This window comes from Trachurus trachurus (genome assembly GCF_905171665.1).
Source record: "Trachurus trachurus genome assembly, chromosome: 7".
In the NCBI taxonomy this organism is placed as follows: domain Eukaryota; kingdom Metazoa; phylum Chordata; class Actinopteri; order Carangiformes; family Carangidae; genus Trachurus; species Trachurus trachurus.
The window spans coordinates 32,836,442-32,980,620 of record NC_139901.1 but is presented as its reverse complement, the minus strand read 5'-3'; the positions used below and the strand labels follow the sequence as shown (position 1 = coordinate 32,980,620).

Below are 144,179 nucleotides of genomic sequence, written 5' to 3'. Positions count from 1 at the left end.
TGTCCGCGGCAGGGGGCTACACAGATTAGCCCGAGAAATATTCACATTTAAAGCAGAAGTAAGCGATCCGGTGGTTTTGTCTAACTTCCTGTCAGCAGATGGAGTTAGCAGTCCCCGCCCTCGTCCCTACGTCACCACATTCAGGCGCATCCCTTGGCTGCACACACAGAGAGGACTGCCCCTTTATGCCGTTCTCTCTCCTCATTGGATAAAGGTTGTAGGATACAAGGAAAGTTTTCTCCTGGGCTCAGAGCAGAGCAGAGTGACTGACAGACCCGTGTTTCAGACCAAACACTCTATAGAAGTGATTGCTGTCGGAAGATACAACTATTTAAGACTTATATTAACACAAATATATCACTTCTGCTTTAAGAATCTGGAATCAGAGAATTTAGACTTTTTTTCTTAAATTGATTATTAGATTATCAAGATAGTTGACGATTAATTTAATAATCGATTATTATTATGTGATTAAATGATGAATTGTTGCGGCTCTAGAGTCAAGTAACGGTGCATTTTATTGTCGGTAACAGGGGAAAATGTTTTTTTGATTGATTACTCGTTACTGACAAAGTATTGTAGTTAGTAACGTTGTTTATTTATTTATAACGCTGTTATTCCCACCATCACTGATTCTTCTTCTTCTTCAACTCTGTTCATCATGTTTACATCCAACAAAGATAGTTCTGTTGTGAGCTAAATGGGACGCCCCCCCCACCACCCCCTCCCTCCCCGTGTGTCTGGCGGCTGCAGCAGAAACGTTTCCAGGCCGCGAGCAGCGTTAACTCTTCCCTTCACCACCTGATCCTGTTAGATCTTGTCAAAGTGAATTGGGATTAAAGGTGTTGGAGCAGCTGCCGCGTCGCAATCTGGGCCTTTAAACGGAGCAGAGCAGATCACCAGGTCACACAGAGCAAGGTTATTATAGCTTTATTTAGTTCTTATTGTAGAGGAATAGACTCGTTTTTATTGAGTCTCAGTCTTAGCTGTAGTTTTTATTTAGTCTTAGTTATAGTTTTTATTTAGTCTTAGTTGTAGTTTTTATTGAGTCTTAGTTGTAGTTTTTATTGAGTCTTAGTTGTAGTTTTTATTTAGTCTTAGTTGTAGTTGTTCAGGTTTTAGGAGAAAGCCTCTGTCAGACCTCTGAAGATGAACTTGTTCCCTTTTAGTTGCATCCATCCCATAATGTTCCCATCATTCACTCTTATCTAGCTGTGGTGTCGTACTCCAAGTCGTCCCATATTGAGCTGTGGCCTTTTCTTCTTATCGACCTTTTCTTATCGACAAGAAAACTACAACTAAGCTGCTGTTATCTGATGAAACTTTACTTTACTGCAGTTTAGCATCGAGGCATGGAGGTTGGAGCTAGTTGCTTTTTATTTTTATTTCAGTTTACAGATTATGTTTTCACTGCTAGTTTTAGTTTCAGTGAACTATAATAACCCCGTCACACACACACACACACGTGGAAGGAAACCGAGCCTCCTCCTCACTGAGGTGGAGCGAGGTTCTGCTGAGACGCTGCAGACGAACGAGGACGAGGAGGATATAGGAGATTCATGGAACGAGGGCGAAGCTGAAGCTGCAGAGGAAGGAGGAGGAGGAAGGACTGATCCCAGAGAGAGAGAGAGAGAGAGGGAGAGAAACGCAACAAAAGCTTCTTAAATCATGTCAGTCTCACTCCCGGGGATTTGGCAGCGACGAGGTCGACTCAGGACCCGTCAAACAGCAGCAGCAGCTCCATCTGCCAATCTGGACCCCACTTCCTGCTGCGTCGCCTCGGCCCAGAGAGGAGGAGGAGGAGGAGGAGCCACGATGTAAACAATGTGACAGAAAAAAACACAAACAAACAAACCAAACCCCCCCTTGAATCCTCCCTCACGTGACTGCTGGTCTGAGATCAGAAGCTTCGATCACAGAGGGAATGTAGGGCAGAGAGACGACGCCACGTGACGTCTGCACCGGTGATACAGATGCAGATAAATATCAAAGACGCAGAGGAGGAGGGGGGGGGGGGGGGGGGGGCAGATTCAGTCTGGCAGCATCACATACCCCCCCCCTCACCACCATTACCCCCCCCCCCACGGTGCAGCTTCCTGTCTGATGTTTGGCCGCATGAACCGAGACGAATCGTAAGCTACACAACAAGCAATATTTGGGATGAGGAGGCAGCAGAGAGAAAGAGAGAGAGAGAGGGGGGAGATGGGGGAGGTGGGGGAGGGGGAGGAGAGAGGAGGAAGAGGAAGAGGAAGAGGAGGGGGGAGGAAGAAAAGGAGGAGAGGAAGAGGAGGGGTGGGGGCTCCCCTCCTAAAAAAAAAAAAAAAAAAAAAGAGAGAAGAGAAGATACAAGAGGGAAAATCCAGAGAGGCTGGATGAGGATTCACCTCCATCCACAGCCAGGACACACACACACACACACACACACACACACACACACACACACACACACACACACACACATAGGCCGGTCCATGTCTGACACAACACACACACAGACACACACACACACACACACACGGGCTGAGGCTGCAGCACCGTGTTCACGTTTGGCAGATTTACGACACTTTGTTCTCCTCACTGATCCAGCGTTGTGTGTCTGTGTGTGTCTGTGTGTGTCTGTGTGTGTCTGTGCGTTGAAAGAGTGTGTGTGTCTGTGTGTGTGAGTTGTGTCAGACAGAAGAACATAAACCACAGTGTGTCAGAGAGCTGCTAACTGCTACGAGCTAACACACACACACACACAGACACACGTCAGTGCTTTAACCTCAACACACCGAACATCATCAGCTGTGACAACGACATGAATCACCGTCACCAACAACATGAACACATCTACTGATACAACCCCCCCATCATAACCCCCCGACCCCCCCTCCTCTACCACCTCTACCACTGATCCGGGGTCAGCTGCTGCTCACCTCCACATCAGAACCAGAACCGTCCGGTCGACACCAGCAGAAGAGGAACTGTTAACATTTCTGTCTCTCTCTCCTCTGTCACTCCGTTCTCTCAGAGGAAGCCGGTCTCCTCCTCCTCCTATTCCTCTTTTTCCTCTTCCCTTTTCCTCCTCCTATTCCTTGATCAGGCCCGGCACTGTCCTCCTTCTCTTCCTCCTCCTCCTCTTGGTCCTCCTCTACCTGGTCCCGTAGCGTTGTGAGTCTGCAGAGCTGCTGCTGCTGCCGAGTCTCCCATTGTTCCAGACAGAGAGAGAGAGAGAGAGGCAGCGGCTTCCTCCTCCTCCTCCTCCTCCTCCTCCTCCTCCTCCTCCTCCTCCCCCCCGACACTCAGACCCTCCTACTACAACAGCTGTGGACCAGCCCCCACCCACCTCACTGCCGGTCTCTTCCCCTCCCTCACCCCTCCTCTTCCTCCTCCTGCCTCTGCTGCTGCTGCTGCTGAACATTAAGGGGATAGTTCACCCAAAATTCAAATTTCACTCATTATCTGAGAGGGATCTGTGTGCAGGGACCAGGGCGCCGCCATTAGCTCAGCTCATCCACACCGGAAGTCACGACCGGAAGTTGCTTTTCTTCGTGTCTATTATATCTCTGTTATTCTAAGAACCCCCTCTCTCTCTCTGGCCTGTCTAGCCTCTACCTGCTCTTTTTACTAAACTTAACCAACTCCTTTCTTCATTGCCTAAACCCAACCAAAGCACCCACCAACCACATTTCTTTTTTCTCTCACTCTCCTGGTCTGCTGTCAGCAGGAGCGGCGCTAACCGTTAGCCGTTAGCCGCTAGCCGTTAGCAGCGTTTTTTAGTAACTCAATATCAAAACGATCCATGCAAAAAAACATTTAGTTAGCTCAATCATGTTGTAACTAAGATATCCGCTGGAAAACAATATTTTATTATGGACCATTTGAGTTACTGAGTTATTTTTTTTGATCTACATAGAAATGATACACACGAAGAAGAGCAACTTCCGGTCGTGACTTCCGGTATGGATCAGCTGAGCTAATGGCGGCGCTCTTGTCCCTGCATACGGGTAGGCTACTCTTGCATTATCTACTCACCCTCATGTGGACTAACACCCCGTCCTGACATACAGCGATGCGACAGCGACGCGAGGAAAAGTGATTAGAATGCGTTACTTTTCAATCAGCCTGTCCTGACGCCGCGAGCAACATCGCTCCGTCCAGCGATGTCACTCAACCCTGAAAAAAATCGCTCACTCTCTCTATCTGGACGACATTTCGCGGCGGTGGTGTCCCGCCCCTAAACACTTCTTATTGGTTGATAAGTCCACGCTGCTTCCTGTTGACGAGCTAGTTATCAGAGAGAGGAGAATATGAGAGGAAACAACACCCAAAGATGTGAGAAACGGCAACCAGGAAATGCCAGGAATCTCAGAATAGCGCCGCAAGTTTGTGTACGTCCCTCGATACTTTGATTGGTTTGGATTCTGAACCAATAGAATAAACTTATTTAATTTTTTTCGGAACAATTTCGCATGTCAGGGCTTCAATACAAGAGGGACATTACATACGAGCAGCATGGAGGTATTTGGATGTTTTTTGGTGTGTCTTTTTGTTACCAAGACAGTTGGTATCCATTTGCAACCGTTATATGGACATGCACTGCTACGCCGAGACCCCCTGTAACTCAGAGAAGCCACGGAGGACTCTGAAACTTTGAATCTGAAACTGTGAAAAATTGGAATTTTGGGTGAACTATCCCTTTAACCCTGCAGCTGCCGGTCGGAGCAGGGGGGGGGGGGGGGGGGGGCAGAGCTCAGCATGGAGCGGACAAAGGACGGGAACCACACACACACACACACACACACAGGATATCCGAGCGCTGAGTCGTTCGCTGCCCCACAAACACAGAAACCGTCGTCGGCTCGGAGCTGTAAGAGGATTGAGATCTGACCCAGGAACAGTTACAGCCGATCAGCGTCCTGCTGGGGATCAATGAGCAGACACACACTGCACTTATTCTCTCTCTATAATGATAATAATAAAGATTAGAGTCGCAACAATTACTCGAACAATAATCGATTATTCAATTAATAGTCAACTATTTTGATAATCTAATAATCGTTTTGATTTTGTTAAAATGATGAGAGAATAAATGACAATGGCAAAATAAAAGTTATTCCCTCCCAGATTGTTCCATTCATCCTATGTCACTGAAAGTGACATAGAATTTGAATATTTGACATCTGCACAAACAGTAAGGCCTCCTCATCTAGACAAATCTATACTGCCATCTGATCAATGATCAATTGATGAATAAATAACACTGTAATATTATTAGAACTTACATTTTTGATAATAATCCTTTTACTAGACATGAAATATATTGTATTTGTAACATGTTGCAACCATCCCCGGGCCCGGGGTCAGTTGCAACATCTGACTCCTTACACTCAAATGCAAATTGTGAAGAATGTGGATTCTGTAATTATCTTTAAATTGTGTTGACTATTAACAGACAAATGTAAGTTTATTGTATAAAAATGTGGTTTGTCTAATCCAAACGGTCTCTGAGTAACAGAGCCAAATACAAAAAGTGTTGCAACTGTCCCCCCAACTGTCTCCCCTAGTTTTTAAAGAAAAAAAGGCTAAATTCTCTGATTCCAGTTTCCTAAATGTGAATATTTCTGGTTTCTTTGTTCCTTTATGACAATAAACTGAGTCTCTCTTTGGTTTGTGGACAAAACAAGACATTTGAGGACGATGTCGTCTGGTGGTTTGAGAAACACTGACTGATGTTTTATAACATCTTTTAACATTTTATTGACCAAACAATTAATCGATAGATTAATCGATAACGAATATAATCGTTGATAATAATAACATTAAAGCAGAAGTGAGTGATCCGGTCGTTTTCGCTAATGCTGCGTTCCAGGCAGGCTTTTGAAATCGTAAATTACAGCTTCAAGTCACAACTTACGACTTTGTAGCGTTCCAGGCAACCCACTCGTGTTTTTCCGACCTGTTTTACCGGTGAAAGTCACTATAACGGCCACTCGTAACTTCTGACCCGTGAACTCGTACCAGATCGAACTGGTACGAGTCGAGTTCACAGGTCGGAAAAATACGAGTTTCCTTGAACGCACCATAACAGTCCTCGTCGCTACGTCTCCACATTCACGGCGTCCCTTGGCTGCACACACAGCCCTGCATGCCGTTCTCTCTCCTCATTGGATAAAAACTGTAGGATACGATAAATGTTTTCTCTTCGGCTCAGAGCAGAGCAGAGTGACTGACAGACCCGTGTTTCAGTCCAAACACTCTATGTAAGTGATTGCTGTCGGAAGATACAACTATTTAAGACTTATATTAACACAAATATATCACTCACTTCTGCTTTAATAATAATAACAATAATAATGTGGGTGTTTGTCATGTGTTTGTTTTGGCTGTTATGTCTAATCAATAACAAAGAAAGAGAAAGTAATACATCATCTGATCGATTGATCGATCGGCCGTTATAAAGCTCATTAAAACCTGAATGTGACTTATTCAGATGGACTGACAGTTAGAGGTCAGAGGTCAGTTAGGATTAGTGTCAGTCACACTGTTCGTTTGTTGGTTCGTTCGATTATTGATCAATAAAACGTCCTGATTATTATCTGTCTTTGTCACAATAAAATAAAATATGTAAATAAATATGTAATAAGATAAAATAAAATAAAACTGCAACAAGATGATTTTTTTATTATTCAGTGTTGTAATTAGGCCTACATGAAATATAACGGATGATTATTAGTTTATCAAAACAACATGAGATTATTGATCAGTCAAATAACTGTTTAAGCTTCAGGAGAATTCCCTCTATAGCTATTATTATTAATATCAATATTATTATTATTATTATTAATAATAATAATAATTCACAGTGACAGTTGTGTTTCTGTGTCAGATCTTTGTTTTTGTTCATTTTAAATAAAGTTTTACGATCTGTCTCCAATAACACGACAGTTCAACAGGGTCAGGCTGCGTGTGTGTGTGTGTGTGTGTGTCTGACTCATCTTCTCTCCATGGTAATGAACCCTCATCATCATCATCATCATCATCATCATCATCATCATCATCATCATCATCATCATCATCATCATCATCATCATCATCATCATCATCATCATCATCATCATCATCAGACCAGACCCTCTAACCCGAGTCTGATGACAGTGACCGGGCGCCACGGCAACAACAACGATGACAACTACAACAACAACGACAGCAGCAGAATGTGGCGGAAAACACAATAAAGTGACAACATCCCAACACCATGTGTGTGTGTGTGTGTGAGGGGTCAGTGTGTGTGTGTGTGAAAGTGAGAGACTCTTGTTTTAATTTGACCCTAATTGAGCAGACGAGGGTTCTGACCTGGATCTACACCACGACCCTCTAACCCCCCCTAAACACACACACACCACGGACACACACACACACACACACACACACACACACACACACACACACACACACGGACACACACCCCGGGGTCAGGGTGTGTGTGTGTGTGTGTGTGTCTGCTCCTCCTCTACGACTCCGCCTCTGGAACTCCCTCCCCCAGCCCATCAGAGACTCTCCATCACTTCCCCTCTTCAAATCCCGACTGAAGACTTTCCTTTTCACCCAAGCATTTAACCTCCCCTACCCATAAGTTTTTTATTTTATTCTTTATTTATATTCTTTGTGTTGTATTTTACTGCATCTGTAAAGCGTCTTTGGGTCACTGAAAAAGCGCTATACAAAATTAATGAATTATTATTATTATTATTATTGTCATTCAGATCTGACCACAACACTGGAGCCTGTTGGACCAGTGTGAGTGTGTGTGTGTGTCTGTCCGTGTGTGTGTGTGTGCGTGTGGGGGGGCGGGGGGGGTCAGAGGGTGTTGGCCCAGATTCACAACAACATTTTTTTAAAGTCTGAGACGAAACAAGACTGAGAAGGTTTATAATGGCGCATTTCCACTAGCACAGCTCAGCTCGATACTGAACACAGAGATAAACTGAAGTATTAAACTACAGGAGCTGCTTCTGTCAGACTGAACCCACCGGTTGTGTTGTGTTGTGTATGTGTGTGTTGTGTAGTTGTGTAGTTGTCCTGCTGACCACAACACAACACAACACAACACAACGCAACAGCTTCACCTCAACACACACACATCACAGAGCAGAGTCCAACAGGTTCATGATGAGTCAGAGACACAGATCTGATCTGAGTTCAGCTGCTGGAGAGACGGAGGAGCTGGAGGAGCTACGACTGATACTACTACTACCACTGTTACTGTTATACTGTCATTACTACTGTTACTAATACTGTTACTACTGTTAATACTACCACTGTTCCCACTGTTACTAATACTACTACTACTAAAATACATATACTACTACTAGTAGTAGCACTAGTAGTAATGTAGTGCCCTTCTTGTACCAATAAGATGGGCACTGGGCACGGTGGCTGGTCTTAGGTGTTCGGATGCGTGCGTGTGCGGTAAAACAATGAGTGCCCAAAACGAGGTTACACTAGTAAAAACAACATTTATTACAACAAATACCTCTTCCGTAGTGGCAGTCAGGACACAAAACGACACCTCAAACACGGTCAAAAACTGTGTGCCTTGGACCAGCAACACCTGGCCCTGATTGCCCTGGGTTTAAATCACCCCCGCGACCCGGAAGTGTGTGACGCCACTTCCGGTGTCAACGGAGGTTACCACAATAAACCCGCCACATAAAAATCACAAAATAAAGGCTCAAATGGCTCCTACAAGAAATACTACTACTACTACTACTACTACAACTGTTACTACTACCACTTTTAGCTACTACTCTGACTACTAGTAGTAAGAGTTTATAAAAGCTGTCGGTAGAGGAAAGTGAGATATTTATATTTTGTTATGATAATATTAAATACCCACACGGGAAGAACCTATAGGTGTTAATATAGGTTGTATATAATATATGTGACATACATAAAATTGGCTGTTTTCATATATACGCATATATGCAAATATATGGTGCATATATGCACAGATAAACTGCATATAGGTTTCATTAATGCACATATATATATCCTATATATCCTCATGAGGATATATGTGCATATATGAAACCTATATGCAGTTTATCTGTGCATATATGCTGCATATATGCACCATATAGTAGCCTATCTCCCATAAATAGTAGCATATACGGCGCGTATATATCATAGACTGTTAAAGAACGGCCGTAGCACCGTGACGTCACCCATTGGTTTGGGGGAGTCTGTTTTGTGCCGCTACTACGGGGGTTTGAGCCGCGCCATGTTGGATTCTACTTGCCATATTTGGAGCGGTGCGGCGGTTAGCCGGCCGAGAGCCCGCCCACTGGCCTCGTAGCAGCGGTCGCCGGACCTGTCACTCAACGTTTCCGCGCCCTAATTGGCCAGAACTTTAAACCTAATAATAGTAAAACTGTAGAGTTTAAAAAAAATTCACCCCCCTCAGAGTGTGTGCGGGGGTAGAAACTATCGGTTGAGACCAAAAAAATAAAATGTACCAGGCTGTAAATATGTTTTTTTAAGCTGTAAAGTCGGCTATTTTAACATGGGAGTCTATGGGGAATGCTGCTTTCTGACACCAGCCCCCAGAGGAAGAAGAGGGGATTGCAGTTTGTTGAACGAGAAAGTGACTTCACTTCTCAGACTGACAACTGCCCCCTTGGTCTATATGAAAACAGTCAATTTCATGTATGTCACCTATATTCAAACCTATATCAAAACCTATAGGTTCTTTCCGTGTGGGTATTTACACAGCTAACAGTAAGATTCAACAACATTACTCGAGCCCCACAGTACCACTGGTCTCCTAAAGGGGGCGGAGTCATGGAGAAACCCACGTGACACAGATACAGGAAGCTGAGTCGTCATGGGTCGTCGTGGTTTCTGTCATGAGGAACAAGTTCAGCTTCGGTTTGGTCAAAAAACCACTTTGACCTTTGACCTGAGACCAGATCATCACAGACCTGAGACCAGACCCACAGAGCTCTGTAGATGAATGAGACTCTGAGCAGCAGCTCCTCCACTCGACCTGAGTGCCGGTCACATGGCGGCCTGCAGCCTGCAGCCAGCAGCCTGCAGCCTGCAGCCTGCAGCCGGCGTGGAGCAGCAGTGTGTATAAAAGGCCTATTGTCAGCAGCAGCAACGTCCCCTCTGCCCCGCGGTCTGAATCCCACCGGCTCAAAGACTCAGTGTGACGACGAAACACATGAAGGAGATGAAAGCTGCTGCTGCTGCTGCTGCTGCTGCTGTTAATGCTGCTGCTGCTGCTGCTGCTGCTGCTGCTGCTGCTGCTGCTGCGTCACATGGGACTTTAACTGATGCAAACACCATGGAAATCAGCTGCATCACACTCAATGACTCCTCTTCTCGTCAAACCAGACATTTACATACACACACACACACACACACACTGACACACACTGACACACACAGACACACACACACACACACACACACACACACACACACACACACACACACTGACACACACACACGCTGACACACACACACACACACACACACGCTGACACACTGACACAGGAAGTCTCTCAACAAAGGACAATGAGACGCAGCAGCACGACGACGATTAGTCAAATAACAGAACGGAGTTGGTTCCAGATTCTCAGGTGATCTCAGCAGGTGATGATGCTGCTCTACATCTGCTGCTATACACTTTTAAAAATCATAAAATAGAGCAAATAAAATTAAAAAACAGCAGTAAAACGGTATAAAAAACGGGCAAACATGGTCATTAAAAGCTAATTTAAAGAATAAGACACACAGAGGTGAAGCTCTTCTCCTATATTTATGCAGATACCATTATCTGCCCTTTTATTTCTTATTAGTTATAACTGCTGCTGCTAACACGATGTGCACTTTATTTTCACGGGTGGCAACGCTGTTCATTAATTGTTCATTAATTAATGTGCATGATTGTCCTCGGCAAATAAACAATAAAATGAAAAATGAAAATGAGAGACGCGTCCTCCAACTATATAAAAGTAAAAAACAGCAAACAGACTTTACGTGGATATTAAAGGGATAGTTCACCCAAGATTGAAATTTCACTCATTATCTCCTCCCCCTCATGTGGACTAAGGGCTGGGAGAAGTTTCAGAGTCCTCCGTGGCTTCTCTGAGTTACAGGGGGTCTCGGCGTAGCAGTGCATGTCCATATGACGGTTGCAAATGGATACCAACTGTCTTCATAACAAAAAGACACACCAAAAAACATCCAAATACCTCCATGCTGCTCGTATGTAATGTCCGTCTTGTATTGAAGCCCGAAATGCGAAATTGTTCAGAAAAAAAATATTTCAAGCTTGTTTTGTAGCGGAAGCTTCTCGAAGCTCCTCTTCCTCTTTCGTCATATTTGGACGAACCAGGAAGAGGAGCTTCGAGAAGCTTCCGCTACAAACAAGCTTGAAATATAGACTTATTAAATTTTTTGGGGGACAATTTCGCATTTCGGGCTTCAATACAAGAGGGACATTACATACCAGCAGCATGGAGGTATTTGGATGTTTTTTGGTGTGTCTTTTTGTTACCAAGACAGTTGGTATCCATTTGCAACCGTTATATGGACATGCACTGCTACGCCGAGACCCCCTGTAACTCAGAGAAGCCACGGAGGACTCTGAAACTTCTCCCAGCCCTTAGTCCACATGAGGGGGAGTAGATAAAGAGCGCAATTTCAATTTTGGGTGAACTATACCTTTAAAGGTCAATCTTATCTCTTTATTATGTATATATATATTTATATTTATATTATTATAATAGCATGCTGGTCTCCTCTGAGCTGAACAAGATCAAACTATTTAACATAATTCAGAATAAAACGATGTGATGTTCTGTTTCCAGATGCGGTTGAAGGTGACGATTATTTTCATGATGTGAGAATTTAACTGAGACGTTTTATAGACGACTGATCAACAAAACATTTAGTAGACGAGTAATAAAACTATAAACTATAATCTGTAGTAAAGGCTCGGTTAGCAGATGGAGCAGTGAGCTGCTGTTGCTGGTCAGATGGCGGCTGAAGGGAGAGAAGTCGCGGACGGTAAAGAGTGAATGAGGAGCAGTAAATCAGAGGTGGAGGAAACAATCGTCCATTGAGGGACGACAGTTTAATGTGCACGGCTCAGTGTGACGATGCAGCTAGAAATCTCCACTTCAGCAGCACTTACACACACCAAACCTTCCACTTTGATCCCTTTCTATATTCTGAAGGTTTTTACAGAGGGGATTGTTGATATATCATTCACAGCCTCATTTATACAACATTTTATTCCTAAAAACATGGTGAAATTTGATTTTTTTTTTTAGGGCTGGTGACAGTATTTTCTCATTTACAGAGTGATAAAAAGAGATATCCAGAATCCTCCTCTGTAAAAACTTCTGACTCTAATATGTCAACTAAATAAAACAAAGCAGCTTTATCCATTGTTCAGATTTCTGTTCTGGAAATGTATGCAGATTAGCACATATTTAATTAGATATTACCTCATTTACATATTTAAAGATAAACTTTAATGTCAGTGATGAACGTGGGAAGTTTCATGGTGACATCTGTTAGTTTAAATGTTTTTACCCTATTCACCTGTAGTGTCTCAGTTTAACTGTAACAGATGATCTTCTGATAATAATCGCACCAAGAAAATCTATAACAGTGACATCATCACTAAGCTAACAGTGTGACGTCATAAACCTGCAGAGAAGCGTCACCTGAGGGTCTGATGACGAGTCAGGTGACGCTGGTCTGACCCAGGATCAGGAGTCTAACGCCTGACGGGGTCATCGTCCTCTGGGTCGACTCCTGGAGATCCTGGAGATCCAGACTAAAACACCAACCACCAGACTGAGGGATGAAGCTGTTACTCACTGACTGACATGAAAACACAACTACTATATCTATATCTGTCTATACTTCAGATCTGGTCACCACCTGACCGCCCCCCTGCCCTCAGGCAGACGGTAGCCTACAGACAAATTAAAACACGCACAAACAGACTTCTGATAGTTTCTTTCCTAAGGCCATAACACTCCCTGAACCAGAAGCGCTGATGCACTTTTGCCATTTGCACTGTTATTTTTAGCCTATTTATATATTTTTATACATTTTAGTTACATAGTTATTTTTTTCCTGCTGGCCAGAATGGTTGTGTATGTGTTTTTTGTGTATATACCGGTATATTTGTTTGCATTTGTCGACACAGAGGCCACTGGCAATTTCGTTGTATTTTCTTTTACAATGACAATAAAGCTTCTATTCTATTCTATCTCCTGAAACCTCCTCTCTGTCCTGATGAACCAGGACCGCTGGACCTCAGACCAGAACTCTCAGACTGAACCAAGACCACATCAACAGGATCTGGATCAGGACCAACAAACCAGAACCAGAACCAGGACCAGGACCAGAACGACCTCAGAGACGCTGACGGTGTTTCTGTTACACTGATGAGACTGATCAGTGATCAGCTGACTCCTCTGGCTTCGTCTCCTCCTTCGATGTTCGGTGATAGAAACCGTTTGTTTCAGTGAGAAGCTCCAGAGGAAACAGCTGCTGCCAACCAGCGATTCCATGTGTCAGCAAACGCCTCCTCCTCCTCCTCCCTTTCTTCTCCTTTTCTTCTTATTCCTCTTTCTACCTTCTTTCCCTCCTCCTCCCCTCTCTTCCTCTCCTCCTCCTCTCCTCCTTCTCTTCCTCTCCTCCTCCTCCTCTTCCTCTCCTCCTTCTCTTCCTCTCCTCTCTTCCTCCTCCTCCTCTTCTCCTCCTCCTCCTCTTCCTCTCCTCTTCCTCTCCTCCTTCTCTTCCTCCTCTTCTTCTCCTCTCTTCCTCCTCCTCCTCTTCTCCTCCTCCTCCTCTTCCTCTCCTCTTCCTCTCCTCTCCTTCTCTTCCTCCTCTTCTTCTCCTCTCTTCCTCCTCCTCCTCTTCTCCTCCTCCTCCTCTTCCTCTCCTCTTCCTCCTCCTCCTCTCCTCTCTTCCTCCTCCTCCTCTTCTCCTCCTCCTCCTCTTCCTCTCCTCCTTCTCTTCCTCCTCTTCTTCTCCTCTCTTCCTCCTCCTCCTCCTCCTCCTTGTGGAGGTTGAACCAGGTCGGAGCTGAGGAGCAGCAGCAGGAGGAGGTCAGTGGGTCGTCATGACGACTTTGGACTCGAACTCAGGTTGTTTCCGAACAATCTAACACAGCGCGTTGCCACGGTAACCTGCAGACATCCCAAAAACACATCGCTGAGGAGACGGAGTCGACTCGGCAACGTTTACAGCTCACAGCTGTTTGCTCCACCGATCAGATTCTGCTTCATATAAAGTTTAAAGTGAACTATTAAAATATTATTATTGTTTAATCTGACGAGACTCAAACACGCTGATGTTCATTTAGCTTCATTAAAGCAGCAAAAATATTCACTATTGTGAAACTGGTGCATGTGTTTCTGTTGAAGTTTGTAGTTTTATTGCTCATCTAAATGTTAGAGTCAGTTATTTATACACAGTTACTTTTATTCCCTGTTCTTGTTCTTCATGTTGTTAAAACGACTTCATTACAGGTTTTGTTGTTGCACCGTTGTTTCTTCATGTCATTGTTTTATTTCCACTGTGTAGACTTTATCATCATCATCTTTATCATATAACCCTTTCTTGTCAAAATGTCTCATTTCTAGTCAAAACTAATCTCTTTCCACTTAAAATAAGACTCATCACCTAAAAATTAACTTGTTTTAAAATAATTTTCAATAATTTTCACTTGAAATAAGTAGAAAAATCTGCCAGTGAAAGCAAGTTTTTTGTGCTTGTAATAAGAAAGAAAAACTTGCTCCACTATCAGATTTTTCTACTTATTTCAAGTGAAAATCTGCTTGAAAGAAGTAAAAACTGTCTAAAAACAAGCTGCTTGTTAATGTGATGAGTCTGATTTGAAGTAGAATGAGATTTGTTTTGACTAGAAATAAGACAAATATTCTTGGTAAGATTTTGAGTTTTTGCAGTGTATTGTTCCCTGGAGACAAATAAAGTTTATTGAATTGAATTTTTCTTCAAATGAGCTAAAGTCTTAAATAAAGGTTGTGACTCAGCGTTCACAGCTGGATCAGTGACCTCAGACCGTCAGAAGAACCAGTCGGAACCGGTTTAGTTCTCTGACACCGGCGAATCCACGGTAACGGGTCGTCCAGCTCAGACTCAGACTCAGAGTCTCTCAACATCTGGACACATCTGGCTGCCAGACTACTACTCATCATCATCATCATCATCGTCATCCACATCCTTTCTCCGAGGTCGGGCCAAGAGGAAGATGAAGACTATTTATGGTTCAGAGCAGCTCAAAGTTTTGAAATTGTGTTTCTCTCAGTCCTTCATCGCATCGCAGACAATAAACGTTTAAAACAATCTACCAATCTAGATATAAATAGGAGCATTATAGTCACAAGCAGCAGTTCAAGTGCAAATTAATAACAGTAGTAGGGATGTCATGATTATAGATTTTCTTGGTACGATTAGCCTACAGCTCCTCAATAACAACTTATTTTAAAAGGGATACACCAACATTTTTTTTTTCCGTGTCTTGCCTCACTCCCGAGTCCATGACCAGCAGATAGACACCATCCTTTCAACTGTGCGTGTAGTAACAAGGGAGATAGAGCCGTATCGCCCGTAATTAGCTTAGCTCAAACGCTGGAAGTGTATAGGTAGTGTTAGCCTGCCTCCTACCTAAAGTCGCTAATTAGCTTAGCTCAAACGCTGGAAGTGTATAGGTAGTGTTAGCCTGCTTCCTACCTAAAGTCGCTAATTAGCTTAGCTCAAACACTGGAAGTGTATGGGTAGTGTTAGCCTGCCTCCACCTAAAGTCGCTAATTAGCTTAGCTCAAACGCTGGAAGTGTATGGGTAGTGTTAGCCTGCCTCCACCTAAAGTCGCTAATTAGCTTAGCTCAAACGCTGGAAGTGTATGGGTAGTGTTAGCCTGCCTCCACCTAAAGTCGCTAATTAGCTTAGCTCAAACGCTGGAAGTGTATAGGTAGTGTTAGCCTGCTTCCTACCTAAAGTCGCTAATTAGCTTAGCTCAAACACTGGAAGTGTATGGGTAGTGTTAGCCTGCCTCCACCTAAAGTCGCTCATTAGCTTAGCTCAAACGCTGGAAGTGTATGGGTAGTGTTAGCCTGCCTCCACCTAAAGTCGCTAATTAGCTTAGCTCAAACGCTGGAAGTGTATGGGTAGTGTTAGCCTGCCTCCTACCCGAGCTGAAACCAGCAGTCAGAAGCTGATTTCATTTTAGCTCTAAACTCTGTAAATATATCACTTTATCAACATTTCAAACATGTTTAGGTGAGAAAGTAGCCGTTTAGATCAGCAGTGTGTCGTTAATTTGTCTAAATACCAGCTGTTTACAATTTTGTTTGAATTCGGTGCTACTCAAGCTAGCCGTTGTGACCAACGCACTTCCGGTTACTTTCACAAAATAAAACACCCGTTGCCCTTTACATACGAAAACCATGACGATAGAATTTGTGCTTTTACTTTGAAATAGGAAGCTAACCTAGCCTCGATGTAGCTAGCTTGAACCAAAATAAAGCGTCTTTGCTTGAACCCTCCGTTTTGACCGATCTCGTCCCGTTAGCGGCATTTGACCGCTCAAGATGCCTTACCGGAGAGTTTTGTCAGCTCTGAGACGAAGATCGGCCCGCCGGTTTCCGTTTAGAGTTGCTGAAGAGTTTCTCTGATGACTTTAGGTGGAGGCAGGCTAACACTACCCATACACTTCCAGTGTTTGAGCTAAGCTAATTAGCGACTTTAGGTAGGAGGCAGGCTAACACTACCTATACACTTCCAGTGTTTGAGCTAAGCTAATTACGGGCGATACGGCTCTATCTCCCTTGTTACTGCACACACAGTCGAAAGGATGGTGTCTATCTGCTGGTCATGGACTCGGGAGTGAGGCAAGACACGAAAAATATATATATATTAGCGTATCCCTTTAAGACAAATGAAAATAAACTGCAGGGAAACACAAAGAGACTCTGTTCAACACAACAACACACACTCACACTGACTGGACTAATCCCTCTGTGTGGGACCGGGACCGGCGGCGGTTTGCGTGGACTTGGTTCTACCTGAGCTGATTAAAGCCACATTCCTGGACTGGTTTCCTGTGGATGAATCAGAGGTTTGTTGCAGCTGCTCAGATTCCTGAGTCCTGCATTCACCTCTCTCTCTCTACACACACACACACACACACACACACACACACACACACACACACACACACACACACACACACACACACACACACACACACACACACACACACACACACACACACACACACACACACACACACACACACACTCTCAGATTCCTCAGGCACCTTTTCAGCGGTGATGAGGTTTCAGAGCTCGTCGTCGTGTGTGAGGACGAGGACGAGGATGAGGATGAGGATGAGGATGAGGAGCAGAGAGACGAAGAGACGAAGCTTCAACTAATCTGACGTGTAAATAATCCCAATGAGGAGGAAACAACACAACAACACAACAACAACAGGCCACCGGGGAAACGATGCAACACACACACACTCCCTTTGATCACATATATGCAGTGTGTGTGTGTGTGTGTGTGTGTGAGGATGATGATGATGAAGGTGGCGTCTCTCCTCCCTCCTGCTGTGAGCTTTGTCTCATCCAACCGACTCTCTGCTGCTGCAGCCGATGAATATTTCTGCACCAACATTAACATTAAAAGGATAGTTCACCCAAAATTCAAATTTCACTCATTATCTCCTCCCAGTGTCAGTAATCGCGCAAGATTTGGACGGACCAGTAAGAGAAGCTTCCGCTACAAACAAGCTTGAAATATAGACTTATTAAATTTTTTTCAGAACAATTTCGCATTTCGGGGCTTCAATACAAGACGGACATTACATACGAGCAGCATGGAGGGATCTGGATGTTTTTTGGTGTGTCTTTTTGTTACGAAGACAGTTGGTATCAATTTGCAACCGTTATATGGACATGCACTGCTACGCCGAGACCCCCTGTAACTCAGAGAAGCCACGGAGGACTCTGAAACTTTGAAATTTGAATTTTGGGTGAACTATCCCTTTAATACTGATGCAGAGACTCCAACCAGAGTGTCTGCTGAACTACAGCACCTGAATGCAATACACACACACACACACACACACAGAGGCGATAAAAGCGGCTGCACTGATCACTGATAAGCCGAGGTCTCAGCCCGGCCGCGCCGATCTTCAAAGCCGAGACGTTTACACATGTGGAGGTCGGGGGGGGGGGGGGGTCTAATGGGGGGGGGGGGGGGGGGGGGGGGTTGTAGAGATATGAGACCACAGGAGGGTCAGACACCTGGACTCGTGCTGCGTTCAAGGCGACTCAGAACTCTGATCTTTCCGACCTCCTACTTTAAATAGATAGATAGATAGTTCAACATTTTAGCAAATCGGCCAATTGCCGTAATCCCTATAGTCATAGCAGTAGGTTCGTTGCCTTTAATTGTCGGTGCAAGCTGTTTTTAGAACGGCGGAGCAGAGCCGTGAGCTGCTCAGAGCTACGCTACGGAGGCTCATTATGGGATTTCTTGGTTTCCCTCATCAAACTCATCAAATACACAATCCAACAACTCCACAACGCTCTGGTGGACAAGTTGTGAGCTGCACATTCACCACGCTATGAGATAATAACACAACGTTACCACACAGAGTTGTTTTAGAGGGAAATACAGAGACTGTTGATGAAAAACTGTCCCTGAAGGCAACGTGCATCAGTGGTTTTGCATGAATTTACCTTTAAAACGGCTCTGTGTGGTAACGTTGTGATATCTCATAGCGTGGTGAATGTGCAGCTCACAACTTCTCCACAAGACAATTCATGCAAAAAAACTGATGCGCGTTGCCTTCAGGGACAGTTTTTCATCAAGCAGTCTCTGTATTTCCCGCTAAAACAACTCTGTCTGGTAACGTTCAGTAGCTGTTTTTGTGTCCTTTGTAATGTTTTTATGTCTTCGCTACGTGAAGAACTTTGAATGTAAACTTTGTCCCGGTCCGACATGTTGTTGGTTTTTCTGGTGTCTCCAACACGCAGAGATTCAGAGTTCCGATTTGTCTCGAACGCAGCATCGGATCGACCACAGGAGATAAGATCAGCTGAGGAGCTGAGGACCAATCAGAAGCAGCAGCTGCTTTAATGATGCGCTCTCACTACAGAGACACTGAGACGTGTCAAACTGAGACAAAACAAACATCTGAAGACGTCTCGGTTTAATCTGAACTTCTGTCAGTAACTAACAGTCAATAGATCAGCTGATCAGCAGCTGCAGCTTTAACTCTAAACCACCATCGTTACAGATCACAGATCAGCCTGGGGACGTTCATTCACTAAAGAGACAAAAAAAACAGTGAAAATGCTCATGACAGTTTCCTGGAGACAAATACGGCGTCTGACGATCAGTTAGTGAAGCTGATCTTCTGTTGATCAGATTCAACTTCTGGTTTGTTCGTTATCAGTTTGTTCCGATATGAATTTATCTTTTTGGTTTCCTGAACTCACACACTTTGAGTTTGAGTTTATTTCGATCGGCAACTCAGAAAAACACAACCATGATCCATCCAAAAGAAAGGGTTCATAAGGCTGAAGCTGTAGATAAACCTTTAAAGGGATAGTTCACCCAAAATTCTAATTTAATTTGCTCCGTGCAGCACTGCATGTCCATATGACGATTGAGAACGGAGCTCACTTTTCTTCGTCCAAAAAGACACAACAAAAAACATCCAAATACCTCCATGCTGCTCGTATGTAATGTCCGTCTTGTATTGAAGCCCCGACATGAGAAATTGTTCAAAAAAAAATTAAAGAAGTCTATGTTTTAAGCTTGTTTGTAACGGAAGCTCCCAGTGTCTCAGTTCACTGCTTTGCCTGTGTCTGTGCAAATCTTGCGTGATTTGCATCGACACCCAGTTCACGGCTCCGCAAATCGCGTGAGATTCCAGCAGAGCAACACTGGGAGCTTCTGCTACAAAACAAGCTTAAAATATAGACTTATTTAATTTTTTTCGGAACAATTTCTCATGTTGGGGCTTCAATACAAGAGGGACATTACAGACGAGCAGTATGGAGGTATTTGGATGTTTTTTGGTGTGTCTTTTTGTTACAAAGAAAAGTTAGCTCCGTTCACAACCGTCATATGGACATGCAGTGCTGCACGGAGCCCCCCTGTAACTCAGAGAAGCCACGGAGGACTCTGAAACTTCTCCCAGCCCTTAGTCTACATGAGGGGGAGGAGATAATGAGGGAAATTTCAATTTTGGGTGAACTATCCCTTTATACCTTTAATTCATACATATAGGCTAAATACATACACACCACCTACAGCAAATACCAAAAACTAAATAGGCTACTAGAGATTCCAGCATTTCTCACTTTCCTGTTGAGGGGTTAGTGTTGGGATTAGTTTCCTACCGATCAGCCGATTATTCGATTATTGATCATCAGACTGTATCAGCTGGTGTGTGAGCAGCAGCAGCAGCCAGCAGCCAATCAGACGGCAGCTCTGTGCCACGTTTCCCTTCAGGTCATAACGAAGCCTGAACAGCGCCGGTCTGTTACTGTGAACAACATGTGGGACGAAGGCGTGTTCCACATCTGTGAACAATTAGAGGCTGTTGAGCCGAGCAGAGCAGAGCAGAGCAGAGCAGAGCGAGCAGCACTTATCCTGCCCATTACACTCCAATAAGTCACCGCCGCCGCTCATGATGTCATCAGCGCCGCTCAGATATGTAATCTCAAAGTTGCACTGGGACACGAAACTTCAATCGAGCTCCAACAGCGACTCGACTCAGGGCCATAAATGTGATGTAGTGACTGAGCGCAGAGTGGAACCACATTTCAGTCCTCAGGATGAGACGTTCACTGGTTCCTCATGTTCTGCTCCAAACTGTGACACATCCACACACTTTTATTCTGAAAATCCTCTCAGCCTCCATCACTCCTGCTCACATGAACAAACTCACAATCTTTCCAAGGAATATTTGTCTTATTTCTAGTCTAAACTAATCTCTTCCCACTTAAAATAAGACTCATTACCTAAAAATTAACTTGTTTTTAGATCATTTTCACTTGTTTCTAACAAATTTTCACTTGAAATAAGTAGAAAAATCTGCCAGTGGAAGCAAGTTGTTTTGTGCTTGTAATAAGAAAGAAAAACTTGCTCCACTATCAGATTTTTCTACTTATTTCAAGTGAAAATCTGCTTGAAAGAAGTAAAAAGTGTCTAAAAACAAGCTACTTTTTAATGTGATGAGTCTTATTTTAAGTATAATGAGATTTGTTTTGACTAGAAATAAGACAAATATTCTTGCTAAGATTTTGAGTTTTTGCAGTGATACATGAACCAACTAAAACAAAAACCAACAACTGACCAACAAAGAGACGACGCTGTAACGACAACGACCAGATATACAGTAAATGTTTGAGCTTCACTGTGATGTGAGAGACAAACTGGTTTTTACACGAGGTCAGCTGGAGCGCTGCTGTCAACTTTTTGACGTTGACAGACCGTGTAAAACCAGAGATGGAGTTAGCTGTTATCCCGAGAGCCGCGTATATCCGTATAATGGAGTCTACAGGGCAGCAGAATGCAGCCTCTAAATAACACATTATCTGCAGAGAAACTCCTTCATTTCACCAATATTTAGTTCTGATAGGCTAGTGCTATTCCCCTCTGAGTCCGGGGTTAGCTGTTATCAACATCCGGGGTCTGTAGGTTGACCTACTGACCTCTGACCTGGATGATGTCATCTCTGAGCGCCGCGCGGCTCATTCTGATAATAATCATTCTGCTTCGGCATTCGGGTCTGTCAGTGCCCGATCCGTACCCGGAACACGATCCGTTCCAGCGCTTCTGCGCATGCGCCGTTTTACGGCATTAGCTTCAAAGCTATGCTAACTGATAGCCTAGCAGTAGAGCAGCTAAAAGTCCGCCGTAGCGTTGTTAAAACGTCACTTTATTAATTTTAAATATTTTTTCATGCGAGAATAATCTGTGGTCAGTTTATCCAACTGACGTCTGTTTGGAAGTTTGCTCCGGTTTTGGGAGAAGTGCAGAGCTACTGGGAGCAGAGCTGGGAGTAGCCACCGGGAGCTAACGTTAGCTCGCTGCTCGGCTCATCTCAGAGGCAGCAGCCGGCCGGCTGAGGTGATCGACCGGTCACCCAGACGTCGTCATGCCGGTGGAGAAAGCGAGCAGATTAATTTATGGTCTTATTGATTAGTTTGTGTAAATGAAAAGTGAAGCTTCAGGAGGAGCTGGTCAGAGGAGCAGTGCTGACTTGCTGCTGTCTGTATGTGCAGAAATCACCACATTTACATCAATAAATAAATGTTTTACAACTAACTGATCGGTCTACATTACATTTAATTTAATCAGAAATAGAACAGAGGGGAATTCGTTGCGACGTGCTTGTGTTTTTCCTCATAGAATGTCTCTGTTTTCATGCATATCCGCGGTGTCTGCCGTAAACTAAAAGAAGGGGGAAGTGCGCATGTGCGTGCGCATGCGCAGAAGCGTCCTGGAACGGATCGTGTTCCGGGTACGGATCGGGCACTGACAGGGTCCATTTTTATCTCAACTAGCCGGAGCTTTAGTGAGTCCAGGTTGAGGAGAGGAAGCCTGTGGAAGCTGAACTTCATCCAGCTGCTCATTTTGTTCTGACAAGTCGGAAACATGCAGAAACGAACCGTAGCATTAGTGGTAGCAACAAGCCGCGCTGCACGGCGCTCAGAGATGACATCATCCAGGTCAGAGGTCAGTAGGTCAACCTACAGACCCCGGATGTTGATAACAGCTAACCCCGGACTCAGAGGGGAATAGCACTAGCCTATCAGAACTAAATATTGGTGAAATGAAGGAGTTTCTCTGCAGATAATGTGTTATTTAGAGGCTGCATTCTGCTGCCCTGTAGACTCCATTATACGGATATACGCGCCTCTCGGCTGGAGCTCATTTCATCACAACCACTTGTAATGACACCAAAGTTATCTGGGGGAGGAAATGATCGGATTTTATGCTAGAAATAAGGTCCAGATTGTAAAAAAAAACGGAAATTCCCCTTTAATGTGAGACAATTATGAAAGAAATGAAATAAAAAGAAAATCCTGCAGCGTGCTCTATAGCAGCCATCTTGAATCCTCATGTCGGGGCCGGTGGAGCTTCAAACTTCAGGGAGCGTTCGAGATTTGGAACATGAACGCACCGTTAGAACCAGTAAAGTCCGGTTCTGCTGCATGGATCTGAAGCTGCTGGTGTTGATGATGTAACTGCAGCTCTGAGTCCAACCTGGATGCGACCAGAGAGATGATCACATCACATCCACTCATCATGAAGTCATGGGGTTTGGTTTGGTTTCGATGGATCTCTGTTCCACTGAGCCGTCACTGATTTCCTTCTTTCACCATAAACTGCAGCGTTTTGTCTGCGAGCGCCAACAGCAACAACATCCACAACGGCAACGAGAAGCTGCAGCAGCGTTAGTTACATCAACACACGGTTCTGAGGACGAGACGTCATCTCTTCTGTTTCAAAGCTGAACCGACCGACCGACTGCTGCTGCTGCTGCTGCTGCTGCTGCTGCTGCTGCTGCTGCTGCTGCTGCTGCTGCTGCTGCTGCACTAAAAGATTCATTGAGCATTTCATAAAAAGATCTTCAGTGAAAGTTAAATATTTTACAGGCTGAACGCCGGCCGTCCCCCCTCGTCCCCCCGGCCCAGAGCTCATAACTCAGAACTCAGGGTTCAAACAGCAAACAGCCGTCCTCGTCTCTGACCTCACGCTTGGTGCTGGTTCAGGAGCCAAGATGAGACAACGAGACCAGAATGAGAGCAGATCTGGACCTGGACCAGCTACGTTGACATCACCGAGATGTTTCAGACCAGAGACCTGCAGCTCTTTACTGAGATCACACACACACACACACACACACACAGCTGAAACAAACATCATTGATCATGATTAAAGGAGAATTCTGGTCATTTTTGACCCCTAAATCGTTGTCCTGATGGTCACCCAGTGTTGGTTGGAGCAAAAAAACGCGACTAAAGTTGATGCAGGCAAACCAGACTTACCATGGCTACCCGGCGCTAGCGCTAGCCACAACGCTAACCTATGGGGGCAATTCTTTCAACCACAACAAACACCCAGAAAACAATCAGATATCTCTGGTACATGACTGTACCTTGACATCCTTAGAGACACCACTGAACTCATATAGTGTAGAGTAGAAACAGTATAAACTTTGTGTTTTTGCATGTAGCCACTCACCTCAGACAGCCCAACTGTGCGTTCACACCAAAAGCTTCCAAAGCGTCAAAATGCTTGAGGATGCGCTACAGACAAGACAGCTCCCAAAACAGCAAATATTTTCAGCGGCTTTGGTCGCTCATTATCCTACAGTTAACCATGGCTCAACTTCTCGTCTGGTGACGCTTTGGAAAAGCGGTGACGCCAGTTGACACTTTGGTCGCTCAGTGTCGCCGGGTTCTCATTGAAAATGAATTGACTTCCGGCGATTTGACGCTTTGGAAGCTTTCGGTGTGAACGCACAGTAACTCTGAAACATCCCAGAAAGACATTACTATCCCATCACAGAAACTAACACTTTGTCCTTGTTGTGATGATTTCTTTACTAAAATAAACAGTGGAGCAGTGCAGTGGTAATGTCCAGAATATCTCTGACTGTTTATTTTAGTAAAGAAATCATCACAACAAGGACAAAGTGTTAGTTTCTGTGGCGGGGAGAGCAGGCGCTCTGTGATGGGATAGTAATGTCTTTCCAGGATAGTTCAGAGTTCGGCTATCTGAGGTGAGTGGCTACATGCAAAAACACAAAGTTTATACTGTTTATACCAAGGGGGCAGTTGTGGGTCTGAGAAGTGAAGTCACTTCCGCGTTCAACAAACTGCAATCCCCTCTTCTTCCTCTGGGGGCTGGTGTCAGAAAGCAGCATTCTCCATAGACCCCCATGTTAAAATCACTGACTTTACATCCTCAATAAACATGTTAAAAGCCTGGTGTCAGAACGGTTTTTGGTCTCAATCGATAGTTTCTACCCCCGCACACACTCTGAGGGGGTTTAACTCTACTGTTTTACTGTTATTAGGTTAAAACTCTGGCCAATTGGGGCGCGGAAACGTTGAGTGACAGGTCCGAGCAGCTCCGTGGACAGCTGCTTTGAGGCCAGTGGGCGGGTTCTCGGCCGGCCAATCCAACATGGCGCTGTTCAGGCCGCCATATTTGAGTCACAAAAACGACTCCACAAAACCAACGGGTGACGTCACGGGTGCTACGTCCATTCTTTTTACAGTCTATGGTTAAAACTGTTTATACTGTAACTATATGAGTTCAGTGGTGTCTCTAAGGATTCCAGTCATGTACCACAGATATCTGATTGTTTTCTGAGTGTTTGTTGTGGTTGAAAGAATTGGCCTCATGGGTTAGCGTTGTGGCTATCCCTAGCGCCAGGTAGCCATGGTAACTCTGGTTTACCTGCATCAATTTTAGTCGCGTTTTTTTGCTCCAACCAACACTGGGTGACCATCAGGACAACGATTTAGGGGTCAAAAATGACCGGAATTCTCCTTTAAAGCTGAAATCACCCGTCAATCAGCTGCTGGACAGAGAAACAACAACAACCTGCAGCGTTTCTCTAAAATCTCCAGAGTTTCTTCGTCTATTTTCTAGGTTTTGTCGCTTCAACCTCGAGCTGCGATGATGATGGTGATGATGATGATGATGATGGTCGACCAAATCTCTGTTTTCGGATATGTAGCCTATGTAAAGTAAAAATAATAAAGGATTGAATTGTCTATGAATCAACAATGATGAATAATGGGTGACTCCGGCTCATGAATACGACTCATTCAGCTCAGAAACCACCAACTATGTGCTTCACTAAACGAACTGTGTGTTTCTGCTCATCACAACACAACACGTCCCCTGACCAGGGTTGTTATAGTAACTAAAACTAAAACTAGCAGTGAAAAAATGATCTAGTAAACTGAAATAAAACTAAAAACTAGAAGAACTAGCTCCAACCTCCAGGTTTGATGCTAAACTGCAGTAAAGTCAAGTTTCATCAGATAACAGCAGCTTAGTTGTAGTTTTCTTGTCGACGTCTAAAGCTGCAGGAAGAAAACGACTTGGAGTAGCTACGACCCACAGCTAGATAAGAGTGATGAGGACTGATGAGAACATTATGGGATGGATCATGCAACTAAAAGGGTTTAAAGAGTTCATCTTCAGAGGTCAGACAGAGGCTTTCTCCTAAAACCTGAACAACTACAACTAAGACCAAGACTAAATAAAAACTACAACTGAGACTAAATTAAAGCAGAAGTAAGCGATCCGGTCGTTTTGGCTAATGCTGCGTTCCAGGCAGGCTTTTGAAACCGTAAATTACAGCTTCAAGTCACAACTTACGACTTTGTAGCGTTCCAGGCAACCCACTCGTGTTTTTCCGACCTGTTTTACCTGTGAAAGTCACTATAACGGCCACTCGTAACTTCTGACCTGTGAACTCGTACCAGATCGAACTGGTACGACTTCACAGGTCGGAAAAACACGAGTTGCGGGTTGCCCTGAACGCACCATAACGTCTTGTCAGCCGACGGAGTTAGCAGCCCCCGCCCTCGTCATGGATCTATTGGTCCTCGTCCCTACGTCACCACATTCAGGCGCATCCCTTGGCTGCACACACAGAGAGGACTGCCCCTTTATGCCGTTCTCTCTCCTCATTGGATAAAGGTTGTAGGATACAAGGAAAGTTTTCTCCTGGGCTCAGAGCAGAGCAGAGGGACTGACAGACCCGTGTTTCAGTCCAAACACTCTATAGAAGTGATTGCTGTCGGAAGATACAACTATTTAAGACTTATATTAACACAAATATATCACTCACTTCTGCTTTAAGACTAAATAAAACTACAACTAAGACTGATTCATCACTTGTTGAACTCGCTAAAACTGAAATAAAAAAGCAAACAGAATCAACGTTGTAAAACTATAATAACCGTGCTACTGACTTCAACAGAAACAGCTCTAGTCAAATCTAAACACCTGGAGTGTCACAACGTAGAAGGTGAAGACGACGGACACTTTGTCTCTTCTGCACCTCATTTTCTGGACATTTCTGTCTCGTCGACACCAAACGGATCAATCCCTCCTGGGTCTTTGACATCTATCGGTCCATGAACCAATCAGCTGTGACTCTGATACCGATCAATCAGCTGATACAGAAACTGATCTACTGTTATGGATCCATCGCCTCATTTTTTTTTTTTTAAACAAACTTTATGCAAATTTCAACCTCATTTCCAACAAAACAGCAAAAGAGAAAAAAGCTGATTAGTACCTAGGCTAATGTGAGTTTAGATGACATCTATAAAACCTCTCGTTTACAGCTTCTGTCTTTATTTTCACACATTTGAGGGATTTTTTTTTTTAATTCTTGCATTTTAACTCTGAATTGAAAATACAAATATAAAACAGGAGGATGGAGGAGATGTCAGGAAAGACTTTAACTACCTTCTCTCTTTCTGAATGACATCCACTCCCTAACCCTCTCTCTATCTTTCTCTCTCCAGAATCAGTGACGATGCAAATATTTCTCATTATAAAAGTTGAACTGTGACACAGCAGCTTCTCCTCTGTGTGTGTGTGTGTGTGTGTGTGTGTGTGTGTGTGTGTGTGTGTGTGTGTGTGTGTGTGTGTGTGTGTGTGTGTGTGTGTGTGTGTGTTTATCTACAGGTTAACGACTCATTCATTCACATTAAACCCTGCTGCATTCAGTTTTCAGCAATGTTTATGCAGGTAAATGTGACACATCATCATCATCATCATCATAGTGAAGGTCAAACATAATAAAACACATGAATGAATGAATGAATGAATGAACAGCTGTGATTAATCCTCCTGTATCATGGCTCTTAACTTCACATTACATCAACCATCATCATCCTGCTGCTGCACACACACACACACACACACACACACACACACACACACACACACACACACACACACACACACACACACACACACACACACACACAATCAGTTGATTCCCTCTGCATCAGTGACATGTAAAATGATCCCTGCTGCTCTCAGCTCTTATTCCTCTTCCATGTTTCCTCTTTTTTTTTCTCCATATGTGTGTATGTGTGTGTGTGTGTGTGTGTGTGCGTGTGTCCTCATGTGCAGCCTGCGACAGGATGTGGATCAGACTCGGCAGTTAAAACAGAAATATTATGGGATCTGCTGCAGGAAACGGCCTTAAAACACACAGAGAGACAGAGAGACATAGAGCAGCAGCAGCAGCGGCTTCTCTTTTGTTCAGGCCTGAGTCCGACACCACAACACAACACAAGCCTCCACTACAACACCGACACCGAACACGGACCATTGCTGCACCGACACCGGCTCTACTGCTGCTGCTGTAACGCCCAAAAGGAGAAAAAAAAAAAAAAAAACCCAAAGCAGTATCTATCTATCCGAGCTCCGGAGCGACCAGCGGCTCGTCGCGCTGCCTCTCCCCGCCCTGAGCCGCCTCTTCCTGGGCCGCGGAGGAGACAATGAGCCGCCGCAGCCCGGAGCTCAGATCCCGGATCTAGATCCAGCAGTTGAGGCTCCACTGCTACACACATTACACATACAGACACACACATTACACACACAGATACACATTACACACAGATACACACTAGACTATACACTACACGGACACACACTCACCTCATCGGGTGGAGCAGCGGTGCAGCAGCAGCAGCGGCTCCATGTTCGAGTCCCGACTCAGTCTGATCCTCTGGTTTTTCTGTAAATCTGTCTCTGTGCGCTCGTGTCGCTCCTCTCTCTCTCTCTCTGCAGCGGCTGCTCTCTCTCTCTCTCTCCCTCCCCCTCTCCTCCTCCTCCCCCTCTTCTCTCTCTCTCTCTGTGTTTGGGTTCAGGAAAAGTGATGTCATTGCATGAAATCTCGTTACCCGCCCCGATTTCTGCTTTTTCTTTTCTTTTTTTCTCTCTTCTCTCTGAGTTGAGTTGTGTCCCGTGCTGCCAAACATAACTTCACCATGTAGTTAGAGAGACGCAGCTGTAAAAGACTGTGGTCGCTGTGAAGAGGAGGAGGAGGAGGAGGAGGAGGAGGAGGAGGAGGAGGAAAAGAGGAAGGAGAAGAAGGAAAGAGAAGCAGAACAAGGAGAAGAATTAGAAACAAGAGGAAGGAGAAGAAGAAAAAGAAGCAGAAGGACTAAGAAGAAGAGGAAACAAAAGAAGGGGAAGGAAAAGAAGGAAGGAGGAGAAGAAGCAGGAGAAAGAATGAGAAAGAAGACAGAGGAGGAAGGAGAGGAAGAGAAGGAAGGAAAGGAAGAGAGTTAGAGAAGGAGAAGGAAGGAGAGGAAGAGGAGGAGGAGGAAGAAGGATAGGAAGAGGAAGAGAAGGAAGAAGGAGGAAGAAGGAGGAAGAGGAGAAGGAAGGAGAGGAAGAGAAGGAAGAGGAGAGGAAGAGGAGAAGGAAGGAGAGGAAGAGAAGGAAGAGGAGAGGAAGAGGAGAAGGAAGGAGAGGAAGAGAAGGGGAAGGAAGAAGGAGAGGAAGAGGAAGGAAGAGAAGGATGGAGAGGAAGAGGAGGACGAGAAGGAAGAAGTAGAGGAAGAGGAGGAGGAGAAGGAAGGAGAGGAAGAGAAGGAAGGAGAGGAGGAATAGAAGGAGGGAGAGGAGAAGGAAGGAGAGGAAGAGGAAAAGGAAGGAGAGGAGAAGGAGGAAGGAGAGGAAGAGGAGGAGAAGGAAGAGAAGGAGGAAGAAGGAGAGGAAGAGGAGAAGGAAGGAGAGGAAGAGAAGGAAGAGGAGAGGAAGAGGAGAAGGAAGGAGAGGAAGAGAAGGAAGAGGAGAGGAAGAGGAGAAGGAAGGAGAGGAAGAGAAGGGGAAGGAAGAAGGAGAGGAAGAGGAAGGAAGAGAAGGATGGAGAGGAAGAGGAGGACGAGAAGGAAGAAGTAGAGGAAGAGGAGGAGGAGAAGGAAGGAGAGGAAGAGAAGGAAGGAGAGGAGGAATAGAAGGAGGGAGAGGAGAAGGAAGGAGAGGAAGAGGAAAAGGAAGGAGAGGAGAAGGAAGAAGGAGGAAGAGGAGGAAGAGAAGAAGCAGCTCGGCCACTGGATCAGTAAAATAGTTTTATTGTTATTTATGGAACATGAACATGAAACAGAATAAAAACACAAACATGTGACTGAAGCGGATCAATCTGTTGTTGGAGAAAACGACCTGGAAACGTCACTCTGACCTCTGACCCCGACCTTTGACCTCTGTGACCTCTGACCCCTGTGAAGGTCAAACATGGAGGTTCACTCTGCTGCTTCAAACTCAGACTCTGTTGTTACAGTTGAGTTAATTTAAAGTCTCTGATGATGTTGTATAAAGTTTAAATTGAGTTTGAGTAAAATGAACATTTTTGTTTCATTCTATAACCTACTGACAACATTTCTCCCAAATTGGAAATAAAAATATTGTCATTTAGAGCTTTTATTTATTTGCAGAAAATGGCAACTGGTCAAAATAACAAAAAAGACCTTTATAACGCAAAGAACACAAGTTCATATTCATTTTAAAACAACACAACACTACTTTTTAAACTTAGGAAGAGTTTAGAAATCAACATTGGTGGAATAATCCCAATTTTTAATCGCAGCAGTGTTTTTTTTAAAATTTATTTATAATCTTTCTTCCTCATTAAATCTGACTTGGTTCAGGTGATCAGCTCAGTAGAGTGAGGTGCTGGTGTTGGAGTTCAATAGACACTGGAATCGATGGCTGCCACATGGAGAGAAGCTGATACATTTTGGAGTAGTGGTCTCTCACTGTTTATTCTGTGTTCAAAATAATAATAAAAGGAGCAAAGAGCTCATCAAATATTAAATGTTATAATGTCTGAGCCATCCAGTCAGAGTTATGTTAGTTTTCTACAATAACATTTTAAAACTCACAGACGGAGGAGACAACACATTCATCTGATGTTATTATTAATTAAACTTTGTATTAATGTTGTTTTTAATGTGTGATGAGTCTGTTCATCCCTTTATTATTTTATTATTAACACAATAAGCAGCAGTGTGACCCAGTCGGCTGAAGTGTCTGTGGTGGAGTCGACAACATGAAACTGGTTTGTGTTTAAAAACTAAACTAAAGTAAAACCAGAGCGGAGGTTTGATGGTTCATCTGGGAGCGTCGGCCGCCGCAGCTTCGTCTTCTTCTCCTTCTTCTTCTCCTCTGACGACGTCCGACGCCACCTGAGGAAGAACAGGAAGTTCAGAACGTTTGTCTGCTGCTGCGACAACACGGAGTCATTCTCTCTTCATGGACGGTTCATTCATGTTTAATTCATTTGTGTCGTTTTCTGCTGAAGCTATAGAAGATGCAGCCACGTACACTGCAAAAATTCTAAATCTTTCCAAGAATATTTGTCTTATTTCTTGTCAAAATGTCTCATTTCTAGTCAAAACTAAACTCTTTCTACTTAAAATAAGACTCATCACCTAAAAATAACTTGTTTTTAGATCATTTTCACTGGTTTCAAACTAATTTTCACTTGAAATAAGTAGAAAAATCTGCCAGTGAAAGCAAGTTTTTTGTGCTTGTAATAAGAAACTTTATCCACTATCAGATTTTTCTACTTATTTCAAGTGAAAATCTGCTTGAAAGAAGAAAAGACTGTCTAAAAACAAGCTGCTTTTTAACGTGATGAGTCTTATTTTAAGTATAATGAGATTAGTTTTGACTAGAAACAAGACAAATATTCTTGGTAAGATTTTGAGGTTTTGCAGTGTATGTTTATGTTCACATCACCAGGCTTATTAATCTATACGTGACTTTTGGTTTTGTGCTCATTTACATACATGCAGGTAGATTCTGCTTTATTTTTTCCGCCTGTTTCAGATCTTTACTGTATCGTTGCACACTTTTTATTGCAAGTTCCTCTTTCTTCTATTTTCCTATACTGTATATAGGTATTGTATGTGTGGTATTTATTGTTTCTGACTGTGATCATTAGCTATTACCTGTCCTAATGCATCCAGTCACGACAGTTTAGTGTTTATTGTATGTATTCATTGCACTTTACCTTTGTATATTGATGCTGTTTCTATTGATTGTATTTTGATATTTAATATTCAGACCAGACGTGTGGGAAAGTGACTGGTTTGTGTCACACAGCCACTCCTATTGAAGATTTAAGCTTCCTGTGTTGGCACAAACATTCGCTTGAAAAAGGTCTAGTAACGAAACGTCGCAATAAATTCTGCAGGTTGGCCGTGTGTGCGGGAACTTTTCTCTGTGTCGTTTCACCTGTAAAATGTTGAGATTGTAATTTTTATTCCTGCTCAACTGAACTGAACTGTGTTTTGTTCCTTTGATTTGTGCTGTTTTGCTGTTTTTATCGTCTGGTTTTACTTTGTGCAGCTGGTTGACATGAATGAATGAAGAATGAAGTAATAAATCTATAAAATATTACAGAATACACAAGAGAGCTATGGTTGTTGTAACTCTTTGGTTTCTGCACATACATCAGTCAGGAAATGTATTTTGGAGTCATTTTGTCCTTGTAGCATCCCATGATTTGGTCGGTCACACGTCACTGTTGTTTTGTTTTGTATTTACACTTTATGGAAAAAAAGAAATGAATTATAGTTTTTATGTTTAAATCATGTGTGTATAATGTTGTTTATCAATGTGCGTAATTGATTCTACGAGACAGAAATGAACTCACTGAACTGAACGGAGGTTGGTCGTCAGTCTGAACGTCAGACAGAGAAAATCTCTATTGTTTAAGGACTTTAAGTTTCTCATTTTGTTAATCTAATTGTATTTTTTGTAATTCATTAATAATATTGAACTAAGTTTTGTTGTCATTTTCCGACTGCTTTTCGAAATGAAACCTTTTTTAAAAGAAATACACGCTCATTGTCCACGACACCGGTGGATAAAACTATTTCTGCCTGTTGGTTTATTCAGGGAGGCAGAGTAATGTTTTAATGTGCCTTATCTATCTATCTATCTATCTATCTATCTATCTATCTATCTATCTATCTATCTATCTATCTATCTATCTATCTATCTATCTATCTATCTATCTATCTATCTATCTATCCATCTATTATCCATCTATTACACATTTTGTTGTGCACTTTATGCTAATATGCAGTTGCACAGTTAATTGATGTTGCTGCCAACCCCTACACAGGTGCATTGTATTATTATTTTCCCTTATATACTGGTTTTTATTCATTCTTCTTTTATATATTTATTTATTTTATCATATATTGTATTGGATTAATGTTTTTATGTCAGTGTATGAAGCCCACTGAAACACATCCCAATCAGCAATGTTGACATGGCAATAAAGTATTGAAACTTTAAACTATGAGTCAGTGTGTAACCAGGTGAAGAAACATTCATGTCAAAGCGACGCCTCTCCGTCCTCGCTGAGTTCAGCCGGTCGCTACGACGCTCGGTGAGAAACCTGAGCAGGTGAAGGACGAGGAGGCGGGAAGAGACACGTCGTTAGAGGATGACATCATGTCTCAGGTCTGTGTGACACAACGTGACTCAGGTCCAGATGGAGACGAGACTGAACCGGTTCTGCTGCTGCTGCAGGTCACCGGTCGTCATGACGTCGACCAGCTGCTTCATCATCACTGGAACTGGTTTCAGAAAACGGATTCAAACGACACGAGGGAAGAGGGGGAGAAATAAAACTAAAACAACCCAAAGACTGTCTGAAGTTCAGGTTTATATTCAGCATCTCAGCTGAATCTTTAGTTTTTAAAAGGATAGTTCACCCAAAATTGAAATTTCACTCATTATCTACTCACCCTCATGTCGACTAAGGTTCGTCCAAATTCGACGAACCGGGAAGAGGAGCTTCCGCTACAAACAAGCTTGAAATATAGACTTATTTAATTTTTTTCGGGACAATTTCTCATGTCGGGGCTTCAATACAAGACGGACATTACATACGAGCAGCATGGAGGTATCTGGATGTTTTTTGGTGTGTCTTTTTGTTACCAAGACAGTTGGTATCCATTTGCAACCGTCATATGGACATGCACTGCTACGCCGAGACCCCCTGTAACTCAGAGAAGCCACGGAGGACTTGGAGGAGATAATGAGTGAAATTTCAATTTTGGGTGAACTATCCCTTTAAGTTTTCTCAGTGGAGAGTTTTTCAGATAAACTCTGGGACAAAGAGCAAAGTGGATTTAGGTTCTGATCTCTGACGCCTGACGTGGACGATTGATGATTAGTTTGGTTTGGAATTTATTGCGTAATAAATAAACCTCAGAGATAACCACGCCCCAATCAAACCCAATTTCAAAAATGTCATATTAATATCTAGAATTTGAGGGAAATAGAAGAAGTTGGGATTGGTTGGAAGATCAGCTTGTAAAAGAGAAGTTCAAATCTACATCATTGTCCTCACTTTGGTATACTCCTAGTCCTATCCCACCAAAAAAAAATGGATAATTGCCTTATTAAGTTTTCATGTAGTATAAGCAAAGAGATTCAGAAAAGAATAGACATTACAAGATCAGCTCTGCCATCCTCCCCAATATGGTATAATACTGCCTTTAAATGGCCTTTAAGGCAGCTGGGAATCCATTGTTTAATGCTGTATGGTATAATCTTAACATCACTGACATCTCTCAAATTGTAGAGAACAAAGAAATTCTCCCGTTTGAGGAACTCAGAAAAAGATATGATTTAAACAAAAATGTTTTTTTTTCAGTATGTCCAGTTAAAGTCAATTATTTCCAAATTCCCCAAGGAATATTTTGATTATAATTATGAGATAGACAATATCAATTAATAATATCAAACAGAGGAGCAGTCTCAGGTCTATATAAGCTTTTGCTTTACTCCTCTGCAAACCCTAACATAAAAACCCAGTCACAATGGGAACTTGATTTAGGGGTCAAATTCACATCTGCAGAGTGGGAAAACATCTGGCGTGATATTAAAGCTATTTCAAAGTCAGTCAGAGGTAGAGTAATCCAATTGAAAATCTTCCATAGAGCGTACATCACTCCCTCTAGACTTAAAAACATAGATCCCAGTGCTTCGAACCTTTGTTGGCGTTACTGCGGACAAGTGGGAACGCTGGTTCATACGTTGTGGCAGTGTCCTATAATTAAATGTTTTTGGACACAAGTCTGTAAATTAATTTCAAGGTTCGCTGATGTTGAGATTGTACCATGTCCAGCTGTGTGTCTGTTGGGACGCAGAGCTGGAAGGAACAAAGGAGGATAACTGGTTTGGCCTTTTTGGCTGCGAAGCGAATGATCCTGACGAACTGGAATTTGAATTTTTCTGAATTTTTGAACCTCCTGGGTATGGAGCGGGTGGCAGACACGTTGAATGACACTGGGTTCAGGATCGGGGACATTTGGAACCAGGTGCCTGTTATCATCACAAATGTTCTGAAGGACTTTAAAAGTAGTTAAATATGTCTGTGTTCTCTTTCTTGTTCTGTGTCTTATTTTGATCTGAAATCATACTTGGCATGCACTGTATATTTCCCCTTTATGTGATGTTGTTGTTGTGAAATGTGTTTCGTTGTTGTTATTGTTGCTATGTGGTTTGTACTGTGTGTCTTTTGTCTGTATGTACTCAAAAAATGTAATAAAAAAAATAAAATATCTAGAATTTGGATGTAAACTGATTTCTAATTATTTTTACATGTTTAATATCATGTGCATAAAATGCCTAAATTACAAAATTAGAAGGTTTTTGTGGATGTTGGTTTCCAGGGGCTTTAAAACAGACCTGATGAAGGTGAATCCATCCTTCATGTTTCACATCTTCCACAGTTCATGTAGGAGCCATTTTAGCTTTTATTTTGGTGTTTTCTATGTGGTTTTATTGTGAAGTAGCGTCACGGGGGAGGATTTAAACCCAGGACGATCAGTGCCAGGTGTTGCTGGTCAAGGCTCGATGTGCCATTTGTGTCCTACCTGCTACATGGAAGAGGCATTTGTTGCTAATAAATAATATTATAATATCAAAGGTTGAATATGTAGAATATTTATTAAAAGCTATATTTTTTCAAAAATAATACATCCACGGGGCGTTTTGAGGGGTACAGAATGAAAGTATTGCTTTTCCATTAAAAAAAATTATATTTAGTCTGAATTATTAAACTTTTTTTTGACGGGTTTGACAATGACTTTCTGTCACGTTCTGTTTACATTCGTACCTGCCTGTAGCCGACACGTGGCTCAGTTCTCCGCTGTTTTCCTGCCTCCTCCCGGTCCTATGCGTTTGTTTCCAACGAAGCCTTTTAATAATCAATCGGTGGATCAATGTATTATCATATACATGTTAGGATGGGTGTATTTGTGTAGTCTTAACTCTCATAAACACGTTTACTGTCGCGCCCGGTGCCACCGAGAGTCTCTTTTTTTTTTTTTTTTCTCCTCTCAACTTGAGGAGAGCAGTGACAGCGGAGGCTCTGAGCAGCAGCGGTGTGAAGGCAGAGAGCCTCCACTGTCCCTGTAACAAGCTACAAGTCATTTATTATGCTGTTAATGACGGTAAAAATGAAACATAAGGTAAATATCCTGCTTTGCTCTCCTCCTCTACTGTCCTCTGATCAGAGCGGAGTCCCTAGCAACGGTCTGGCAATCGACTGCTGGAATTCTTTTTCTGTTGTTGTTCTGGTAATTCTACATATTCAACCTTTAATAATTGTGTGTTTTACCATTGGAACCTCGTTTTGGGCACTCATTGTTTGACCTCACACGCACACATCCAAACACCTTAGACCAGCCACCGTGACCTTCTTCTTCCGATCACTGGGACAGTTGACGTTCCTTTATTACACAACTCCACACACGTTGTTCAGTCTGACACAGATTGTGACCAAGGTTTTATTGGACCGATCTCTTAACAGAGAGAAAACAATAATAACAGCAACAGCAACAACGAAGACACACAGACCCAAGTTAAGAGTTAACCTGGTCGTCCATGATGGCATCCACGTCTCTGTCCGAGGCGTCCAGGTCGGGGTCGTCGCCGGTCAGGATGTCCATCGGCGCCTCGGCGATGGCCCTGATGGTCTGGTCCTCCAGGGCCAGGGCCGTGTCGAACTGCAGCGGGGAGGGGGGGCCCTGCATGCCGTCCCCTTCCACATCCAGGTCCTGTGCAACAGGGAAACGTGTCAAGTCTGAATCCAACAGTGAAGCTGCTGCTGTGGGTTTGTCTGCTTCAGTAAAGGTTATAGAATCAGACTAATGATCTGTACTGGTCTCTGCTCTTAGATTCATATTAATATTTCTATCTGCCGTCTATACACTGCAAAAACTCAAATATCTTACCAAGAATATTTGTCTTTCTAGTCAAAATGTCTCGTTTCTAGTCAAAACTAACCTCAAGACTCATCACATTAAAAAGCAGCTTGTTTTTAGACACTTTTTACTTCTTTCAAGCAGATTTTCACTTGAAATAAGTAGAAAAATCTGATAGTGGAGCAAGTTTTTCTTCCTTATTACAAGCACAAAAAACTTGTTCACTGGAAGATTTTTCTACTTATTTCAAGTGAAAATTAGTTTGAAACAAGTGAAAATGATCTAAAAACAAGTTGGGGAGTCTTATTTTAAGTGGAAAGAGATTAGTTTTGACTAGAAATGAGACATTTTGACAAGAAATAAGACAAATATTCTTGGAAAGATTTTGAGTTTTTGCAGTGTATTAGTGTTTGTTCTGAGTCCATGTCTGGATGTAAACCTGTGCTAAACTGATGTTACTGACATATTTATAGTCCGGCTGGTGACGGGTTTTCATATGGCCAGATACCTCCATACTGCTCGTCTGTACTGACCCAAGTGTCCTGAAGCCGCCACATGAAAGAATGAATGTGATCTCTGTTTTTATCCTTGTTGTAGCAGCAGCTCCCAGTGGCTGCAGGAGATTTGCTGCAAGATGTTCGTTGGTCGTTGTAAACCATTAGATGGATGTATGATGGAAACACGGAGGAACCTCACGCAGCCACTGGGAGCTACTGCTACTACTAGGATAAAAACTTTTCCATGTGGCGACTTCAGGACACTTGGGTCAGTACAGACGAACAGTATGGAGGAATCTGGATGTTTCATAGTGTGCGTTTTGGACCATTCAAAAGTGAACTCTATCCGCCGCCATTATATGAAAAGCCGTCACCAGCCAGTCTAGTGTGCACCATATACTGAAAGACTTAAGGAGTGTGCAGAGGGAGGAGGGGCCGCGTGCGTGTGTCAGAGAGAGAGCTCTACAAGGAAATACTATAAATAGTAGTAGCCTAATATTAGAAATATAAATTTTAAACATTATTTTGAGAAAAAAAAAAAAGTTCTCTGCACAAAACACATACCGAAACCGTGGCCAAAAACCGAGGTACGTATTGTACCGTGGGCTACCTGTACCGTTGCACCCCTAGTGTTCACTTGATAAACTGAGCCCAGAAGCTGTGAAACACCAGAACCAGAACCAGAGGGTCATCAGGGTTCAGAAGGAGAGGAGAGGACTACGTACATCACTGTAATAAGTAGAAAAATCTGATAGTGGAGCAAGATTTTCTTGTTACAAGCAGAAAAAACTGCTTTCACTGGCAGATTTTTCTACTTATTTCAAGTGAAAATTAGTTTAAAACAAGTGAAAATGATCTAAAAACAAGTACATTTTTAGGTGATGATTCTTATTTTTGACTCTCCAAACCCTTCCTTGGCATGACGGAGTAGGTAATTGGTGAATTATCAACTTTGGATGAAGCATCCCTAGGATGGAACTGGGCCCTGCTGCCCAGATTAAAAGGAGAAACTAATAAGTTATGAATGCTGGTTCTCTGTGTTCTCTTCTTGGGTTCAGGTGTAGGTGCACAGCAACAGAACTGAGACTTTTAGGAGTGTGTTGACTTGATAAACTGAGCCTAGAAGCTGTGAAACACCAGAACCAGAAGCAGCGGGTCAAGAGTTCAGGGTTCAGAAGGAGAGGAGACTACGTACATCACTGAACTCTAAGGGGAGGCTCTCTGTGGGCTGCAGCTCGGCGGCGCTCAGGTACATGTCCCTGCTGGCCAGGGCCGGACAGAGCTGGTCGGGGGCCGGGGGCTGCTGCTCCGGCTGGAACATGGGGGGGGGCAGCGCCAGGTGCAGCGGGCAGCGCGGGTCGTCAGACTGACCCATGTGGACGGTGCGGTCGCAGGGGACGTCTTTCAGGCCCGGACACATCTTGAAGAGCACCTGGTTGCCGTCCTGGTACATGTCTGAGCGTCGGGTTGTCAAGGACGACGACACGATGGACAGACACACACACGCAACATGAACATGAGAAAACAGATAAAAGAAACAGTCCCGAACAATAAAAATCTATCTGCAACCAAATTGAAAATTACAAAATTTGTCACTTTGTTGGCACGGAAACTGATCCTTCTAGAAATCATACAGCTCCTTAAACTTGAAAAGTTGAGATACACAATATGTGGCTCCTCAGATAACTTTGAGAACATTGGAAGCCATTCATGGACTACATTAGAAATAGGCTTTAATTCTCCTCTTTTCTTAATGCACCCCAGATGTAATGCACTTTTACTACTTAACATCATGTATACATTTGCCACATAGCCCACCATAATGTACTTATCTTTTTCATTTTACGCAACTGCAATGTAAATGTTGGTCTGTTTTTTGTCCTTGTTTTTCTTATTATCATGTCTATTTTTCAGACAGTCCCTTTATGTTGTGCTGTTAAACTTCTCTTGAAAAAAAACAATAAAATTATAAAAAGAAACTGTCCCTGAACTCTCCAGATCTGGTGTCTCTAACCCTCCTCTCCTTCATGTGCATTTGTTTTCATAGTTTCAAAATTTACGTTAGTATTTATTTTTATTTCGTTTTTAGTTCAACAAGTGTTTGAGCAGTTTTAGTTTTTCAGTCTTGATTTGTAGAAGTTTTATTCTCTAACCGTCGCCTGAAGCAAAATCAAAAGTAAAACTTAAAACGGTCTGCATCCGAGGGAGAAAACAAAACTGATTTTATCTGCAATTCAGTTTAGTTTTAGTTACATTTGCATCGTTCTTCGTAGGTTTTATTTTGTCATTTTTAATCTTTATTTCAGACCTCTCCAGGTCTGGTGTCTCCTCCTCTGTGTCTCTAACCCTCCTCTCCTCCATGTGCATTAATTTGTTTCCAACAACGAAGCCGGTGAGAAATGAATCCATGGAGCGGTGGATGAGGTTATTTATCATCTACCATGTTACCATGTGTATATCTGATCTGTCATCAACAAGAGGTTACGGGTCATTACGTTTGTGTGGCGGTGTCACCATGGAGACAAGAGCTGGGACACCGGGTCGGAGGCTCTGATCTTACCAGGTTGGTTTTCAGCCAAGAGACGCTAGGTGGAAGGCAGAGAGCCTCCATTCTCCCTGCAACTAGTTACTAGTCACTGATTTAACCAGAACTAGAGACAAGGGACACATGGAGCTGAGTTAAGGTGGAAATACTACAGAGTTCCTCTTTAAAAGGAAACACCAAACTGTCAGACTAAAGTTTCTTAATCAAAACAATAGTTCCCTGTGAAAACAACCTTTCTGTATCATTTCTCAGAGTTTTAACTTCACTAATGTTCTGGCTGAACAGTCGTGGACAAAGAGTCGGTGTTTCTGTTTCTCTGGGCTTGTTCACAGTGCAACACGTGAGCGAGAACACGAGTTTATCACAGTTTATCTACAGGTGGCCGAGATGGGAACAAAGTCCAGAAGTTACACGGTTATCATGGGAGCAAAGATGATGGGATGTTCAGGTTCAGGTGAAGGCAGGTTGCAGAGGGATCTGTCTGTACCTTCCAACTGAAATGATTGGTCCCTTTATTACTCTGGGAGAAATCAACAGACCACAGGAAGGAGTTTCTGTCGGCCCGGTTTGAAACCAGCAGCTACTGCAAGCTGCTGGTCTTGATTAGAGGCCAAGAAGAGGAAGAAGAAAAGGAGGACGACGTCTCAGAGAGAGGACGAAGAGGAAGAAGCAGAAGAGGAGCTGCAGCCAGACACAAGTACGTGGGTTACTTGTAGCGCTGGATCGGAGCGAACTGGTCAACACATTCCTGTTTCTATAATACAGGTGACATCTGATTCGGTGCCTGGACGCCACGACTCACTAACGCCGTCAGAACGAACTTCACTATTCCAACAGAATTCAAATTATTTTATAAATGAGAACATTCGAAGGTGAAACCGACGTTCCAACGTTTTCCTTCTGCAACGATGCAAATTGACGTCATGCGTCGTGGCGTTCAGGGAAGTAAACATGTTGATAAAGAGCTGCAGCTTCAAATATACGAGCAGAGTTTCTTTAATCGCCCGGTTATTCGGCTGGAGCGGTGACGACGTGCTCCTACACTACACACATTATTTTTCCTCATCAATCGAACGTACCGCGGAACCACTTGATCACATCGAGTTGGTAAAACTTAAGTGTGTTCCATAACAGATTTGGTTGTAATGCCCTTTAGTAATAATAAACTCTATTATAAAATGGAACGGTGAAATCCGGCGATCTGATTGGTTGTTAACCGTGGTATAATGAGCATATACCACGGCTACTATTCTAAAGCCTTATCACAGCGTAGGCTAAAAGTGTTTTTACGACTAAAGTAGTTGAATTGACATGTTTAAGGTGAACTTTCACCTCCAGAGGGTTAACAATGGTAGGGGGGACTGAGCAGTGACTTTCACCTGAAAAAAAAGCGGAGGAAAAGACGAGATGCAGAGCTAACTAGGAGCTAACGTCTGGAGAGGTGGGACTATTTTTTTCACAGTGAGGCTATTTTATTGGATAATATGTATTTCTGGTTGAATAAAACTACATGAAATTGATTGCGTATCCTCTTTCATATTGCCTTTTATTCGCGTCGGGCCGAACAACGCCCCTTAGCCGTGGTATAATGAGCATATACCACGGCCTGTCGTGATATATTGCTTAAATATAATTTGAATGTTTAACATAAGGAGGATTAGAAATTCTAATCTGATTTGGGGGGAGATCGACAGCTCTAGTCCTCACTGATACTGATCAGAGACGTTTCAGATACAGGGATCGTAATGACTCTAGATGAAAGAAGTTGTGAACAAACACTGTGGCGGTGGCGCTGGAGGAGAAACCGTGTGAGAAACAGGACTGAGGATACGTGAGAGACAGTGTCGGGTCATGGGCAGGCAGGGGTTGGAGCAGCGGCTTCCCTCCACAAACGAGATGCACTTCTCATAGACGGTTCTGGAGTGAGGCTGCAGCAGAGAGAGAGAGAGAGATACAGTCACACCACATCAACCACACAACCGTATTTCTTTATGACCATAATCACAGTTAAGAACATTTTCATTCCTAAACGCCACAGAGGGAAAACATGAACATGACTGAGAGTTTGTGATGAGCTTCATAGGATCAAGTTTTTTTTCCTTCTTCCGTTGCAGTGAAATATGTCGAGTGTAATCTTAAATTAACTATTATCCAAAGCCACAGTAGTAATCTACATACTTGAGGACACAACCCCCAAATTATATTTAAAGCACAAACCCCCCGTTGTGTGTGAGACTCGAGGCAAGATTCATGTTATCTCCGTCTTCACACAGCGTGAACTTTTATAAATATGATCATGTTCAGTTAAACAACAGTCGGACGTGTACGAACTAGAGGAGATAGAGGAGATCGAGATTCTTACTGGGCGGTTCTTAAAGTTTTCTAATGTCCACGTACAGAGACAGTGATTTATTTCATGTTAAAGCACAATGTCAAGATCTACATTTTGTTTTTGAGTAATTAACACGTTCAGGCTTCAATGAAGCTGCTGTAGGGGCCGTGTCCACCAGACGCGTTTTCAGCGCTCTGGGCGTCTACTTTACATTCAAACCCTATTGAGTCGGCGCTCACAGCTCTCAGCGCCCTCGGCGGTAAAACGCCCTCGGCGCTTGCTTCTTTTTGTCGCGGCGCTCAGAGCGCTTCGAGTTAAAATCTGTTCAACTTTTAGAACAGCGCTACGCTCGTCAATATCACTTTTCCCCGCACTGACCAATCAGAATCAAGAAGGGGCGGGACTTACGTTACCGACAGCAACACAACCGGAGACGTGGCTCGGTTTATATCATGACCCACACTTGTATTGAAGGTAGGCCGACCTCAGGGTCCATGTCAAAAGCTGCTGCTAATGCTATTGTGTATTTCTGACACTCGTTGTAGTGTTTACATTAAACAAGGCAGGAACACGGAAGTGTCAGAGGACTCATTTTGTAACCTAGCAACAGCGGCATTCTGACGAGGGAGAGAGAGAGCGCTAAGCGCTGGGAAAGCAGCGCTCAGAGCGCTGTCAGCGCTGAAAGCGCGTCTGGTGGACACGGCCCCGTAATGTGGAGATGCATTTAAATGATGTTTTCCCCATTTCATTTTATGTAAATTAAAAGTTATATTTATCTGACTATTTATGTTAATTAAGGAAAAAGCTATGTGTGGCAACATAGAACATTGAGGATGTGATGCATCGTATAATCGAATTGAACTGCGTGGTCAGTGAAAATGTACATCACTAATACGTACATGGATTTTATTGTAGGTGTCGGCTTCTGACGTCTAATTATGTAGATGAGTTTTGAGATGTCAATCATAAAAAACATCTTCAGCCGACAGTGGACTCGGAGGACACATGGTTGCTGCTGCTACGGTGAGAGTTTGCCAGGTGTGCTGTGTAAAATTATTAAATTTAACTTAATTCATCCAATACAGGACTGAACAGTGTTTTGTTTTTTTTATTATTTCTTTATGCTTGCCGTTATAAAACACACGCTGCTACAGCTGTACAGCCACATCCACTGAGCTCTGGCTCAGCTGATCGGCTTCAGATGGAGGTTCAATCTTTTTAGACTCCTAGTTTGTCTGTTGGCTTTGAGCATCTGTGTCTGCGACCTCGTGACTGGCAGAGTAATTAAACGTTCTTATGTTAACGGGCGGCAGCAGCTATGTGACCCGCTCATACTGAGTCACAACTAACAAATAAAAGAGAATAAATGTGTTTTATATTCACTGTATCAGGCTACAATGTGTCATCTTGTAACATATTTAGTGAGTGATGAAGAAAAATGTGCTGTGGCTCAAAAACAGGTTGAGAAACACTGATGTAAACAGCGACATCACACCTGAGGCGCTCCGTCCGTCACCGCCTGCCGCCGCTCCCTGAGCTGCCGGTGCAGCAGCGCCTCCACGCCGTACCGCCGGCGGTAGCGACGCAGAGCTTTGAGCTTCTTCAGGTTCTCCCTCTCCTTCATGGACAGACCCTCAGGCCCCGTCAGCAGGCTGCTCCCTGGGATCAGCACAGACACACACAGATAAAGACCGACGACTCTCAACAACATGTGGGTGTGGGAGAGTTTTTCTAACAGCTGAGTCAACACCGAACACACAGTTAGTTTTCCAACCATAACCCGTGTGTGTGTACCCAGAGAGTCGTGCTCCAGTTTGCGGTTGTGCAGGTATCGGCGCTTCTTCTCCTTCAGCAGGTGCTGCAGCCGCTTGAACTGGTCGATGTAGAGCGACTGCAGCCTGATGAGCTTCTCTCTGGTGATGAGAGCCACTTCCTCCGCCGTGTACACTCCTGCATGTCTGAGAGCACAAATTAAAACATTATGGGACATTTGATCACAAACTACATGTTTGATGTCATAGTTTATCCTAGAAGTCGACAGTACACACTCTAAATCATATACACAGCTTTTAAAGCAAATGTATGAGCTGCCTGTTCAACTTTAGTAGAATAAAATGAGGATTAAAGTAGAAACATCAGAGTTGAATAAGTGATCTTACTTGAGAGGATCCTCATGATCGCTGTCCACACTGTCAGCTTCACTGTCGGGGTCTCCTCTCCACGTCTGGTCCAGAACCAAAGGTCCCTGCTCCTCCTCGCTCAGACTGTCCTCATCTGCCCAAAGACGTTTTAAATCCACATCAGAATCATGTCCGTACAGCATTGATTAAATAAAAATAACCTGATTTACGGCCTGCAGGGCTTCAGATTATTTGTTTTTCCCCAGAACTTAAAATTTTAGGAGCTCAAGCTGAAAATGTTGGGGCGCACACTGTAAATCGACTTGCAAAGCAAATATTCACATTTCCTTTTCGCACAAGTCGCACACATTGTCCTGACACCTGTAATGACAGATTGATTCTGAGTCGCCTCTTCTACGTTTCACCCGTGTTACACAAAAAAGAGGCAAATTTACTGGTTGTACTTGTGCAGGTAGATGAAAAATCTGTCTCAAATTTTAGAGGTGAAAAGTCCTGCCATTCATTTTTTTCTCCTTTCTCTATTTATTGTACATGTACCACATCCATTTCTTGTGCATTTGTTTAGTGTATTTTTTCTCTCCTCTCTTATTTTTACTCCATAAGAACTAAAAATTGTATTGTATCATGAGAGCAGATGATGGGATGTTCAGGTGAAGGCAGGTTGCAGAGGGATCTATCTGTACCTTCCAACTGAAAATGATTGGCCCCTTTGTTACTCTGGGAAAAATCAACAGACCACAGGAAGGAGTTTCTGTCGGCCCGGTTTGAAACCAGCAGCTACTGCAAGCTGCCGGTCTTGATTAGAGGCCAAGAAGAGGAAGAGGAAGAGGAGGACGACGTGGTTGTGGCTAGATGGCGTAACTACATGAGCTGCAGGAAGTGATGAAGAACCTCACCAAAAATTGTTGAGAACTCCCGACTGGTTAGGTTTAGTAAAACTGACATGTACAGGTGTAAAATAGGGGGAAAAAAGTAAGGAATTTAGGCACAGATAAGTAAAGATTGCATGTTGAGGAGCTGCAGCCAGACACAAGCACGCTGGTTATCTGTAGCGCTGGATCGCTCCAGTGCAACTGTAGCCGCGGTAACGGAACAAACTGGTCAACACAGTACACAGCCGGGACTCACTAGAGCCGTCAGAACGAACTTCGCTATTCCAACAGAATTCAAATTATTTTATAAATGAGAACATTCGAAGGTGAAACCGAAGTTCCAACGTTTTCCTTCTGCAACGATCGATGCAAATTAACATCATGTGTTGTGGCGTTCAGGGAAGGACACATGTTGATAAAACAAACTATTGTGTTGTTGTGCGACGTAGAGCTGCAGCTTCAAATATACGAGCAGAGTTTTTTTAATTTCCCGTTTATTCGGCTGGAGCGGTGACGATGGGACGTTTCCCCCCACCCCCCATCAACCGCGGAATGACTTGATCACATTGAGTTGGTGAAACTTAGTGTGTTGCAAACGTTCCATAACAGATTTGGTTGTAATGCCCTTTAGTAATAATAAACTCTAATATATTTGAATATTTAACATAAAGAGGACACTGTGAACATGAACTTGATCGAACTTGATCTTGTTTCATCAAGCCTCTGTCATCTCTGACTCTTGGCTGCCAATAAAAGTTTAAATGACAAAAAAAGAAAAGCCTAGATTAAATTAATTTCCCTCTTCCCAGCGGCCGTGGAACTAATATATATCAGAAGAGAAAAAAACTGTATAATGTTGTGACAGGAAAGATATTCTTCAGCACTAGATCTCAGATCGAGCATCCTCAGTTATGGGATGGTACAGGACAACAATGGACTATAAACCTCTGGCGTTTCTCTACAGAACGAATGGAAACCATTTCTTGATTATGTTAATGTAAAACTCTTTCTGCTATAATGGCCAGAGCATTTGTAGTTTCATTTTTCTTTATTTAGCTCCCGTTGTATTTCACCCTGCGCTGTATAACGTATCCATCACATTTACCTGGAAATGATCAAACGCATCCCTTTCCCTGAACTTTTACTCCCGTTACCTAGAATACGACTTGCTTCAGATCGTCCTCCGTCAGCGCTGTGCGTCTCTCCCCGGTTGAATCCGCTGAGCTGGGACAGCAGCGTCTCCGGGGACGGACCAGCGGCAGCTTTCCTCATCTGAGCTCGGAGCGCCATGGCGTTCCTGCGAGCATGCTCTGCACAGAACGTCACTCTGAGGAGCAGACGGAGACGTCAGAAACGCTGCACCTTGGATTGGTTATTAAAGTCAGACTTGTTTCCTACTCACCCGTCTTTCCTCTCCACTTTAGGCGCGGCGTTGGGGCAGCGTTTCCCATTCTTGGTGGAGACGTAGCTGCACTGTTTGTACGGGGCGCTCTTGTCCTCGAGGATGTGTTTGATGCAGAACTCCAGGCCGTCCAGTCGCGGCTGAGAGCACGGCCGCTGGGTGAAGGAGCAGGACTGAGGCTCCTGGGGTCGGGTCGTCTGGGTCACCCGGTTGCGGCTCGACGGCAAAACGTGGATTCGTATCCTGTTCATTGCAAATCTGAAAAAGAGAATAAATAAAGCATTTTGATTAATCACTTGATCCACAGTTTCAAAAAAAAAAAAAAGTGAGAATCTGTTTAATCTTTTAATCTCGTATCTGTAAACTCCATCCAATTAGACCACTTAACATCAGTTTGTCATTTTTACAAGTAACACTAACTAAGAAAATCAGTTTGAAGTCATAGTTTATCGAATACAATAGATTAAAACAGTTTACCGTCTCCCAACTAGGTGCATCGTGTGACTATACTGATTAACTTGATGATTTGGACCTTGGACTCGCGAGATAAAAACACAGATAAAATGTGACATAACATATTGAGGGTGAAGCTGCTCTGATGAGATGTTGAATCCAGCAACACAAACTTAAAATGCTAATAACCATTTTTTAAAAATGAACAGTAAACAAATATTTTGACAAAATGTTAATTATAATATGGAAATTGGAAGCTGGGAGCAACAGACACACATGAAACATAGACCAACTGCGTTATCACTGTAAATGATGCCTTCTAGCAAAGAACTAAAACATAAAATACATATTTCATAAACCTCTGCAGCATTATCTTGTTCTTTAATTACAAACTGAGTATGTCAGAGATGTTAAGCTATACTGAAGTATTTAAAAAGGCACTGATGCAAACTATGTACCAACCAAGTTTAGTTTCAAAGTCGTTTAAAATTGAATAAATAAGGATACAATCCTTCATTCATCATGTTGTTTATTATGTTATGTTTAAGACGGTGGTCGGTGGATGTCATCATGTCAGGTGGATTCTCATATTCTTATCTAGTTTGTTAAACGTTAAAAAACATAGAAAACACACATGAAAACAACTAAAACCAATAATCAAAAACCAACATTTGATAGAAACTGTTTTAATTGTGGGTATAAATATAGTTTTTAAGTACACTTGTGTGGGCTGAAATGCTCTAACCCAATATAATACATCCATGCTCTAACCACGCGCCACACCGCCTTTAGCCCCGCCCCTTCTTTGCTGCGTCACTCTTTTCAGTTACTGCGTCGCCATCTTGGCTAACGGTTGCTAACGCTAGCTGGCCGCTAATTTTCCACAATTGGCGGCTAAGAACCGGATTTTACGGCCTGCTACTAACACGGTGTCGATTTTCGCTGTTGAAACCGAAACATCCCGCTGCTAAAACACGGCCACGGCCTCTTTTAGATGTTTTTCATCGCTTACCTTTGTTTCCCAACCGTCACACTGAAGCTAGCTCCCGTAGCGCTGCACTGTGTCGGTTTGCCAACGTTCACTGCTTTATCTGCCACAGCCGCGGCAGTTATACACTTGGCCCCGCCCCCTCCGGCATCTGATTGGTCCGGGCGTCCAGAGCCCTCGGTATCTGATTGGTCGAGTTAGTTGCCACTCATGGTCGCGCCCAACAGCTCATGAAACTACATCAACTAGGAACAGGGCAATGCAAGAATGGAGCTCAGTACCAAACTATATTAAACAACAAAATAGTATACTACCGGCATATGCTTAAAAAAAAAAAAAAAAAAAGGTCTAAAAGAAAATTATTTAGAAGAACTTTCACTTACTAAGATGTTGACACAGTCTTGTCTTGTTCATTTTAATTGTAGTTATTGTTTTGCATGTTTAAAATGTATGTATTGTTTCCTGTCTATGTCTATTCTTTTATTGTCTCCATGTGATACGTTTCAACCGGATGCTAATGGGGGATCTCAATAAACATACAGTAACACCCACAATATAAACAAGTAATGCAACTGGCATTTTCTTAAAATATTTATTGACTTTTATTGAGAATAAAGCAACCACATTATATCAAAAAGACAGTGTTCACATACATTACCAGTCAAAAACTTTAGAAAACGCTCCATTTTTCCAGTTTGTATGGGGAAAATCGTAGAAATCAAAGTTCAGTGGATGAACTTTACCAGTAGACAGGAAAAGTGGTGTCTTGTTTATGTGACCGTAGAAGGAAAAAAAATAAATCATTGAATCTGATAGAAACCTAGGGCTTGTTCAGTGAAATTCAAGAATTTGGTGAATTTACATCTTTTCATGCAACAATGGCAGCTTTTAAATTTAATGCAAACACATCCCCAACTTCTCCCGATGACTCACAAACCCTCCGTCCGTCGGTACAAAGGCAGTGTTGGAACAGACTGTGTGACTTACAGCCCTGCATTACTGGGTCAATACTGCACTGCAGGAAGAACAGTCAGTAGTTCTGTGTATTGCTGTGAGAACGGTGATTTAAAAATGCAGGTTAACACAGTCAGACGTGCTGGTTGATCGATCGGAGGTCGATTCAATGACAATAATGATCCTAAACATAAAAAAAAGGCTGGTTTTTAGGATGGTCGTTTTATATTTTGATTCCACGAGTCCTTTTTTTTTTATTTTATTTGTTCTAACGCTTTAACTTCAGCAACACTGAGACATTAAACACCGTTAACTTCAGTAACAACTGGAAAAGTGGGGGGTGTTAGAAAACCTTTAACCGGTAGTGTATAACCTTTTTAAACTGAAAAACAAAGAAACAAAATAATAATAATAATCCCAAAATGTTTCATCTCCAGACCTGAGTGTCTCTATAAACACCAAGATGTGAAAACTTATTGTAGCTGTGTGGTTTTTTTTGCATTGTTAGGTTGCATGAGTGTCTTCCATTGTTGTTTTATTCCTCACATATGTATGTTTTTTTTTTATTATTTTGTTATAATCATGTGTCCTCTTGTACGGCGTTCTCACAGTATTATTAAATTAATACTTCAAATGGGAAGATTTGTCCAGATTAAATAAAAAATATGTTCTTTTTTAAAGATGGCAATGATATATTGGACGTCTATTCTAATAGTCTAAACCAGAATACATGTAACACTTGGTTCAATTGCATTGTAGGCAATCCTACTGAGATAAATATTCAGTGCATTTACTGTTTCCCTGTTACAACCAAGAGTTGAATAACTAATAAAAAAAAAAACCTCTGCTGCCTGAGCAAAGAGCGCCACTCTCTCAGCGAATCCTCCATAGACCAAGGGAACAAAAATATTATTTTTTTTTACAATTATGGCTGATTGGTTGTACTGCATTTACTGTGAACTGCCTAAAAAAATAAAACAAATTGTTGATTACAAACTGAAACAGAAAGCAGGTTAAGAGCAGTAACACTATACAATCAAAATCATATAAAGCTTAATATGAATTAAATGTACAGATGATACCCGATTCTCTTTGCCAACAAAAACGAGCACCTCTCCTCTCCCACCTTCATTTTTTTTTTCCTTTTTTTTTTGCTCCAACACAAAATTTAAAACATTAATTCAGATTAATTACAGTATTATACTTCATGCTGCTCATGACCCTGTAGTGGAGGTATGTCGATAACTTGCTTTGCCATGTATGATTTTACAAAAACTAAAGAACACATGCAACATTTCTTTTCTTTTCTTTTTCTTTTTTTTTGATGAGTCATGGCTTGTGGAAGGATTACAAACAACAATCTGAATAAACTGAAGATCCACCACTTTAGTTTGGAGGTGTGGAGTTTTAAAAAAAAATGAAAAAAAGACAGTTTAAACATGATGATGACATTGGAACAGTGTGACAGGGGGGTAAAACATCTGAAACATCCCCACAGGAAATGCATGAATGAATGAATGAAAAGACAACCATTAATAAAACAAAAAGATGGCCTATGATCAGTCATTAATTAATAAATCTGTTTTGTCAATACTTTGTAGTAGCTGTGCTCGGTATGGTCACCGCAAAGTGAGAACCACCAGCACAGAAACACGATTTTTCTCCATAATTTCAGGGTGAAAAACATCGTGCGTGTTGTAGAAACGCTGCATATTTATCTCTCTTGGAAAAAAACAAAAGAAAAAACAGGGCAAAAATAAAACTGGTTAATGTCCGTTGGCAGCTCCTTCATTGTGACCATATCGAGTAGATATGTTTGAACTCTCTGAACCCTTTGTGAAACCATAAAACGTTTATATGCTTGGTATGAACTTTGTCCATTAGTGTAACCATTACAGAACTGAGTATGAATATTTTACAACCATTTAAAACAATGACTGCAACACTCCAAATCTTAAAAAATAAAACAAAAAACAAAACAAAAAAAAGTACAAGCTTCCTCAATTTACAATTCTTCTTATTTTCTTTCTTTTTTTGTTGCTATTTTTATAACAAAATGTAAAAAATATTTCATGTTTGTTTTAAACATTTTACATCCTTTGTACAAGTTTACCAAATAATAATAAAAGGGGAAACAAAATAGATAAAACACTAGAGGGGGGGCGAGGGAGGACGTGGTGGGGCAATCAGCTTTTTTTTGTTTTTGCAATTATGGCTGAAGAAGAAAAATATTCTTAAAAAAAGACAAAAATATTGAGACGATGGCTTTGTAGACATGCACTCTCACACTCGGCTGTACAGTCTGGACCTTAAAAAGGTATAAAAGGGGGGGGAGGACTGTGTTTTTTTTCTTTTTAAGTAATCAATTAATAAATAACACACTATAAAAACATTATAAAAAGACAACTGGTAAGAAGACATGACAGGTACGAGATGGAAATCTTTTAGCTTTCCTTTCCATGATTTCAAGACAATGACTTCTTTCTTCTCTAGAAACAGTAAATCGGGTCCCGTCATCACATTTCACCTGCAGTTTTTTTTTTTTTTTTTAAAGAAAGAAGAAAAAAAATTATCTACACTTTGCTCTGCTGTAATTTTTTTTCCCTCACATTTTTTTTTCAAGCTTTTCAAGCCTCTTTATTGCCCCACTGTGAAAAAGAACAGGTACATTTCTCTGCTGTCACACACCGAAAGCCCGAAAGTCAAGAAACACTGGGTGAGTTACAAAAAAAACAAAAAAAAAATCCAACTCTGTAGCGCCACATTATGTAATAATGTAATAAATATTCACCTCATGATGTAACAACGACCCATTTTGTTAAATCTGCCACATTTTGTGATCAGATTCTTGAACAAAATATGTAATAAACTATAGAGCTGCAACAATTAATCCAACAATAATCGATTATTAAATGAATCATCAACTATACTGATAATCTAATAATCGGTTTGAGTCGTTTTTTAATAATAATTTTTTTTAAAAAGTCCAAATTCTCTGATTCCAGCTTCTTAAAGGTGAATATTTCTGGTTTCTTTGTTCCTTTATGACAATAAACTGAGTCTCTCTTTGGTTTGTGGACAAAACAAGACATTTGAGGACGTCATCTGGTGGTTTGAGAAACACTGATTGGTCAATAAAATGTTGAAAAACATCAAAACAACTATTCAATTAATCGTTTAAATAAGTAAACAGATTAATCGATAATGAAAAAATTTGTTAGCTGCAGCTCTAATAAACCGTCGCATTTTGTAATAAGGTGTTAAATAATGCACAAAACTATTACATTTTCACCTACATTTTGTAATAATTTGGTGCATTATTTAACAACTTCTCACAAAATGCAACAAAGTTTATTAGGGCTGCAACTAACAATTAATCTGTCAAATATTTGACCGATCAATCGATTAGTTATTTGTTCAATAAAATGTTAAAAAACTTCTAAAAACATCAACCAGTGTTTCTCAAACCACCAGACGACGTCCTCAAATGTCAGAGAGACTCAGTTTATTGTCATAAAGGAACAAAGAAACCAGAAATATTCACATTTAAGAAGCTGCAATCAGAGAATTTGGACTTTTTTTCTTTAAAAAACTACTCAAACAGCTGACGACAAATTTAATAATCGATAATTGTTTGATTATAATAGCTGCGGCTCTACAGATTATTACTAAACGCGTCGTTATGACATCATGAGGTGAACATTTATGACATCATCATCACATAACGCGACGCTACAAATACTTTATGTAACAAGGTGTTTGTGGCGTCCGGCTCGGACACGGACAGGACGATGATGATCATCATCATCAGCATCATTTGGGCAGCGGCGGCAGCGGCGGCGGCGGTTCTGACGGCAGCGGTGGCGGTCTGGGGTTCCCGCCTCTCGATCCTCCGCCAACGCCGCCACCAACGCCTCCAACGCCACCAACGCCGCCGTACCTGAAGTCTCCGCCGCCGTACTGCGCGCGGTAGTCGAACATGGACGGCTGCGCCGGCTGCACGCCCTGAGCGCTCAGAAGAGAGTTCAGCAGATCGAACGTGTCCTGGTACTCGTTGGACGACTGCGGGCCGCCAACGCCAACGCCCGCGGCCGCCGCCGCTACGGCCGCCGCCACTCCGTGACCGTTCGTGTCCGTCTTGTCGCCTTTGGAGTGCGAGTAGCCGCCGCCGAGGATGTCGGTGACGCCGTGTCCCGTCGGCGGCGGCAACGGCGGCTGAAACGGGTTCCTAGATGACGACGACTTGCTGACTTTGGCGGCGGTAACGGCCGCGGCAGCGGTTGCATCCTGGGAGTGCGTCCTCTTACGCGACGACGACGTGGACGAGGACGAGGAGGAGCTCGTTCTCGATGAGTCGCTGGGGATTTTTTTGCCGCCGCCGCCGCCTCCTATCGCCGCCGCCGCCGCCGCAGCAGCAGCAGAGTGTTTATGAGAGGAGGAGGAGGAGGAGGAGAGCGAGGCAGCGCCGCCGCCGCCGCCGCCCGAGGAGGACGAGGACGAGGAGGAGGAGTGATGGTGGTGATGATGATGATGGTGGTGGTGGTTCGAGCGCTCTCTGTGTTTGTCTCTGCTGCTCTTACCACCGCCGCCGGCCCCCTCCTCGCCCGCCGCCCCTCCTCCTCCTCGCTGCTTCTCAGGAACTCGTATCCGCACCTTGATGTCCTGGTCGCGCCCGCCGCCGCCGCCGCCGGCAACGGGTAAACGCATCTTGAGCGAGCTGCGTTCGTGCGTCCGTTCCTTCTCCAGAGGGATCTTCAGGATGATGGGCGACGGGCTCGACATGTCGGCGGCTGCAGCAGCTGCGTTGCCGGACGACGATGAAGATGGCGGCTGTTGCTGCTGTTGTTGTTGTTGTTGTTGTTGCTGCTGCTGCTGCTGATGATGATGCTGCTTCTCCTTCCTCTGACTCTGATGCTGCTGCTGACCAATCAGAGCCTGCGCTGCGTTGGCGTAGTCCCGCTTCACGCTGGCCTCCATGTTCTCCAGCTTCCTCTTCTGCGCCGCCAGCACGTCAGCGTTCTTGGCCCGGTACTCGCTCAGAGAGACTTTAGCCGGAGCGTGCACCTCGTTGTTCGCCGCCGCCGCCGCCGCCGCCGCCGCCGCCTGCTGCTGCTGCTGCTGCTGCTGCTGCGGCGGCGGCTCGGCCCGCTCCTTCCCGCCGCTCCAGGTCTGAGCGCTGCCCGATGCCGGCCGCTCCTTCTCGTCGGCGGAGGAGGAGGAGCCGCTGGCGGACGGAGGAGCGGAGAGGCTCATGAGTCCGGCCACCGTGCTCTCCGACGACGCCATGGAGATCATGCTCATCATGGCGTCGCGCTGGTCGCAGCCGCCGTCGTCCTGCACTTTGGTCTTTGTCTTCGGCGTCTGACCGCCGGCCTGAAAACGAGGAGCGAGGAGAGAGGAGGAGGAAACGGAAAAACGACAGTTAGAGACGACGACGAGTCTGTGACGAGTAGGGATGTCACAATTACTTGTTTTCACAATTAATCGTCACAATTAATTAATCGTTAAGATTCTTAAATACCGTCACTTTCCAAAAAAGATTATTTTGGAAACACAGAGGCAGATGTGCACAAAAGTTAAGGTAAATGTAAGAAATACTGGTCAAGTTACCTAACGTAACATGGTAGAAAATTCAAATGTTAGCGTCTCATTTGTGATAAAATACAAACAATTAAAATAAACTTAAACATTTGGTATATATGACAATTAATGATTTGAATATTTAAAACACTTCCCCTGGAGGATTAATAATTGGTTACATATGAATAGTAGATACTTAAAATATTTAGTGTAAAAATTTGTAATGTAATTAAATTTTGACTGTATTTGATTTTACACATTCATATGTTGTGAAATTAATTAATGCGTAATAATTGTGATAATCGTAACACCGTGATTATTTCTCTGACAGTAATCGTACAAAGAAAATCTATAATCGTGACATCCCTAGTGACGAGTTACAAAGCAGCAATGAGAGGAGGAAAAAGGGAAACGACACCGACCTTCCAGTTGCGGATCCGTTTCAAGCGACTCGGCGTTTTCTCCAGAATCTGCAGGAACTCGTGCGTCAGTTCTGAGGGAAGAGACACGTTTAGATTTAAGGTTAATTTCATTCAACTTTTTAAAAACCTTCCAAAAAAAAACAAAAAACTCACAAAAAACTCACCGGCACCACTTCAAGCTGTCGTTAGCAACACAAAGCATCTTTAACGTACTAAACAGTTGTAGTGGGCAATTACATTGTAATTCTTCCCTTTCACTTTAGCTGCAGCTCAAACTAACTATATGCTCACAACAGCAAGCTGTGTATCAAACAGCAGAGCAACACGCCGCTTATTTCTACCGTGTTATATCAAGGAAATATGACCATGATCTTGGTTTGTCTTATTGTTTATACCGCTGCTCTAAGACAACTGTGTGCTCTCTGTGGCCTAGTGGCAGAGTAAAGCAATGGCGCTCAGCTGCTTTCAGCATTCACACGTATTTCCTTCAGGAAATACAATTTCTAGTAGTTACCTCTAAAACAACTCTGTGTGGTAACGTTGTGTTATTATCTCATAGCGTGGTGAATGTGCAGCTCACAACTTGTCCACCAGAGCGTTGTGGAGTTGTTGGATTGTGTATTTGATGAGTTTGATGAGGGAAACCAAGAAATCCCATAATGAGCCTCCGTAGCGTAGCTCTGAGCAGCTCACGGCTCTGCTCCACCGTTCTAAAAATAGCTTGCACCGACAATTAAAGGTAACGAACCTATTAGGGGTGGGAATCTTTTACTATCTTACGATTCGATTCAGATTTTTGGGGCTACGATTCAATTCAAAATGGATTTTCGATTCAAAAGGATTTGATTCCTAATGATTTCTGCTTCAGTCTGTCGGTGCAAAGGATCCTCATGATCTACTCCAGTCTGCTACAAGACAGAATGACTTAAGTGTCTTTTTCACATTTAGTGAGTTTTAAACATTTATCCATGCTTAGATGGAATTGTTGAAACTGTTGCATAAAAGCAATATCACATATTGCTTAAGTAACACAATTAAAAGTGCAGTTAAACATGCTGCCTTTTAAATCGTAAGGAAATGGATTTTCCTTAGAATTTGTTTCATTATCGATTTAAATTCGATTTTGGGACATTTTATATCGATTCTGAATCGTATTAAATGAGAATTGTGATTCTCATGTGAATCCAACAGCACGTACCGTCCAGCAGCTCCAGGGTGACGGTGGGATCGACGTACTCCCACCAGTGTTTTCCGTCCGTGGACACGGGGATCTCCCAGTTGGACCATTTGCAGGCGAGGTGGATGCAGACGCACGCCACGACCGGCGGACTGTACTGCAGGCAGAACGTGGTCAGGTGCAGACTACGGCAGGATGAGTCCAGGAAGGAAGGAGAAAAACACAAACGGGGAGAGAGAGAGCAGACATTCAGTATATTGAGTTTGACGATTACACACTCACACTCACAACTAGGGATGTCACGATTATAAATGTTCTTGGTACGATTATTGTCAGAGAAATAATCACGGTTTTGTTAGGCGAGGCGTATTGCTCACTTGTTTTTTGTTTTCTTTGTTTTTAATTTTTATAATGTTTCTGTTTTTGTATTTCTTTACTGTATAATTGATATTGCTGGACCCCAGGAAGAATAGCTGTAGCTTTGCTGCAACTAATGGGGATCCGAAATAAACGGTGTTACGATTATTATGCATTAATTCATTTCACAACACTATGAATGTGTAAAATCAAATAGTCAAAATATAATTACATTACTCATTGTTTACACAAAATATGTCAAGTATCTATTAATATATGACCAATTCTTAATCCTCAGGGAAGTGTTTGAAATATCCAGGTCATAAATTGTCATCTATACCAAATATTTGCATTTATTTTAATGGTTTTTGTTTTGTTTTGCTATTTGTTTTAATTAAAAATGGCACGTTTACATTTAAATTCCTACCAATTCAATGTTAGGTTAGATAAATGGACCAGTATCTGTGCATTTACCTTTATGTTTGCGCACATCTGCCGATTAATTGTGGCGTTTAATACCACGATTAATTGTGAAAACAAGTAATCGTGACATCCCTACTCACAACACGTTTTCCTAATCATATAAAAAGACACAGTAGCTCGTGTTCTATAGTAAACTGTGCATATACCTGTTTGTGGCCATGAAGTATGATGTTTGAGCCAAATCCTTACTCGCTGGAACAACAACAGAACAAAGAAATCCACTTAAAACCTTTAAATCCTGCAAATTATTAATTCAACCGATGCAGCTGGTTTGTAATAATAATAATAATCACAGTGAAACATCCAAACACAACAACTTCACACAGGAGCAGAGCTGAGACTCACCTCTGACCAGCTGAGTGCACTTGACGACATGAGTGTGTGGGTGGTCGATGGTGATTTCAAAAGCTATAATAAAAAATAAAATAAAAAAGGGGAGACAAAAAACAAGGAGAGATTAGTAAAGAGAATGAAAAGAAGCAGCAGAAAGAAGTCACTTCCCATTCAGTAGTTATCATTAAGTCCCTGGAAATAAAAAAAATCAACACTGTTACTAAATTGTGTGGTGCTCTTCGTTATCTGATAACATCCTGGACAAACATGAACTGTTGAATGTGAAAAGACATTAATGGCAATTTTATTAATTTATGTCTGGATGCTCGTTCTGTGAATTCAATTCAATCAAAGCCGATGACGTGACGTGGGATTAAAGCGATCTGTAGCAGAGCAGACAAACTAAAAAAAAAGCCGTTGTTCATGAGAATAATGCAGCAGCGTCACAAAGACCTACAACAAATGGCTTTAAAAAAATTTAAATCTGAAGGAAAAAATAGGAAATGTGAGGAGTTAAGGAGAAAAAAAAACAAAACAATAGGAGGATAAATGGGTGAAGTAACTGCGGGGAAAAGCGACGCTAATAACATGAAGCATGAAAGTCAGTGTCCAGTGCGTCTTTCTAACTCTGCTTATGGGGCTTTTCTGTGGATGAAAAGTAAAAACACAAGGTTAGCAGTAGCACTATTCTTTCTTTCTTTTCTTTTCTTTGCATCATCACATGTGTTTCTGGAGGGAAAAGCAAGGGGCCTGGGTCTCCCTCCCCAACTTACCGAGGGTCTGCAGTATTATGCTCTCAAGAATGACCAGGTCTTGGGCTTGTTGCAGGTAAGCCTGAGGTTGAGAGGACAGGCACGTTACTCACTGGGCGCCCGCCACGGCCGTTGTCAAACAAGAGCAGCTGGACTCGCTACACGGGACGTCTGACCGTTCTCAGCCGGAGCTTAAAGGGACAGTTCCACTCAAATCCAGCCTGGGGCTCTGGTTTCTGATGTTTCAGCTCCAACAGAACAAATGTTTAGATTTTCTTTTTACTGCCTCCTGTTCTGCAGTAGTTCTTCTGTCTGTCCCTGCATCGCCACAGCAGCGTAGACTGTTTAGGCTGTTTACATCCCATAAACCAGACAATGTTAGATGGTCATATTCGAACTTCGTTTGTTTATTAATATTCGAATATATTCAAATATTAATTGATAATATTTTGCTAATGAGCTCGCGTTTCACAACTTCAACAGGCTGAAAAAAGCCTTGAATCTTGAATCTGTTCAGGTTTGAATATTTAGAGCTGCTCTAATATTCGTTCGAATATCACTTTTTTTAAATATTCGAATTATATTCGAATAACGAAGTTCGATGTCAAAGCCCTACTTCAAACATACACCGAGGGGTTTGTTCACTTCAAGAAAGAGGAAACAGGAGCAAAGGAGGAAACCCTGAAGGAGCAGGTCCAGGAACCAAAACAGGGCCGATACGAGTCCCTGCCTGATTATTATAGTGTTTATGATTAACTATATTGTATTTTTACAACTGTACAGCACTTTAGTCGACTGAGGTTGTTTTAAATGTGTTTTATAAATAAACCGTGACTTGAGGTAGAGATTCAGGCCCTGTTTACATGACAACGCTCGCGGATGAAAACTGCAAAATATTTAATCGGATGTGCCTTTCATTTAGACGGCGACAGCGCTTTGGGGGCTTGAAAACTCAAAAAAGTGAAACCACCCTCCAGAGCGGAAATCTTAAAAATGCTGTGCCGTTGCGTCTCCGTGTAAAGGGTGAAAATGCAAAACCTCTGCTCCGATTGCTACGACCTGAGGAGGGCACGGAGGGCAGCGTTACGACGGCCGGCGTGCAGCCTGTTGTGTGCTGTGTGTTGTATGGCGCGCTGCCACCTCGGCGCCTTGCGTGCATACAACATTGAATTCCACAGACTTTTGCGTCACCGTATGCACACAGATTTCCTCCAGAAAACGCTAATCTAAACGCGGAATAAAATGTGAAGACGCGATGCCACTTTTGCATTTTCTGTTCAGATCATTTCCGTATAAACGTAGCCTTACTCTGTGCTGATTGGTCAGTCTCAAAGCGGGATGTGATCCCAACAGAAAGCCCCAGAATAAGCGGCATTTTTAAAAGCCAACGTTATTAACTTCAGAGAGATCATGTGTATATTCAGAAAGTCAAAAATCAGAACCAACACTAAACTAAGATGCACAACGGTTACAGCTGCCAATCTATGGAGAGATTGCATATTTTTTAATATAACCTGATTTATAACAGTGTAGGCAAAATAAGATAAGCTTCAGCCTACACCTTTTCAGTCTAAATGTCTATTGTACACTTTATATATTTACTTTGATATCTGTACTTTCTGTTTTGTTACTTCTTTGTCTTGAGGTGACATGTCAAGTCCGAAATAAACTAAACTAAAACTACCGGTACTAAAACTGCGTCTACACAGCCGGAAAACAGAGAGAATGAGTCAGTAAAAGACGTATGAGAGTAGCATTACGCAACGATCGAAACAGCAATTAAAAATCCAGCTTTGCTAGAAAGCGTCTGTACTGCCAGAAAAATCTACATCAACAAGAGCAGTAAATAACAAAACGCTGCACAACGACTGAAGTGAACAAACTCCTCGGTGTCTGTGTGAAACCATCTGGTGTGGTCTGGTTTTATGGGATGTAAACAGCCTAAACATTATACATGATGCAGCGACAGAACTACTGCAGAACAGAAGACAGTAACAAGAAAACCTAAACATTCGTTCTGTTGGAGCTGAAATATTAGAAACTAGAGCCTCGGGTTGAATTTGCCCGGAATTGTCCTTTAATATTAGAAAGGGTCTGGGGGCGCTGATGTTCAAACACGCTGGCTGAACCTACCTTGGTTTAGAGCGATTTAATCCATGTAGCCCGTACAGATGCTCTTGTTTAACAACTTGGTACACAACACACCTACACACACACAGTCACTGAAACGCAACGTAACGTCAGTCTGGATCATTTCTCTCGACCAAAAAGCATCATGCAACCTCCACGTCTCAAGTAACAACAGCAACTTATCAAAACGTACCAATACAAATACACAGTGTGAACGCAGGCATAAAAAAGAAAATACATAAAATTGCTGGTAAACATATTCACAGATGAATTAGAGTTGGAAATATCCAGAGAGGAGAAATGTGCAATTTGGAGCGATGACAACGTTAGTGTAGCCCTCTCAAAACAAAGTGCAACTCAGAACAAATGGTTTAAAGGGACAACGAGGAGTAGGGATGGGCATTTCGAATAATTTTCTAACCGAGTATCCTAACCTTGTCGTATCCGGGTAACTGAATACTGTAATAAAAAATAAAATGAGGTCATGTCGGATGGACAGAGAGCAGCCGGTGTATAAATGCTCTCTGACCGTCAGACAGTCACATCACTGACACACAGCGTCGTCAGACTAAATATCAGGTGGATAATAAGAGTAGAGAGAGTTTAAGATGCACACATGGGGCAGATGTGCATCTTTATGCTGCGGCTGCCTCGGAGGAGAAAACTTTTTTTTTAAATTATTAGCGGTGCTTATTTATTAGTCCTAGGGCTGCCCCCAAATAGTCGACCAAGCACTGGTCGACCAAAAAATCATTAGCCGACCAAAATTTCATTGGTCGATTGGTCGCAGGAAAAAAAATAAAAATATTTGGAGCCGTGTCTTGTCAAAATTAAGCCAACATCAATGACTGAACTGTATATGAAAGGTTATGGGGCTTTTATTTTGAAGGGCCAGATACAGGAAGTCGTGACGTGACACTTTTTTTTTTTTTTTTTACACGGCACGGCCGTCTCTCTCGTATCACCGCTGTCACCATTAGCAGGTGCTGTCTGAGCCCCGGTCCCGTCCCACAGCGCTCACCGGCGGTCAGTCTCAGTGTCACGGAGCGGATCCATGATGGTCCCCGCTGCAGTCAGAGACCCGCACCCATAGACATGTCTATGCCCGCACCGCTCCACGCCGCGGACCCCCACCGCCGCACCCCCGTCACACAGCCTGAGCTCAGTAACTTTTTACCCTCCTCATCTACTGTGTTTATTGGTGATAAACGGGCATTCTGCCGGTAATAACGGTGAAACACGACCGGCTTGTTGTTGAATCTCGGACCCAACACGGCCGGAGTCACGAGCATTAATTAATTAATTCTCAACCTGACCGCGGGCAAAAAAAAAAAAAAAAAAATTTTTTTTTTTTATTAGGCTAAATTTTTTTTTTTTTTTTTTGTGTCAAGGTGGGGGGTCGATTAGTCGACTAATCGCCATAAGTGACGACTACTGGTCGACCAACAAAATCTTTGGTCGGGGGCAGCCCTAATTAGTCCACACAACATTTTGGTGCCTTCGGTCCTCTCTGCCTCGCATCGTTTCAGGAAATAACTGGGAAGGTTTCAGAATGTTTGTAAACTGAAAGCAGATTCTCTAAAGCTGCGTTCACACCGGACCTTTTGTTTTTAGAACGAGCGACGAGTTTACATGTTAAGTCAATACAAACGAGCGGTGGAGCGTTTAATCGCCCAGGCGAAAAAACGCTGGGGCTCGGAGCGACAGCAACGGAGCGTCGGAGCGTTTTTTCGCTCGAGTCGCTCGAGATGAGAAATCCCAACTCTCCGGCCGTCAGTCGCTCGTCGCTCAGCTCCGATTGGCTGCTGTAATGCCGGTGGTGCCGGTGTAAACAGAGGCACATGGCAGTGGGCATGATGTCATCAAAGCGAAAATGCGAGTCTGTGGCTCTGTGCCAAATTGACGAGCGGCTGCAGCTGAGCGACGGAGCGGTTTTTTTCGGAGCGATGCGAGCGACAGCGACAAAAATAAAAGCTCCGGTGTGAACGCACCTTAACAGACTTGATGACACCTGTCGTCTCTGAGGGAACCACCACAGATTATTGTAAAAGGTTTGAAAGTCCGAGGCTCGATCCAAAACGCTTTTACACAGCAGAAAATCACGTTGCTTGATCCGAAACTGTTGAACACTACAAAAAGCCGAACCACGGCACGATGATATAGTTTGATCCGACACTAGACTGTTGCTCTAACGTGCCGTTTTTTTAATCCTAGATTAACCGGATAATAAATTTGGGTAACCCTGCACATCCCTAATCGAAAATGGGCCCATTAACAAGTGTGGGTAATGTAGATTCATCCACATTAACGTGAGACTTTTTTATAACCAAATAGAAACTCCTCATTGTCCCTTTAACACCAAATTCTTGTTATTGAATGACTGTACATTAAAAAAAAAAAAAGACAGAGGAAACCACAAATAAAACGCACAAATTATTACTTTTATCAAGTAGCTCAGCTGTGTCGTTGTTGTGAAGATCAATCAATCAATCAATCAATCAGGTGAACAGAAGTTTAAACTTACGTCGCTGCGCACGTCTGGTGACGGTTCCTGAGGGTTGAGGCAAGCGTGAGCCACTTTGATGACGTGTTCCAGCTTCCTGGGCTGCTCCTCGACTTTCGCTGCCAGGAACAGAGCTGCAGGAGAAATAACCTGGCAGAAGAGAGAGAGAAAAACAAAATGGTGATGATCGTGACAGTGACATCTAGTCGAGTTTGAGTTGAGACGAGTCTGAAACAAACTTTTACTTACATTTCTGTGAAATCTGGTGAAAGACTGGACCATGTAGAATCGATGCATGTACACAATCGCTGTATTTATTGTAAGTTGGGACCTGATGCGTGATGGTTAAGGACAATGTGGTGGTTATATTACTACAGCGACCAGTTCCCTCAGTTATAACGAAGAAACCGATGAGTTTAAAGGACAATTCCGGGCAAATTCAACTCGGGGCTGTATGTTCCTAACATTTTAGGTCTAAAAGAAGGAATCTGAAGATTTTCTGTTTAATTGCTCCTGTTTTGCGGTAGTTGTGTCTGTCCCCGCATCGCCACGGCAGCGATGAATGGGAGCGGATTAGAAAGTTCTGCTGCTTAGGCTGTTTCCATCCCTCAAAGCCACAGACAGCGTCAGATGGCGACTCAAACATGCACCCAGAAGTTTATTTACTTGAAGCAAGTCAAGAGTTGATATTCCTGTGTTTATGACACAAACGGGAGCTTCCCACTGCACCTGAACACACCGAGCGTCAACTTGGGTCTCGACTCCGCCAGACTTTGAATTAGATCTAGTTTTACAAACATGTCGGCTTGCTTGAAGTAAATAAACTTCTGGGTGCATGTCTTCAGATTCCTTCTTTTAGACCTAAAATGTTAGAAAAATACAGCCCCGGGTTTGTACTTTAAACTGAGCTATTGAATCTGTGAAGGGGGAGCTGCTCTGGGGAACGGCGGCCCAGCTGTCCCCTCTGATGGACAGCTGGAGCGACATCCTGACCGGACCACAGAGCTCCATCAGACCACCGACCAGCTCCTCCAAACCAAAACGTGTGAAGGAGCGTTAAAGTTATCGCAGCTCCTTCCTCCTCTCAGCACCAAATACGACTGGAATGTGTATATATAAAATATACACAGTATATATACATTTAACAATGCTCTATTACAAATTCTGCTTTCTTTTTGCTGCTATTTGCTATTTATTATCGGTGCTGTACATTTCTATGCTGCAACCTTGTAAAATCTCTCAGCTTATGTTAAAACATCAGTGGCAGAACAACAACAAAGCTGGACCCTCAGGTAGCTTCACCTGGACCTATAAACACACACACAACAGGACTGATCCTAAAACATGTAGCATGTTAAATACTTAAACTAAAAACACTGTTTCCATATGAAACATGTATATACTCTAATTATTCAGACTCCATTACAAATGCTGCTATTACACAATACTGCAATACATTTCTTTGCTGTTGTCTGTTGGTTCAACCTTGTACATTGATTTCCCCACTGTAAAACGAATAAAGGATCATTTTATCTAATCTTAGGAAAACAGAAGTCTTATAATCACATCAGTGGCAGAACAACAACAAAGTTGGGTCCTCAGGTAGCTTCACCTGGGCTCAGGTTAGCCGGAAGCTGTTGTTGCCTACAAACACACACACACACACACACACACACACATAACGGGACTGACCCTTAATCATGTCGAGTGTTAAATTACTTCAAATAAAACCTATGTGTTTCCATGTGAAACACGTTGTTGTGCTGCATTTTCTGTATAAACATTTAACAGTTAGCGGCTAATGCTAACGCTACGGTGCTGAAAGGCCCCGCCGCCGCCGACCGCAGCAGGCCCCGGCTCAACCTGACACTACTACCGCTGTGCCGTTAACCAGCCTCCGTTAACTTCACCACCGCAAAACAACCTACAAACTGTCTCGTTATTTAGTTAAGAAACACACAAAAACAAACCACAGGCCCTGAAGCACCGAGCAGCAGCGGCAGCAGCAGGAACCGGCTTCACGACGAGCTAGCAGCTAGCGCTACACCTCGCTAGCCGCCGTGCTAAGATGCTAACATGCTAAGGTGCTAACGCAGCTAGCGTCGACAAAAAGATACACGTTGAGCCGCTGGCCCATGTCCTGCAGCAGGTTGGCGGCCTGTTGCCTGTAGGAGAGCTCCTTGTCCGGGTCAAGGCCCGCTCGCCGGGACGGGCTGTTGTCGATCTGCGGCCGGGTGTAGTACCATTTGTTGTTGTTACAGCTTCCAGGGAGAGAACGAAACGAAGCCGCCATCACTGAGAAAAAGGACGAGAGTTTAAAATTTCTGCGCGTCACAGGAACATACGTCACACGCGCGAGGACAGGAGGGCGCACGAGAGGGAGGGGGGATGAGGGAGGGGGGGGGGGCTGTAGTTCCACCGCTGACCGCAAGATGGCGCTAAGGTAGATTTGTGTCTTTATTATTCAATCAAAAAAAGTTTGCTTCAATCAAAAAATATATTTTCAATAAAAAAAACCTTCACTTCAATCAAAAAACCCGTTTCAATCAAAGAAAAACAGTGTTCAACTGCATTAACTATATTTTTTGCATTCAAACACTTTTTTTTTCTTTGATTGAAAAGGGTTATTTTTTTATTGAAGTGAAGGTTTTTTTTGATTGAAAATATATATATTTATTTTTTTATTGAAGTATCTTCAAAATCTTTTTTATAGGCCTACAGTCTATGTTCAAAATACAAATATTAAAGGCACATTGGTAATAGATAAATGCACAGTGCTGAATCAGCTATCTTGATCAATCAAGAACAGAAAGAAAAAGAAAAGAGAATGTGAGGGTCTCAGTCCACAATAGTAGCTAAATAAGTCCAGCAAATAAAATAACCTTAGGGCATTTTTGCTTTTCATGTAATGCAAAGATTTTTTTAAATACATTCTGAGTTTGTTTATCCATCCATTGAAGTGGGGTTTCACTTTGAGGTATTTACATCTGTTGATGAAATGTTTTCCAAGGGAAATTAAAATGTTCACCAAAAAGTCCAAGTTCTTTTCCTTTAACTGTAGTCCAACCTTGATCGACATCCAATTTAATGGGGGCAAAATAATGTGTTTAGATAACAGCCAGTTTTGAAATGAAGTCCAAAATTGTACAACATACTCGCATTCAAAAAAAAAAAAAAAAGTCGTTTTGTCTGTGATAAAATAACTTTACCTGTAATTAGTATTTTTCCTGTGGTTTATCTTTAGGTTTGCCTGTAATGTATTACTTTACCTGTAAATAGTAGCTTTGCTTGTACTTTACTACTTTACCTATGATAGTTTTGCCTGTAATATATGACTTTACCTATAATTAGCAGATTTACCTTTTTTGTGGCATATTGCACTTTAAATGCATTTTTGTAACCTCCTATTTATTACATGTTTTTGTCGTGACCTTTTTATTTATTACATGTTTTTCCGTGTATGTGCAGCATTCCCTCTCAATCTGAGACAAATAAAGAATTCTTTGATTTGACTTTAATTAGTAGTTTTATCTGTGATATATAACTTCACCTGTATTTAGCAGCTTTACCTGTGATTCAGGATTCAGAAAAACTGCCTGTTGGTTAAGAAACTGCATTAAAAGGTTTTGGAGTTGCATCTTCTCCATTACTGTAAACTTAAAGCTTTTATCTAAGTTTTCATTTCATAATCTTTGACATATTTAATGTTCACAAATGATCATTTAATTATTGCACAACAGAAAACTTTCATTTAGATTTTTTTTTCATGCATGAAATGCAGCTGTCCCACCACCTTAAAGAATATGTTATTAATTCAATCAATTATATATATCATGCATATTTACTTTGGTACACATTTTTATTTTTTCTCTTCTCTATTTCAGTTTTTTACTCATAACATAAATTTATAGTATGTACATAGTTTATATGAATGTAATCTTTGTGTTATATTGTCTGCTCTACTGGATACTTGAATTTCCTTTGGACTTAATAAAGTGTCTCTAAATCAAACTATAATAAAATATTAAATCCTATTTTTGACTTACGGTAATGAGAATGTTTGATTTCCCTTCAACTCCTCATCAAAAGATCAATTTTCTACAGTTTTCAATTCCCATTAAAAAACCTAATCTCTATTTGCTAATGCCCAAATCTAGACTCACATTAAAATCCTACTGACATAAACTAATTCAAGATTACTGAGTGATAATATATTCAGAATAAATTTGGGTTTATCATGGGTCAGATAATTCCTCTCACTACAACAAAGAGCAGGGTCTCTGCAGGTTTCACCAGCTCAAATTTCACAGATTGATCATTGATCATTGGGAAAATCAATCATGTCTTCAGTTAAAACTGAAAGAATGAGGCAGTCTGACATCTGATACATCATTGTGAGTCTGAGGTTAAAAGTAGGTGAGATTCTGGCTGCAAGAGAGGAGACATTAGTTCCAACATGATTTTAATTTATTGGGCAAAGAAAGTTATCTAACAAATGCTGAGAACAATTAGTTATTCACTGAAATGTATAACCTATATTTATTAATTGTGGTTCTTACAAAAATTATATCTTATAAAGTATAAAAAGCAAAAATGTCTCTTATGCTCTGCCCCTTGAATTAGTGCATACAAAAATAATTTAACTTTAGCCTACTACTTTTACAACCACATTATTTACCAGCAACATAAAGTGAAACAGAGGCAGAGGTGTCCATAAAAAAAAAAAAAGATTTCCATATCAAGCTCCGGTTTACCCGCAGGTAAAACCCAGGCTTAGTGGTGTTTTATTCTAGGGGTCGGTGGTGTGTGTGTGTGTGGGGGGGGGGGGGCAGCTTCTGCTCACCTGACTCTGTGCAGCTTCTTCATTAAATCCAAACAGTCCGACACAGCGACGCTCTGCTCCTGTTGGACTCTAAAGTCTCTGTAGCTCATCATCCAGAGCAGCTACAGCAGCGTTGTGACCTCAACCATGGTTGATGAGAGCAGAAATGTTGTTGTTGTAGTGAAAATGGGCGGGCTCATGAATTTTTTGACATTTAATAAAAAAAAAAGTGAATTTTTTGACACGAGTCAAAACGAGCGATAAATCTCGTATCTCGCGTATCTCGCGTTTGGTCGCGCGTAAAAGCTCGAGCGAAAAAAAAGCGATGAAATAGACCAAGACGCGAAGGTCCCGTCGCCCAAAACAAATCGTGTGTATTGTCGCAAAAAAAAAAGAAGTCGCGTTTACCGCATCGCCCGGCGCACGCGCCTAATCGCGTCTTTGCGTTACGGCCACGTGACGGTGTGTTCACCGGACACCAGTGTGGTGTTGTTCCCTCTTTTCACCGACAGCTCCACTCTCCCTTACTTCTACTACTACTTACTACCTAACTACTGTTATTGGTGCGTTGAGGCCAGAGAATTGTGGGATTTGTAGTTTTTGAACGATCGCAGGTTGTGCTCTTTCTTTTTTGTGATGTTCCCGGTTCACACGTGTTTTCTTTTTTAGGGGCAAATGCGAGTGAAATGCTCGCCCATGGTGGGCATAACAGGGTTCCTACAGCTTAAACCATGTTAAATTTAAGACTTTTAAAGACTTTTTTAAAGCCACTTCAAATGAAATTTAAGACCGACTTCATAATAAACACTAATGCAGAACACACCACATCAATTACATAGGGTTAGGGACAATTTTACCCACTTTCCTATGTGATCCAAAGTAAAGTGACTGCTACATGAACATTGGATTGTGTCTCTTTCCAGCTGTCCTTTCAAAATAAATGCATAAAAAGTCTGGAAAAAAAAAAAACACTGACTCGGGAGCTGGTGGCGGTGAGAAATTTAGGGTTGACGGCCGCCACTAACTTCTCTATGTCAGAATGTTACCAATTATTTTGAGATTTCAGACTAATTACAACCATAAAATACCACTTACCATGTGTTAACATGTTTAAGACTTTTGAAAAATTGATTTAAGACATTTTAATGCCAATTAAGGCCTTGTTTTTAGATTAATGAATTCAATGCCTTTTAAGACTTTTTAAGGATCCGTAAGAACCCTGCATAAGAAAATTTAAGACCTGTCTAAAATTATTTAAGACTTGAACACAATAATTCAACAAATTTAAGACATTAAGGCCTAAAATTTAGATTTTCAAATTTTACTTTAAAACCCCGCGGATACCCTGTAGTATTTATTGTGGTTCTTACAAAAATTATATCTTATAAAATATAAAAGCTAAAATGTCTCTTAAAGGAGAATTTTCGTTTTTTACAACCTGGACCTTATTTCTAGCATAAAATATGATCATTCTACTCACCCAGACAACTTTGGTGTCATTTGGAGTTGTTTTGACGAAATTAGCCCCAGTGGAGCGGCGCGTATATCCGTATAATGCGAGAGCACGGGGCAGCGCAATGCAGCCTCTAAATAACATATTATCCGCCGCAAAACTCACTCATTTCGCCAATATTTTGTTATGATACACTAGTGCTATTCCCCTCCGAGCCCGTGGTGGCATGTTAACAACATGCTGCGTCTGTAGGTTGACTACTAACCTCCGACCTGGATGATGTCATCTCCGACCGCTGCCCCGGCGCGGCTAACTTGCTACGGCTAATGCTACGTTCGTTTCTGCGTGTTTCTGACTTGTCAGAACAAAATGAGCAGCTGGATGAAGTTCAGCTTCCACAGGCTTCCTCTCCTCAACCTGGACTCACTAAAGCTCCGGCTGGTTGAGATAAAAATGGACCCGAATGCCGAAGCAGAATGATTATTATCAGAATGAGCCGGGCAGCGGTCGGAGATGACATCATCCAGGTCGGAGGTTAGTAGTCAACCTACAGGCGCAGCATGTTGATAACATGCCACCATGGGCTCGGAGGGGAATAGCACTAGTGTATCATGACAAAATATTGGCGAAATGAGTGAGTTTTGCGGCGGATAATGTGTTATTTAGAGGCTGCATTGCGTGCCCCGTGCTCTCGCATTATACGGATATACGCGCCGCTCCACTGGGGCTAATTTCTTCAAAACAACTCCAAATGACACCAAAGTTGTCTGGGTGAGTAGAATGATCATATTTTATGCTAGAAATACGGTTCAGGTTGTAAAAAACGAAAATTATCCTTTAAAGCTCTGCCCCTTTAGTGCATACAAAATAATTTAACTTTAGCCTACTACTTTTACAACCACATTATTTACCAGCAACATAAAGTGAAACAGAGGCAGAGGTGTCCTGTCCTGCCACAGTCAGTCAAATGGTAAATGGTCTGTATTTATATAGCGCTTTTACTATACCTGAACGATACCCAAAGCGCTTTACAGTACATCAGAGTACTGTCTAAAATTATTTAAGACTTGAACACAATAACTCAACAAATTTAAGACATTTTAAGGCCTAAAATTTAGATTTCCAAACTTTAGACTTTCTAAGATCCTGTGGATACCCTGAAGAGTGTCTAAATAAAGACACAGAACAAGAGTAAAAAAAAAAAAAAAAAAAAAGAGAACAGGCATAAACGAAGCGGATATCAAAAAAAATCAAAAACAATTTATTTTAAATCACAAAATGTTAGAAAATGGACAGATAATAACTGAAGCAGTGTACCAATGGAATCCCAGAAAGAAAACGAGGAAATAACAGGTCATCTGATCAATCAAAAGAACAAGTAAATACACACGTCAAACACAAACAGGTGAGTTAGATCATCTAAATATTACGTTAAAATATTCACTCGTATCACGTCTAATAAACACAGACTTTGTTTCCACCGTCATGAGCAGGATCGTTGTTTAACAGATCTATCCGACATACTGAACAGCTTCTATCTCGTCGTTTCTATTCTTATTTTCTCTGATCAAATAAAAAATCTCTTCACTTTTAGTTCCTGCAGCCGTTTCCTGCTCCTCATTGATTCACTGATTGGAAAAAAAACAACTTTTATCATTTATCAAAGCAAAGAAAACTGATCTCCGAGGCTGAACAGCTGCTGCACAGTGAAATAAAAAAACTTCTTGGCTCGACTGACCCACGTCTTCGGTTTGATTTGTGTTTCTATGCAGGAAGCTGAAAGGCTTTTTACTTTGAAACTCTGATTTTTTTTTAATGCAGCTTTGGCAAAACGTAGAGCAAAAAAAATAAAAAATAAAACACTACGAGTCCTGTTTTACAGAAAAACACAAAATAAGCAAAACAACGTCTATAAAATCAATAGGAACATGAACTGAGTGAGGAAATGAAATCAGACCAATCAGACATTTTTTTTTATCCACTAACCTGAGGCTCAGTAAAAGACTGAGAACTTTTCTCTCTTCCTTTGTTTTCCAAACCATTTAAAGTGATTTAAACCACCTGTTGTGTGTCTGAGCTATTTAACTCTTTAGCTTTTGATCGACAGGAATCCTATTAAGTGACGTCTGTCATCTTCAGGGATCTGTGTTGTACAACCATGAAAATGCTTTACAAAAAAAGCAAACTCTAAAACATTATTTACACTTTTCCAAATCTTTCAGCGCGCTTCATTTTCTTTGCCTGCAGAAAAAAACAAAAAACAAAAAGAGAAAACATTTAGATAAACAGACATAGACTCTTGGAACTTTCTACACTGTGATTAAATATAAAACTTCACCTCAGCCTCTTCTCCGCCACCGCCGCCGCCGCCTGAACCTGCACTCGTTGAGACCCCAAACCGTTCCTTCCTTTTCTTCAGCTTTTCATCCTCCTCCACCTGGAAAACAAGTTCATATTAATTCATGTTAACAGCAACGAAGAGAATAAACTCATTTACAGCCCCGTGTTGTAAACATACAGGAAACTGGATCATGATAATCTGTACAAAAGGTATTTCTTTATATGAAAGGAAGTCACCGTTTGGTTTTCATTGAAGAGGAAACCAAACTGCTCGTTAGAAGCCGATCGTCCGACGGGGGGGGGGGGGGCGGCGGCGGCGGCGAATATCGCTACTTTTTTTTTTTTTTAACATGTTAGTTTAGGCGGCAGCTCTTTGTTGTTAACAGGAAAGCGCTGCGGGAAACCCTGTGATCAGAAACCCTTTGTGGACTGTCTGTGAAGACGGACGGGAGTGAAGCCGACCTCTCCTCTGCTTCAGAGAGGGACAGCCTTGCACTGTCGGACCTGGCTCTCTGCTCCGTGTCCGGAGCACAGTCGGGACCGGAGCAGAGACCGAAGACGGGCCGCAGAATACGCTGTGAAAATACTTCTTAAATGGACTGGGCGCAGGAGACAGGTCCGACAGCGCAGCGAGGAGAACAGCACGTGAGGAAGATGAAGATGAGCTACTGAATGAGGAGGGATTTAGAAATAAAAGCCTTGCTTCCCTCTTGTGGTCATATAGCGTAGGTTTTTTTTTATACAAGTCGCTTCTGAATATAGGTTGCATGGCCAGCCAAACTAGAAAAAAAAACGCGACTTATAGTCCGGAAAATACGGTAGCTTGAACCAAAATAAAGCGTCTTTGCTTGAACCCTCCGTTTTGACCGATCTCGTCCCGTTAGCGGCATTTGACCGCTCAAGATGCCTTACCGGAGAGTTTTGTCAGCTCTGAGATGAAGATCGGCCCGCCGGTTTCCCTTTAGAGTTGCTGAAGAGTTTCTCTGATGACTTTAGGTGGAGGCAGGCTAACACTACCCATACACTTCCAGTGTTTGAGCTAAGCTAATTAGCGACTTTAGGTGGAGGCAGGCTAACACTACCCATACACTTCCAGTGTTTGAGCTAAGCTAATTAGCGACTTTAGGTGGAGGCAGGCTAACACTACCCATACACTTCCAGTGTTTGAGCTAAGCTAATTAGTGACTTTAGGTGGAGGCAGGCTAACACTACCCATACACTTCCAGTGTTTGAGCTAAGCTAATTAGTGACTTTAGGTGGAGGCAGGCTAACACTACCTATACACTTCCAGTGTTTGAGCTAAGCTAATTACGGGCGATACGGCTCTATCTCCCTTGTTACTGCACGCACAGTCGAAAGGATGGTGTCTATCTGCTGGTCATGGACTCGGGAGTGAGGCAAGACACAAAAAAATCCCAAAAAATATCCTGGATGTTTATTTACGGCTGAAAACCAAACCAAACCAAACAGCGTCATATTCACCTTCTGTGAGATGGATGAGACGTTCATGCCGAACCGTTCTGCTCTCTTCTTCAGCTGGTCGACGTTCACCTTCAGGAGACACGGAGAGAGAGAAACCAGGTGAACGTCGACTCATCATCAGACAGAAGGAAATAAAAAGAAGAACGTCGACTACGTTAATTAAAACTTACAGGAGCTTTACTGTTGGCGGCCAGACCTGGAGACGGACTGGGGGCGTCCGCCGGTAAACCGAACCTGGAGGCACGAGCAGAACAAACTCAACATCAATATTTAGAGTATCGATTAGTTTTAACAACTGTAGCAACACAAAACATAATTAACACTTTAATAACAGACAATAGCATAACTATTATTAATGTAATAAAGCCCATAATGTAATAATTTGCCAATAACATAATAAGTTATAATGTTGGCTGGTTATTACATTTTATTTCTTTCTTTATTTTGCACAAAGATATCATTTAAAATAGTATGAATAATCCTTATGATGTGCGAAGGGGATGTATGAAACCCAAAAGGGCTCATATGAAAAAGAAGAACATACTCAAAGACCAAATTTGTTACAAGTAAAGACAAGAAAATAGAAAATAATTCAATGATAATGAGAAAGATAAGTGATTATACAGTAAATATAGGAAAGAAAGGAAAAATACATGAATGAATAATGCAAAACCATAGTAATTGTAATAACGAGAAGAAGAAGATTCGATTGTACATGGTTAAATAATGATAAATAAATATTTTTTTATTGGCCTAGTATATAAAAACCCTTTGCAAATGTAATAACTAGTGCAGATAATATATAATACATTAATATGACTGCAGTTATTAAAAATAACTGTTGTTTTGTCAAATGCTTTTATAATACTAGGCCAATAATGTTATAACCAGCTTTAGTTTTTATGTTATTGGCTCAATAATTGTATTACATTATTGGCAGGTTATTACATTTTTGGCTGTATCACATTTTAAATGGCCAAAATTATTACAATTATTGGCCGTTATTACGTTTTGGGTTGCTACAGGCGACACTGGACACAAACTGAACAGTGTTTAATGAATTCTATTAAAATCCTGCTCTAATATTTTTTATTCTGCTTCATCAAGAGCTGAAGATAAGAAACATAAATGTTCAGAAAATCACATCAGCTCATAAAATACCAAGGAAAATGTGGTGGGAGAAAATAAATTGTGAGTCAGAGTGTAAAGCAGAGAGAACCAGACCTGGCAGCTCGTATGGCCTTCTTGCTCTCGGACGTCGCCGGCATGTTGAAGCGCTCAGCTCTCTTCTGTAACCGCTGTTCAACAAAACGATTAAAAAGGTTTAAAAACACAAACTGAACAATAATAAGAAACAGTTCAGACTGAAAACTGCACCGATGTGAACCGCTCTACATTACTTTGGCAGCAGTGTCACATGTTAAACTTATTAGTGTGAATGCTGCATTTCCAATATGTCTACTACTTTCAGACTTTTAAAACATTTACATGTTTTACACTTATCCAAAACAATTCAGGAATTTTTCCACCATGTCATGTTATTCAGCCTCCTGCTTACATGTTCTACTTTTACCCTTCAGATATTGCTTCATCTATATTAGTACACTGCAAAAACTCAAATATCTTACCAAGAATATTCGTCTTATTTCTAGTCAAAATGTCATTTCTAGTCAAAACAAATCTCATTATACAAACATCACGTTAAAAAGCAGCTTGTTTTTAGACACTTTTTACTTCTTTCAAGCAGATTTTCACTTGAAATAAGTAGAAAAATCTGACAGTGGAGCAAGTTTTTCTTTCTTATTACAAGTGCAAAAAACTTGCTTTCACTGGCAGATTTTTCTACTTATTTCAAGTGAAAATTTGTTTGAAACAAGTGAAAATGATCTAAAAACAAGTTCATTTTTAGGTGATGAGTCTTATTTAAAGTGGAAAGAGATTAGTTTTGACTAGAAATGAGACATTTTGACAAGAAAAAGGACAAATATTCTTGGAAAGATTTTGAGTTTTTGCAGTGTAATGGTTTAAGAATGTTTTTCAGCTCTCAGTTTTAAAGAGATTTGAGTACCGGTAGTTTACAACTTTTTAATTTCTTCATAACTAATCTTCAACAATTCAAGTCATTTCCAGCCATATCATACAAAATCTGCCTTTTTCTTACGTGTTTTTAATCTATTCTCGACCATTGCTTCAGCTTCTTACTGCTGGTTTATCAGTTTTCCTTCCCGTCGGGTTAGCTGCAGATTTCAACTCTTCAACTGTTAAATTTTAACAAGCAGGATTTCTGCATTTTCTTCTACCTTTTTAACTTTTCTACTGCTTTTCGACCTAGAAAGACATTCATCTCTCAGCCTTTTATGTTATGTTTCAGCTTTAGCGTCAGCCCTTTTCAACATTTCTTCAGCAGTTTCTTCAGCTAATTCAACATTGTTTCAATAATATTTCAATATTTTCTAATCTTAGTTGTATTTAAATATGCAGACTGAGGTTTCTAATCACAGAGTTAGTGAATGAAACAGAAGTGGTTCATACTTCACTGGAGGATGATGGAGGAGTGATCTTCACCACCTTCTTCTCCTCAGCAGATCTGAGATAAAAACACACAAAGAGGATTCATTTGCTTTAGTGGTGAAAACTAGTGACACATAAACAGACCCTGATCATGTACACACGAGTTACAGCTACACAATCAACACAAAGACTGTTGTTAATACAGAATATATAGAGTAAAACGTCAAACTCACTCTTCGTTCTCAGCAGCCTCAGAGTCCTTGTCCTCTTTCACGTTGTTGGCGCTCTCCACTTTACTTCCAGTGAAGTCCTGGAAGTAAAAACATGAACTTTATGATCAAAACTTAAATCTGAGAGTCGGAGAGTTGAAGATCAAACACTGTGAAACGTCACGTCACCTCCGTGTCCTCGGCCAGCACATCGTCAACGTCCACGTCCTCCTCTGCTGGTCGGAACAAAGACGATTCACAGATCAGTGGTTTTTATCACAGAGAAGAAATGAAAAATAAACACTATTATTAAATAAATAGACTTATAATTTATAAACACAACAAATAATTCATCACAGGATCAGGTTTACATCTGGAGTTGGAGTTTGCTTCTTTGTTGTGGTACTGAGAGCAGATACAACAGGAAACACCCACTTGTTTCTGCTTTAAAGGGATAGTAGCATTTTTTTTTAAGTGGGGTTGTATGATCTACAAATAGCCCCTAAGTACTTTAATTGCAGTAGAAGACTCTCTGCACTCCTCCCGTTAGCAACGCCAGCCCATAATAGCCCTGCCCAGAGATTTACAACATACAGTGTTGTGAACAGACCCAAAGAAACGGCCTATTTTCACGGCCTAAAAGAGGTTTTACCTGAAAAAAAATACACAGTTCCATTGTTCGCTATATAATTTTTTTCCAGCCCTTCAAAGTGCAGGAAAAACACAGTTTTATTTTTTTCCCCCAGGTAAAACCTCTTTTAGGACGTGAAAATAGGCCGTTTCTTTGGGACTGTTCACAACACTGTATGTTGTAAATCACTGGTCAGGGCTATTATGGGCTGGCGTTGCTAACGGGAGGAGTGCAGAGAGTCTTCTACTGCAATTAAAGTACTTAGGGGCTATTTGGAGATCATACAACCACACTTTTAAAAAATGCTACTATCCCTTTCACTAAACATTTATATTCATTCATTCAAGTGCCTCAGGGATAAAACTCAGTAGGAGTTTATTTGGTATCTGCTCTGTTGAGTCTGCGTCGAGTGTAAATCCTCACCGTGCTCCTCCAGGTACGTCTGCAGCCGGGCGATGAGCTCTCCTTTGTTTCCTTTAGTGTCCAAACCTCGAGCTTCACACTCCTGCCTCAGCTCGGCCAGCTGCAACAGCAAAGGGACAGGAACAAACACGTTAATTAAACAACCAATCAGCCCTTTAGTTAGTTAGTTAACCATTATTTATTATACCTATTCCCCACATCTACATGTGTACTCGTATTTATGTCAAATTTACATATTTTATACTGTTTTTTCTAACCTGGTTATTTCTATTGTGGTATTTTTATCTATTTGTTTTATTGTGGTCTAATGCAAACGTTATCTTTTTCTGCAAAACATCTTGATGTAACATCTGGATGACAACAAAGACATCTATCTATCTATCCATCCATCCATCCATCCATCCATCCATCCATCCATCCATCCATCCATCCATCCATCCATCCATCCATCCATCCATCCTTTAACTTAAAATCTTAGGAGCTGAAGTAGAATATTTAAGGGTGCACACAACTTAAATCAACCTGCAAATCAAATATTCACATTTCCTTTTCATTCATGATCCTCACACACATTGACATGACTCCTGTAACTACGGATTACAGATTCTTTGAGTCACATTGAGACACATTTCACCAGTGTAAAAAACAAAACCGTAAATACATTAGTTGCAAATGCATTATCTCACATTTTAGGGACAAAACGGCTCCATTTAGAGCCAGTCTGGACTCTGCAATCAATCATTCAGACATCTAGGCAAACAGCTCAAACTGAGGTCTGTGGACTTTCCAGAGAAAAGCTGAGATTGAGCCCCAGAGTTAAACTCTCCTTCACCTTCACTGTGTTGTATCAGTGACAGAAAGTGAAGACAGACGTCGCATTAAAAGGACAAAGCTGAATAAATAAGGAGAAACACATGAATGTCTTGGTTGAAACCAAGCTGAGAACAAAAATGTAGTGAATCCTGTTTTCTGGCCTCAGGACGGTATAAAAACCAGTTACACAGTCACGGATTTGGACAAACACGATCAATTATTATACTTATATATACTCAGAATTTTATTCTAACTGTTTTTGTTATAATAAGTCACTTCTATTGCTGCTTTATTTGCTGTTGTTGTATTGTTTTTGAATCTTTGCACATTTTTCGGGGGGTATTTTGTATATAAGACTATACAGGGGTTTTTTAACCTCCCCTGCACTTACTATTCTTATTACATTTCTGTTTTTGTACTTGTCCTTAGTTTTGATGGTGCAAATAAATAAAACTAAAGCTCAGTTTGATCTGGGAGAAAACACTGAGCGAGGAAACTGACTTCCTGTGTCCATAATGGAGAAGTTAATGTAGATAACATGGTTTTAAATGACTCATTCACCTTTTTAATCACTCATTCACTGTTCTTCGACCTTTAACCCGCTGTAATGAGTGAATTTGACCTGTAAGAACAAATTAAAGCCTCTCTCTTCTCTGCAGCTGCAGATCAATGGAGGTCAAACACAAACCTCCTTTAGCTTCTCCTCCGTCGTCGTTAATTTAACTGAGGCAGAAATGGCGGGAGACTTTACATCTAACTAACTGAGCTGCGAATAAAGTTTTAACAACAAATAACATTTTATTTCCTCTGATAAATGTAATGAATGAAGCTTTAGCTGAGCCAACGTGGTGAGTTTTAACTGCATTAGCTGCGTTAGCTCCGCGGCTCAATGAGCAACGTGAACACACGGCGCCGGTTTGTTTGTGTTAACCGGAAAAACGTTTCTACTGCTTACGTCATCGACCGGCCCGTGACGTCACTCCGCGGTTTTAATAAATAACTTCGTTCACAAAGTCTTCCCGCGCAGTTTATCCGCCTCGCCGGTGAAATAAAAACGTATATTTGTGAATATACCAACCTTCAGCTTCTGCAGCTCTATGACTTCGGCCATCTTTCTTTGTTGTGGTGTCACTTCCTCCTCCAGTCAACGGCTATGGCTCCTTCTGAGCTGCGGCGCCACGTCACAGCGCCGCCTGCAGGTCGCACCGAGACACTGCAGGCAGCACCGACACACAGGCATTATTACATTACTGTATATGGTAGATTCTATATTAATGAATGCAAATGGACTGATAGGAAACCCAATATCCACCAATTTAAAAATGAAATGAGGATGTACTTTGAAACACTAACAGGACTGACGAACAAGAAAGCCATGCGGACTGTGACTCTCTACAAAACCTTAAAATCCTCTCTGTGAAGTAAATGTTTTGTACCCCATGCTCTGGATGTTTATGTTTTTTTGCATTGTAATTCTTTTTAATTATTTATTTTTATTTATTTAATTTTTCCACAAAGCCTTTAAATCCTCTTATTGGATCGAATGTATGTACCCCGTGTTCAATTCAATGTTATTTGTTTGTCATTGATGATGAATTTCAATAAAGATTGAAGTAAAAAAAAAAGGAAGAAAAAAAAAGACACACTGCAGGCAGCACCCACACACTACAGGTCAGACTACACACCCAATCAATCAATCAATCAATCAATCAATCAATCAATCAATCAATCAATCAATCAATCAATCAATCAATCAATCAATCAATCAATCAATCAATCCATAAAACTTTATTTGTAGAGCACTTTTCGGTAACCCATTGCCAAGAAATAACGAAAAGCATGTGTAATCTTTTGTCTAATGAAAAACATGACATGGCCTTTGAATTACATGATAATTTCTTGACATTATCATGTAATTATCACTTAATTAGCGGCCTGTAAATTAAAGGGTTACCCACTTTTCAGGGAGCAGAGATGACAATTACACACATAGGCTTACCGTAGACATACACACATGCATTCACACACCCAACAATTGAAAACATGAGGAGTTAAAAAATACTGACGAAACACTATCTTACACTGTGCAATTTGTACTTAGCAGTGGGGAAAACACTAGAGTGGATAAAAACTAAGATAAAATAGGTAAATAGAATAAAATAAAATAAAAAATTTAGGAGTTTAAGGAGAAACTCTGTCAACATTATATAAAGTCTAGGTTTGTGCCAGATCTTCATTGATCTCTTCCTCTGTTTTTCTGTTTGTGTCTTGGTGAAGATGAGAGAGTGAGACAGTCCATAGTCCTGTTGCTAAGCAACACGGTGCTAAACAACACCAACTCTCTGGGCATCGTGTTGTCGTCGTGTGTGGGTGTTTAGTGTAGCCTACTAACACTAAAAACAGTGAAGCTTACTTCCCCAAAAATGTGCCAAATAAAATCTAATTCTGTTGTTTTTCTAACCTTTAATGACCTGAGGCCAGAAGCAGCTGGAGCTACAGTTCACCTTCACCTGCTGCGTTAATATCATATCATCTTATCTCAATTAGGCCTAGTGTTTTAATTATTTAAATCTGTTTTATTTAATGGATGTTTCCTTTTGAATGCTGCTGCTGTGACACGACAATTTCCTTTACAGAGTAGGCCTACTAATAAACTATCTTGACTTGACTATAACAAGATGCTTCTTCTCACTATTACTATACACTACTACTATAGGCTACTATACTATAGCTACTATAGGCTAATACGGCCAAACAACGCCCCTCAGCCGTGGTATAATGAGCATACCACGGTCTGTCGTGATATATTGCTTAACTATAGCTATAGCCTACTATACTATACTATGCTATACTATACTAGACCAGTGGTTCTCAACATGAGGTCCGGGGACCCCCAGGGGTCCTTGAGAGGGTTCAAGGGGGTCCCCAACCTTTTCTTGAAATTTTACCACTTTTTTCTAGAATTTAGAAAGTTTATTATAATTTTTACCACTCTATTTTTTATTTTATTTTTTTTCCTTTAAAAAAATGTTTTAAAGAATTTTTTTACCACTTCTTCTAGAATTGTTTTTGAGAAATTTGACCACTTTTCTCTAAAACATTTTTTATTTTATTTTTGTCTATCGCTTTTTTTCTAGACTTAAATTTTTTTTTTTTTTGGAGAATTTTTACCACTTGTTCTAGAAATGTTTAAATGTTTTTGGAGTGGGCCTAATTGTACCATTTTTTTCCCAGAAATTTCTATATAACATTTCCAAAAATTCACGTCATTGGCCCTAATTTGAACATAGGACTACATGTAACGTTCTTCAGTCTCAAAACAAATATTTCTGGTGTTTGCTTGAAAGTTTTGTCCAATGGTGGTCTGTGGCCTAATTTGTGTCAATTTAAGGTCCTTGATGTAAAAAAAACTTTGAGAACCACTGTACTATACAATATGTCATGTGTTTTCTTTTTTTCTGTGTTTTATTATTTTGTTGTGCAAAGAATTTGTTTAGTAGCAACCGGCGGGAAGTCTTGTACTATTTGCATATTTGAAATAAACGTTAGAAACCAAACCCCCACCATGTGAGGTCATATACAGCAGCTGCAGGTCGTATAGATGCGGTTTGCAGAAGTAGCAGAGTGAGCGAGTTCATGACGACAGATGAAACGGGTCTGAGCAGGATTTTTGCGGTGAATGCTGACATTGTTTAAAAAAAAAAAGAGGTTTAAATAGTGGCACAGTTTGGCATATGATATGGAGACAAAAACTCCCTCAACAAAGTGACTTTATAGTTATGGTTGGAGGGGTTGGGGGGGTCGGAGGGGGGAGGTTTGGGGGGGCGGACAAAGCCGGATGAATTTAGGGAGTCACAAGTGCTTCACTAATCCTCATTAATGTTGCATTCCTCCCATTTCTTTCTGCACAGAAAAAGCCTCGATTAGCAGAATGAATGTATGACCCACTGTTGGAATGACACAGAAATTAACAAACCCCCCCCTCAAAACCTCTCCTGCCCCCAATACACTTTAATATCATCATACACACTGTATTTGATCATATATATAGTGCATTTACAGCTAATACAGAGAATATGCAGATATGTAGAAACTTTACATAACGTTAATTTGAAGGCAGATTCTCGTTAGTAGCAGCAACAAAATGTGTCGGAGAGTAAATCCGCTCATAATTAGGAATAATTAGAGAGGCAGCCCCAAAAACAGGTCAGCTGACTGCAGCACAAGGTCTGAGGAGAAAAACTGAAAACTGAATCATACCGAACCCTCATGATCGGTTTCCATTAATAATCTGTTCCCCTTCATGTTTATACAGCTGATGATTTGTTTAATTATTCTAATTGTCTTATTGAATATGGACATGTAACGGACAAATCTACATCAGAAAAGAATAATCAAAGTGACATTTCACTCACCTGCAGATAAAACTTCTCTGTTTATAGGTCAAATTACCTGATGAACAAAATAAATCTAAGATAATGAAATTAAAAGTGCAAGTTGTGCAGAAAAAGGTCCATGTGTATATTAGCCTACATGATTATATATTATATTATTAGATGGTTTATAATGATGCATTCATATTTAAAAAAGCTAATATCAGACATTTAATAACGGTAATTTCTATAATGATAATATACACATAAATTGTAGAAAAGTGCAGAAGGAATATAAGGTTTTGAGCAGTTTGAAACAGAGCATCGTGCTCGAAACGTCACGATGCTTTTAATTCTTTGTTGAAAGGGAGCTTTTATGGTGTGCAGATTTTCTTAATCTTTCTATTCTTTTTTAAGAAATATAAGGTAACATAAAATAAAAATATGTAACTCGTGACTGTACATAGTTATTCATTAAGTCTCTTAGAGACGCTAATTTGGGTCGTACCTCAGTTTGCCTTGTTTGTTCACTGCAAAAACTCAAAATCTTACCAAGAATATTTGTTTTATTTCTAGTCAAAATGTCATTTCTAGTCAAAACTAATCTCATTATACTTTAAATAAGACTCATCACATTAAAAGTAGCTTGTTCTTAGACACTTTTTACTTCTTTCAAGCAGATTTTCACTTGAAATAAGTAGAAAAATCTGATAGTGGAGCAAGTTTTTCTTTCTTATTACAAGCACAAAAAACTTTCACTTTCACTGGCAGATTTTTCTACTTATTTCAAGTGAAAATTAGTTTGAAACAAGTGAAAACTGTCTAAAAACAAGTTAATTTTTAAGTGGAAAGAGATTAATTTTGACTAGAAATGAGACATTTTGACAAGAAATAAGACAAATATTCTTGGAAAGATTTTGAGTTTTTGCAGTGTTGAGTTTACTTGAAAAAATTGCACAAAGATGCAAAGAGATTGTAAAGATTGATTGTGCATGTGAAGGCTGTGAAAGAAGCTTTGAAATAAGTAGGTTGTTCATTAGAAATATATACTGCAAATATATACATATACTGTATGTATATAGTAGTTTTCTGTGTCCCGTGACGGTCTCTGTTACATGTGGACTTTCTACTTTCTGCATTTCTCAGCTGATTACGAGTCTTTCTCTACTGTACGTGCAGAGTTAATCTCCAAGACGACGGCTCTTATACTGTAAATACACAAACCACCATCATCGTCAGGGCCGGAGCCTCCTAAGTCTCAGTCTCAGTGAGGGAGGGGCAGCTGCAGCAGAGCCCCCCCCCCCCCCCCCCCCCCCAGCAGCAGAGACTTTATAAAGCCACTCTCCTGCTGCTTCCTGCTGCTCACTAAAGGGATTTTCCACCGAGAGGAGGACGGGGCGACGATGACGAGGACGACGATGATGATGATGTGGACGTGGAGTGTGTTGTTGGTGCTGCTGGTGGCGGCTTCACACACTGTGGCGAGTGAGTACAGACACACAACATGTGACGTTTTACACTTTTAACACATTCATAGGTCATAAAAAGACGACGGGAAACACTCAGATGGAAATCCTCCAGTGAAATGTGTTTAAAATATTGATCACAAAATTCTTCAGTGAAAGCATCTCCATCAAGAGAAATCAACCACATCAACATTATGTATAATATAAGTAGGCTTATTAATATGCTAAGTGATAATACTGCAGTATGACCATAAAAATGTGTTAAATCAGGATTAGATTAGTGTTTTAATGTAATATATCACACTTTTGGATGATTATTACTGATGCATTCATGTATAAGGAGCTTAATTAATTAGTTAATTTGAGATATTTTATAGTTTATCTTTGTTTAATTCACAGCAGAGCTTCATGTTTTACTGTATTAGATCGTACCGGTTTGTGTGTGAGATTTAAGTCAGGAATGAAATACAGCCATAGAACTGACTGACATGGAAATAATATTTACAATTTTTACTGTTGCGAAGTATAAAATAGAATGAAAAGGAGTCTGTATCATCGATTATCAGATATTTAACAGCTTCAGTCAGACGTCTTTAATACTTTTGTTTTGTCTCAAATTATATTTTAAGTCTTTAAATCCATGTCACAATCCAGGTGCATTGTTAAATCTGTTTTATGAAAGTATTGTAAGTTGTTTTTCTCCTCATGACCTCGTTACTCAGCCAAGCATGTGAGTAACGACACAGAGTCTGAGCTTTGTGAAGCAACGAGCAGATTTCTAAATCTTAATCCTTTTTATTTTGAAGGTGAAGCTACATTTACATCTTTACCTTTACCTACCTTTAATTTTATGTGGAGCTGGAGCACATGATGAAACAACTTTAAATTCTACAAATACATTTATAACTGAGCGTTTAAACATGTTGAAGTTTAACAAGGAAAGTGACCAACACTGAAACAATCCAGTCAGGATCAATAATAACCTCCAAAATCTGGTTTAATGAACCTGTTGTCTGCCAACTGGTTCAGACTGTTGATGTTTAATCCAAATTCAACCCTGTGACAGTGTTAATCTGTGATAAAATACACACACACACACACACACACACACACACACACACACACTCAGCTGAGCGTCACATGAGGAGGATTGGAGCGACTTCAGATTAATATTTGGGCATAAAACTCTTCATCTGGGCGCTGGCGGCACCGGTGGCCTTGAACACACCACGGAGGGTCAACGTTACTGTGACATGAAATAAAAATAAAGTCCAACAACAATAGAGTTTGGGAAACTTACGTAAAAACAATTAGAACTGACAAATAGCTGAAAAAACAAAACAAATTGGTAATTATTTAGAAAATCGCCATTTCAGATTTATCTTTGTTTTTCATTATTCCACAGTTCTGCACATTGACGAGAGTTGTGCACTGATTTCAGGAACATTTGGACTTAGAGTTAATTGGATATAAAATTATAGTGAGTTTTTAATGAGTTAAATTTACCCTGAAGTTAGTAACAGGCTGGCTCCATAAACTGTGAATAAATGTTCTGAGCTGTGTTTCTAATCTGATCTCTGTCTTCTCAATGTTGCAGAGTCCAAAAACCGCTTCACTCGGTATCCATCATGGAACAACAAGATGTTCCCGGTGTGGAAAGACGGAGACGCCCGATACAAAGACTCCTGGAAAGGTGCCGCTGTTGCAGTAAAACGATGTTTGTTTGATTCAATCTCTGACTTTCCTCCTTTATCTACTTCCTTTTTAAAACATTACATAAAGGGATAGTTCAACATTTTGGCAAATTGGTCCATTGCCATAATCCCTATAGTCATAGCAGTAGGTTCGTTACCTTTAATTGTCGGTGCAAGCTATTTTTAGAACGGCAGAGCAGAGCCGTGAGCTGCTCAGAGCTACGCTACGGAGGCTCATTATGGGATTTCTTGGTTTCCCTCATCAAACTCATCAAATACACAATCCAACAACTCCACAACGCTCTGGTGGACAAGTTGTGAGCTGCACATTCACCACGCTATGAGATAATAACACAACGTTACCACACAGAGTTGATTTAGAGGGAAATACAGAGACTGTTGATGAAAAACTGTCCCTGAAGGCAACGTGCATCAGCGGTTTTGCATGAATTTCCCTCTAAAACAACTCTGTGTGGTAACGTTGTGTTATTATCTCATAGCGTGGTGAATGTGCAGCTCACAACTTGTCCACCAGAGCGTTGTGGAGTTGTTGGATTGTGTATTTGATGAGTTTGATGAGGGAAACCAAGAAATCCCATGATGAGCCTCCGTAGCGTAGCTCTGAGCAGCTCACGGCTCTGCTCCGCCGTTCTAAAAATAGCTTGCACCGACAATTAAAGGTAACGAACCTACTGCTAAGACTATAGGGATTATGGCAATGGGCCAATTTGACAAAATGTTGAACTATCCCTTTAAAGAGGAGCAGAGTCGGCCCGAGATAAAAGCAAACTAAGCACCTGCTCAGGGCCCCATGACCACTATGGTAGAGATAGATAGATAGATAGATAGATAGATAGATAGATAGATAGATAGATAGATAGATGATAGATAGATAGATAGATAGATAGATAGATAGATAGATAGATAGATAGATAGATAGATAGATAGATAGATAGATAGATAGATAGATAGATGTGAGTGTAAACATTGTGTGTGTGTGTGTGTGTGTGTGTGTGTGTATGTGTGTCTGCAGGAGGCAGAGTAACCTTTAACGTCGGTAACGACTCTCCGACTCTGACCGGGGCCAAAGTGACCTTCACCATCGACCTGCAGTTTCCTCACAACCAGAGAGTCACGGAGGACGGAGACGTGGTCTGGGCTGAAGACTGCGTCGTCAACGGTAACACAACACACACACACAGTCACATTCCCTCAGTGTTGGACTGAATGATGAACCCTGTTGATCTTTACTGTAGCGCCACCATGAGGTCTACAGGTGTAGTTTAGAGTTAAGTATTTATATATAACACACTGCAAAAACTCAAAATCTTTCCAAGAATATTTGACTTATTTCTTGTCAAAATGTCTCATTTCTAGTCAAAACTAATCTCTTAAAATAAGACTCATCACCTAAAAATTAACTTGTTTTTAGATCATTTTCACTTGTTTCAAACTAATTTTCACTTGAAATAAGTAGAAAAATCTGCCAGTGAAAACACGTTTTTATGTTCTTGTAATAAGAAAGAAAAACTTGCTCCACTGTCAGATTTTTCTACTTATTTCAAGTGAAAATCTGCTTGAAAGAAGTAAAAAGTGTCTAAAAACAAGCTACTTTTTAATGTGATGAGTCTTATTTTAAGTAGAATGAGACGTGTTTTGACTAGAAATGACATTTTGACTAGAAATTAGACAAATATTCTTGGTAAGATACTTGGGTTGAGAACTGTATGATATAATGAAATCCCTGCCAGCAGATCTCAGGCAGGCAAACTGTGTCCGCTTTTAAATCTGTTATAGAGAATATTCACGTTTATCATACAGTATGGTATTATTATTTTTCTTTTTTTTTATTTCACTTTACTATGCTGGATCTTTTTTTTTTTATTGTGACTGTGTTTCGAAATAAAAATAAAGTTATATGTTATAAGTTATATGTCATTGCTGCCATAGGAACAAAGTACCGTGCGTCTGAGCCGGTTTATCCAGCACCGAGCGCCGACTGGGACCCGGTGTTTCCTGACGGGACGCTCATCAAGAAGGACAAGAAGCCGAGCTACGTGTTCGTGTGGAAGACCTGGGGTGAGTTTCTTTCTTTCTTTCTTTCTCTCTTTCTGTCTGAGGGTCACTGAGTTTGTCACCGCACACATACCAAGAGCTGACATGTCGCCATGCAGCCGTCTGGATTAAACATGAGCTCTGTCATATGAGCTCATGTGAGGGTTCAGATCCCCATCGACCCATCAACAGAGAGAGCGTTGTAGTTTAGCCTGATTTGTTATTTGATTTAATGAAATGTATTTGTTTATTTGTAGGGGATCCTCATTAAAAACACTAGGTACATTTAAAACATACATTTACACTGCAAAAACTCAAAAGAATATTTGTCTTATTTCTTGTCAAAATGTCTAATTTCTACTCAATACTAACCTCTTTTTTTTTTAACTTAATTAACTTGTTTTTAGATAATTTTCAATTGTTTCAAACAAATTTTCACTTGAAATAAGTAGAAAAATCTGCCAGTGAAAGCAAGTTTTCTGTGCTTGTAATAAGAAAGAAAAACTTGATCCACTATCAGATTTTTCTACTTATTTCAAGTGAAAATATGCTTGAAAGAAGTAAAAAGTGTCTAAAAACAAGCTACTTTTTAAAATGTGATGAGTCTTATTTTAAGTATAATGAGGTTTGTTGCGACTAGAAATAAGACCAATGTTCTTGGAAAGAGTTTGAGTTTTTGCAGTGTAGGCTACATGAATAAGACAAGTCAACTAAAAACTTACATTAAATCTTTACAATAGGCTACACATGAATCACCATCATAAATCAGAAAAACATAGCCTACAAAAGACTCTCCAGTGTACAGTGGTTAGAAAAAAAGGCAAAACAAAACAAAGTGACAACCTACATCAAATTTTACAGTGCAGCTAAATCACCATCCTAAAGCAGAAACATACATGAGGCATTGTTATTCTCATAAGAGGATCTTATCTAGGCCATGATCAGATGGAAATAGGCTACCTTACCCTGTCTGATATCTGGTAAATAGAATAGAATAGAATAGAATAGAATAGAATAGAATAGAATAGAAGTGAAGTCTTTATTGTCATTGTACCAGTTCAATGAAATTGGAGATGCGACTCCTGAGATGCATATTAGCTTTTACACTGCAAAAACTCAAAATCTTTCCAAGAATATTTGTCTTATTTCTTGTCAAAATGTCTCATTTCTAGTCAAAACTAATCTCTTTCTACTTAAAATGAGACTCATCACCTAAAAATGTACTTGTTTTTAGAACATTTTCATTTGTTTCAAACAAATTTTCACTTGAAGTAGAAAAGTAGAAAGTAGAAAGTGAAAGCAAGGTTTTTGTCCTTGTAATAAGAAAGAAAAACCTGCTCCACTATCAGATTTTTCTACTTATTTCAAGTGAAAATATGCTTGAAAGAAGTAAAAAGTGTCTAAAAACAAGCAACTTTTTAATTTAATGAGTCTTATTTTAAGTAGAATGAGATTTGTTTTGACTAGAAATGACATTTTGACCAGAAATAAGACAAATATTCTTAGTAAGATTTTGAGTTTTTGCAGTGCAACAAAACACACATCCATTCATATTCACATAAAACTAATGCAGAACATCATAAAGACAACGATAAGACCATTTCATAGGTTCATGGTGCAAAACTGCATCAGGCAGCAACAGTGATGTGTGAAACAGCAAATGGCAATAAAGTTAATTTGTAAATTGTTCAGTGAATGTGATGTTCCTGAATGTAGATGTGTGACAGTTTGTTGCCGGTGCATGCGTGTGTGTTCACATGGTTTCTTGTAGATATGATATTTCCAAGATGTTTTTTTTAATTTTATTTTGCTTTTTAAACATTGATTTCTGTGTGATGATGTGTGGTAACAGTGAGTCTCTTGGTCCCTCAGGTCAGTACTGGCAGGTGGCCGACGACGCGTCCTCCACTCTGACCATCGGCACAGACGACATCCCACTGGGCTCCTACACCATGGACATCGTCATCTACCACTACCGCAGCAAAGAGAAGTTCATCCCCCTGGGATACGCCAACACCCAGTTCTCCATCACTGGTTGGTTTGACATATTTAGATTTTTAGATTTTAGATTTATTTTGCACAGTTAAAATACACAAGTAAATGGAACAATTTCATAATTTACTGCTGGAAGAGGCGGAAACTCAAAGAGCTTATTAGATGCCTCCACCTACAATGAGATATTACAGTATGTCATACAAAAAGAACCTTTTACAGATTAACATATTTTTGCCAAGTGGGAAAGTGTGTTCCATAGTTGAACATCCCTGTACCGGAAAAAGTGGTAAGATTTAAATAAATGAATAAATAAATAAAATAAAGTCAAAAATGTTCTGGAAAAAAGTGGTAAAATTTCTCAAAAACAATTCTAGAAAAAATCTACAAAAAGTGGTCAAATAAAATAAAATAAATAAAGAAAGAAAAATAAAAAATAAAAAAGTGGTAAAAATTTCTCCCCCCCCAAAAAACGTTTAAAAATTCTAGAAAAAAATGGTAAAATTTGTCAAAAAGAATTCTAGAAGATTTGTCAAAAAGAATTCTAGAAGATTGCTCCAAAAAATGGTAAAATTTGTCAAAAAAAGTTTTTAAAAAATTCTACAAAAAGTGTAGCCTAGAAATCTAGCTGCACCCTAGCGGCAGCAAATCTCTTTGCTCCGTAGGTGGGTCTAGAAACGAGCCATAGGAACTTTTTGAGTCTCGAACACCGATTGTGTTCACGTATCACAGCGCTGTATCTGTTTAGAGAGTCGTTGGGCGGCTTAACGCCATGATGACATACATTTTAATTGGCTTGTCAGGCTAACGTCATCCTGCTCTTTGCTCTGATTGGTCGTAGCGCTACCCTATTGGTGCAGAGGCAGTTTGAAAGACAGCCTTCATCCCGCCCCCTGGATTGAGCCGAGGTCTACCGCTCGTTTCCAGACTAGACATTTTAGTGATATAGTCTGGCTCGTCAGGCTACAAAAAGTGGTAAAATAAAAAAAAATAAAAAAAGTGGTAAAAATTTCTAAAAAAAAAAAAAAGTTTAAACATTCTAGAAAAAAAAGGCAAAATTTCAAGAAAAAGTTGGGGACCCCCTTGAATCCTCTCAAGGACCCCTGGAGGTCCCTGGACCACACTTTGAGAACCACTGGTTTAGAAGGTCAAACCACAAAGCTCCAACTCTTTATTTATTTATTTATTTATTTATTCATTGATGGACCTGATGTTGTCTTTGTTTCCTCCTCAGATCAGATCCCCTTCGCCGTCTCTCTGGACCAGGTCAACGACGTCGTAGCGGGCGACATGCGCTTCATCCAGAACCGGGCGATCGCCTTCACCATCGCGCTGCACGACCCCAGCGAGTACCTGAGCAACGCCGACATCACCTTCAACTGGGACTTTGGGGACGCGAGCGGAGCGCTGATCTCCCGCGAGCTGACGGTCACGCACACCTACGTCAGCTCGGGCTCCTTCCGGCCGCAGGTCGTCATCCAGGCCGTCATCCCCGACAAGCGCTGCGACCCGCCCGTAGACCCCCCCACCCGGGGGCCGCACACCGACCAGGGCACCACAGGTAAGGAAGGACCAGAGGGTTTATATCACTCTGCTACAGAACAAATACCTGCAACATGTTACTTTATATTCACATGTTTGTCTGGGCATCACACACCCAAAACATACACTGCAAAAACTCAAAATCTTATCGAGAATATTTGCTTTATTTCTAGTCAAAAATGTAATTTCTAGTCAAAACAAATCTCATTCTAGTTAAAATAAGACTCGCATTAAAAAGTAGCTTGTTTTTAGACACTTTTTACTTCTTTTAAGCAGATTTTCAATAAGTAGAAAAATCTGATCTGACCGACCAGGGCACCACAGGTGAGGACCAGAGGGTTTATATGATGGTAAACTCTGCTGGGTGAAGCACCGTCACTATAACAAATACCTGCAACATGTTACTTTATATTCACATGTTTGTCTGTGCATCACACACCAAAAACATATAGGCTACACTGCAAAAACACAATATCTTACCAAGAACATATGTCGTAATTTCTAGTCAAAACAAATCTCATTATACGTAGCTTGTTTTTAGACACTTTTAACTTATTTCAAGCATTTTTTTTTACTTGAAATAAGTAGAAAAATCTGATAGTGGAGCAAGTTTTTCTTCCTTATAACAAGCACAAAAACTTGCTTTCACTGGCAGATTTTTCTACTTATTTCAAGTGAAAATATGTTTGAAAGAAGTGAAATTATCTAAAAACAAGTTAATTTTTAGGTGATGAGTCTTATTTTAAGTGGAAAGAGATTAGTTTTGACTAGAAATGAGACAATTTGACAAGAAATAAGACATTTTGACAAGAAATAAGACAAATATTCTTGGAAAGATTTTGAGTTTTTGCAGTGTAATGCTGTTACTGATGCTCCTGACTGAAGCTGTGTGTCTGTGTCTGTGTGTGTCTGTGTGAGCAGTCAGAGCTCCGGCGGCTCTGGCCTCGGCTCTGCCTCAGCTCGTCTCCACCAAGTCGTCCGGTCTGACCGTCAACATGGTGCCGTCCGACACCGAGGAGGACAACACTGAGGACGAGGCGTCCACGGCCGCCACCACGCCGCCTGCCCAGGAGACGCCCACGGTGACCCGCACGCCGTCGCCCGTCAACCAGGCCGCACCAGCTGCAGGTACGGGGTCTCATTTCATTCTTTTTATACATACATCCACATAATAACCATAAATAAATAAAAGTAGCAACCAGAAATCATCATTACAGGCCCAAAGGAGGAAGAGTTTCATTGCTCTCTGGCTCCCCCTGGAGTTCAGGAGTGTTGTTCACTTTTACAGTACTGTTAGTTCAAGGGGTTCCCCAACTTTTTCTGAAATCTTTTTTTTTTTGAGAAAATATAGAAAACTTACCACAATTTCTAGAAAAAATATTTTTCTCGAAAAAAATTAACTTTTTTTTTCCTCCCCTGAAAATTGTTAACCACTATTTTCTAGAAATGTTTTAACATTTTAGGAGAAATTGTACCACTTTTTTCCCAGAAATTGCTCTACAATATTTCAAAAAAATGTGTGCCATTGGCCCCAAAATGTAGCCTCGTAAACCAGCCGCTCCCGGAAATTCAATTCATTTCATTTCTGAGGGAGAGTCTTATCTGGCCTCATCCCCGCTGTAAGCGTTTGAACCCTCAGAAGGCCGAGCCAATCAGCGTCGCCGCTGTGTTTGACACAGCACGTTGGCCAATCAGGGACCGACTGGTGCAAAGCCCCGTCACTACACCAACTTGCTGATTGGCTGAATGGGGTTGTCTGTCAACGCTACTACTCCCGCCCAGCTCCCGCCCACCCCAAAGGCTTACAGGGGGAGTGAGGCCAGACTCTCCCTCAGAAATGAAATGAAATGCATTTCCAGGAGCGGCTGGTTTACGAGGCTACCCAAAATGAACTTACAATGACTAAAAAAGTAATGTTCTTCAGTCTCAGAACAAATATTTGTGTATTTCTGGTATTTGCTTCAAAATTTTGTCCAACGGGGGTCTGTGGTCTAATTTGTTGATGTAAAAAAGTTTAAGAAAAACTCTAGATAGGCTACTGAAATATTAATGCATTTTCAGTGGGTATACTGAGTAGCCTATACATGAGTATCACACAGACTACACCACTGGTTGGTGTTGGAGTTGGTGTTGACGTGTTGATGTAGAGTGAGAGACAACGGTCCAGCAGGGGGCGCTGTGTCAGAGACAGGAGGGACACGAGACATTCAGCTGTGGTCGTGTGTCCTCAGGTGTGAAGCGGACGGTGACTCTGACCGGTCAGGTCTCCGTGGTCGTTGCTAAGAGAGAAGCCGACAACAACAAACCGCATGATGACGACTGTGTGATCTATCGCTACGGCTCCTTCTGCACCGGCATCGAGGTCTTCGGTGAGTTTTAGTTTCCTTCTTCACTTTGTCTTCGTCTGTTTAGAGACGTGAAGCGACTGTCAGTGACGTGACGTCCTCGTCCTCGTCCTCCGCTGTGGACATGTGTCTTTGTCTCCAGAGGGCATTGAGACGGTGAAGATCGTCCAGATGGACAACGCTGTGGGGGACACGCCGCACATGGACAAGAACGTCGTGGACATCACAGTCACCTGCCAGGGAAGGTGAGTGTCCATCTGTCTTCTGTCTCCACCCGTCTCCATCTGTTTCCTATTGTCTTCATCTGTCTCCATCTGTCTCCACCTGTCTCCATGTGTCTTCATCTGTCTCCTACTGTCTCCATCTGTCTCCATCTGTATTTTACTGTCTCCATCTGTCTTCTACTGTCTCCACCTGTCTTCTACTGTCTCCATCTGTCTTCTACTGTCTCCACCTGTCTTCTACTGTCTCCATCTGTCTCCTACTGTCTTCTACTGTCTCCATCTGTCTCCTACTGTCTTCTACTGTCTCCATCTGTCTCCTACTGTCTCCTACTGTCTCCATCTGTCTCCATCTGTATTTTACTGTCTCCATCTGTCTCCATCTGTCTTCTACTATCTCCATCTGTCTCCATCTGTCTCCACCCATCTCCATCTGTCTCCATCTGTCTCCTACTGTCTCCATCTGTCTCCTACTGTCTTCTACTGTCTCCACCTGTCTTCTACTGTCTCCATCTGTCTTCTACTGTCTCCATCTGTCTCCTACTGTCTCCACCTGTCTTCTACTGTCTCCTACTGTCTCCATCTGTCTCCACCCGTCTCCACCCGTCTCCATCTGTCTCCATCTGTCTTTATCTGTCTCCTATTGTCTTCTACTGTCTTCATCTGTCTTTTACTGTCTCCATCTGTCTTCATGTGTCTCCATCTGTCTCCATCTGTCTTCTACTGTCTCAATCTGTCTTCTACTGTCTCCATCTGTCTCCATCTGTCTTCTACTGTCTTCATCTGTCTTCATCTGTCTCCATCTGTCTCCATCTGTCTCCTACTGTCTCCACCCGTCTCCATCTGTCTCCATCTGTCTTTATCTGTCTCCTATTGTCTTCTACTGTCTTTATCTGTCTTTTACTGTCTCCATCTGTCTTCATGTGTCTCCATCTGTCTCCATCTGTCTTCTACTGTCTCCATCTGTCTTCTACTGTCTCCATCTGTCTTCATGTGTCTCCATCTGTCTCCATCTGTCTTCTACTGTCTTCATCTGTCTCCATCTGTCTCCATCTGTCTTCTACTGTCTCCACCTGTCTTCTACTGTCTCCATCTGTCTCCATCTGTCTTCTACTGTCTTCTACTGTCTCCATCTGTCTTCTACTGTCTTCATCTGTCTTCTACTGTCTCCATCTGTCTTCTACTGTCTCCATCTGTCTCCATCTGTCTTCTACTGTCTTCTACTGTCTCCATCTGTCTTCTACTGTCTTCTACTGTCTCCATCTGTCTTCTACTGTCTCCATCTGTCTTCTACTGTCTCCATCTGTCTTCTACTGTCTCCATCAGTCTTCTACTGTCTCCATCTGTCTTCTACTGTCTCCATCTGTCTCCATCTGTCTTCTACTGTCTCCATCTGTCTTCTACTGTCTTCTACTGTCTCCATCTGTCTCCATCTGTCTTCTACTGTCTCCATCTGTCTTCTACTGTCTCCATCTGTCTTCTACTGTCTTCTACTGTCTCCATCTGTCTTCTACTGTCTCCATCTGTCTCCATCTGTCTTCTACTGTCTCCATCTGTCTTCTACTGTCTCCATCTGTCTTCTACTGTCTTCTACTGTCTCCATCTGTCTCCATCTGTCTTCATCTGTCTTCTACTGTCTCCATCTGTCTTCATCTGTCTCCTACTGTCTCCATCTGTCTTCATGTGTCTCCATCTGTCTTCTACTGTCTCCATCTGTCTCCATCTGTCTTCATCTGTCTTCTACTGTCTTCTACTGTCTCCATCTGTATTTTACTGTCTCCATCTGTCTCATACTGTCTCCATCTGTCTCCATCTGTCTTCTACTGTCTTCATCTGTCTCCTATTGTCTCCTACTGTCTCCATCTGTCTCATACTGTCTCCATCTGTCTCCATCTGTCTTCTACTGTCTCCATCTGTCTCCACCTGTCTCCATGTGTCTTTATCTGTCTCCTACTGTCTTCTGCTGTCTCCTACTGTCTCCATCTGTCTTCATGTGTCTTCATCTGTCTTCTACTGTCTCCATCTGTCTTCATGTGTCTTCATCTGTCTTCTACTGTCTCCATCTGTCTTCTACTGTCTTCTACTGTCTCCATCTGTCTCCTACTGTCTCCATCTGTCTTCTACTGTCTTCTACTGTCTCCATCTGTCTTCATCTGTCTTCTACTGTCTTCTACTGTCTCCATCTGTCTCCATCTGTCTTCTACTGTCTTCTACTGTCTTCTACTGTCTCCATCTGTCTTCTACTGTCTCCATCTATCTCCTACTGTCTCCATCTGTCTTCTACTGTCTCCATCTGTCTCCATCTGTCTCCATCTGTCTTCTACTGTCTCCATCTGTCTTCTACTGTCTCCATCTGTCTTCTACTGTCTCCATCTATCTCCTACTGTCTCCATCTGTCTCCTACTGTCTCCTACTGTCTCCATCTGTCTCCACCCGTCTCCATGAGTCTCCATCTGTCTCCACTCGTCTCCATCTGTCTCCATCTGTCTCCATCTGTCTTCATCTGTCTTCATCTGTCTCCATCTGTCTCCATCTGTCTCCATCTGTCTCCATCTGTCTTCATCTGTCTCCATCTGTCTCCATCTGTCTTCATCTGTCTTGATCTGTCTTCATCTGTCTCCATCTGTCTCCATCTGTCTCCATCTGTCTCCATCTGTCTTCATCTGTCTCCATCTGTCTCCATCTGTCTTCATCTGTCTCCATCTGTCTTCATCTGTCTCCATCTGTCTTCATCTGTCTCCATCTGTCTCCATCTGTCTCCATGTGTCTTTATCTGTCTCCTATTGTCTTCTACTGTCTTCATCTGTCTTTTACTGTCCCCATCTGTTTTCATATTGTCTTTATCTGTCTTCTACTGTCTCCATCTGTCTTCACCTGTCTCCATGTGTCTTTATCTGTCTCCTATTGTCTTTTACTGTCTCCATCTGTCTTCATGTGTCTCCATCTGTCTTCTACTGTCTTTTACTGTCTCCATCTGTCTCCACCTGTCTCCATGTGTCTTTATCTGTCTCCTATTGTCTTCTACTGTCTTCATCTGTCTTTTACTGTCTCCATCTGTCTTCATGTGTCTCCATCTGTCTTCTACTGTCTCAATCTGTCTTCTACTGTCTCCATCTGTCTTCTACTGTCTCAATCTGTCTTCTACTGTCTCCATCTGTCTCCTACTGTCTCCATCTGTCTCCTACTGTCTCCATCTGTCTTCTACTGTCTCCATCTGTCTTCTACTGTCTTCATCTGTCTCCTACTGTCTTCTACTGTCTTCTACTGTCTCCTACTGTCTTCATCTGTCTTCTACTGTCTCCATCTGTCTTCTACTGTCTTCATCTGTCTCCATCTGTCTTCTACTGTCTCCTACTGTCTTCTACTATCTCCATCTGTCTCAATCTGTCTTCATCTATCTCCATCTGTCTCAATCTGTCTTCATCTGTCTCCATCTGTCTCCATCTGTCTTCTACTGTCTTCTACTATCTCCATCTGTCTCCATCTGTCTTCATCTGTCTTCATCTGTCTTCTACTGTCTTCTACTGTCTCCATCTGTCTTCTACTGTCTCCATCTGTCTCATACTGTCTCCATCTGTCTCCATCTGTCTCATACTGTCTCCATCTGTCTTCTACTGTCTCCATCTGTCTCCACCTGTCTCCATGTGTCTTTATCTGTCTCCTACTGTCTTCTACTGTCTCCTACTGTCTCCATCTGTCTTCATCTGTCTTCTACTGTCTTCTACTGTCTCCATCTGTCTTCTACTGTCTCCATCTGTCTTCTACTGTCTTCTACTATCTCCATCTGTCTCCATCTGTCTTCATCTGTCTTCATCTGTCTTCTACTGTCTTCTACTGTCTCCATCTGTCTTCTACTGTCTCCATCTGTCTCCTACTGTCTTCTACTGTCTCCATCTGTCTCCATCTGTCTTCATCTGTCTCCATCTGTCTTCTACTATCTCCATCTGTCTCCATCTGTCTTCATCTGTCTCCATCTGTCTCCATCTGTCTTCTACTGTCTCCATCTGTCTCCATCTGTCTTCTACTGTCTCCATCTGTCTTCTACTGTCTCCATCTGTCTCCTACTGTCTCCATCTGTCTCCTACTGTCTCAACCTGTCTTCATCCATCTTCATCTGTCTTTAACTGTCTCCATCTGTCTTCATCTGTCTCTTACTATATTCATTCGTCTCCACCTGTCTCATTCTGTCTCCTACTGTCTTCTACTGTCTCAACCTGTCATCCATCTTCATCTGTCTTTAACTGTCTCCACTTGTCTTCTACTGTCTCCATCTGTCTCATTCTGTCTCCACCTGTCTCCAGCCAACCCAAAGAGGTGTGCAGTGTGATTCTGGACGCTGAGTGCTTGAGACCCATTCACACATCCTGCAACATGGTGGAGCCGTCGAAGGAGTGTCAGCTGGTGCTGCGTCACTTCTTCAACGACTCCGGTGTCTACTGCATCAACGTGTCCATGGCCAACGACGTCAGTCTGGCCGTGACCAGCGCCAAACTCAACCTCCAAGGTTCGTCAACAGAACTACAACCGGTTTGACGACGCAACGTACGTCCGCTTCATCCGACACACCGATCACACTGATGGTGTTGTTGTGTCTGTTTCAGGTCCCAGTGTCTCCTCCTCCTCCGGCACCATCGCCATGGTACTGGGTGTCGTGGTTCTGGTTCTGGCAGCGGGAATAGTGGCGTATTCCTACAAGTAAGTCACCTGCCTTGTGGTTGTGGGATCATCCCTATGTTCCCTGGGTCCTATGTTCCCCACTTTTCCCCAAAAGGACCCGGGGAACATGCAATTTTTGTACCCATACCTGGAAGTGGAGTTGTGACTTTGCAGATTTTTGCCTATTTTTGAGTGAGAAGTTGAGTTGTGACTTTGAGTGAGAAGTGTAGGCTAATTGTCCCATTGGTTGGGTTTAGGCAATGAAGAAAGAGTTGGTTAAGTTTAGTAAAAAGACCAGGTAGAGGCTAGACAGGCCAGATAGATAGAGTCCAGATAAGTAGAAAGAATCCATCGACCAGCAACAGCGGGGAACATAGGACCCAGTATGTACTGCAACCGGGGAACATAGGACCCTTTTTGGTAAAAACAGGGTGACCCATTTTCAAAAAGAGGGTCCTATGTTCCCCTATAGGGGAACAAAGAACCCGGGGAACATAGGTACGCTCCCGTGGTTGTGATCATATAGAACGAATCTCCTTGTTGTTTACAACTACTTCCGGGTAGAAAACCAGCATGAGAACAAAAGTGACAGACGAGAGTTTCACTATATCTCATTTTCATGTCAATATATGACTGTTTAGACTAATCTGATGTTTGTAAAGTTTATAAAACCAATGATTGGACAAACATTACTATTTCTGTGTGCACATTTTTGTAATTAGTCATGGTTATCAGAGATTAGCCGGGCTAACGGTTAGCTAGCTAGCTGTTTAACTTTAATAACTCAGTGACTCAATAAACGGTCCATGAAAAAATATTTTCTCCAGCGGATATCGGAGTTACAACATGACTGAGCTAACTGGAGTAGTTTCATGTCGTGTCCCACAACGGGAGGGTTTTAACAGCTGATGTCCTGATGTTAGCTTAGCTACCGCCGTTAGCTTAGCTACCGTTAGCTGTCCCTGTCAGCTGAGCCACTGATGCTTTCTAGACACTGTGATTCCCCCAAACTGAATAAATACCACACATAGCAACACAAAATACACACACAGAAATAGTAATGTTTCTTCAATCATTTCAGATTTGTCTAAACGGTGATAGGGCATGAAAACCGTGATAGCCTAGCTAAACTGTTACTACTGTTCTCATTCAAATTACGTGCTGGTTTTCTACCCGGAAGTAGTTGTAAACAACAAGGAGATTCGGTCTATATACAGTACACTGCAAAAACTCAGACTCTTACCAAGAACATTTGTCTTATTTCTAGTCGAAACAATCTAATTCTACTTAAAATAAGACTAATCACATTAAAAGTAGCTTCTTTTTAGACATTTTTTACTTCTTTCAAGCAGATTTTCACTTGAAATAAGTAGAACAATCTGACAGTGGAGCAAGTTTTTCTTTCTTATTACAAGCACAAAAAACTTGCTTTCACTGGCAGATTTTTCTACTTATTTCAAGTGAAAATTAGTTTGAAATAAGCGAAAATTGTCTAAAAACAAGATCATTTTCAGGTGACGAGTCTTATTTTAAGTGGAAAGAAGTTCGTATTGAGTAGAAATGAGACATTTTGACAAGAAATAAGACAAATATTCTTGGAAAGATTTCCAAGTTTGCAGTGTATGATTATGGTCGCTATAATCAACCTTGCCTGAGTTCTGTGCTTCACTCCTCAGGCGTTTCAAGTCCTACCGGCCTCTGAAGGACGAGCTGGTTGTGTCTGGAGACCAGCACCACAGCCGAGCTCAGAGCTGCTCCGGATCCTCGATCTTCTGGAACCTGCTGAACCGACGAGGAGCCGTGGACAACTGCCCCCTGCTGCAGGACAGGCCGGTGTGAACACCTCCAGCCTCACAACCAAACGTACAACCAAGCAGCATCCGCAGCGATCTGCAGGTTTAGGCACCTGACATGTGTTTTTATACTTCTTTTTTTACACATTTTCTAAAAATGAGAAACTTGTGGTTTAAATCAAACATTAAATAATTGGAGATATTATCTTAGACTTGTTCTGATCTTGTGGACCAACTTGAAGGAGTTTGGCTGTTCAGGTGTCTGATTTCATTTTGGACAAAACCGAGTTTGAATGTTTTTCCAATAAACTTTGCTCAAAACATTTGTGTAGTTTCTCTGATTCATCGTAGACTAACAGTGTGAAGCAGCTGCACTGATGGCGATCTGAGCTTCCTGATGAGACTTCCTGATCCCGTCTAAAATAATCTCACTGATGTCTGACTCATCCTCGTTTCACAGAGATAACAGACTCCTCCCTTTCCAGTGAGCTAGGGACACAATAAATAAAAGCTCTGTGGAGCTTCAGGGTTCAGTCCAGACCTTTATGTGCAATTTTTCCACATATTGAAGGTTCCTGATAGTCATAGTCAATGTAAAGCATTGATTTGTGTTGTAGAAACCTACTGGGCTATACTGACTACAAACTGTTATCTGGGAGTGAATGTCTAGCAATATAAGGAAGTTCAATGATTGGTGTCGTCACTTGATTCTGTATATTTCACATTTAAGTAGGACGCTCATGCCTGTTAATGTATATTATATTGAGGTTGAATCAACAACAACAACAAGAGAACTTCACATGTCACAGGAATTTATTGAGAACAGAGCGAAACATTTTCAGGAGTTCTAGTCTGAAGAGCCAAACTGGTTGAATTGATAGACAAACATTTCTGTTTGGAATGCATTCAAGAACACATCGATATCAATCATTTCCTGTTCAACTAATGCCTTGATGTCCCTCTTTAATATTCCTCTCCTTCCTCCTCTCCCTCACCCTCGATGGAGTCGACTCCGACCTCTTCGTAATCCTTCTCCAGAGCGGCCATGTCCTCTCTGGCCTCGGAGAACTCTCCCTCCTCCATACCCTCACCCACGTACCAGTGAACGAAGGCACGCTTGGCGTACATCAGGTCAAACTTGTGGTCGAGGCGCGCCCAGGCCTCGGCGATGGCGGTGGTGTTGCTCAGCATGCACACGGCCCTCTGCACCTTGGCCAAGTCTCCTCCGGGAACCACGGTGGGGGGCTGGTAGTTGATGCCCACCTTGAAGCCGGTGGGGCACCAGTCCACGAACTGGATGCTGCGCTTGGTCTTGATGGTGGCGATGGCGGCGTTGACGTCTTTGGGCACCACGTCGCCACGGAACAGCAGGCAGCAGGCCATGTATTTACCGTGGCGAGGGTCGCACTTGACCATCTGGTTGGCCGGCTCGAAGCAGGCGTTGGTGATCTCAGATACAGACAGCTGCTCGTGGTACGCCTTCTCCGCCGAGATGACGGGGGCGTAGGTGGCGAGGGGGAAGTGGATGCGGGGATATGGCACCAAGTTGGTCTGGAACTCGGTCAGATCGACGTTGAGGGCACCATCGAAGCGGAGGGAAGCGGTGATGGAGGACACGATCTGGCTGATGAGCCTGTTGAGGTTGGTGTAGGTGGGACGCTCGATGTCGAGGTTCCTACGGCAGATGTCGTAGATGGCCTCGTTGTCGACCATGAAGGCGCAGTCCGAGTGCTCCAGCGTGGTGTGTGTGGTCAGGATGGAGTTGTAGGGCTCCACCACGGCGGTGGACACCTGAGGCGCCGGGTAGATGGAGAACTCCAGCTTGGACTTCTTGCCGTAGTCGACGGACAGACGCTCCATCAGCAGGGAGGTGAAGCCGGAGCCGGTGCCTCCTCCGAAGCTGTGGAAGACCAGGAAGCCCTGAAGACCGGTGCACTGGTCGGCCTGACGACAGAGATGGAGAGAGACACGCCGGTTCATTAGACCGAATCGCCTTGTTGTTTACATTCTACTTCCGGGTAGAAAACCAGCACGTAATTTGAATGAGATCAATAGTAACGAACGAGAGTTTAGCTATGTATCATGTTTTTCACGCCCTATCACCGTTTAGACAAATCTGAAATGTTTGAAGAAACATTACTATTTCTGTGTGTGTGTTTTGTGTTGCTATGAGTTGTATTTATTCAGTTTGGGGGAATCACGGTGTCTAGAAAGCATCAGTGGCTGCAGCTGACAGGGACAGCTAACGGTAGCTAAGCTAACGGCGGTAGCTAAGCTAACAGCAGGACGTCAGCTGTTAAAACCCTCCCGTTGTGGGACACGACATGAAACTACTCCAGTTAGCTCAGTCATGTTGGAACTCAGATATCCGCTGGAGAAAATATTTTTTCATGGACCGTTTATTGAGTCACTGAGTTATTAAAGTTAAACAGGTAGCTAACCGTTAGCCCAGCTAATCTATGATAACCATGACTAATTACAAAAATGTGCACACAGAAATAGTAATGTTTGTCCAATCATTGGTTTTATAGACTTTACAAACATCAGATTAGTCTAAATGGCGATATAGTAACATGAAAAATTAGATAGCGAAACTCTCGTCCGTCACTATTGTTCTCATGCTGGTTTTCTACCCGGAAGTAGTTGTAAACAACAAGGAGATTCGTCCTATATGGGAGACACAGTATTATCAGGTCAAAATTAGTAACAAACTTCTGCTCATATGAAGTTACGCACCAGTTTGCGGATCCTGTCCAGAACCAGGTCGATGATCTCTTTGCCGATGGTGTAGTGTCCACGGGCGTAGTTGTTGGCAGCATCCTCCTTACCGGTGATCAGCTGCTCAGGGTGGAACAGCTGGCGGTAGGTCCCGGTGCGGACCTCATCTGCAGAGAAGCATCATTAATTGAATGTTATGTAACCAAATGAGGGGGAAAAGTCAATTAAAAGTCCTTAAAGGGATACGCCAACATTTTTTTTCGTGTCTTGCCTCACTCCCGAGTCCATGACCAGCAGATAGACACCATCCTTTCGACTGTGCGTGCAGTAACGAGGGAGATAACGAGCTTAGCTCAAACGCTGGAAGTGTATAGGTAGTGTTAGCCTGCCAGTGTTACTTTCACAAAATAAAACACCCGTTGCCCTTTACATACAGAAAACCATGACGATAGAATTTGTGCTTTTACTTTGAAATAGGAAGCTAACCTACCCTCGATGTAGCTAGCTTGAACCAAAATAAAGCGTCTTTGCTTGAACCCTCCGTTTTGACCGATCTCGTCCCGTTAGCGGCATTTGACCGCTCAAGATGCCTTACCGGAGGGTTTTGTCAGCTCTGAGACGAAGATCGGCCCGTTTAGAGTTGCTGAAGAGTTTCTCTGATGACTTTAGGTGGAGGCAGGCTAACACTACCCATACACTTCCAGCGTTTGAGCTAAGCTAATTACGGGCGATACGGCTCTATCTCCCTGGTTACTGCACGCACAGTTGAAAGGATGGTGTCTATCTGCTGGTCATGGACTTGGGAGTGAGGCAAGACACGGAAAAAAAAAAGTTTGTGTATCTCTTTAAAATGTCTTTAAGTGCTCAGGGAACAGTGGGGACACTCACCGATGACAGTGGGCTCCAGGTCCACAAACACGGCTCTAGGGACGTGTTTTCCAGCTCCGGTCTCGCTGAAGAAGGTGTTGAAGGAGTCGTCTCCTCCTCCCAGAGTCTTGTCACTGGGCATCTGTCCGTCCGGCTGGATCCCATGCTCCAGGCAGTAGAGCTCCCAGCAGGCGTTGCCGATCTGGACGCCAGCCTGACCAACATGGATAGAGATACACTCACGCTGTGGGAAGGGGAAGAGAAAGAGAAAGAGAAAGAGAAAACAGAAGTTTATTTAGTAACACATCAGAGCCTTTAACAAGCAAGGCAAGGCAAGGAAAGGCAATTTTATTTGTATAGCCCGTTTTTTACAAACAGTTTGTCTCAAAGGGCTTTACATGGCATCGTAACAACATCCTCTGTCCTTAGACCCTCACATCCACTGAGGAAAAACTCCATGGAAAACCCTTTTAACAGGGAAAAATCTGAGAAACCTCAGGGTGAGCAACAGAGGAGGGATCCCTCACCCAGGACGGACAGGCGTGCAATAGATGTTGTTACAGACAAGAAAACAGTTTACAGTTTATGACACAGAATGTGTGAAATATGGAAATGTTAAAAGTACATTTCCTGCAGTTTCTGTAGCATGAAGAGAAGTAGTCTAGAAGGTGGAGAAATCAACTGCTCCCCCTATCTGCCGTGAGCCGGCGGTGCAGCAGGAGGAGGAACCTCCCTGCACCACAATCCACCGGGGACAGAAATGCCTGACAGCCCCCGCAGAGGCAGCACGCCGATCGTCTTTCCTCCTCTCCTTTCTTTCTGTTTTTTTTGTGTCCTCTTGTCTTTTTGTCCTGCACCAGCTCCTCTTTTGCAAGCATAAGCACGAATGCAAATTCATTTGCATGTGCACGTGAGGGGGGAGCGCGTGCACGACCTTCTGGAATATTCCACTGCCTCAAGGATGTAGGCTACAATCACAGCAGAGGAACAATCATCTGCTTTATCACAGCTGTCAGTTTAGATTCATAGAAATCTATAGAAATCTATACACAGAATATCATCAATTTGAATGAAACCAATTAGAAGATGTTTTAATTAACCATTTATAGTATTTCAGGTCATGTTTAAAGCAGCAGCTTTGTATAAGCCTACATGTATTGTTGATTTTTTCCATTTAACGATAGATTAAATTTAAAATATATATATAAACATATATATTTAATGCTGTATTTTATAAATTTGACATAATAGCTGCAGTGTCTCCATCCATCCCCACCCAGTCTGCCCCTCCCCGCCTGGAGACAAGGCAGAGACGTTTGTAAGGTGTTTGTATGGTCGAATTAACACGTAAAAAATTGAACATTATGAGCAAATAAAACACAGATAAAAACGTCGCTGTTTGACGCAGATAAAGAGATGAATGGTGCAGACAGAGACCGAGGCTGGAGCCGCCTTCACTTCATTGTTCTCATCTCTACACAATGACAATCAGAACGACTCACTGCTGCACGCAAATCCTAGCCAACACTCTGCAGCTGCAGCCCCAGAACCACAACACTATAATATATATAAACAGGCTAATGACTGCGAGAGAAAACGGATCAGAACCGGTCCAGTATTTAATAATAAATAACAGGCTGAAGGTGGTTATTCAACCTTAAACCTCCGAGATGCTGCTGCTGAACTGCTGCTGCTGCTTAATTCCCTCAAATAAAAATAAAAGGATGAACTTGAACTCACCATTGTGTCGTTTGAGGAAGAGGAGGACGAAGGAAATGTGAAGAAAAAGGCTTTTTAAAAACGGGGGGGTTTGCGTCGCGTGTTGTACCCAACGGGGTCGATGCAACAACTGGTGAATGAGAGGGCGGCGCTTCACGATTTATACAGCAGGGAAGGATGAGGAGGAAAAAACCAGCAGGGGAGGGAAAAAAAGGAAAAAAAAAAAGGTTGTAGTGGCACCGCTCGGTGAGACTGGTCCATGCTGCTCCACTGTAGGCCTACATCACACTGTCATATCAACGAGTCATTAATTAATCTGACACTTGTCTCATGGGATGGAATTTGATCTGTTTCAGCGGCTTAAGTTGATTGGAGATTGATAATAGGCTATTAAAAGATCTAAATTATAGCCTAATATTAAAAATATGTGATGGTAATGGTGTTTTTTATTTCTATAAATCCTGCTGCAGTGTGAATTTTTGTGAATAGGTCATCTCTTTTATTATTTAGTGACACGTTCACACAGTTAAAACAAAAGCTCATGTATTATGCATGTAGCCTAGAGGAATGGGTAAAGATTAAATGCATCTGCTCTATAGGTGTGGCAGGCAGGCTGCAGATCAATACTGGGCCATTCAGTGGTTGAGTGCATGTGTAAATGTGTGACTTGTCTCTGCAGCCGCTCGATGCACCTGACGCACTGGGGGGATGATGCAACATGGCTGAATGCTGCTGAATGCTGCTGAATGCTGCACAAGATGCTGCTGCTGCTGCACAAGATGCTGCTGCCCTCTGAGCTCATGTTGCCGAGGCCTTCCGTGGTGTCCGCCCGGTATGCCAGCTCTCCAGCTCTCTCCTCCCTCTTTGTCCTAGATTCTCTGCAAAGCAATGATGTCATTCAGTGGGTCGATCACGTGGCTCTTTTGCTCTGTGAGACTCTGCTGTTCAGCTGGACGGACGGAGGCTTCCTCTACTTCTGTCCTGCAGGGGAGGAGGAACTGAAACTGCCTGATGCTGCAGTTTGATTCATGCACGCTGGTCTATACTCTGCACTAGTTTTGGCTCAAAATAAGCGTTAAAACCCCCCCTCTGCTCTTTAATTAAGCCATCTTGAACCCTGCAAGGAATGAGAGCCATTTGGAAAGAGGATTGACACACAATCAGCATGCACCACTGACTGAGTCTAAATCTACTGAGAGTCTGGAAAAATCCCTCACTGCTGCAGCAGGAAACAAACACTGTGCAGCAGCTTTTTGTCCAAACAAACACCAGGCACCATGATGTGGGAAATGTGGGAATAGCTACTCATCATTAATTCACCAGGGAAGTGAGCAGGAATGATTTACACTGCAAAAACTCAAAATCTTACCAAGAATATTAGTCAAAACAAATCTAATTCTACTTAAAATAAGACTCATCACATAAAAAGTAGCTTGTTTTTAGACACTTTTTACTTCTTTCAAGCAGATTTTCACTTGAAATAAGTAGAAAAATCTGATAGTGGAGCAAGTTTCTTATTACAAGAACAAAAAACCTGCTTTCACTGGCAGATTTTTCTACTTATTTCAAGTGAAAATTTGTTTGAAACAAGTGAAAATGATCTAAAAACAAGTAAATTTTTAGGTGATGAGTCTTATTTTAAGTGGAAAGAGTTTAGTTTTGACTAGAAATTATACAAAATATCAAACTATTCTTAAAGCTTTAGTTAGTAATTATAATTTTCTTTATGTGTGTTGTAGTTGTATTAATTCAGAGGTGTCAAACTCATTTTAGTTCAGGGGCCGCATACAGCGCTCAGGTGGGCCGGACCAGTGAAATAATACAATGATAACCTATAAACTTTGAATTTCTCCCTTTGTTTTAGTAGTTTACAGTTAAAACAATTGAAAATGATCTAAAAACGAGTTCATTTTTAGGTGATGAGTCTTATTTTAAGTGGAAAGAGATTAGTTTTGACTAGAAATGAGACATTTTGACAATAAATACGACAAATATTCTTGGAAAGATTTTGAGTTTTTGCAGTGTATTGTATGAAGCCTCCAGTGACTGCATGCTGTTCTCGCCACGAACGGCAGGGGATGAAAGAGAAAGAGAAGGACAGGAAGCAGCCGTGGCCCCCAGCCAGGAGCTCAGAGAACATTCTCCACTCCTCCTCCTCCTCCTCCTCCTCCTCCTCCTCCTCCTCCTCCTCCTCCTCCTCCTCCTCCTCCTCCTCCTCCTCCTCCTCCTCCCCAGCAGCTGTGAGACTGGGAGGGTCTGAGCAGCTGCTGTCCAAGAGGAGAGAGGAGGGATGGGAATGCTACAGACGTGGGAGTGGTCCTGTGTGGCATGAGAGTGACCGCGGTGCATCCCGCGAAGAGAGAACACGACACCCGACAGAGTGACTCGGCAGATTTTCCATATGTCACAGGCAGCAGAGAGAGACCTTGTGCTGAATGTTTCATTACTGTAAACTGGTGCCATGATATAGAAGGAAAAGGTTTGTGTTTCTGTATTTAAACTGATGAGACAGCGGTTAAAAGGGGTTAACCTATGGTCTGGAACACTTTACCCACTCACCTGAAACTGGAGGCTGATACAAACTTGTTTAATAGAAGATTAAAAGCAAAACAACAATGCTCACATGTATAAATATGGACTTTTTCATTGTTACTATTTTTACTGTTAGGATCACGATTTCTGCACTGCAAAAAATCTAATATCTTACCAAGAATATTTGTCTTATTTCTAGTCAAAACAAATCTCATTCTACTTAAAACAAGACTCATCACATTAAAAAGCAGCTTGTTTTTAGACACTTTTTTTACTTCTTTCAAGCAGATTTTCACTTGAAATAATCTGATAGTGGAGCAAGTTTTTCTTCCTTATTACAAGCATAAAAAACTTGCTTTCACTGGCAGATTTTTCTACTTATTTCAAGTGAAAATGATCTAAAAACAAGTAAATTTTTAGGTGATGAGTCTTATTTTAAGTGGAAAGGGGTTGTTTTGACTAGAAATGAGACAAATATTCTTGGAAAGATTTTGAGTTTTTGCAGTGTGTTTGCTCAATCTCCTCTCGTTGATCTTGTGCTCTGTATTTTTTAGTCTGCTACTGTCATGATGTAGTGTCATGCACTTGGTTTTATCTCATACTGTTGATGATACGTTCTGTATTTTTAGATTTGCCGCCTATGGACTGGTGTTGAAAATTAGCACATGTGCTAAACACACCCAAGCAAAGCATCTGTTCTGTCCACTGGAACAGTCTCAATGTATTTGTGATGTCCATATCAAATAAATAAACATAACATAACATAACATATATAGCAAGGGGCCTAAGGAAATATAACATGCTTTGGCTGCTATTATATGTCGTTTATAATGACAGATAATAATCAATAAACTCTGATTGTTAAACTAGGAGTGAGGCAGTGAGTGAGTTGATGCTGGATGCTTTCATGCACCACCCTCTGTGATGATGCTGCAGTCAGTGTCTATTTTTAAAGAGCCACGGTCAGAAGTCAAACAGATGCTACAGCAGCACGCACACATATGGAACGGATCATTTCATTCTGCATGTTTCTCTTCTCTTTCTGGTTTATTAATAGTTTGTTGTTGTTGAAGCTTTTAGACAGTAGAGGCAGAAGAATAAAAAAGAAAGAGAGAAGCTGGAAAGAGAAAGTGAAAGCATGCTGCACACAGGAAGAGGAAACAGCAGATTATCACTGAGCAGAATCAAGGATGTTAAAGGCAAATAAAGCAAAGGACAGAGATTTATGTTTTAATGCAAACAAACACATTGAAATGGGCACTGTTAACTTCTGGAGCGGGTCATGTTAAATAAATGTGCATTTATCTAACTGCTTTTCAGTCAATTTAATGTAAACATTAGTATTTTTAATAATATACCAAGTTAGAGAGTTCCATCTTTGTACAATTTGCAACATTAGTTTTGCGAAAATCTCTTTCATAACCAAGCAAACTGGTGTTAAAACTGAAATAGAAATATCTCTAAATGAATCAATATCGAATCGAATCGGGACCTTGTGAATCAGAATCAAAGCAATCCAGTAAATCAGTAGTAATAGTAATAGGCTATATGTTTAAACAGACCAGCTGTAACTAGGTCTCTCACCCTGATGATCTGAACCGTCATTTCATTTCACTCATCAATCTGAATCATTGTCTGGAGCGAGGCCGCTGCTCCACCACTGCAGTGAACTCCACCCGTCTGGTGTCTGGTTCCTGAAAACAAACACTGGAGATTTCAGATGTATTTGTGGAAAGCCCCTTTAGATGAGCAACCATCAACTAGCACAGTGGCTCATCGGTCGGGACCCAAAAGTGGGTCTAGACCCGTTCTGGATGGGTCGCGGACAGCTGGTCAAAAAAGTAAATAATATTTAATGCACATCTGATGTTGTACATGTCTTTTATTTTGAAAAATAACTTATTTTGAAAGGCACGAGACACGTGAACACATGCAGTTGTAATGGTCCTCCTCAGTTTCTTATTATTTGCTCCATTTGCTCTGAATGCAAAGATATCAGTTTCTTATTAATGTGGCCTGAATGCAGTGAATCTTGTTTTGTTTTGTGGGTCTTTATTTTGTGCAATTTGATATTTATTCACTTTTGTGAACATGCTCTGAATGCAGAGATGCATTAGAAGTCAAATATATCGTTTTGTTGGTCTCCATTTTGTGCAGTTTGATATTATTTTATTCACTTCCGTACATGCAGTTGTCATGTTCCTCCTCAGTTTCATTCATGTGCTCTGAAATGCACTTTGCTCAATAAAGAGCAAAATGAGTTTTTAAAGGCTTAAAGGGATAGTAGCATTTTTTTTAAAGTGGGGTTGTATGATCTACAAATTGCCCCTAAGTACTTTAATTGCAGTAGCAGACTCTCTACACTCCTCCCGTTAGCAACGCCAGCCCATAATAGCCCTGCCCAGAGATTTACAACATACATTGTTGTGAACAGACCCAAAGAAACGGCCTATTTTCACGGCCTAAAAGAGGTTTTACCTGAAAAAAAAACACAGTTCCATTGTTCACTATAATATAATTTTTTCCAGCCCTTCAAAGTGCAGGAAAAACACAGTTTTTATTTGGACCTAACCAACTGCTGATCGGCGGGCGCTAACCCTGGGCGGAGGGATACGTGAGTTGGTTAGGTCCAAATGAAAACTGTGTTTTTCCTGCACTTTGAAGGGCTGGAAAAAATTATATTATAGCGAACAATGGAACTGGGGTTTTTTTCCCCACGTAAAACCTCTTTTAGGCCGCGAAAATAGGCCGTTTCTTTGGGTCTGTTCACAACACTGTATGTTGTAAATCTCTGGGCAGGGCTATTATGGGCTGGCGTTGCTAACGGGAGGAGTGTAGAGAGTCTGCTACTGCAATTAAAGTACTTAGGGGCTATTTGTAGTCATACAACCCCACTTTAAAAAAATGCTACTATCCCTTTAAAAAAAAAAAAAATCTTGGTTTGAATTCTATAAAAGTGGGTCGCGACTTAATGACCATGGGAAATGTGGAGCCCAGAGTGAGACTAGTTGAAAACCCCTGAACTAGCACATACAACATATAGGACACTACTGTAGTCATGACAACAGACATTCAGTAGGCTACACAAGTTCTCAAATACCCATCCGCCCAAAAAACCCCAAACCCCCAAACCCATCCACCATATCCAACAACCATGGCATGATCCATGCAATCTGATTGCATTAGACCAGCTGCGTTACCTTGCGCCACCTGCGCTGCGCCAACAAACTAGGGCCCATAGTATTTCAGTTCACTTTGAGAATCGATTGTGTTGCTTATTCTGCTAAGACTTCTTAATTACAAGATAGAGGTAATTATTGATTGACTATAATTTTAATATTGACCAGTGGAAAATGAAAAGGTCAAAGGCATTTTCCTTACAAGGTGAAAGATTTTTCATTTTTGTGCCCGTGCCCCCCACCAGAAAACACTCTGGAACCGCCCCTGGGCATAATACAACATGACACAACAACGGACATAATTATGCACTACAACAACACTATGATGCAATAAATACAAGAGCATACCGTACAACAACAACTAAGCTAAAGACAATCATTTTGAAATCGGCTTTTAGTTAAAGTTCCCTTGTACATATCATGTCATTGTTCAGCAAGATGAGGAACTGCAGTGTCTTGTTGTTTCTTCTTCTATCATGTTGCTTTACTGTAATATAATCATTCTATATGTCTTTTTATTGTGTCAGTATCCAGCGTTTTATCTTGTTTTATCCTTGTCCTGTATCATTTAAAACACATTGAGTCCACGCCTGGTGTATGAAATGTGCTATATAATAATAAATACTTACTTACATACCGTACAACACAGTAGGCTACAATACTGAGGTTAAACTGAACTGAGGTCTGTTTCACATCAGACATCGGCCTCGTGTCCAAGAGTGACGTTAATGTTTTTACAGCCATTACACAGATTAGCTGATTTCACTGTGGCTGCAGCTGTGTGTAGGTTACACACACACACACACACACACACACACACACACACACACACACACACACACACACACACACACACACACACACACACACACACACACACACACACACACACACACACACACACACAAAGAAATCAGCCTCTCTTTGCTGTGCATCTCAACACCTGAGTTTTTTTCAGCAACACACACACAAATGAAACAAGTGAAAATGATCTAAAAACAAGTTCATTTTTAGGTGATGATTCTTATTTTAAGTGGAAAGAGATTAGTTTTGATCAGAAATGAGACATTTTGACAAGAAATAAGACAAATATTCTTGGAAAGATTTTGAGTTTTTGCAGTGTAAGTTTGTGTAATTTTCTGATGAGCTTGTCTTGCTGTCAACGTAAATCAAAAATTAAAAAGAAAGTAAAAAAAAAAAAAAAACATAAGAATTTACAGTTTATACAGTTACAGTTACAGTATATGAGCTGCTGCCGCCTCAGTGAGGGAATGAAGAAAAGGAGCTGACGCACGGTGAAGCCATGAAGCAGCAGCAGCAGCAGCAGCAGCAGCAGCAGCAGCAGTCTGTCGCAGCGGCCACGCCCCATCCTCATGAAATATACATTCACATTTTCTACCTCCTTGGTTTTTAGGATACAGGATGTGCAGTTATTATTATTATCAGTGAGAATATGAATCTTTCCTCACAGACACACACAGGACACCGGGTTGTATTTGGGGGAAAGAGGTGATTGAGGCTCCTCACATCCCCCCACTGAGGCAGCTGCAGTGCTGCCCATTAATGCTGCTATTTAAGCCGGGTCACGTGACCGCCACATGAAGGCAGGCTATAGGTTGTATCCAGGCAACTCCGTTATTCATTTCCTAGCAACCGCTAAATCTTGGGAGGAGGGCTAGGGGGGTTGGGGGCTGGTCGGGGGGTGGGCTGGGGGTGTTGGGCGTATTATTATGTGGATCTCTGTGGCCTACATGTCCCTCGTCATCTGTGACTGGACAGTTTGACCTCTTTTGTCGACAGAAAAACTCAATACTGGAAATAAAAGCAATGCATAATAGTGCTGAATCAGTCCACACCCATCATGTGAACACAGTGGCTGCTGGGTAATATGGAGACAAACTGGTGTATAACAGGCAGCTCTGATAGGAGACAGGAGAGACTGAAATATAATGGTATAAAGCTTGGATGGACATTTTTTGTTTTTTACAATACAATCTACCTGGAAATAAGTTTTAAATGTCTTCAGACTTGTTGTATCGACTACATCTGCGTAGCTATATGTTTGGATGCTGTCTTTAGGCGTTATAAGGCCTTATAACAGATTACACCTGCCTATGGATGGGCGTGTACAACTAGAGACGACTTTGATACAACTCTGTTTACGGTGTTCATGTGTGGGTTTAATATAAGAGATAATGGTCAAAACCAGTGTGACTGTAGTTCATCAAAGACCTGTATCTTTATCAAATTGCAGACTTTTATACTTGTTTGCTCTTATTCTCCTCTGCTCCATAACACACTACTACACGTGTTAGACAGTATAAATGTGTTTTTTTTATTTTTTATTTTATGTGGGGGTGTATTATGTAGCTACACAGTCTGGGTGACAACATGGCAGAATGGGCCTGTCTGCTGAAAATTACGCAGCATTTTCCTTACAAATAAGAGACGCCATGCTGCTGCACAATAACTCGGGTGGGGTCTTGAGGCGGTCGTAGGAGCGAGAGAGAAGCGCTCAGCCAATGGGAAGCCGCGGATGACTATTGGCGGGGTGATTGACCAATAGCGTCGCAGCAGCCGCCGGCGCCGGGGCTGCGCTGGAGTATAAATACCACCGGTCATCCTCATGTGCGCCATTATCTCTTACATCGACCCCCTAACCGTCGAACTGTAAGATTCCCCTGAATCCCCAGACTCTTCAACCCTCCACCGAGCCTAAACCATCCCAAAATGGTAAGAACTTTCTCTCTTTTTTTACAACTTTAATAATGAACAGACACTGGAGGAGGAGTCCGTGCTGCTTCTGCTCTTCAGTGATGATGTGACCTGTTGGTTGGATGATGAGGGATGGAGAGATGGAGAGATGGAGTTTTAACCGAATCGGAAAAGTCAGTGGGAGGAAGACTAGACTATAAGGTCTTAAACAAGTAAAGGATTGTGTTAAATAATGTAGTTATTTGGTGAAAGTGTTGGTGATAATGTGAGGTTGTGGTTCTGGTGCTGGGTGGGAGACGGTTCTGCCCTGTAGATGGGTTACGTGGCCGGAGGAGAAGAGAACAAAAGAGGTTTAGACAGAGCAGACAGTCACAGCACCGAGAGGACTGAATGGATAAAGCGGGCTGTGGTCCAGCGGTCCAGCCGAGGACGACTCTCTCCTCCTCCCTCCCCCGCCCCACCGACCTGACTATAAACCCCGGTCATCACTTCTGTGACTGACAGCCGTGGGGAAGGGAGGATGGGAGGATGGGAGAAGAAACCCTATCCTCAGGAGAAAAATGGATGAAATAATGCGCTGTCAGCACGGCGCAAGGCATTAAAAATGCATGACGCTAATGGACATGGATGGTCTCCTCCTGACAGCTATTGACACTACTGCAGGGTCAGCAGCACAGCAGGATAAACCCTTTGTTTCAACCGGTTTCAACTTGGTTTTTTAATTAAATGAAATTTCTAATTACTTTTCTAATAGTTAACACCCCCTTTTAACTGAATTTAAATTCAAAAAGAGCTTTATTGACATTAACACGAACATGAATGAAAGACAGTGAACTGACGGCTCTGAGGAGAATTCCAACAAACGTCATCCGTTGCCAGGGTGGGAGGACCGGGGCTGGTCGCCTAGCAACGCGGTCCTAAAAAACAAGGCAGTAGTGTACCAGTCAGAAAGTTGAAGCTGTCCCATCGGTCGTTGTTGCTGATCAAATGAGATTTTCACCACTATCACCACACAAAATGTAACATGAAAAACTGAAAAGAAAATTTTTCTTCCACAATGGCTTTTAGACTTTAAAAAATTAGTTAATGAAATACCTTATAATCAGACTATTATTGATCAGTTGTTGCTGATCAAATGAGATTTCTACTATCACCATATAAAATGTAACATATTAAAACTGTTGAATTGATTAGAAGAGATAATTTAATAATTAAAATGCATTTGAAAACTTAAAATGAAATACTTTATGACATGGTTATAGAATTATCTCATGTTGTTAGTGATGAAGAATTATATATTTTATTTTTCTGCTGCAAGATTAATAAATGAATCTAGTACAGGTAGATAACCTGTCCTGTTTTCTCTTTCTCTTCCCCTTCCCACAGCGTGAGTGTATCTCGGTGCACGTTGGTCAGGCTGGCGTCCAGATGGGCAACGCCTGCTGGGAGCTCTACTGCCTGGAGCATGGGATCCAGCCGGACGGACAGATGCCCAGTGACAAGACCATCGGAGGAGGAGACGACTCCTTCAACACCTTCTTCAGCGAGACCGGAGCTGGAAAACACGTCCCCAGAGCCGTGTTTGTGGACCTGGAGCCCACTGTCATCGGTGAGTGTCCTCACTGTTCCCTGAGCATTTAAAGACATTTTAAGTGCTTTTTTTTTTGAACAAATGTCTTTATTGATATTTCAAGCTTTACATACTTAAACACACTTAAAAGCTTTAAATTCTTTTGTTCCATATCTGAGTAAAAAAGTAGAAAAGGCCAAAAATAGGAACAGCATGAACAGAGAACCTATCGGCAAGGTTATTCCATATTCTTATGACAGTGTCAGAGGTGTGAAAGTTAAAATAAATGGTTGAATAGATAATAAAAATATTGATAATTATGTAAAAATCAAATTGAGTAGACTCACTTTTGAGCGTCCAGGCCTGTAGGTGTCTATGCTGAATCATCTAGGTGTCCTGTAATGTTAGTCCAAAGTAAGTAATTAGTGGATTCCACCTCCTCTTGAATAAGGCCATGTCAAGGTTGAGCTTTGCTGTTATTTTTTCCATTGTGTATACCCTGAGAAGTCTTTCTTTCCTTTCTTTCTTTCTTTTGTTTGTAATTTTGTGTTCACTGAACTGTACAGCACTTTGGTCAACTTTGGTTGTTTTTAAATGTGCTTTATAAATAAATTGATTTGATTTGATTTGATTTGATTTCCATTGATCAACAGTCGGGGGTAATGGCTTACACCAGGACATAGTTATCATCTTTTTTTGCCACCATTATGATGACTTTGAGTAGATACATTTTTTCTTTACATAAAAAGTCACAGGGAAGCACTCCAAGAACAAAGATCAGCGGGTCATTCCTTATACTAGTTTGTAAAATGTTTGAAATTTCCGCCCGAATCCCCTCCCAGTACATTTTCAGTTTAGGACAATCCATTTTAAGTGCTTTTAATTGACTTATCCCCCTCAGTTGGTTACATAACATTCAATTAATGATTAATTCTCTGCAGATGAGGTCCGCTCCGGGACCTACCGGCAGCTGTTCCACCCTGAGCAGCTGATCACCGGTAAGGAGGATGCTGCCAACAACTATGCCCGTGGACACTACACCATCGGCAAAGAGATCATCGACCTGGTTCTGGACAGGATCCGCAAACTGGTGCGTAACTTCATATCAGCAGAAGTTTGTTACTAATTTTGACTTGATAATACTGTGCCTCCCATATTGAACCGGTGTGTCTCTCTCTGTCTCTGTCGTCAGGCCGACCAGTGCACCGGTCTTCAGGGCTTCCTGGTCTTCCACAGCTTCGGAGGAGGCACCGGCTCCGGCTTCACCTCCCTGCTGATGGAGCGTCTGTCCGTCGACTACGGCAAGAAGTCCAAGCTGGAGTTCTCCATCTACCCGGCGCCTCAGGTGTCCACGGCCGTGGTGGAGCCCTACAACTCCATCCTGACCACCCACACCACGCTGGAGCACTCGGACTGCGCCTTCATGGTCGACAACGAGGCCATCTACGACATCTGCCGTAGGAACCTCGACATCGAGCGTCCGTCTTACACCAACCTCAACAGGCTCATTGGCCAGATCGTCTCCTCCATCACCGCTTCCCTCCGCTTCGATGGCGCCCTGAATGTTGATCTGACCGAGTTCCAGACCAACTTGGTGCCATATCCCCGTATCCACTTCCCCCTCGCCACCTACGCCCCCGTCATCTCGGCGGAGAAGGCGTACCACGAGCAGCTGTCTGTATCTGAGATCACCAACGCCTGCTTCGAGCCGGCCAACCAGATGGTCAAGTGCGACCCTCGCCACGGTAAATACATGGCCTGCTGCCTCTTGTACCGTGGCGACGTGGTGCCCAAAGACGTCAACGCCGCCATCGCCGCCATCAAGACCAAGCGCAGCATCCAGTTCGTGGACTGGTGCCCCACCGGCTTCAAGGTGGGCATCAACTACCAGCCCCCCACCGTGGTTCCCGGCGGAGACCTGGCCAAGGTGCAGAGGGCCGTGTGCATGCTGAGCAACACCACCGCCATCGCCGAGGCCTGGGCGCGGCTCGACCACAAGTTTGACCTGATGTACGCCAAGCGTGCCTTTGTTCACTGGTACGTGGGCGAGGGTATGGAGGAGGGAGAGTTCTCCGAGGCCAGAGAGGACATGGCCGCTCTGGAGAAGGATTACGAAGAGGTCGGAGTCGACTCCATCGAGGGTGAGGGAGAGGAGGAAGGAGAGGAATATTAAAGAGGGACATGGAGGCACTAAACAGGAAATAATTTATTCCATTTGTAATTAAATAAAAAATACATTCCAGAAAGAAATGTTTGTTCATTTGACAGTTTACAATAACACTACAGAAAATGTTGAGGAGGGCATTAACAGTCTGTATGTTGAGAGTAGTTACCTGTTGGGAGGGTGAGGAGGAAGGAGACTAAGGGGCGTTCAGCACTAGGGAAAAGGGAAGAAGTTGTCTAGACGTTTTTCTGAAAGGCATTCCAAAAAGAAATGTTGTCTATCAAATACACATCTGCCTTTTTTCAGACTAAAAATCCAAAAGTGTCCAAATAAATTTCCTGTAACTTACAAATGTTGTCTGTGTTGTTCTTATCTACCTGAAGACTTCCTGTACCATCTGAGAAATCACTGAACCACCACATTTCATCACATACAGTACACACTTAGTAATATTCACTGTGTTTACATCCATTAAAACATTTAAAGTCAATGTTATCATGTTATGTCATTTAAACTAGAGTGAGCGCTTCCCTCACCACACTTTGTGTTTTTTTTCAATGAAGAAATGTATTCTCCTAGAGTAAATATTTGGATTTAAGCCTGTGAATATTCTCATTTGTCCAGGTCATCGTTATCCCCAAAGAAATTTAAATCAAACTCAACTGGACTTGGTTATTTGTCTAGTCCAGTTGAGTTTGATTTAAATTTCTTTGGGGATTTGGATTTAGGCCCAATAATTAATAACAGTATAAACTAAAAGGCTACTAAAGGCTTTAATATAGATGAATGACAAATACAAACTTTAACTTCAGTAAGGTGCTGGACATTCATATAACAAGAGGTTAATTTATTCTGAAACTAAACTAAACAAAAAAATATGACCAATCCCCCAAATATTTCCATTATTTCCTTTCTCTTAGGATTTCTGAAGTGTTTGCTTTTGTAATACTGATATTGTCCATTAGAGGGTGAACAACACCACTAGTCAGCCTAAAGCTGCACTAACACAAGGTACAGGCAGTTTATTAGAAACTCATGTGACGTTACAGTTGCATCTCATCAATGTAAATGTTTCCCAAAAGTGTAAAAAACAGGCTGTTTTTCTGGTTTGGAATAATTTCCATTATTCATTCTGACCTTCTATACAGTATATTTACGACCACAGGTGAAAAAGTCAGTTCTGAGCCTTCATTCGGTTTCTTTACATGTCTATGTTTAGAAATTAAATCTGTTTCTTGAGAGTTAATATGTCTTTAGTTGTCTCTGTTTATACATCCATCGTTTTCTGTTTAATCTCTTTTTTAGAAGTTGACTTTTATTCATCTCTACTGAGTCACTACTTTAGTTTCTGTTCCAGGACGGTCATGTAGTCCTGTGTAACATTTATGCTGTTACCTGTCATCTGTTTACCGCCGTTAACTATTTTTGACCTTCACATGAATTGATAAATTATGTTTAAATCATTTAATTACTGTACCATGACCTGCGAATGTGCCTATAAGACACCTCATGGATCTCACTGTTTCTTTACAGTGAGATATGTCCTTAGACATATTATAACACATTTACTTCTTTATTATGTTGGTGTAAACAAAGCATTAGTCCCATCAAACCATCAACTTCACTGTATATAAAAAGTATAAAAACATCAAACTGATCTATGACAGTGAAAACAGAGCAGTGTCTTAGTAAATGGGGACCTCTGGTGGTGGGAAAGAGACAGTGCTTCATACAACAGGAAGAGGTGGTGTGTTACAGCTCAGCTCTGTTGATATCGAGGAGCTGTAATCACATTAAAGTCTGTGTAAAGTGAAATACGAGATTTGATTGAAAACATAATAAATATGTTAGAATATGGTTCTTGAAAACATGTCAAAAGACTGATAACTATAGAGCACTGAACTGAAGAGTTTGAGGGTAAAATTGTTTTTGAGGACAAGGATTTGTCTGTTTTTTTGGGCAGGACTAAATAGGGATATAGTGACATAAATCCCAGCTAGCACAACCCCCCCCCGCCCCTAACAGCTCGATTCCAGTGCCGCTATAAGAACGATTGTGCATAAAAACATAGCAGCAGGGGAAAGGACACACAGTCCACGTGAAGAGCGTCTGGCGTCAGGAGCCGGACAGACCGCTGGGTAGATCACCGGCTGGACGCCGGAGGCAGGAGTCGGGCACACCGCAGGCTGGACACAGGAATCCAGCATACCACTGGATGGACACAGGAATCAGGCACACCGCAGGCTGGACACAGGAATCGGGCATACCGCTGGCTGGACACAGGAATCGGGCATACCGCAGGCTGGACACAGGAATCGGGCACACCACTGGCTGGACACAGGAATCAGGCATACCACTGGCTGGACACAGGAAACAAGAGCTGGGCACACCTCAGGCTGGACACAGGAATCGGGCATACCGCTGGCTGGACACAGGAATCGGGCATACCGCTGGCTGGACACAGGAATCAGGCATACCACTGGCTGGACACAGGAATCGGGCATACCGCTGGCTGGACACAGGAATCGGGCATACCGCTGGCTGGACACAGGAATCAGGCATACCACTGGCTGGACACAGGAAACAAGAGCTGGGCACACCTCAGGCTGGACACAGGAATCGGGCATACCGCTGGCTGGACACAGGAACCGGGCACACCGCAGGCTGGACACAGGAATCGGGCATACCGCAGGCTGGACACAGGAATCGGGCACACCGTCGGCTGGACACAGCAATCGGGCATACCGCTGGCTGGACACAGGAATCGGGCATACCGCTGGATGGACACAGGAATCGGGCATACCGCTGGCTGGACACAGGAATCAGGCATACCACCGGCTGGACACAGGAAACAAGAGCTGGGCACACCTCAGGCTGGACACAGGAATCGGGCACACCGCTGGCTGGACACAGGAATCGGGCATACCGCAGGCTGGACACAGGAATCCGGCATACCACTGGATGGACACAGGAATCGGGCACACCGCTGGCTGGACACAGGAATCCAGCATACCACTGGCTGGACACAGGAATCGGGCATACCGCTGGCTGGACACAGGAATCGGGCATACCGCTGGCTGGACACAGGAATCGGGCACACCGCAGGCTGGACACAGGAATCGGGCACACCGCTGGCTGGACACAGGAATCGGGCACACCGCTGACTGGACACAGGAATCGGGCACACCGCTGGCTGGACACAGGAATCGGGCATACCGCTGACTGGACACAGGAATCGGGCACACCGTCGGCTGGACACAGCAATCGGGCATACCGCTGGCTGGACACAGGAATTGGGCACACCGCTGGCTGGACACAGGAATCGGGCATACCACCGACTGGACACAGGAAACAAGAGCCGGGCACACCACAGGCTGGACACAGAAATCAGGCACACCGTCAGCTGGACACAAGAACCAGGCACACCGCAGGCTGGACACAGGAATCGGGCATACCGCTGGCTGGACACAGGAATCGGGCATACCGCCGGCTGGACACCGGAAACAAGAGCCGGGCACACCGCCGGCTGGACACAGGAATCGGGCATACCGCCGGCTGGACACAGGAATCGGGCACACCGCTGGCTGGACTCAGCAGATCAGGGGCTGAGGGACATGGAGGGTGCTGCACGACCACTCACTCCCCTCTGCCCCCCAGATGACATATCAGAATTTGGAGGAATTTGGAGGAATTTGGAGAAATTTGAAGAAATTTAAAGAAATTTGATTTTTGGTAAAAAAAACACGTTTTTGACACCCGTGGGAGTTAAACATTTTCGAAAATCGCCTCGGTCATTTTCTCCAAAACCACTGGCCCGATTTCAACCAAACTTCTACGTTGGACTCCCCTCAGCCCCATCTCGGTAGAACCATAAACACCTCACTGCTCTTTGAATCAGTTGCTGCAGCGACTAAAACCAGATCATGACCAGGTCAGTACCGAGTCAGAACCGGTTCAGAACCAGATCAGAACCAGGTCAGAACCGGGTCAGAACCGGGTCAGCAGGTGGCAGCTCTATCACTACCACTAACCTGTATGAACTGAAGTCTCCCTCTCTGCCCATATTTGGACTGGCTGGGTTTAGGGGGCGGGGCCTCGTGCTGCCAGGTGTTGAGCTCCAGGACCAATGGAGGCCGGTGATGTCATCACGGCCACGAGGCTCAGAGCAGGTGAGACAACTGCTGACAAACTGACCCGGAGCAAGAGTTTGCTTTTAAGGAGAGCTACTCTTCTGCGGTTGAGCCACTAGTTTACTATTGTAAATAAGTGAAGTTATACTCCATTTAAGAAATAAGATTCAATGTTAAGGTGAAATCTACTGTGTCATTCGTTATGAACAGTTATAAGCAAGTAAAAGATGAAATGATCTCCAGAAGGAATAAAGTTACGGTTCTCTTTATATTTTAAACAATATCATTTTTGTATTATTATTATTTTCATCTTTTACATTTTCAAAATGACAGAAAAGGAAAAGGTCCCTCAGCAAAGGTCAGGGCCCCATAGTTAGTAGCTAGTAGCCCCCCTCCTTTGGAAACTATCCTAGTGTGTAAATAAATGTCTTGTCTGATACCTTGGTCAAAGTTATCTGAGAGCTCAAGTCTCTTGGGTTTCCCATTCTTTTGCTGCTGCTGCTTTGTTTCCCCTTTTCACTCTGAAACTGTGTAGAAAACTAAAATAATACTCTGATATGTTACCTATATTATTGTATTGTTTTTATTACTGATGTTGTGACATGTTTGTTGATATGTACTGAGGAGCCACATTATGAAATGTTAAACTGTAAACCACATGTTACAGTGAGTTCAGTTCCCCACAGAACTGGAGTGGACAGATCATACTCTATATAAAAAACCAAAAACAGCACAAATATGTTTGTGCACATGAAATTCAGTGATTTCCTGACATAGGAAGTTCTTTGTTTTGCTGTTGCTCTGAAATTGTAGGTTAGACTCACATTTCTTAAAGGCAAGTACAAAGAAAAAGAGCTCATCTTTATTGTCACTATGGATGGTTTATTCATTTCATTCAGTGCTTGTTGCAAAATGAGGAAAGTGACCCGGTGTCCTTGAAGTTGTCACAGTGAATATTTTTAATAATTATAGCGTATAAAATAACTCAATATAGCTCATTTGAGAGGTGTTTGTCATCTTAAGTCACCACTCCCACATAAAATATAGATTTTTTGATTCAACATGAAAATAAAAACACTTTGATACATAGATTGATGATATTATTATTGATTTTAACATTATTGCTTAATGCAGCTGTTACATATTTTCTACTGCTACCACTATTACAACTTTATAAATGGCCAAAACAAAACAAAAAATTAAGTGTGTAAAGATAATGATTAAAAAAAAACAACTCAAATAATGTTAATAATGTTAAAGAGAGCCGTTGAATATTATATAGTGAATCAGCTTGAATCCCTTTGTTTTCGAATCAAATGAATCTCTGCAGTCTCCTCGGGCCTGGTGGTGTCTGTTTACGGAGCGTCATTGTCGATTATCCATTTAATCCAGCTCACGTAGTTCCTCACTTTGGTGTAAACCCCAGGGAAGTGTGGGCTCGCACAGCTGATGCCCCAGGACACGATGCCCTCGAAGTGGCCGTTACAGATGAGGGGGCCTCCGGAGTCGCCCTGTTGACCGCAGAGACAGATCACAGACGGGTGACGAGTTTAATTACTGTCACAGCAATTAAGTTTAAGGTGACACCAAGTATGTAGCATGCAAAGAGAAATATGCTGGTATAATAATCTTTGCTGATTAATGAGTTATTTGCTTTAATTGGGGGGAAAAAAAGAGTTTTCTTATGGACACAATGACTACACTGTAAAAACTCAAAATCTTTCCTAGAATATTTGTCTTATTTCTTGTCAAAATGTCTAAATTTGAGTCAAAACTAGTCTCTTTCCACTTAAAATAAGACTCATCACCTAAAAATTTACTTATTTTTTTAGACAGTTTTCACTTATTTCAAATACATTTTCAATTGAAATAAGTAGAAAAATCTGCCAGTGAAAGCAAGTTTTTTGTGCTTGTAATAAGAAAGAAAAACTTGCTCCACTATCAGATTTTTCTACTTTGCTGCAAATTTGCGTATTTATATTTAATATTTACATATCTTTGACTATTCTGTCACTTTTACTTCTACTAGTCCATCTGTGAATCTATATGAAGACATGAGGCCTTAACAGAGATTGTTATATGAATAAACTTTACTATAAATTGACTTTTAGTCCAGCTGTTGACAGAGCTCTGTAAACTTAGTAATGTTGAACTGGCATTAATGATCTTAAGAGGCTGAACCCTGTGAGTCCTGACCATCGTGACCCCAGGACTTTTCCGGTCCTGCCATGACAGTGAACTTTTCAATTTCTTAGTGAAATGTCAATTTGTCAGTAGCCATGTACTTTAGCACAAGAATTCATACTTAAAGTGAACTAGAGCATGACTATTGACTTTTAGTGTTGGTTTGATGACAGCTGTTTCATAATCACTCCTAAAAAGTGACCAAGGAAGAAGTACAATACATAATGCAGTCTCTACACTGCAAAAACTCAAAATCTTTCCAAGAATATTTGTCTTATTTCTTGTCAAAATGTCTCATTTCTAGTCAAAACTAATCTCTTTCCACTTAAAATAAGACTCATCATAACTTGTTTTTGTTTAATTTTCACTTGTTTCAAACAAATATTCACTTGAAATAAGTAGAAAAATCTGCCAGTGAAAGCAGGTTTTTTGTGCTTGTAATAAGGAAGAAAAACTTGCTCCACTATCAGATTTTTCTAGTTATTTCAAGTGAAAATCTGCTTGAAAGAAGTAAGAAGTGTCTGAAAACAAGCTACTTTTTATGTGATGAGTCTTATTTTAAAGCAGAAGTGAGTGATCCGGTCGTTTTGGCTAATGCTGCGTTCCTGGTAGGCTTTTGAAACCGTAAATTACAGCTTCAAGTCATGGCTTACGACTTTGTAGCGTTTCAGGCAACCCACTCGTGTTTTTCCGACCTGTTTTACCTGTGAAAGTCACTATAACGACCACTCGTATGACTTCTGACCCGTGAACTCGTACCAGATTTAACTGGTACGAGTTCACAGGTCGGAAAAACACGAGTCACGAGTTTCCTTGAACGCACCATAACAGTCCTCGTCCCTACGTCGCCACATTCACGGCGTCCCTTGGCTGCACACACAGCCCTGCATGCCGTTCTCTCTCCTCATTGGATAAAAACTGTAGGATACGATAAATGTTTTCTCCTCGGCTCAGAGCAGAGCAGAGTGACTGACAGACCCGTGTTTCAGTCCAAACACTCTATGTAAGTGATTGCTGTCGGAAGATATAACTATTTAAGACTTATATTAACACAAATATATCACTTACTTCTGCTTTAAGTATAATTAGATTTGTTTTGACTAGAAATGACATTTTATCTAGAAATAGGACAAATATTCTTGGTAAGATATTTGAGTTTTTGCAGTGTAGAATAAAAACAAGAGTTGATATTATATAATTAAAGCATTTGACACATGCAGAACAACAATAAATCTTCCTGTACCTGGCAGGAGTCTTTCCCCCCCAGCCGAGAGCCGGCACACAGCATGTTGGAGGTGATGCGGCCCCAGTAGTAGTAGCTGCAGTACGGCTGCACCCTCACGTCCACGGCGCGCAGCACCGGTGAGAGGTAGTAGCTGTAGATCTGCGTCACGCCCCAGCCGCTCACCGTGCACACGTCGTCGCGCAGCTGAGGGGTGTTTTCATCGGGCAGAGCAGCTGGCTGCACGTTGGCGTTCAGCTGCGCCGGCTCGCTCAGCTGCAGCACAAACCAAAGGTTGTTATTGTTGTTAGTTTCACACACAGCAGCACATCTGCTCCACACAGCACCTCTGCTTCTGCTTACCTTAATGAGCATAATGTCATTGTTGAACGTCTTGTAGTTATAATTGTGGACGTATATTTTTGAGACGTTGAAGATCTGTTCAAACCCCTCTTCTCTGCTCAGACTGTGCTCACTCAGCACTATCCGCATCCTGCTGCTCCTGAGGGCCAGAAGAAAACACAAGGTGCTTCAGCGTTTAACCTTTGACCTTTGTGTTGTATCAGCTTTCTGCTACACTGCAAAAAATCTTTATTTTTATTTCTAGTCAAAACAAATCTCATTGTAGGCCTACTTAAAATAAGACTCATCACATAAAAAGTAGCTTGTTTTTAGAGACTTTTTACTTCTTTCAAGCATATTTTCACTTGAAATAAGTAGAAAAATCTGATAGTGGAGCAAGCACAAAAAACTTGCTTTCACTGGCAGATTTTTCTACTTGTTTCAAGTGAAAATTAGTTTGAAACAAGTGAAAATGATCTAAAAACAAGTTCATTTTTAGGTGAAGAGTCTTATTTTAAGTGGAAAGAGATTAGTTTTGACTAGAAATGAGACATTTTGACAAGAAATAAGAAAAATATTCTTGGAAAGATTTTGAGTTTTTGCAGTGTACCATCTATGGTGTTAGGGTCAGTTTTGACCCGTGTTTTTAATCAGCTGTAAAATTCACTAAAAACATTTTTTTTTTTCATCCAATCTGTTTTTCTTCTCTTGGTTACATTGTTAGGCTTCCTTATCCATGAAAATATTGGTTTTAATATTTTTTGGTGTCGGCCCCTGGGCCTTTTTGTCAGTATTATCTCTTGGTTTCAATTGAACCTTCCTCTTGTCAGCTTTCTACTACCATCTATGGTGTTCGGGTCAATTTTGATCCGAGTCTTAAATCAGCTGTAAAACACACTAAAACAATTATGTATCATTCCATTTGTTTCTCATCTCTTGGTTACGTTGTTAGGCTCCTTATCCATGAAAAGGTTGGTTTTGCACTTATGATTTGAGTTTTAACTCTCATTATTGTTCTTATCGTTATAACCGGGTCAAACACCACAAATGTCATAATTTTAACCAAAGCATTTTAGAAATTTGTGAATTTTTATTTTATTTTATTTAGATAGAGGTTCCTGACAAAGACAAAAAGCCTTGATGCTATAAACAAATTTATGTGATACTTTTATGCATTTAAAACCTGAAAACGGGTCACTGGTGAAAGGTTAACTGCAAAAATACACAAACATGACACATATCACATCCTTGATTTCACTTTATAACACAATACACACACGTCATCAGTCTGCACTGCTGTCCCCGTGTGGCCCTACAGACTAACGTCAGTACTCACGGTCTCCAGCAGTGGGCAGCAGACACCACCCACTCAGGATGCACCAAGGTTCCTCCACAGTAGTGTTCGCCACTGGTCGACTGCAGCGATGCTTGATATTTAATGGAGTAAGGCCAAACCTCTTGACCTCCGATGATCCTGGCTGGATTCACCTCTGTGAGAACAGAGCAGAACAGCTGTCAGGCCCAAGGGCTTTTTTAAAATGTCTTTTTTAAACAATACTGGATTTGTTTTACAATTATATTCTGTGGTGTGGGAAATTCATTAACGTGTCTATTTTTAATCCTCTTTTCAACCATTGTTTGATCAAAGGCCCTGCCTATATATAGCTACATACAGTAGGCTATATATGCATATGAAAGTTTTAAAGACAGAGGAACTTACCTGATACTAAGAAAATCAAAAGCAGCAGCACAGCAGACCTTCGTAGTGAATCCATATTTCTAATTATCACCTGTAATTGAGAAATATGACTTTTAGCAGCTTGTTTATCCAGTCTCTAATGTGATTAAAAAATGAATACATTACATTACGCCAAATTATGGATTTATATTATTATAAGCTACAGCTACAACTACAAGTTATGGTCAAACTTTTGTTGTCCCAGCTCCACTGTATCACAGCTACAGACAGGTGGTTGTTGATTATTAAAAAAAAAAACATATATATATTTTTTTTCATTATTAATTTATTATCCTATTGTAATTCTATTAATAAGCTATAATATTTTCTTTTTTTCCCCTTTTCGTTAAGGGTTTTGTGTTATTCCTTATCTGTCAAAACAAGCCCAGAGATGCAATTGATTTTTTTTTTTTTTTTTCCAAATTCTATTTTCCATCTTTGTAAACAAACCCCAAGCATCAAGTGATTTCTTTTGTTTTTATATAAAGAAGAAAAAAAAAGGGAATGAAGACTTTCATGGATGAAACTAAAAATATTGGGGTAAAAAAAGCCTTTCAGGCCCTCCATGTATATGGGAGTGGAGAGAGAACATATTAATTGTTTTGTTTTTTTTAGATAATGTGATAATTATTCTGTTTTCTGGAGATAACGTAACTTTGTTATGTTTAGATAATTGAATAATTGTCCTGTTATCTTCTTTATCGCAGTATAACGAACTTAGTTTTCTTGAGATGATTATATTCCATTATCTTGACATAAGAAACCTCTGTTAAAAAACATGCAAAAAAATGTACTTTGCAAGTATGATCCCTCTTTGCTTCCGTCACACTGTATCTCCATGATTCTACATTGCTACGAAATACTTCCCCAGTACATTTTTTTATATTTCCAACATCATCCTATGCTGAAATCTGGACGGTCCCATGAATATTGATTATCAGATGTGTCCAAATCACGTCCTACTTACCTGCTGAGTCCAAACACAGCAAGCTTCAGCGTACTGTAGGTCCAACTGCTGGGGCCGACCTTCTCCTCCTGCCTTTTTATAGTGAAACTGTATCCTCTCCCATTTTCTTTTGTTTAAATTATCTCTTCGTCCTGTTCTTTACTGCGACGATCTCACACTGCAACAATGAAACTGACCTACTCCGTGACAAAGCTGAGGCCTTTTCTTGTATTGTGTCTGTTGCACCTTGGGATATGAAGGTATCTAGGATGGGAACACCTGCACACACAGTCACCATCACCTGGTTACAGTAAATATTTACAGCCGTGTTGATGTATAAAGATAAAACCAGAGATATTTTGTGATTTCACTCATATTTCTGTACATTTTTTAATCAAAACTATCATTTAAATGCATGTCTTACTTCTGAGGTTGATCGTCTCTTTTAAAAATAAGTAATTACAGACAATAATGCACCTTATTGTCTGCACATAACATCACTTTGCAACACACTGAGATGTCTGTGTTATTAAAACACATCAGACATTCAATAAACGTTCGATATATCAGTAACATAATAAAGAACAGAGTCTGTTAGCGGGTTGGAGTCGTTATTTCCTCATTGATTTCCCTTTAAATCTGTTCCTATTACTGGCTGAGAGCCTGTGGAAAACCCAGGAGACGTAAACACACTACTACTCTCAGGTTACACGTCTAACTGTGTCGTTTGCTCTGTTTCCATACAAAAGGCTGTGAACGACACACAGGCCACGACACACACTGGTGTTGTTCCGCAACATCTCACTAAGACGAAGATGATTAATGATTGTGTGAAATAGAACTAATACCAACTGATGCTTCCCTAATAAAACTAATACTGTAGAAATCAATACCAGAAATAATAACAGGACTAAAATTAACTGCAACTGCTACTAAAAACAATAACATATCTTATCAGGGCCGGCTCTACGCAGGGGCAAGAGGGGGCAGCGCCCCCTCAAATAAATGTCTTGCCCCCTCAAATCCAAATTTTAGAAGTTGAGAAAGCACATTTTAATGTACTCAAAAATGTGTATATTACAAGTTGACAAAATGATCAGCAGTAGCACAAAAATTCACCTACTGACTACCTTTCAGTTTTGTAACTGCCCCCCCCCCCCCCCCCCCCCCCCCTCTTCTCAGAGTACACCAGAATGCTTCACTCACATTTTAAAATCACAAACATTTTCTGGGGGGGGGATGCCCCCAGACCCCCCTACAGGGGTTTAGCTACTCACCTTTTTCACCCCCTCTGGGTTTTCAGGTATACGCACCCCTAACCCCCCATATAATGTGGCTCTTTGCATTACGACAGTAACAAATTTGGGCTCTAAGACCCTGGTTGGCCCCCCGGCCCCTAGTTGGACAGGTCTGAAGGTGCCTGACAAAGTGCAATTCACTTCTCCAGGTTGGGGTTGGACACATAGCCAACAACCCAATTCAATGAAGTTACTACAAGCACAGAGAAAAAAAAGTGCATGATGTGTTCAAATGATGCCCCCTTCACATTTCTGACTGCCCCCTCATATACGCCTGCCTAGAACCGGCCCTGTGTCTTATTATGAAACACCTTAAATTAAATCTTATTTTCTTGATTCATTATTTTCTCTATAACAGGGAAGAAATAATAAACCATCATCATCATCATAATTAAAACTGATTGTTTTGTGTGACAGATCCCAAAGACCGAAGAGATTCATTCAGAAAAGCAACAATCCTTATATTTAAAAAGTTTGTTTTGAAATAAGAGGAAAAAAGAAAGATTTCAGGACAGTAAATTCAGAAGTTTGTATTCAGTTAATCTTATACTGTTCACAAAATATATTATTTCCCATAGTCAAGTCTGTTTGGCTTAAAGTATTTTACTAATTTGAATTAATGAATAATGTCACCAGTCAATCACAAGGCTAACACATACAGACAGACAGACAACCATTCACACCTACAGGCAGTTTAGAGTCACCAATTAACCTGCATGTCTGCAAGCTGTGATAGGCTGCAACTCCCCCACGACGCTAGGGAGGATAAACGGTACAGAAGATGAATGAATGACAATTAATGAATACTTTCCTATGAAACAATAATATGATCATGCACTGACTAATACTTTGTGTGCATATCAGAATATATTAAATAATGCATATGAATCTGATTGTATTTGCATAACACACTGCGTAACAGAGGAGCTGATTGTTCAGCTCATACTGCACTGCAAAAACTTTCCAAGAATATTTGTCTTATTTCTTGTCAAAATGTCTAATTTCTAGTCAAAACTAATCTCTTTCCAATTAAAATAAGACTTATCAACTAAAAATGAACTTGTTTTTAGATCATTTTCACTTGCAATAAGTAGAAAAATCTGCTTGTGAAAGCATGTTTTTTATGCTTGTAATAAGGAAGAAAAACTTGCTCCACTATCAGATTTTTCTACTTATTTCAAGTGAAAATCTGCTTGAAAGAAGTAAAATTGTCTAAAAACAAGCTACTTTTTATGTGATGAGTCTTATTTTAAATATAATGAGATTCATTTTGACTAGAAATGAGACAAATATTCTTGGTAAGATATTTGATTTTTTGCAGTGTGTAGCCTATATCCACTAGTGCTGCCTGGTTTTAATGAGTCACATATATCTTAATGAGTGTCACAAACTGTCAACAGCATCAACACTTCATCACACTTGAGGTGTTGATATCTTGATATTTGGCCTTTAACTGTAGCTGCTTTACTTGATGTAAATCAGAGCTGAGGTTGTTCATTATTGCAGAGTAACGGAGAGAGACTGAGCCGGGGGAACCCGAGGCTTTCCCATGGTGGGTGGGATATGTGATCCCTGCAGCGTGTTCAGTGTCTGCCTCACTCCTCCTCCTCCTCCTCCTCCTCCTCCTCCTCCTCCTCCTCCTCCTCCTCCTCCTCCTCCTCCTCCTCCTCAGGGCCGTTGCTAGGAATCTGGGCCCCCTTAAAGAATACTAAAGTGGGCCCCTCCCCCTAACTTTTCCTTTTTTGTTTTTAGACACTTTTTACTTCTTTCAAGCATATTTTCACTTGGAATAAGTAGAAAAAATCTGATAGTGGAGCAAGTTTTTCTTCCTTATTACAAGCACAAAAGACTTACTTTCACTGGCAGATTTTTCTATTTATTGTGAATTTAAGTGAAAATGATCTAAAAACAAGTTAAAGCAGAAGTGAGTGATATATTTGTGTTAATATAAGTCTTAAATAGTTATATCTTCCGACAGCAATCACTTACATAGAGTGTTTGGACTGAAACACGGGTCTCTCAGTCACTCTGCTCTGCTCTGAGCCGAAGAGAAAACATTTATCGTATCCTACAGTTTTTATCCAATGAGGAGAGAGAACGGCATGCAGGGCTGTGTGTGCAGCCAAGGAACGCCGTGAATGTGGTGACGTAGCGACGAGGACTGTTATGGTGCGTTCAAGGAAACTCGTATTTTTCCGACCGTGAAGTGGTACCAGTTCGATCTGGTACGAGTTCACCGGTCGGAAGTTACGAGTGGCCGTTATAGTGACTTTCACCGGTAAAACAGGTCGGAAAAACACGAGTGGGTTGCCTGGAACGCTACAAAGTCGTAAGTTGTGACTTGAAGCTGTAATTTACGATTTCAAAAGCCTGCCTCGAACGCAGCATTAGCGAAAATGACCGGATCACTCACTTCTGCTTTAATTTTTAGGTGATGAGTCTTATTTTAAGTGTAAAGAGATTAGTTTTGACTAGAAATGAGACATTTGGACAAGAAATGAGACAAATGTTCTTGGAAAGATGTTGAGTTTTTACAGTGTACTATGAGTATTAGTCAGGGTCTTACACAGAATAAATCAGTCATACAAAGATTAGACTACTGGGGGTTTTTATGGGCCCCACTGGGCGCTGGGCCCCTAGAGTTATCATCACCTTTCTCCCCTATACAACGGCCCTGTGCTCCTCCTCCTCCTCCTCCTCCTGCTCCTCCTCCACAGGGAGCTGACGAACACCTACGGCACCAGGAGGCATCGTGACCAGCTGCTGAATCACCCTCAGCTCTGGGCTCAGCTCGGTGTAAACCAGGTCGACCTGAACGCATCATCAGCACCTCACTGTCAACAGCACCACATCTGTGAAGAAGAAGATTAAAGGGATACGCCAACATTTTTTTTTTTGCATCTTGCCTCACTCCCGAGTCCATGACCAGCAGATAGACACCATCCTTTCCACTGTGCGTGCAGTAACAAGGGAGATACGGGCAGAGCTGGCGCACCGCTAATTAGCTTAGCTCAAACGCTGGAAGTGTATGGGTAGTGTTAGCCTGCCTCCACCTAAAGTCGCTAATTAGCTTAGCTCAAACGCTGGAAGTGTATGGGTAGTGTTAGCCTGCCTCCACCTAAAGTCGCTAATTAGCTTAGCTCAAACGCTGGAAGTGTATGGGTAGTGTTAGCCTGCCTCCACCTAAAGTCGCTAATTAGCTTAGCTCAAACGCTGGAAGTGTATAGGTAGTGTTAGCCTGCCTCCACCTAAAGTCATCAGAGAAACTCTTCAGCAACTCTAAACGGAAACCGGCGGGCCGATCTTGGTCTCAGAGCTGACAAAACTCTCCGGTAAGGCATCTTGAGCGGTCAAATGCCGCTAACGGGACCAGATCGGTCAAAACGGAGGGTTCAAGCAAAGACGCTTTATTTTGGTTCAAGCTAGCTACATCGAGGGTAGGTTAGCTTCCTGTTTCAAAGTAAAAGCACAAATTCTATCGTCATGGTTTTCTGTATGTAAAGGGCAACATGTGTTTTATTTTGTGAAAGTAACCGAAAGTGCGTTGGTCACAACGGCTAGCTTGAGTAGCGCCGAATTCACACACACTGCTGATCTAAACGGCTACTTTCTATTATTGAACATGGAAAACTGATTTGTGTGTGTATGTTTTATGTTTTGTTGAATGGACGAATAAATTACTACCTACTTACTGTACTTAAGTTGTTAACTTTGTTTTGTGTAATACAGGGATCAAACCTCAGTCTTATGTGTAGCTAACCCATGCACTCACTCCAACCTCCTTCTTACGCTCCTTAGGCTCTTTACTGCACTTCCTGTCATAGCTACATACTGTGACCACTAGGTGTCGCCTAGCAACAAAACGTAACTACAGGTCACAAGCAACCTGCTGCACAAATTACAGCCTTCGAAAACAGCCACGTAATCTGCAGGTTCAGAATTAACCGGCTAAATTAGCTGCGTTATTGGTTGAATTTGAAACTTAAAGGGATAGTTCACCCCAAATTGAACTTTCACTCATTCATCCTTAAATTTTGGGTGAACTATCCCTTTAATTTGCCAAAATGTTAAATGTAGTGTTTTCCTATAGCTGACCTGCTGTGTTGAGGTTAAAATGTTCAAATGCTGTCATGAGAAACTCCTGTGAGCAGCATGAACATGATGTTGTTCACGCTGCATAAAGTTTAATCAGGACGTCAGTGCTGAGTCACTGCTGCTGACACCGATGAGCCGTCGGTGTCCCGACACTCTCTGGAGACTGTAAACTAAGATTATCCCAGGATCGTCACGGCAACTCTCCAGTGAAACATTTTGTTACAGTCATGAATTATTAATTATTTTTTAAGTGAGCAGAGTTTATTCCTCTCACGTCAGTAATTAAAAACAAACAGATTACGAAGGAACGAACGAACCTGGAATGCATTTAAATCAGTCAGAAAACGATCAAACAACCTGATAAAAGTTTGTTTTTATCGAGTCATAAAGACGACTGGTGGTGAATGATGATGAATAACATCACATGCTTTTGATTAATGATGCCAACACCTCACCTAACCCCTCATTTAGCATTTCTAAGAAGTTTATGCACATTGTTTTAATACATGTTCATAAATCTAATTAGGCTATAACTTCTCATAATATGAAGCAACTACAACTGGTGCATAAACAAATAGTCAAAGTGTAAAAACACAGTTTATAGTCTGATGATTAGTAAATATGCATGAAGTTTATCTCTGATACATTATAAATCCAAACTAGTTATACATAATATTCTAACCTCTTAATGTCCTCTTACTGCATTCTCCACCTTTAGCTACATTTCATGGACTTTATATGTGTAACTTGTTTATTGCATTCTCCAGAAAGTTGCATTCATATAATTTAATATGTAAAAATTAATATCAATAGAATAAATGCTTGCAAATGCCTCATAGATGGAGTTATGGCCTTTATCAAATGCAAGTGTTGTCACTCTAACAACATTATGGTATTTTCCATTCTGCATATTCTTTCTATGCAGCAGTGAATGGAAAGAAGAGCAACTTAAAAACTCTTATTTCCATTCAGCTGATAAGTCCAGTGAGTATAAAACAGGACGGGACGGTGGTGGATTAAAGCTTTGTGTTTGTGCGCGGTGATGTACAGCTGGCTTTTCATCCCAGGGCCACAGACAGATGAATGTGAGAACGGGGGGGGGGGGGGGGGGAGCTGGCAGCCATGTGTAATATAACGATGACAGCACTTGGACCCGAGGAGGAGGTCATGTGGAAAAAAGGCGGCGGTCAGCACCCAGGAGAGGGGGGATGAGGGGATGCACTGCAAAAAACTCAATATCTTACCAAGAAAATTTGTCTTATTTCTAGTCAAAATGTCATTTCTAGTCAAAACAAATCTCATTATACTTAAAATAAGACTCATCGCATTAAAAAGCAGCTTGTTTTTAGACACTTTTTACTTCTTTCAAGCAGATTTTCACTTGAAATAAGTAGAAAAATCTGATAGTGGAGCAAGTTTTTCTTTCTTATTACAAGCATTAAAAACTTGCTTTCACTGGCAGATTTTTCTACTTATTTCAAGTGAAAATGTGTTTAAAACAAGTGAAAATAATCTAAAAACAAGTTACTTTTTTGGTGATCAGTCTTATTTAAAGTGGAAAGTTTTGACTAGAAATGAGACGTTTTGACAAGAAATAAGACAAATATTCTTGGAAAGATGTTCAGATTTTGCAGTGTGAGACAGAGGTACCAGGAGCTATCGGTGGCAGCAGCGGAGGAGGGCAACAGAGAGGGCTATTAGCCGGCCGAGGTCAGGAACTCCACAGAGGGATGAGAGCCGTGATGAGACTCTGCTCCATTTTTAATGACACCCGGTCGGTCCCTGGAATAGATGTGGAGCTGCAGCGCTGCCTTTCCTTTCCTTTCTTCCCTCGACCTGCTCTAATACAAAAGCTTTCGCTGCTTGTACAGTGATCAGTCAAAACCCTCATTAATCCGTCCTGGGGAAAATCAATGAGGAGTCGAGTCACACTGTACGATGATAAAAGGGGCTGCAGAGAGAGACCCTCACTCTTTCTTTCATTTAGGGAATGACAGCAGCTCCATCTGATCCGTATTAGGAGCAGAGATGGACAGAGTACTCCACCCCAGTACTTGAGTAAGAGTACAAATACTACTGGTCAAAATGTACTCCGTTACAAGTAAAAGTAGCTCAGTGGACATGTTACTCAAGTAAGAGTAAAAAAGTACTTGCTTCTAAAGGTACTTAAAGCAGAAGTAAGGTGAATGTTTGTGTTAATATAAGTCTTAAATAGTTGTATCTTCCGACAGCAATCACTTACATAGAGTGTTTGGTCTGAAACACGGGTCTGTCAGTCACTCTGCTCTGCTCTGAGCCGAAGAGAAAACATTTATCGTATCCTACAGTTTTTATCCAATGAGGAGAGAGAACGGCATAAAGGGGCGGTCCTCTCTGTGTGTGCAGCCAAGGGATGCGCGTGCATGCGGTGAAGTAGGGACGAGGACCAATAGATCCATGACGAGGGCGGGGGCTGCTAACTCCATCTGCTGACAAGACCTTATGGTGCGTTCAAGGCAACCTGAACTCGCGTTTTTCCGACCTGTGAAGTGGTACCAGTTTGATCTGGTACGAGTTCACGGGTCAGAAGTTACGAGTGGCCGTTATAGTGACTTTCACAGGTAAAACAGGTCGGAAAAACACGAGTGGGTTGCCTGGAACGCTACAAAGTCGTAAGTCGTGACTTGAGGCTGTAATTTACGGTTTCAAAAGCCTGCCTGGAACGCAGCATTAGCCAAAACGACCGGATCGCTTACTTCTGCTTTAAGAGTAAAAAAGTACTTGCTTTTAAAGGTACTTAAGTATCCAAAAGTACATGCTTTTATACTTTAAGTAAAAGTCAGAGTCAGAGTAAATGTCTTATTGTTCACATCAATGAATTACTCTAATTGTTTCTAAATGAATTTAAGGAGCTTTTAACTCTTGTTTGTGAGAATGAACTCTTTGAAAGCAGCTGCACTGATGTGCTGCTTTTAGGGGTTAGGGTTTCCTTCTTTGACAAACACAGCTTGTGTCCAATAGGATTTTAGGAAAAAAAAAAAAAAAAGAGTACTTTTACTTTTCAGCCTTCCCAGAAATTAACTTGAGTAAAAGTACAAATATTTGTCTTGGAAATGTAAAAGTAAGAGTAATAAGTACCAAAGAAATCTAATACGTTTTTTTGCATTTCACTGCACTGTTTTTTAACCTTGGTTTTAGCTTTGCATGTGACCAATAAACTTATCTATCCATCCATCTATCTATCTATCTATCTATCTATCTATCTATCTATCTATCTATCTATCTATCTATCTATCTATCTATCTATCTATCTATCTATCTATCTATCTATCTATCTATCTATCTATTTCTTTTTTCAAACCCTTTGTCTCTTTTTTCTCTTTTTCTTTCTTTCTTTCTTTTACTCCTTCATTTGTATTTTACATAACTTCTTTCTATCTTTCCCTCTCTATCCATCCATCCATCCATCCATCCATCCATCCATCCATCCATCCATCCATCCATCCATCCATCCATCTACTTTGTTCTATCTATCATCCCCCTCTCTCTTTTTCTTCTTTCTTTCTTTCTTTCTTTCTTTCTTTCTTTCTTTCTTTCTTTCTTTCTTTCTTTCTTTCTTTCTTTCTTTCTTTCTTTCTTTCTTTCTCCATCTACCCTTCCCATTTTCTTTCTTTCCGTCTGTCCTTTTTTTCTCTCTTGTTCCAATCTTTCTTTCTTTCTTTCTTTCTTTCTTTCTTTCTTTCTTTCTTTCTTTCTTTCTTTCTTTCTTTCTTTCTTTCTTCTACCCCATTTCTTTTTACTTCTTTGTTTCTTTGTTTCTATCTATCTATCTATCTATCTATCTATCTATCTATCTATCTATCTATCTATCTATCTATCTATCTATCTATCTATCTATCTATCTATCTATATATCTATCTATCTATCTATCTATCTATCTATCTATCTATCTATCTATCTATCTATCTATCTATCTATCTATCTATCTATCTATTTCTTTTTTCAAACCCTTTGTCTCTTTTTTCTCTTTTTCTTTCTTTCTTTCTTTCTTTCTTTCTTTCTTTCTTTCTTTCTTTCTTTCTCCATCTACCCTTCCCATTTTCTTTCTTCCCGTCTGTCCTTTTTTTTCTCTCTTGTTCCAATCTTTCTTTCTTTCTTTCTTTCTTTCTTTCTTTCTTTCTTTCTTTCTTTCTTTCTTTCTTTCTTTCTTTCTTCTACCCCATTTCTTTTTACTTCTATATCTATCTATCTATCTATCTATCTATCTATCTATCTATCTATCTATCTATCTATCTATCTATCTATCTATCTATCTATCTATCTATCTATCTATCTATCTATTTCTTTTTTCAAACCCTTTGTCTCTTTTTTCTCTTTTTCTTTCTTTCTGTCCTTTTGTTCTTTCTTTCTTTCTTTCTTTCTTTCTTTCTTTCTTTCTTTCTTTCTTTCTTTCTTTCTTTCTCCATCTACCCTTCCCATTTTCTTTCTTTCTTTCCGTCTGTCCTTTTTTTTCTCTCTTGTTCCAATCTTTCTTTCTTTCTTTCTTTCTTCTACCCCATTTCTTTTTACTTCTTTGTTTCTATCTATCTATCTATCTATCTATCTATCTATCTATCTATCTATCTATCTATCTATCTATCTATCTATCTATCTATCTATCTATCTATCTATCTATCTATCTATCTACCTACCTACCTACCTACCTACCTACCTATCTATCTATCCACCACTGTTCAGTAATAAGTCAAAACACTGCTTGAGGCTGAGACGACGGCTACAACATCAGAGAGAGAAAGAAGTGATAAAACTTTTACAGGAGGATCTCGACGTGCAGGTTCATGACAACACAATAAAAAACTCTCTCTATATATATATATACCCTCGGCCTTTATGTGACAGTAAATGGGCCGACAACAAAGTGGACGATTACATAAAGAATGGACCCAGGTGTCGGACGTCTCTCCAGTAGGTCACAGTAGAGGTGAGAGACAAGACAAGACAAGGGGGGCCGTGCCGAGCCGAGCCGTGCCGAGCCGTCCTGTCCTGTCCTGTGCTGTGGAAGCTTCAATTATATATCCGACCGGGGACAAGGTGGTGACCATGGAAACGGAAATAAGAACTATAAGAAACCCGAGAGTGCAGGTGTGATGACTTCCCGTTGAGATTAGCAGACAGCTGAAGCCTCTCTTTGTGGGCAGACGACCGCTGCTGCCATTGTCTCACTATGGATCTGCCATCTTTATCTTCACTGCTGTGTGTTCTGCTGCTGGACGTCCTGGCTGTCAACTGTAAGTAAAAATAATATATAATAATAATAAGAAGAAAAAGCTGCTTTTATTTTGAAATGACAAGGTTATTCATTATGAAGCTGTATGTATGTGCTGATAAACCTCTGGGTTTGCAAGGACAGGAAAGTTGAGGCTATTGTCTAACATCCTTAAGAAAAAAAAAAAGTGCATCGTCAGTTTTGGAGTTCATAAACTTGATAAATATTTATATGGCGCAGAATGTTTATCTGATGTGTAATTAGTAACCCCGTCTATTAATTTTTAAATACATCCCTCTCCGCTGTGGCACTGTAAGCACTGATGCTCTCCTGAGGAAGTGTTTTGGCAAAAATAAAGTGTGAGATTAATGGCACAGAGTGAGAATCTAACAGCTTTAAATCATTAAATCACATGAGAAACGTCCAAAGAGGAATATGAGCATGAAGAGAGGCTGTTTTATCTTGTGTAAATGTACTGCAAATACACATGATTGCAGCTTGTTTGAAGAGGCTGACCTTCTATTATAGTATTTTCTAAAACTTTGTATGATAAGTTTTCTCTTTTGCTTTTGAAATGACGAGTTCAGTAAAAGTTTCCATCTGCGTGAAAAGAACTTGAAACCTGACAAAAGACAAAAGATGAAGCCCAACGACAAAAATAACAATAAGTAATTGTGGCCGACGCCCCCTTTTGTGCCTGACAATTATGTCACAAAGACAGAATGAATGAAAGAGGACTCTGTTAATCATCTCTAACAAGATCTAGGTCTAGAATCTAGGATCTGGGATCTGGGGCTCAACACAAGAGATGTCGCAGGAAACTGATAAACTTTTACTTTCCTAATGTATTTTATTTTGAAAATATCGACAAATTACGGGGCAGAAAAGTCTATGTATGTGCAGTTGTGCATGCATTCGTGTGTGTGCAGTAATCATTAAAACCTTGTTATGATATCTAATTCTATACACTTCAAACCTGCATGACACCCAATAGGAGACCCATTGTTAAAGGTTCAATCCCAAGCTCGAGCCTCTTACATAATGCTTTCATGTCCGTATATTATGAGTGTGTGCGTTTATCTGGCTGTATATAGAGTTACCCTTCTGCTCTTTGACACACACCATTGCCGCTTATTATGGCCTCAGGGTCAATGTGGAGGAGAAGCTAAGAGAAGCCATTGTCTCTTCTCTTCTGTGGCTGTAATGGCTCTCGGTCGCTGTTGTTCACTCTCATGCACGAAACTAAACCATCGATCCAGTTCAGCTTCACCAACTACACTGACCTATATTATATAAGTTCTGTTACTGCTACATGGCTAGCATTAGCATTAACAGCTGTTTACAGCACCAGACTTCTTCCCTTGTCTCGCCAACAGCTGGCTGCACTATCACCTGAAGTTAGCAGCATGCTAACCAGCTAGCTCCATCTCTGATATTGATCAATGCACTGCAAAAATTCAAAATCTTTCCAAGAATATTTGTCTTATTTCTTGTCAAAATGTCTAATTTCTAGTCAAAACTAATCTTTTTCCACTTTAAATAAGACTCATCATCTAAAAATTTACTCGTTTTTAGACAGTTTTCAAACTAATTTTCAATTGAAATAAGTAGAAAAATCTGCCAGTGAAAGCAGGTTCTTTGTGCTTGTAATAAGAAAGAAAAACTTGCTCCACTATCAGATTTTTCTACTTATTTCAAGTGAAAATAATATGCTTGAAAAAACTAAAATGTATCTAAAAACAAGCTACTTTTTAATGCGATGAGTCTTATTTTAAGTATAATGAGATTTGTTTTGACTAGAAATGACATTTTAACTAGAAATGAGACAAATATTCTTGAGTTTTTGCAGTGTGCAGCCTCCAAACTGCCCTGAACCTCCTGTAATGTACAAACAACTCTAGCTACAGTAGGAAGCTCCTGTGAAGTGATAATCACATTTGCTACAAACAATAGAGGAAACTTGTGACTAGTTTAAAGCCCTTAAAACCATATTTATGGTGAATTCAATGAGAAAACACATTTACATCAGTCTTGGTTTTCTGACACTTTGCAAAGAGATGTGGTAACAACCTGTAGCACAAAACAAAAACACAATAGAGGGTATGCACATGACGTCACGGTAGTCTGAAGTCGCTGTGGAACGTCCACCGAGTGGCAAAAGACGAGTGGCAGAGCCGCCAAAGTTTAAAAACGAGCAAGTAACGGAGCGATTTCCTCCGAGCCCACACAAGTCTGACATGTCTAGCTTTGCCAGCATGTAAAGCAGCATGACCTAACAGAGCTGCTAAACATCTTGAGGATACGTCTGACTTTGACCGAGTTACATTCAAGATCCTGTTCTCAATGACGGAAAGTAAATTCACTGGAGCGGTCATTGTTTTTCGATCGATCAGCTGTGTTTACAGTTTCAGGTGTCGTAGTTATGATGTTTAGACAGATAAATTAGTCCTCTAACACATCCTACAGTTTGACTGGTCAGAGTTTTTCAGAATAAAAGCAGCTCGTGTTTTAGTGTCGGGAGTCACGGTCAGGACGACAGTAACAGCTGTAATCTCGTCCCTCTGCACAATAACAGTTTCGGGGAGCTGGTTGTCGATTCCTTTTGACATTTGTTTTGATATAAGATATTTTATCCAGTTTATGAGTCCACCGCTCCGCCCGCACGTTGAGGGAGGTTTGTTTTGCCACTCAGTCCGATCGAATGGGGCGTTGCCGGCGACGTAAACGCATACCCTCTATTGATTCAACTCAGTTTTGCTCTGCACTGGTTGTTGGTTTTTATTTGGTAACAAACAGATTCAAAAGGAGGTAGTTAATGGTTATTAATTGAGATAACAGCTTGAAATAGTGTTTTAGGGCAATATAAGATCATAACATTACTTTATTTTGATGCAAAATCTCATGTGGTGCAGTAAAAAGTGCAATATTTTCCTGAAGAAATTAACATTAACAAGCACAAAAATAATAATACTACATCAAAAAGGCACAAAATGGAAATTATTAAATACAAATAATAAGGATTCAAACCACTGCATAAAGAATAACACAAAAAAAATCAAATCAGTGAGATAAAAAGTGTTTTCCCGTGTGTTAACATGAGATCAATAGACTGAATGTGCTTCAGTGCAGCTCGGAGATGAGATTGTTTTTTCATTGATCTTTTAAACCAGAATCGTCTCTGTTGTTGTTTTTTATTGTTGCTCCCCCTGATGCTGCAGCTGTTGTTGTAATCTAATCAAACCACAGCTGTGTGTGTTTGTTCTGTGTGTTATGTAAAGAAATCTTATGGACTGATACAGTATGTGTGTGTGTGTGTGTGTGTGTGTCTCTTTCTTTACACTGCAAAAACTCAAAATCTTTCCAAGAATATTTGTCTTATTTCTTGTCAAAATGTCTCATTTCTAGTCAAAATAATCTCTTTTCACTTAAATTAACTTGTTTTTAGATCATTTTCACTTGTTTCAAACTAATTTTCACTTGAAATAAGTAGAAAATCTGCCAGTGAAAGCAAGTTTTTTGTGCTTGTAATAAGAAAGACTTGAAAACTTGCTCCACTATCAGGTTTTTCCACTTATTTCAAGTGAAAATCTGCTTGAAAGAAGTAAAAAGTGCCTAAAAACAAGCTAAATTTCATGTGACGAGTCTTATTTTGAGTATAATTTGATTTGTTTTGACTAGAAGTGACATTTTGACTAGAAATAAGACAAATATTCTTGGTAAGATTTAGAGTTTTTGCAGTGTAAACCCGATCTGAACTAATCGTTATATTTCCTTCTGTGTGACTTGCAGGTCTGGACGTTGCAAAGGGGCGGATAATCGGAGGATACGCACCAGTTCCACATTCAATCAAGTACATTGTGTCGATACAGACGACGCAGCGTCAGCACATCTGTGGAGGCTCCTTGATAAACAAGTACTGGGCGATCACAGCAGCGCACTGTAACATCGGGTGAGCTGCTGTTATCTCCATTATAATCTATATTATTGTTCATTAAGGCTGTCTCAGTACCAGGAAACTGGCAGAGTGCTATGCTGGTTTAACTGGTACAGTGTAGGCTACTGTTACAGCCAAAAAATAAAAAGGAACTGAGCCATTATTGTCATTAATCACACGTGTGCTACTTTTTCTTTGACACGTTTAATTGTGTGTTGCACGTGTAACTAAAATGTCACACTAGCAATGGCTCCGTATTCATAATAAAAGTCCCAGTGCAATAAGAAGCCTCACACCGAGGCAGCTAAATGGAATTCAGCCGTGATTGATATCAATAATAAAACTGTTGTAAGAGTGAATGTCATAGAAAGCCATAGTCATAGGAACAGAATGGAAAAATCATTCAAACACATTTAGGAGTTGTATTTCCAACCCGTGCGCCAATAAAACCTCCTGTAAGATGAAGATCGACAACAGAAAACGTTCAAACCTTTTTTAAATCTGTGGGTTAGGGGGTTGTGTTGCACGTTGGTTTAACTCCAGGCCAAGATGATGACTTTAAAGGGATAGTTCAACATTTTGGCAAACTGGCCCATTGCCATAATCCCTATAGTCATAGCAGTAGGTTCGTTACCTTTAATTGTCGGTGCAAGCTGTTTTTAGAACGGCGGAGCAGAGCCGGGAGCTGCTCAGAGCTACGCTACGGAGGCTCATTATGGGATTTCTTGGTTTCCCTCATCAAACTCATCAAATACACAATCCAACAACTCCACAACGCTCTGGTGGACAAGTTGTGAGCTGCACATTCACCACGCTATGAGATAATAACACAACGTTACCACACAGAGTTGTTTTAGAGGGAAATACATGCAAAACCACTGATGCACGTTGCCTTCAGGGACAGTTTTTCATCAAGCAGACTCTGTATTTCCCTCTAAACGGCTCTGCTCCGTTCTAAAACAGCTTGCACCGACAATTAAAGGTAACAAACTTACTGTTATGACTATAGGGATTATGGCAATGGGCCAATTTGCCTTTAAATGTTGAACTATCCCTTTAAGATCTCACCAGATTATACAGAGTAGAAGTTGCACAACTTGCATAAAACCTAGATTGCATATTAACTCATTGAGTGCCGCGCTCCTTTCCAAAGTTTTAGTCAAGTGTACCGGCAATTTAGACCATTTTTGACTTTTTATGTAGAGCCATAGTGTATTCTATATTATTGCCACCAACACATACTGTAGCTCAATTGAAAGGTTTACCTTAATGCTTCAAGTGGCCACAAACCGTTTGTTTCTACGTGCCTCTGTTCCTGAGAAAAGTCTAGCTAAACATGGCTGGGTTTCACCAAAATCCCTCCTTTTTTTCTAGAAAAGGAGATAGAGCGTCTTTTATGAAAGGTGCGCTGTTTGTGTCTGTCGCTCTTCTGACACTCGCATTTCTGGATCAAAGGGCTCGTATAAGATAAATATAT

The 144,179-nt window shown here is 41.6% G+C and overlaps 8 protein-coding genes across 10 annotated transcripts in view; 3 read left to right on the top strand and 5 right to left on the bottom strand.

Annotated features, from left to right (window-relative positions):
- Positions 1–36,928: 36,928 nt before the first annotated feature.
- kansl2 (KAT8 regulatory NSL complex subunit 2) lies at positions 36,929–48,675 on the bottom strand. Its single transcript, XM_083975337.1, has 9 exons — positions 48,617–48,675; positions 47,152–47,409; positions 46,904–47,076; positions 44,896–45,010; positions 44,531–44,694; positions 44,232–44,395; positions 42,236–42,332; positions 39,055–39,314; positions 36,929–37,215 (listed from the first exon to the last, which is right to left on the bottom strand). The coding sequence occupies exons 2-9, from the start codon at positions 47,400–47,402 to the stop codon at positions 37,021–37,023; spliced, it is 1,419 nt and encodes a 472-aa protein (XP_083831463.1). The 5' UTR covers positions 47,403–47,409; positions 48,617–48,675; the 3' UTR covers positions 36,929–37,020.
- Positions 48,676–49,195: 520 nt separating this feature from the next.
- Positions 49,196–65,576, bottom strand: ccnt1 (cyclin T1; the record flags this gene model as incomplete). Of its 2 annotated transcripts, XR_014595496.1 has the most annotated exons (10): positions 49,196–52,337; positions 53,268–54,919; positions 55,549–55,619; positions 56,747–56,910; positions 57,712–57,757; positions 57,911–57,973; positions 58,672–58,732; positions 63,305–63,433; positions 63,533–63,614; positions 65,401–65,576. XR_014595496.1 is itself a non-coding variant. In XM_083975290.1 (9 exons), 9 exons carry the CDS (start codon positions 65,574–65,576, stop codon positions 53,360–53,362), a joined length of 2,352 nt encoding a protein of 783 aa, XP_083831416.1. In that variant the 3' UTR covers positions 53,127–53,359. The 2 variants fall into 2 exon arrangements, 1 of the variants encoding a protein (XP_083831416.1); XM_083975290.1 differs by lacking the exon at positions 49,196–52,337 and having other exon boundaries at positions 53,127–54,919.
- Positions 65,577–70,808: 5,232 nt separating this feature from the next.
- Positions 70,809–79,104, bottom strand: sarnp (SAP domain containing ribonucleoprotein). Of its 2 annotated transcripts, none has more exons than XM_083975377.1 (10): positions 79,046–79,104; positions 77,155–77,254; positions 76,290–76,333; positions 76,125–76,201; positions 75,913–75,967; positions 74,605–74,678; positions 73,551–73,614; positions 73,381–73,449; positions 71,897–71,995; positions 70,809–71,799 (listed from the first exon to the last, which is right to left on the bottom strand). In XM_083975377.1, the coding sequence occupies exons 1-10, from the start codon at positions 79,076–79,078 to the stop codon at positions 71,758–71,760; spliced, it is 657 nt and encodes a 218-aa protein (XP_083831503.1). In that variant the 5' UTR covers positions 79,079–79,104; the 3' UTR covers positions 70,809–71,757. The 2 variants fall into 2 exon arrangements, with proteins under 2 accessions (XP_083831503.1, XP_083831502.1); XM_083975376.1 differs by having other exon boundaries at positions 76,290–76,336; positions 79,046–79,088.
- Positions 79,105–83,764: 4,660 nt separating this feature from the next.
- On the top strand, positions 83,765–100,150 carry pmelb (premelanosome protein b; the record flags this gene model as incomplete). The annotated part of the gene is made up of 12 exons (XM_083975319.1): positions 83,765–83,825; positions 85,404–85,499; positions 86,534–86,680; positions 87,451–87,579; positions 89,428–89,589; positions 90,782–91,108; positions 92,011–92,217; positions 93,321–93,458; positions 93,577–93,679; positions 97,957–98,159; positions 98,257–98,350; positions 99,988–100,150. The coding sequence occupies 12 exons, from the start codon at positions 83,765–83,767 to the stop codon at positions 100,148–100,150; spliced, it is 1,830 nt and encodes a 609-aa protein (XP_083831445.1).
- Positions 100,151–101,067: 917 nt separating this feature from the next.
- Positions 101,068–105,533, bottom strand: LOC310988659 (tubulin alpha chain; the record flags this gene model as incomplete). The annotated part of the gene is made up of 4 exons (XM_083975341.1): positions 105,430–105,533; positions 103,711–103,933; positions 102,841–102,989; positions 101,068–102,048 (listed from the first exon to the last, which is right to left on the bottom strand). Exons 1-4 carry the CDS (start codon positions 105,430–105,432, stop codon positions 101,068–101,070), a joined length of 1,356 nt encoding a protein of 451 aa, XP_083831467.1. The 5' UTR covers positions 105,433–105,533.
- A 9,687-nt stretch (positions 105,534–115,220) lies between these two features.
- On the top strand, positions 115,221–117,812 carry LOC310988685 (tubulin alpha chain-like). The gene is made up of 3 exons (XM_083975370.1): positions 115,221–115,443; positions 116,346–116,494; positions 116,597–117,812. The coding sequence occupies exons 1-3, from the start codon at positions 115,263–115,265 to the stop codon at positions 117,575–117,577; spliced, it is 1,311 nt and encodes a 436-aa protein (XP_083831496.1). The 5' UTR covers positions 115,221–115,262; the 3' UTR covers positions 117,578–117,812.
- Positions 117,813–123,053: 5,241 nt separating this feature from the next.
- On the bottom strand, positions 123,054–127,221 carry LOC310988177 (trypsin; the record flags this gene model as incomplete). The annotated part of the gene is made up of 5 exons (XM_083974689.1): positions 123,054–123,209; positions 125,126–125,380; positions 125,468–125,606; positions 126,783–126,936; positions 127,167–127,221. The coding sequence occupies 5 exons, from the start codon at positions 127,219–127,221 to the stop codon at positions 123,054–123,056; spliced, it is 759 nt and encodes a 252-aa protein (XP_083830815.1).
- Positions 127,222–138,726: 11,505 nt separating this feature from the next.
- LOC310988686 (trypsin) overlaps positions 138,727–144,179 on the top strand; it is a gene marked incomplete at both ends in the record, with an annotated part of 9,637 nt that continues 4,184 nt past the window's right edge. The window contains 2 exons of the mRNA XM_083975371.1: positions 138,727–138,790; positions 142,558–142,717. Coding sequence (XP_083831497.1) covers positions 138,727–138,790; positions 142,558–142,717 — 224 coding nt within the window. The remainder of the gene's footprint in view (positions 138,791–142,557; positions 142,718–144,179) is intronic.

What these genes read in the sequence shown, in the direction of transcription:
- kansl2 (XM_083975337.1), bottom strand. Translation starts at nt 47,402, where the DNA reads ATGAACAGGATACGAATCCACGTTTTGCCGTCGAGCCGCAACCGGGTG. An exon ending in AAAGTGGAGAGGAAAGACGG is followed by an intron (nt 47,077 to 47,151) that starts GTGAGTAGGAAA and finishes TCTGCTCCTCAG; the next exon opens with AGTGACGTTCTGTGCAGAGC. An exon ending in ACTGGAGCACGACTCTCTGG is followed by an intron (nt 44,396 to 44,530) that starts GTACACACACAC and finishes TGCTGATCCCAG; the next exon opens with GGAGCAGCCTGCTGACGGGG.
- sarnp (XM_083975376.1), bottom strand. Translation starts at nt 79,078, where the DNA reads ATGGCCGAAGTCATAGAGCTGCAGAAGCTGAAG. An exon ending in GACGTACCTGGAGGAGCACG is followed by an intron (nt 76,337 to 77,154) that starts GTGAGGATTTAC and finishes TGTTCCGACCAG; the next exon opens with CAGAGGAGGACGTGGACGTT. An exon ending in TGCTGGCCGAGGACACGGAG is followed by an intron (nt 76,202 to 76,289) that starts GTGACGTGACGT and finishes TTTTACTTCCAG; the next exon opens with GACTTCACTGGAAGTAAAGT.
- LOC310988685 (XM_083975370.1), top strand. Translation starts at nt 115,263, where the DNA reads ATGGGCAACGCCTGCTGGGAGCTCTACTGCCTGGAGCATGGGATCCAG. An exon ending in CCTGGAGCCCACTGTCATCG is followed by an intron (nt 115,444 to 116,345) that starts GTGAGTGTCCTC and finishes AATTCTCTGCAG; the next exon opens with ATGAGGTCCGCTCCGGGACC. An exon ending in TGGACAGGATCCGCAAACTG is followed by an intron (nt 116,495 to 116,596) that starts GTGCGTAACTTC and finishes CTCTGTCGTCAG; the next exon opens with GCCGACCAGTGCACCGGTCT.